The 144179-nt window shown below is 44.1% G+C and overlaps 4 protein-coding genes across 14 annotated transcripts in view; 3 read left to right on the top strand and 1 right to left on the bottom strand.

The window, feature by feature from the left end:
• Window positions 1–22440, top strand: part of LOC144667809 (NGFI-A-binding protein 1-like) — a 47370-nt gene extending 24930 nt beyond the window's left edge. For 2 of the 5 annotated variants that reach the window (XM_078529272.1, XM_078529273.1), the window contains exons 3-8: window positions 3244–3377; window positions 7166–7286; window positions 10605–10724; window positions 11479–11656; window positions 17968–18183; window positions 22018–22440. In XM_078529272.1, coding sequence (XP_078385398.1) covers window positions 3244–3377; window positions 7166–7286; window positions 10605–10724; window positions 11479–11656; window positions 17968–18183; window positions 22018–22073 — 825 coding nt within the window. In that variant the 3' untranslated portion in view covers window positions 22074–22440. Of the gene's footprint in view, window positions 1–3243; window positions 3378–7165; window positions 7287–10604; window positions 10725–11478; window positions 11657–17967; window positions 18184–19468; window positions 19558–22017 lie in introns of all 5 variants that reach the window. The other 3 variants (XM_078529276.1, XM_078529275.1, XM_078529274.1) reach the window with 3 other exon arrangements.
• A 13235-nt stretch (window positions 22441–35675) lies between these two features.
• On the top strand, window positions 35676–67954 carry cnp (2'',3''-cyclic nucleotide 3'' phosphodiesterase). 3 transcript variants are annotated; one of them, XM_078529271.1, is made up of 4 exons: window positions 35676–35738; window positions 62775–63420; window positions 64953–65086; window positions 67273–67954. In XM_078529271.1, the coding sequence occupies exons 2-4, from the start codon at window positions 62793–62795 to the stop codon at window positions 67702–67704; spliced, it is 1194 nt and encodes a 397-aa protein (XP_078385397.1). In that variant the 5' UTR covers window positions 35676–35738; window positions 62775–62792; the 3' UTR covers window positions 67705–67954. The 3 variants fall into 3 exon arrangements, with proteins under 3 accessions (XP_078385397.1, XP_078385395.1, XP_078385396.1); XM_078529269.1 differs by lacking the exon at window positions 35676–35738 and adding an exon at window positions 37932–38073; XM_078529270.1 differs by lacking the exon at window positions 35676–35738 and adding an exon at window positions 38275–38388.
• Window positions 67955–70935: 2981 nt separating this feature from the next.
• Window positions 70936–115795, bottom strand: dnajc7 (DnaJ (Hsp40) homolog, subfamily C, member 7). 3 transcript variants are annotated; one of them, XM_078529265.1, is made up of 15 exons: window positions 115677–115795; window positions 99195–99283; window positions 96266–96325; window positions 95133–95182; window positions 94507–94620; window positions 92973–93047; window positions 89950–90068; window positions 87664–87817; window positions 84300–84464; window positions 83360–83451; window positions 80657–80730; window positions 79556–79702; window positions 75330–75482; window positions 74436–74498; window positions 70936–73687 (listed from the first exon to the last, which is right to left on the bottom strand). In XM_078529265.1, exons 1-15 carry the CDS (start codon window positions 115745–115747, stop codon window positions 73650–73652), a joined length of 1464 nt encoding a protein of 487 aa, XP_078385391.1. In that variant the 5' UTR covers window positions 115748–115795; the 3' UTR covers window positions 70936–73649. The 3 variants fall into 3 exon arrangements, with proteins under 3 accessions (XP_078385391.1, XP_078385390.1, XP_078385392.1); XM_078529264.1 differs by lacking the exon at window positions 95133–95182 and having other exon boundaries at window positions 96201–96325; XM_078529266.1 differs by lacking the exons at window positions 95133–95182; window positions 99195–99283 and having other exon boundaries at window positions 96201–96325; window positions 115677–115764.
• A 4006-nt stretch (window positions 115796–119801) lies between these two features.
• nkiras2 (NFKB inhibitor interacting Ras-like 2) lies at window positions 119802–128443 on the top strand. Of its 3 annotated transcripts, none has more exons than XM_078529263.1 (4): window positions 119802–119849; window positions 122538–122675; window positions 124974–125167; window positions 126405–128443. In XM_078529263.1, the coding sequence occupies exons 2-4, from the start codon at window positions 122582–122584 to the stop codon at window positions 126639–126641; spliced, it is 525 nt and encodes a 174-aa protein (XP_078385389.1). In that variant the 5' UTR covers window positions 119802–119849; window positions 122538–122581; the 3' UTR covers window positions 126642–128443. The 3 variants fall into 3 exon arrangements, with proteins under 3 accessions (XP_078385389.1, XP_078385387.1, XP_078385388.1); XM_078529261.1 differs by having other exon boundaries at window positions 119809–119849; window positions 124926–125167; XM_078529262.1 differs by lacking the exon at window positions 119802–119849 and adding an exon at window positions 121301–122410 and having other exon boundaries at window positions 124926–125167.
• Window positions 128444–144179: the final 15736 nt, after the last annotated feature.

Below are 144179 nucleotides of genomic sequence, written 5' to 3'. Positions count from 1 at the left end.
TCGAAAATCTGAAATAAAGACAATAGGCGCTGGAAAAACTCAGCAGGTCCGGCAGCATCTGTGGAGAAAGAGCCCAAGTTGACGTTTTGAGTGGGATATAACCTCTTTGGAACAGTTCTGAAGGAGCCATTTTCTGCTCGAAATGTTAGCTCTGTTTCTCTCTCCACTATTGCTTCAACACTGGAATGGTGAACCAGCCTGGTGTGTGCAAGACTGGGGATGAAGATGTTGCCTTTAGTTTAATTGAAGTTTGTTTTAAATAACCCTAGGTGGGTGTAAAATATGAACAGTCAGCCTCGGCCCCTCTAACGAAGCCAAACTAGAGCGTTTTCTCGGTCAGTTAAAATCACTGTTTTGGGGAAGTGCATTCCACGCTCGTGAAAATATTTCTTGTGTCTAAACTTTCCCCACCCTGGACACTGCTGGTCTCATTTTAATGATCTTCCTTAATCTCAACAGCTGTAAACCTTTTAACAGAGTAAATGTTTGAGTTGCTGTATTAACACTCTCCGGAATTGCATCTTTTGGGATATGGATGAAAGTGCGTGCCTAAAGAGTGAGCATTTTGAGCTATCTGAATGTTGCAATGTCAGATGCGTAGGAAGACTCATAGATTGCTCCCAGAGTTTCAGCCAAAACTTAAAAACCATAAATCACAGGCCTGCAGGCTTTGACACAACATTTCTGACTAAATATTTATTCCTGCCTCTGATTTATAAGCTATCACATTACAGGTGTGCGTGATAAACGGTTTAGTTTATGACTGTTTAACTGCACAAATTTGTGGATATTTTGGGCTGAATATTAGCCTCCAAAAAGGAGTATGGCAGAGTTATGTGAGATTGTAGCATGGTTACAACACACAACGAGGCTATTCGGCCTGTTGTGTCTGTGTCGGCTCTTTGCATGAGCAACTCACCTAGTTCCTTTCCCCCTGCCTGTTCCCTATAGCACTGCAATCTTTTTCCCTTCATGGAATTACCCAATTCACTTTTGAAAGCCACGATTGAATCTGCTTCCCACCACACTTCAAGGCAGTGCGTGCCAGATCCTGACCACTCGTTACATGATGAAAGTTTTTTTCTCATGTCGTCGTTGCTTCTTTTTCCCATCACCTTAAACCTGTGTCCCCTGGTTCTCCATCCTTCCACCGACAAGAACAGTTTCTCTGTCTTTAACTCTTAAAATGTCAAACCCAACCCGCCCAGGCCCGGGTTTAACAGAGGTGAGACAAGAGAACGGGCAATGAACCAGCTTCAGGAGGCAGGGTAGGCATTTTAAATATTTGAATGAAGCTGGTAGCCTTAGTGTTAATCTGCCTTGTAGGTTTTGCTATCCGAGTTTCTCAAGACTTGGAGAAATGAGGTGAGGGCAGATCGGGGAAAAGATAAGCACATTTCCAGCACTGCTTGTGGGCTAGGAGGAGCACGAGTGCTTCCCCCTCCACCAACCCCCACCCACCACAAGCCCCCTCCCCATTAGATCCAGCCCCATATAAACACCCCAAGGGTCCTTGATTTTAACACCTTGGTTTTAAAGCTCTAACCCTTGTTTTCAAATCCCTCCTTGACCTTGCTCCCCCCCTATCTCTGCAATCTCCCCCAGCCATACAACCCTGTGAGATATCTGTGCCCCTCTAATTCTGGCCTCTTGTGTATTCCTGATTTTTATCCCTCCACCATTGGTGGCCATCCTCTCGGCTGCCTAGGCCCCAAGCTCTGGAATATCCTCCCTCCATCTCTACCTCCCTTTCCTCTTTTAAAACAATCTGCTTCCTTGACCAAGCTTTTTGGTCATCTGACCAAATATCTCCTCATGTGGCTCAATGTCATACTTTGTTTTATAATGTTCCAGCGAAGCAACTTGGGATGTGTTATTATTGTTAAAGGTGCTATATAAATATGAGTTGTTGGTGTTGTTGTTGGGTCAGGGTCTCTTCTACGCTTCCAGTCGCAGCTCATGGCCCCCGAACGGCTTCTGCTGCCTGTCCACCAGTTTGACTTCCGGACAGGAAAACGTCTGTGCACCCTGTGGAGCCAAAATTCGGCAGCACGTGCGGGGAAAGCCCAACTCCCAGGTTTCCCAACCAATGCACACCGCCCCCCCCCTACCCCCAGCCAGGAGCTGTCTACCACCCCACCCCCCACCTCCCCCACCACAAATAATCGCGCTGACACATCCTACAGATCGCTGCAGCCTTTTCCTCAGGACCTTTAACCTGCTGCATTGAGACAATAATCAAACAGTCACTTGGGAGGTACAGAACCTGAATATTGCTGAAGAGAGCGACATGTTGCTGAAACTGTGGCAATGCCTCACCTTTCAGCAATATTCAATAACTGAGATCACAGCTTAGATCACAGACTGTCAGGGGGAGACCAGTTAAAGATAATTGATCCTATAGGTGAATAATCTGCTAACTCTCAGTTCTAGACTGAAACATGACGATCAGAACTTTAGTGAGGTATTGGAGAATCCCAGTGCCATTGGAATCAGACCCCAGCAAGAGGTGGTTAGGCCTGGGTTGTGTGTGATAGTGTAAAACGGGTGGATGGTGAGTCAGTATTTTGTCTTGCGTCTCTCCCTTTGAAGTCAATGGCTGTAAACTTGCCATTATCCAGTTTTACAACCAGCACACACCATCTCAACCTATCCGAGTGTCTTCAAAGGGGAGTGGGAAACAAAGGGGATAGAGGATGCAGCAGCTGCTATCGCCTCTTGGTGAAAAGCACCAGCTCTTTACTCTGTGCTTTTCCGGGTTGGCACTGGTTTTGATTGGGATCCCGGGAGCTGATCAGCGTCTGATCCCAAAGTGTGGAATGATGCATGGCCATTGAGTTGTTGTCTCAGTTGGATAGTATTCTTTGAGTTTTCAGCTTTATTTTTAGTGTTTTTTTTTAGTAACAAATCAAATGTTAAATACGTTTCTATAAAATTACTCTCTCATATGAATTAGGGTCAGGAATAGGCCACTTGGCCCCTCGAACCTGCTCCAATCAATAAGATCATGGCTGATCTGATTGTAACCTCAACCCCCCCATTCCCACCTACCCCCTTTCACCCCTTTGCTTATCAAGAATCTAATACAAACTGTTATCATAGAGTCGTTACCCTGTTTGATTCGACAGCTAATGCTCAGTTAAAATAGCGGAGAGAGTTCTACAAACCCTATTGTATCGCTGCAGTCTTCCAAGCTGGAGTGGTGAGCCCAGGTTTAACCATTTGATTTGTTTTGCTTGGCAGGTAATGGTTAACGAAGCGGCTGCCCAGCTCTGCCTGATCGACACCACTCTGCTCGCCAGGCGGGACGAGCTCTTCCCACTCGCCCGACAAGTGGTCCGAGACTCCGGGTACAAATACAGTCACAGGTATTCCAGGTAGGGAAGGTGGTTTAACCCAGTCAGGGCCCACCCCTCCCAGCCACAAACCACAGAACCTGACACTACCAGGGCTAACTATTGAAAGCACGCAGCTTGTGGTCAGCCCTGAAAGGACTGGACACCACAATAGTGTCCCAGAACCTGTGTTTGTGGCAACATGAATTAATACCTCACCGCCACCAAGGATTCCATTGACCAACTGGACCATAGCGAGAAATACCTTTCCGACATAAAGATTTAAGAAACAAAGCAAAGCTAATTTGAATATATCATAATGTGAGAAAACAGAAACACTGGGCGGAACTTTACAGCCCTGTTGTGACAGGGCGGGGTTGTAAAATGCGGTGAGCTGTCCAAAAGTCCATTGACTTTGGCAGGACTGTAAAATCTGGCCAGCAGGAGAGGCTGTAAAATTCTGCCCACTGAATAAATAGGATCTATATTATATATAGAATATATATGCAAAGTTACAATGTAAGTAGATTGACATGAACTTTTAATGAATTCTGGGGATGTGAGTGTCTCTGGTGACAGTATTTATTGCCTATCCCTAATTGCCCTTTAGAAGGTGGTTGTGAGCCACCTTCTTGAACCGCTGCAGTCCGTGCAATGAAGGTACTGTTAGCTGGGGAATTTCAAGATTTGGACCTAACGACCATGAAGGAACAGTGTGTGATATGTGTTCAAGTTGGGATGATAGTGAGTCATACATAGCAGGAAAGTCCCAGGTTCCAGCCCTGGTCAATGTTGCATTGGCAGAAGTGGACAGTTATAGTCATTATGGCACAGAAGGAGGCCATATGCCCATCGAGTCCACCCTGCCGTTTCCCTGGGCTAAGGAAGGTTAAATAAAGATTCCCACTCCTGCTCAATTGCGGACGTCAAGGTGTAATGTCCCCAAGGAACCTTCTGACACAAAAAGGTAGGTTTTCCGACTACGTACTCCCAGTGTCGACCCTCATCCCAGGGGAATGCTCTCTGGAACATCACACACATGCCCTGCCCACCCCATGATGTTTAGTCCATTAAAATTAATAAGGGTAAAATTGCAGGCTTCCCAGGTGCAATTTCCCATTTGTCCTCCTGTTGGGCAAGAAAGGAAGTAATTGGAGACTCGTTCCTTAACTCTCCGTGCTTACACGATGCACAGCTACATGGACGAGGGGCTGATTGGTCACTGCCACCCATAAAAGCTTGTCCTACCCCATAATACTCACTCCGCCCAGGACTGGAGCAGAGAACAACAAATAGATTGTTCTGAACAAAATGGAGTCACTTGGAACCTGTTTCCTTTTTGCTTTGAAAATGCAGCTCTTTCCGCAACAAAATTCTTTCACTTGCTTAAGAAATTGAGAATTAATATTGATTTAACCTTGTTCGACACCCAAGGGCATCCATTTGTATTGGATAGCTGCTTTCTGAAGCCCCTTCTCCAGCCTTAACTGCCCTATTCATATTGCTGAACATTTCTACAGCAACCAGTTCATGAGGATTTACTGAGTTCCAATATCTGTGCCATCAATAGAGCAAAGTCGGTGCACTGTACAGGCCAGCAGTGGTGAATCTGTTTTGCAGCCTCTTATTGTTGGGTATCGGCCATCCACTACTCACCACCAGTAGCTCTTTGTGAGTTTTGGTTGCATGTGGTGCCATGCTAATTGGTGTTTAGATGGGTGACTGAGGCAACACTGCCAGGTGTCTGTGGTGTGATTGAAAGGCATGGACACCAGTTTTATTCCCACCAGTTGAGTCTGATGACAGCAAAAGCATTTAAAAAAGTATTTGCATTTATATAGCTCTTTTCACATCCTCAGGACATCCAAAAATGCTTCCCAGCCAGTGAATTACTTCTGAAACATTGTCACACAGTCAAGCATCACAATTAATATACACACAGTAAGGCCCCACAGATCCCAGATCCTTTTGCACCCACATGACCAGAAGACATGGTCTCGGTTTATCTGCACATTGGAAAGCCCTGCTGATGACCACTGCCTTTTCTCATTGCAAGAGGCACTAAAGAGCAGATGCCTGTGGCACAGGAGCCAGTGAGAGAGAGAGCCTTCCGCAGAGATGGGGAGAATAAGACCAAAGTAAATGGCTTCACTCTCCAGGTGTTTACCCTCTGGCAATATACCTTCCTCCTGAGTAGGAAGTTGTGGGTTCGATCCCCACTTCAGTGATCTGAGCACATAATCTGGGCTAACAGTACTTGGAGAGTGCTGCACGGTCAGAGATGCTTCTTTACGATGAGATGTTAAGCTGAGGTACCAGTCTGCCGTCATAGGTGGATGTAAAAATTCCCATGGCACTACTTGAAGAAAGGCAGGCATGTTCTCCTGGTGCCCTTGGCCTATATTTATCCCTACCTCAACATCATGAATAAACAGATTACCTGATCATTATCCCCTCGCTTTTTGTGGGAGCTTGCTGTGCGCAAATTAGCTGCTGTGCTTCCTACATTACAGCAGCGACTACATTTCAAACAGAAAAATACTTAATTGGCTTTAAAATCCTTTGGGACATCCTGTAACTGTGAAAGGCGCTATATAAATGCACATTCCTTCAAAAAGCTGAATACTGCAGATTCTAGAAATTTAAAATGAAAACAGTAAATGCTGGAAATGCTCGGCAGGTCAGGCAGCCTCTGTGGAGAGAGAAACAGGGTTAACAGGTCAGTGGCCTTTCATCAAAATCTCTCTCCGTAGATGCTGCCTTATCGGCAGAGTATTTCCTGAATTGTGTTTTTTTAGTTTTGCATTCTTTGTTTCTTCTTTCTTTGCTCTAATGTTTAATCCGAGGAACGACGGCCTTGACAATGCAGCACTCTCTTGGTCCTGCATTGAACGGCCAGCCTAGGATGTACGCTCAAGTCTTTGAGTAGGAAAGGGGTATGGAGCTATAACACTCTGAACTCAGAGGTGACTGCACAGCCAAGCTAGTGCCTGTCAATGAAGGGAGTTCCCCATTTCTGGCGAATGTCAAATATAAAGAGGGCGGAGGCTTGGTGAAACCACTTTCTGCAAGTTATTCTATCTCCAAATCTTAGCTTCCCAGAAATAATTAGTAGCTATTAGGAAATTAATGATTTTATTGGAATCTGTGACAAGATGGATTCTAGGATTGCCAACACCCTCCCAGACCTGGAGTCTCCAGGAATTGATGTTAATCCCAGGGAGCATCTCAGGAGAAAAATCCTAAGAATGTTAAACATAATTTGTGTTGTTTTCATTTTCTTTGAACTGTTCTGTTTATTAGTTTTAAAAATATTGGAGATAGGAGAACAAGGCTGTTTGCCTGACAGTCAAGTCTCATCCAATTGGATCCTGAAGAGTCTTATTTGTTTTTCAATTGGCTGGGAACGCAGTGCACTGCGAGGTCAGATGTGTTGGCCAACCAGTGGCAGGAGCGTGGAGGCCGGGGATTTGGAGGAGGCAGGAGATGCTGAAAGAAACCTCCTAGAATACGCTTAAGCAGAGTTGGCAATCCTACTGCATCTTGAACAAGCTATTCAAACAGTTGCTTGGTAATGCAGAACTTTAATCTTGCTCAAAAGAGAGACATGTTGCCGAACCTTTTCGTCTTGCACTCATCAGGACAAATGCAAGAATGCCAAATTTCAAACAATCACTATAGTATAAGTTGTTGCAGTCGTTTTGAAATTTGGCATTCTTGCATTTGTCCTGATGAGTGCAAGACAAAAAGCTTCAGCAACATGCCTCTCTATTCAGCATTAATGTTAGATCGTTTCGAAAGTGATTAGGATCATCTCTAATGTTTTTTAGATCCAAGTTTGCAGATGCACCAATACCTAAAAGGCCAAGGCTGGATCCCAACGGGCAGTACTTGCGAGATGAGGTTCACACTCGGACTGTGCAAGCAGAATTGATGAAACTGAAGAGACAGGTGAACGCCACTTGCTGTTTAATTTCCAGTGTTGTCCCTGGGGCGATACAGGATTATCCATCCCCTGGCCACAGCCCAGTGATCCCTGCTGCAAAAGACCATGTGGGTAGATGTTGGGGAGGAGACGATTAGGCTAAACTCTGATTCCTTCCCTGCCTTCATACCTGGCCCTGCTTCTTGCATCTGCTTTGCCCAACACCAGTTTCACCTGCTGTTGTCAGGGCTCGGAGAGGGAAATTGGACTGGTATGGGACACATGGGAGAATCCTCGAAACCCAGGGATAGTTAGAGGAGCTGATCATTCCAGGATGAGAAGTGAGTGTGACCCATGCCGTCGATTTGTGTCCTTGGAACACGCGGCCATAAGCCTGGGTGCTCAGAGCAGCGGGAATGATGTGCTACGTACTGAACGTTCTTTGCTCCTGGGAACGTCTCAGCTCAGCAGCAGGAAATTTGCTTCATCTTTTAGATTCCGCCTCCCCTCCAGCCCACCGCCCCATCACAGACCCCACACCACACGCAAGTAACAAGGAACTTTCATTTGTGTAACATCTTTCACATGTCCCAAAGTGCTTCACAGCTAGTGATCTACTTTAGAAATGTGGCGGCTGCTTCTCAGTCAAATCTAGCAGCCAGTCTCATAAATAACAAGTAAGATAAATGGCCATTTAACCTGTTGTGGTGGTAATTGGTTGGTGGATAGCTGTTGGACAGGACACTGGGAGATATGTATATCTTCCTCCTACACTTGAACAGTCAGATAGGGGCCTCAATTTAATGTCTCATCCCAAAGATGGCACTTCTGACAGTGCAGCACTCCCGAACTCTCCTTCAGTTTCTTGTGGCCACGATCTTAAACTTATGCCCTCTAATTACCGATACGCCGACCAGCGGAAATCATTTTTCCTTGTTTACCTCACAGCAGGACTTCCCAACCTGTGGGTCACGGCCCCCAGTGGGGTCGCTAGATGAGAGCTCGGGGTCATGAGCTCCGAGGCAGCAATGGCTGTCGTGGAGCTTGGACCTGCTGTGAGGACCCTTTAAATCCTCATGGCCTGGATGTTGGCGTCGGTGTGTGGGGGGCGGGCCCCACACTCCAACGCGCAAAATGATGCGTTTGTCCCGACGTCACTGCGCATCGTTTAGATATTTTGTTCGGCCTGCATACGCCAGAGGCAGCTGTGTACCTGCCGAACTGTCAAAGGCCCTTTAAGGCCATTAGGAAACTAATTTAGATAATTAACAGAGCCCAAGCAGCCTTCACATTTTTCAGGGGCTGGATGAGGTTTCCTGAAGGTTTAATAAAATCAACAAATAAATTTTGCTAAATTGACAAACATGTCCCAGCTGATGTGACACGGTCACAGGCGGGGACATGTCTAAATAATTTTCCTCTTTCTTTATTAAAAGATTTCCCGATGTACTTCCTCCCCCTGAGGCAGCTCTGTGCTGCGTCCTTTCGCAGGCCCCGACTCTCCCTCCTCCCCCCCACCCGCACAGGTAGCACCGAGCGCTCCTGGCCGTGTGTCACGCTGGGTGGGCCGTCCATATAAATGGCGGCGCGCGGCCGATCACCTAACGCCCGCTCCCGCCCGGCCCGTCCGACACAGGTAAGTTTCTGGCCCATGTCTCTTTTAACGGTGGGCATGGCCTAATTGCCAGTGAAAAGCTAAGTGTTTTTTTCAAAAAACCCTGCAGTTGAGTGTAAGCCTTTCCCTCTCCCCCTCCACCCACTGCTTTCACAGCTCTACTCCCCCCACCCAACTCTCACTCTGGGATCATAGCAATTCATAAGCCTCAAAATGGGGTCACGGTGGGCAAAAAGTTTGGGAGGCACTGCCTCATGGTTTTAAGTCTCCTGTTTAACCTGCTCTATCTTAATGGAAGGAGCTGATGTTTCTCCAGCCTCTCCTCATAATAATGCCTCTGGTCTCTGGTATCATCTGAATAAGTCTCTTTCTGCACAGTGTGAGTGGCCTTTGCATGCTTCTTGGAGTATGTCACCCACACTGGACGCGAGGTTATAACTGCAGTCCAATCGCTGATTTCAATGGGTTTAGCATTTCCTTTTTGTACACTGTGCTTTAGGATTGTAATGCTTCTCTTACAGCTTCATAACTTGTCCTTCCACTTTAAAATGTATAAAAAACTTTTTGAGCTGACTTCCTCTTTTTCTTTTTGGTGTGAATTGCTGTTCAGCATCATTTTGCCAATTTAAGTGATTACAGCATTCTGGGGTCATGTGCTGTGGGCACTTCCAGTCCTTGTGCACCTCACAGAGTTTAAAGAGATAATGCTAAACCCAACCGTGGCGTGACCTGCCCTCCCCTGGAAGGGTCACAGGCTAAAGATCAGGAGCAGGAATCTTGACATTTTTCCCTTCATACCCCACTCTCCCAAATCAGTCAGCAATGGGGCTGATTATCCCTTCCCTGTAGGAGTAGGCCAGTCAGCCTTGTGAACCTTTGCTGCCATTCAGTGACACCATGGCTTACCACCTAGTTCCATATACCCACCTTTGCCCATACCCCTTAAGGGGATTTTGGTCACTTTGCTTAAGGAGAGACTAAATTGCATTGGAGGCAGTTCAGAGAAGATTCACTAGCTGTTTCCTGGGATGAAGGGGTTGTCTTAAGAGGAAAGATTGAGCAGGTTGGATCTACACTCTTTGGAGTTTAGAAGAATGAGAGGCGATCTTATTCAAACATATAAGATTCTGCGGGGGCTTGACGGGGTAGGTGCTGAGAGAATATTTCCCCTCTTGGGGGAATCTAGAACTAGGGGGCACGGTTTCAAAATAAGGGGTCTCCCATTTAAGACGGAGATGAAGAGGGATTTCTTCTCTCAGACGTTAGTGTTGGGAACTCTCTTCCCCAGTGAGCAGTGGCAATCGGATCATTGAATATAATCAGGGCTGAATTAGACAGATTTTTGATTGACAAGGGAGTCAAAGGTTATGGGTGGGTGGTGGTGGCAGGAAAGTGGAGTTAAGGACAGAATCAAATAAGCCATGATCTTTTTGACTGGCAGAGCAGGCTTGAGGGACCGAATAGCCCACCCCTGCTCCTTTTTCTTATATTCTAATGGGTACTGAACCATCTACTTTGGGATTCTTCAACCGGAATTGGTTGAGTGAGTGCAGGTCAAAGTTGGCCAGGACACTGATTAATATCTGTGAAAGTTATTCATTTGATGATATGTCCACCAGTTGCTTTCTTAGCACATTAGGCATGGCCGTAGACACCATCGCACTGGTTGCCCTGCGTGCTGCCAAGTACTAAGGGGAGTTCACATGTTTTGTCTCTCTCTCTCTTACAGGAGCGATTGCTGGAGATTCAGGCTATACTGGCTGGCATTTACCAGAAACAGGAAACCCTAAAATCCAAGATTATCCAGGAGGAGCTTAGCCACAATGTGGCTGAGGTCCATGAACTTCAGGTGAGCTCTCATACTGCGATACTGAAGTGAAATTGCTTCTGATTTGCCACAGAACCCTTTCGGGATGCTGGTAGCTCAGAGGTTTATGTATTCTCTTCCAGTAGTTAATGGACTAGTCTACTGTTAGAAGTGATCCCATGACTTGCTGACCAATTCTGTGTGTGCTAATAGCTACACTAACCACCAATTTAAGATAATCAGTTGAGCTTATAACGTGGTTCATTCACACTTGCTAGAAGCGACGTACATTTTTACACAGGGGCCCATTCTCTGCAAAAAAAAAAGGAATATTTTCAAGCCTGGTATCTTTTTTGAATTACCTGGGAGCTTGGGTGGCCTATGGTTCTTCATTGCTTCCTTTAAAGCAACACCTGGGTCAATCATTGTCGACTTGACAACCAATCAGCACCCTTCTCTCCTGTAATATAAACTGTTGTGATCATTTGAAATTTGACATCCTTGCATTTGTCCTGATGGGTGCAAGGTGAGACGCTTCAGCAACATGTCTCTCTTTTCATCAAATATAGAAGTGTGTAAATATTGGCTCCAGTTGTATCCTTCTTCAACTGGCTTTCTGGGGAGGCTGTGGCAGCAACAAACTGCTCATAAATATAATAAGCACCCGTGACGTGCTGTGCCCACCGCTTGGTGATTCGGCCTCATCCAGATGTTTATTTGCTCTTGTCTTCTGCCTGGTTATTTTTGCTTCACCCTATCTCTCTCTGTCTCTCTTCTTTCCTGTGGAACCTCGCAGCTAGAACTGGAGAAGGTCACCACAGAACAGCTCTCTCTGATGCAGGAACAGAACGACCTCATCAAGAAACAGAAGCGTAGTGATAAATATTTCTCAGCAAAGGCTCGCAGCCTCTCCTTGCTTGGGATGCATCATGTGGAAGAGGAGGATGGTGGGATGTCAGAAGGAAGCGGTGATGGTAAGTTAGCCATTTCATTGCTTGATGCCACTCTTAAGTCCTTTCACAACGCTGCAGCAGAATGTTTCTGACAAAGTCACCTTTTAGCTCAGGGCAGCTTGATGGAGCACTGGAGCTCTAGAAAGCTCCACCACAGTTTGACAGAAAACAGACTGGTGGCCTGAAATGTCTCACATAGCCACAGCCACACCACTGCGTAAACCACTAAGAAAGGAACACACTTCCACTTGTGTAAAGCCTTTCAAAGTGAGTGGAGTATTTTTGAAGTGTAGTCATTGTTGTAATGAAGGGAAACTCAACCGCCAATCTGTGCAAACACTAAAACACAAGAATTAGGAGCAGGAGTAGGCCATTCAGCCCATCGAACCTGCTCTGCCATTCAATAAGATGACGGCTGGTTTGACTGTGGTCTCAACTCCAATTTCCTGTTTCCCCCCAATAACCCTTGACTCCTTTGTCAATCAAGAATCTATTTAACTCAGCCATGAATATATTCAATGGCCCAGCCTCCACTGCTCTCTGGGGAAGAGAATTCCACAGACTAACATCTCTCTGAGAGAAAAAGTTTGGCCTCCTCTTCATAAATAGGAGATCCTTAATTTTTAAACTGTGTCCTCTAGTTCTAGACTTCCACACAAGGGGAAACATCCTCTCAACACCCACCCTGCCAAGTTCCCTCAGGATTTTAAATGTTTCAATAAGATCACCTCTCATTCTTCTAAACTCCAATGGATATAAGCCCAACCTGTTCAACCTTTCCTCGTAAGATAACCCCTTCATCCCTGGAATCAGTTGAGTGAACCTTCTCTGAACTGTTTCTCATGTAATTATATTGTTTCTTAAGTAAGGAGACCAAAACTGTACACAGTACTCCAGTTGTGGTTTCACTAAGTCTGTGTACAACTGTAGCAACCTTTCCTTACATTTATATTCGATTCCCTTTGCAATAAATGACACCATTCCATTTCCCTTTTGATTCACTTGCTGTACCTGCTAATGTTTTGTGATTCATGTACCAAGACACCCAGATCCCTCTGTACCACAGAGTTCTGAAATCCCTCTCTGTTTAAATAATACACTGCTTCCTATTCTTCCTGCCAAAGTTTCCCCCCACCCGACAATAATCCTTGGCTCCCTTGTCAATCAAAAATCTATCTAACTCAGCCTTGAATATATTCATTGGCCCAGCCTCCACTGCTCTCTGGGGAAGAGAATTCCACAAACAGGAAAATGGAGTTGACGCCACAGTCATATCAGCCGTGATCTTATCGAATGGTGGGGTAGGTTCGAGGGGCTGAATGTCCTACCCCTGTTCCTAATTCTTGTGTTTTTTGTGAGGAGGTCTTGCGTCTCCCAAATTCTGTTAACACTGATTTATTGTTTAAGTTGGCAGTGACAAGTCTTGGTCCCATTCAGCACCTCACTAATTGCTCCCCCGCATTGTCTCCTTCTCAAGCTGGGATGGTCTGGGTCATGAACCTGGCATCAGTGCCCCCCCCCCGACTCCTTTCATGATCAATGGACAAGGGGAATACAGCAGTAACTTGCATGATATAGCACCTTTGTATCATAGTAAAACACTCCAAAGTGCTTCACAGGAACGCTATCAAACAAAGCCTGCTGATTTAGCGTAACCTTGCTGGTTCTTTTTATTCTTTCACCGAAGTTCAGTCTCAATTAACTGGCACATGTAGGGGAGCATTGGTGCAGGGGATAGTGGGAAGCCCTTTTTAATAACTAATGTCTAGAAAGGAACAGTAACTTTGGGTTCCTGCTCCTTATTGGTAGACTGCTTTTAAGTAGCACAGGTTTAAATATTTGGTGAATGCTGGATTAGGCAGTGATGCCTTCCACAGTTGACTATCCCAGTGAGCAGTCGATGGTAAATTTGGTACTCCTGAATTGGGAGAGTATATCGCAGGTGTGGCTCCCCATCTCTACATTAGCAAATTGCCACAGCGCCTGGCTGCAGTTGCCCAATCGGCACTCCCTCTGGTTGGGAATCTTTGCTGGGAGCCTGCATTCGTTTGTCAAATTTACCACGTGAGTGTCAGAGCTCAGAGCTTGGACAAGACTCTGGAATGCCCGTTACTGTTGGAACTGCACCCCTTTAGACAAGTCAGTGGTCTCAGGCGAGGGTGGGGGGGGGAATTGCTGGAGTAACGTGGAGTTTGCAATGAACAATGTTAGTGCTTTCCGCATTTGTACTCTCAACAACCCCTGATCTTCCATATTCACTGGAACAGGTGTAAAATGGTGAGTACAGCACCCCGGCCAGTATCTCTCCCACTCCAGTGGCTTCTCACCCTCTCCTTTTGTTATCTGATCCCTGTGATTTTCTTCCTTGCTGGAAGGTCAAATTACAGTTTTTGGACGAGTAGAAGTTTAAAAAGGGGCGATCAACCTGTCAATCATTTCTCCAGCCACTCCTACTCACTGGGTGGTAATTCTTGGAGGTAACGGGGGGATCAAGAGCCCCACATCACTTCTTAAGCAATGCCAAGTGCCACTCAGGCATTTCAGTGGCCAGTGACAGGCCTTCCCTGCGATCAAGGACCCCGGTGGGGGGGGCAGAAACCCCACCTGCTTAGAGCTGCCGGCCAGTTAGAAGCAGCTCCGCCGAATGGGCCTTGCCCAGCAACCAGAGGCCGACCAGAGGGATTGCCTGTTGGGCAACCACATCCTGTCTCTGGAGAGGGGGGTGGTGTCTGCTGATAGGCCACCCGCCCAAGCCCCAGGATCATCGCTGGATCCCTGGCCACAGGCGAGTGATGATGGGAGGAGGGGGTCACCGGTTGGGGAGGTTGCCAGGAAGGGCAAGGGGGTGGATCTCAGTACCTCCCCCCACCCCCACACACACACACACACCTTCCTGACGCCCGGAACCTCGATCAATGCCGAGTGCCTTTGAACAAGGGACCACCACCTCTCCCTTCGCCAGGAGCTCGCAAACAACTCAACACCAGTTTGCTTGTTGCCCTCCCCATGTGGCGAGGCCCCTGCCTGCCACTGGGTTAATTGCCCACGTAAGGACCTCAGTCAGTGACGGGGCAGGAAGGCCTCCCTGAGACCTCCCCCCACGGACTGAATTGGGGTGGAGGGGGAAGGTGGTGGTGTCCCTGCCAATCCCCCCCCCCTGCTTGATTAAATGCCACCCCCCACCCCACAACCCCAACACCACCAAACTCTCCACGAGAGAGGGCATTAAATTCCAGCCACTGTGTGCCCTGCTCCATCTAATTGTCCAATTGAGAACTGACAAAACTCACCCTGTCCAACTGAGTGAGCGACTTGATTGAAACACATAAGATCCTGAGGGGTCTTGACAGGGTCGATGTGGAGAGGACGTTTCCTCTTGTGGGAGAGTCCAGAGCTAGGGGTCAATGTTTAAAAATAAGGGGTCGCCCATTCAAGACAGAAATGGGAGAATTTTTTTCTCTCAGAAGGCAGTGAGATTTTGGAACTCTCTTCCTCGAAAGGCGGTAGAAGCAGAATCTTTGAATATTTTAAGGCAGAGCCAGATAGATTCTTGATTAACAAAGGGGTGAAAGGTTATCAGGAGTAGGTGGGAGGTTACAATCAGATCAGCCATGATCTTGTTGAATGGTGAAGCAAGCTCAAAGGGCCGAGTGGCCTCCTCCTACTCCTAATTCATACGTGAGTTCAAAGGTCATTTGAGTTACAGATTCAAACTCATTAACTTTTGTTCCAGTTCTTTTGCCAATCGCCTTAAATCTGCTCCCTCTGCTTACCCACTGGACTCTCAGGACTTTATACCTAGACACTGGAGTACTTTTGCCTCTAACAGAGTAGCTTGCATAGAAACTAGGAGCAGGAGTAGGCCATTCGGCCCTTCGAGCCTGCTCCACCATTCATTATGATCATGGCTGATCATCCAACTCAATAGCCTGCTCCCGCTTTCTCCACATATCCTTTGATCCCTTTCACCCCAAGAGCTACATCTAACTCCTTCTTGAAAACATACAATGTTTTGGCCTCAACTACTTTCTGTGGTAGCGAATTCCACAGACTCACCACTCTCTGGGTGAAGAAATTTCTCCTCATCTCAGTCCTAAATGGTCCACCCCGTATCCTCAGACTGTGACCCCTGCTTCTGGACTCCCCCACCATCGGGAACATCCTTCCTGCATCTACCCTGTCTAGTCCTGTTAGAATTTTATAGGTTTCTATGAGATCCCCCCTCATTCTTCTGAACTCCAGCGAATATAATCCTAACCAACTCAATCTCTCCTCATATATCAGTCCCGCCATCCCAGGAATCAGTCGGGTAAACCTTTGCTGCACTCCCTCTAAAGCAAGAACATCCTTCCTCAGATAAGGAGACCAAAACTGCACACAATATTCCAGGTGTGGTCTCACCAAGACCCTGTAAAATTGCAGCAAGACATCCCTGTTCCTGTATTAGAATCCTCTGGCTATGAAGGCCAACATACCATTTGCCTTCTTTACCGCCTGCTGCACCTGCATGCTTACCTTCAGCGACTGGTGTACGAGGACACCCAGGTCTCGTTGCACATTCTCCTCTCTCAATTTCTAGCCATTCAGATAATAAACTGCCTTCCTGTTCTTGCTACCAAAGTGGATAACCTCACATTTATCCACATTATACTGCATCAGCCATGCATTTGCCCACTCACTCAGCTTGTCCAAATCACACTGAAGCATCTCTGTATCCTCCTCACAGCTCACCCTCCCACCCAGCTTTGTGTCATCTGCAAATCTGGAGATATTACACTTAGTTCCCTCATCTAAATCATTAATATATATTGTGAATAGCTGGGGTCCCAGCACCAATCCCTGCGGTACTCCACTAGTCACTGCCTGCCATTCGGAAAAAGACCCGTTTATTCCTACTCTTTGTTTCCTGTCTGCCAACCAGTTTTCTATCCATCTCAATACACTACCCCCAATCCCATGCGCTTTAATTTTACACACTAATCCCTTATGTGGGACTTCATCGAAAGCCTTCTGAAAGTCCAAATAAACCACATCCACTGCCTCCCCCCTCATCAACTCTACTAGTTACATTCTCGAAAAATTCCAGTAGATTTGTCAAGCATGATTTCCCTTTCGTAAATCCATGCTGACCCTGTCCGATTCTGCCACTGTTTTCCAAGTGCTCAGCTATTAAATCTTTTATAATGGACGCTAGAATTTTCCCCACTACCGACGTCAGGTTGACTGGTCTATAATTTCCTGTTTTCTCTCTGCCTCCCTTTTTAAATAGTGGGGTTACATTAGCTACCCTCCAATCTGTAGGAACTGTTCCAGAGTTTATAGAATCTCGGAAGATGACCACCAATGCATCCACTATTTCTAGGGCCACTTCCTTAAGTTCTCTGGGATGTAGATTATCAGGCCCTGGGGATTTATTGGCTTTCAATCCCAACAATTTCCCCAACAACATTTCCCTACTAATACTGATTTCTTTCAGTTCCTCCCTCTCACTAAATCCTGTGCTCCCCAACATTTCTGGTATGTTATTTGTGTCCTCCTTTGTGAAGACAGAACCAAAGTATGTATTTAGTCGGTCAGCCATTTCTTTGTTCCCCATTATAAATTCCCCTGTTTCTGACTGTAAGGGACCTTCATTTGTCTTCACCAATCTTTTTCTCTTCACATACCTATAGAAACTTTGTATGTTTTTATGCTTTTGCAAAGAGAGTGGAGAATGCGGCGGTGAATGTTGGTACTGGCTATTCACAGCTGCAGTTCAACAGGCCAAGAAATGGTTTCAGAAGGAAAGCAGTGCAGGCACATGAGATCTTAAACACCTGTTAAATAAAAATATCGCCTTAATTGTACAGCAATGACCTTGAGCTTGTGGTAGATAAACAATTCCCCGTGAGGGCCAGTTAGTTTAGGTGGCTAGCGTGCAGTTCAGAATAACACCAGCAGTGCGGTTTGATTCTCTCTCTGGCTGAGGTAGACTTGGGACCAGCGTCCTCACCCTGGCCCTGAGAGTGGAAGGCAATGGCAAACCACCACTGACCAAAAAGTGCCAAAAAAGCAGCTCCAGGTGAAGCATCAGCAATGAGCCAAGGAGCTGACTTTGGGCAGAGCACACACGTGACGTGACAGATGTGTGCGTGACAGATGTGTGCGTGACAGATGTGTGCGTGGACAACCCTTCAAGTCCCATTGTTCAGAAGTGCTTCTGGTGAGGGGCACATTATCATTAGCTGAGAACAGATAGTAATGTGGGAAACCAAATGGTATCTGCTTTGTAATCAAACATTAAAGCACAAAACTGCAGTTGTCACTTTTCTAAAGTTGTCCTTTTGACACAGATGCGTCTGAGGAAATGACTTCAAACTCCAGCCTCGCGCCGTCTCCGTGCCCCTCAGACATTCCCAGCACATTCAGGCCGTGCCAGAGCAAAACTAAGCAGATGATTCAGTTGGCACTGATCGACGAGGGGCTACGAGTGGCACAGCAGCACGCTTCCCCGAGCACCGAGGAGGGGGAGAGGATCAGCCCCAGAATCAAACAGGAGGCTTTTTCCGGTAAATAAAACTTTCGTACGCCTCAGATGTCTGCCTTCTGTGTGTTTACGTGCTTCCCTCACTCTGAGGTAAAGTACGATAATAGGGGGGTCAGATGTATTGGGTGACCTGCTGTTTGAGGCACTTGCTTCTCATCCTGGGCTAGTCGGACGTTTGTATATCAGAAAATGCTGGAAATACTCAGCAGGTCTGGCATTATCTGTGGAGAGAGAAACCGAGTTAAACTTTCAAGTCTGTAGGATCCTTCTTCTGTGTTTTTCCAGCATTTTCTGTTTTTATTTCAGATTTCCAGCATCCGCAGTCTTTTGCTTTTGTATTTGTGTTTGTGTATCACAGTTATCGTTTTCAAACTTTCTCTCTCCCCCCCGCCCCCCCCGAGGGTGCTGGGCGCCTGCTGGGAAATGGTTCCACTCACCAGTAGCCTTCCAGTACCTCGCTCGAGCAGTTGTGAATCTGGAATAAAGTGTTGGTTCTGCCAGCCAAGCCCTCTCCTGTTTTCCTCCCATTATTTATCCATGTGCTGTTTCCAATGGGAATCACTGGATGGAGGTCGACACTGAGGATTCTGGCTGCTTCCCACTCCCCACCCCCTCCATCACCCCCATCCACCCACCATCTTTACGCAATCGATGTAGGTGATTGAGCCCCCCCCATACACTCCACCAACGTCATCTCACCTGGAACCAAATGAAATCAAACTTCTCTTGGGGCAGGATTCCCCCCCTCCTGTTGGGGGCGAAGTTGAAGGGTGGGCGCGCGTAGGCGTGTCTCCGATCGGTGCCCTCAATTGGGGGCGCGCCGCCATTTTACGTGTGTGGGCCAATTAAGGCCCGCCCAGCATGACGTCCGCACGGAAGCGCCATGCGCTCCCTGTGCTGCGGGGGTGGGGGGGGGAACATCACGAAACCCGAAAGTGTGCTCATCTCCCTGAGGCTAAGTGCAGCCCCAGGGATATCAGCTCTACAGTAGAAAATATTAAAAATAGAAAAAAGATTTTTGATAGACAGGGAAGCCAAGGGTTATAGGGGGGCAGACAGGAATATGGAGTTGAGACCACAACTGGATCAGCCATGATTTAATTCAATGGCAGAGCAGGCTTGAAGGGCCGAATGGCCTACTCCTGCTCCTAAGTCCTATGTTCCTAAATTCCTATATTCCCAAATCTTCAGGGAAAATGGGAGTAAAGCCCCATTAAGACATCATATATGGAGCTAATATTGACCAGCAGAATACAGCGGCATTGAGAATCTCAACCAGAAGCCCTAAAGAATATTTCTTTTTACAGATAGCCAATGTTTAAATGGGTTAACACTTGACTTTCAACTATGAGATCACAAGTTTGAGTCCAAATTCAATTTTCTTTGACACTTTTAGGTGAGTTTGAGCCAAGCCGGTAATGGAGAAATCCTGTGTTTAGCTGAATAAGCCAGCGGTTAGACCTGATGATAATGTTGATATGGTTTGATGCCAAGATCCTCCCCTGCCAACCTATTTAGATCTGTGCAGGTGCTGGATGCCCTTGGCAAGGGCACGAAAGGAGGATTGGGGAGGGGGGGGGTTGATAGCGATTAAAACCCACTTCTCTCTTCACCCACCTAACTTGCTGCATTCTTCCATCTTAGTGGCCCCCTTGCCTGAGAAAGTTCCACCTCATGGCCATCTTCAGCTGGTATTGCCAGCTTCTCTACAAATGACGTAGAAAGTTATTACTGTCCAGTAGGTTTTCCCATTGGATTGAGAAATCTGTCCCAGTCAGCTGTGACTGGGATCAGGAGTTTCGTAGGTGGGAATCAGGACTCCAGTGAACTTCCAAGTGTTCAAATGGTTCTTATCCTGCAAAATTATCATTTTATCCCTTCCTCTAGAAGCCTAGTCAAAGGATCTAAAGGCCTAACGTGTGGAAATGCTAGGATTTGAAGGGCTTTTGCTAATGAGGATGAGAAACTGACTTGCTCCATTGACACTAACCAACAAAACCTCCATGAAGCAGACTTGCGTGGGAAAACCGGTGGTGCTGTGGGAATGTCGCTGGACTAGCAACCCAGAGACCCAGGCTAACGCTCTGGGGACAAGGGTTCAAATCCCACCACAGCAACTGGTGGAATTTGAATTCAGTTAATAAAAATCGGGAATTGAATGCCGGACTCGGTAATGGTGGCCTTGAAACTATCGTTGATGGTCGTTAAAAAAAAAAAACCCATCTGATTCGCTAATGCCCTTTAAGGAAGGAAATCTGCCGTCCTTACCTGGTCTGACCTACGTGTGACTCCAGACCCACAGCAACGTGGTTGACTCTGAATTGCCCTCTGAATCGGCCAAGCAAGGGGCAATTAGGGATGGGCAACAAATGCTGGCTTTGCCAGCGATCCCATGAAAGAATAAAGGAAAAAAATACCCAGCATTAACACGAATCTATCAGTAGTGGCCATGTGCCCTTGGCTGATGTCACTCGTGCAAGCCCTGTTTAACTAAAAGCTGTACAAGTGCTTTAAGTGTATATTTTTTTAAACCTATCGTCAATTTGTAAATCCCTGTTGATTCCTCTTTGCTCTGAGAATTTCAGCCTTTGTTATCGGGGCAGGGGATAATAATTTATTGGGGAATAAATAAGAGAATTAAAAATAGAAGCTATACAGGAACGAGTGCCTTACCACCTCATTGGAAAATCTGGAAGTCTGTGAACTATTTCTGAAGGAGGAACAGATAACACTGACTTTTCAGCACCTCCTAGAACCATAGATCACTACAGCACAGAAAAACAGGCCATTCGGCCCTTCTAGTCTGTGCCGAAATATTATTCCGCTAGTCCCATTGACCTGCACCCAGTCCATAACCCTCCAGACCTCTCCCATCCATGTATCTATCTAATTTATTCTGTTTTCAATCTCCCGATCACCTCTCCTCTCGCGCTGTTCTCAATCTCCCGACTGACTCTCCTCTCGCGCTGTCTTTGTTTCCACTTTGCAACAGTCTCAGTCCGTTCACTTGATTACACTCAGAAGTGGGATCACTGTTGCATTCATTGTGGTGCAGGAAAGAACAATACTTTAACCAATACCTTCTCCCTGAATTCACAATACTCAAAGGGTTTTTGCATTTCTAATGCTCCTGGTTTTATCTCAGAAGCCAGTCCCTAAGGATGGAAGTTGCTCTTACCCCCGAATACTTTTTTTCAGTTGTAAGGAGTATGTAGACTCCTTACATTCCTATCCCTCCAAACATGACGTCTTAATGAGTCTTTACTCCCACTTTGATACAGCATTTGCAAAACCCAGAATGTTACAACACTAACTTGCACTTCCGTAGCAACTTAAACACAGTGCAGATCGCAGGGCGCTGTTACAAGGTGGGGAACAGGAACTCAGGGACTAAAGGCATGAATGAAGGTTTTGAGGAGCCTTTTCGAGAGGGGAGAGACATCGAAATGTGGAGAGGTTTAGGAAGAAAATTCCACAGTGCAAGGCCAAAACCTCTGTAACCAATGTAGCGTAGACTAGTGTCAAAAGACGGGAGGTAGGGTTGAAGGATGCTGCAGTATGGAGTGAGGAATGGGATTCTGGTTATAGGTGTAAACTGAGACAATCCAACATTTAGGGCATCATTAAGTTGCAGGGAGAGGGGGAATGTTGTATGTGTCAAAAAGCTGGCCGGGGGAGATTGAGGGAAGTGAATATTCAGAGGTTTTGCTTTTGTGGATCGGAGAGTATTTATTGCAGGACTTGGAGTCTACAATGTGGAAGGTTTTATGTGACCAGTGGAAGAAATGAGCTTCACAATCCACATGATCTTTTCTTTTTTTAAAGCCTTTATCATATTCTTTCCCTCTTGTTACAGAAGATGAAGAGAATTACAAGGACGATTCTGATGTTACATCAAACCGCAACTCATGAACTTTCACTTAGTAATTAGACATTTTTAAAAGCGTAATGGATTAGGTTTCTTTTTTAATTCATTCAGGTACAAAAGTATTTATTCATTTTTTTTCTAATTAATAAAACATGTCTTTTTTTTACTTGTGTAACTTTGATGAATTTCTTTTTGGAGTATTTCGAAGTTTTTTCTGTATATACTGACGTTTGCTAAACCAGCAATCGAACAGTTAGTGACCGTTCCTTTTTTTTTATTACACACAGATTCAGGATTTACAGTATTGTTTTTGCTTTGTTTTTTAGTTTCTGTCACTGTAGGTGTATGTCATTTGCGATTGTCTGATTTCCAGACAGCAATAACACAATAAATATTTACTGCTTTGTGAAACTCGCTGTTTAACATGTGTCTTGTTATCATTTTCTGTGCCCCTTCCTCGTGCCACCCTCTCCTCCCCTGTCGTATTCATCGAGCTAGTGGACAGTTCCCACTCCTGCATTTTCTGATGGAGATTCAGTCTTTCCCCTCCTGAACCCCACGGACAGATGTGCCATTTCATCCAGGTAGCAATATCACACGTGTGAACTTTGGCAATTATGGACAACCCCATTTCAGTCCACATCTGACATCTACACACATGCACTTTTGGAGGGTAATGGGGAGCAAGAATCCTTGATCAGTCATTAATAAATTCGAGTGAACCCCAGCCTCCTTGTCTAAGCTGACTTGAATTTGGAGATGAGAGTCTAGTCCACCCAGCACTGTATCCTAACTCCACTTGAAGAATAACTACTCTAATTTAATTAGAGACTTAAGTTTAACCCTAGATAACTGGTGGGTTTGGGTCAGGTTTTAAAGATCTGTATCCTGACTCCAGCCCACCCACTTGCAGTTTGATCAAGGCAGGAGAGGGGGAATTGGACAAGCAGCCCACTCACTGAAGGTGAGCTGGCAATTTAAATATTATAAGGAGTCTGTGTGCCTCATATTTATCCACCGTTTCAGATTTAACTCTGGCTGGCTGGGTTTCTAAGGCCTTGAGGAAACCTGTCAGCTAAGGGCAGGTGTGGACTGTTGAATCCAGGAGGTAAATTGTTTTCCACTTATCTGCTGGATCTAGTTTATCTGTCTCACCGACCCCACGACGATAGGTCACTCCTTCTGATGTCTCTGACCTTTTTCCCCATCACATCACCACCAGCCTCTGATACTGCAGGCCTCCAATCACCACCCCTCCATCCCCAGGCTAGGACCCTCTCCCCTTGCCCACCAGTATTAGGGATTGGACCCCTGTGAGAGAAGGCCATTCTGTGTACACAAGAACACAAGGAATAGGAGCAAGGGTAGACCAGATGGCCCGAAGAGCCTGCTGCACCATTCAATACAATCATGGCTGATCTTAGACTTCAACTCCATTTTCCCACCTGATCCGCATATCCCTTAATTCCTTGAGACACCAAAAATGTCTCTATCCCCGGCCTTAAATGGATTCAACACTGGAGCATCCACAACCTTCTGGGTAGAGAATTCCAAAGATTCACAACCCTCTTAGTGAAGTAATTTCTCTTCATCTCAGTCCTGAATGATTCACCCCTTACCCTGAGCCTGTGGCCCTGTGTTTTAACATTTTCTCCTCTCCTCAGGGCCGTGCTTCAGGCTGGAGCCTCGTTTCAGAAGTAAATGCACCTCATCCAAGTGGCCAGTCTAGTGACCAGTCTCCCTGTGTGCGCTGAGACAGTGGGCTGAATTTTGTGTTTGTCGGGCGGGTGGGCCTGACCCAATCGGTGGCGGGCGTGGAGCCGATCGCCGCCGGCAAAACGGGCTGCGCCGCCATTTTGCGCAGGCGGGCCAATTAAGGCCCACTCAGCGCATTTCAGACTCCCGTGTTCAGCAGGAAATTCAAATGTGCGGCGGGCGTGTTCAGACTGCCGGTTCCAATGGGGAACTGGCAGTCTGTACAAAGAAAGGCCAGGCAGCCTCCTTTAGGCTGTTCACCATGACCAGCAACTGGGCTCCAGCGGAGGTGAGAGCAGAGGTTGAGGAGGGGGGCAGGCTGCAGGGTAGGCCAGCGGAGTGGGGGGCAATGTGCCCCTCGGTTCTCTGATGCCTGCCTTGCTGTCCTCCTGGAAGAGGTGTCAAACCATTGGGAGGTGTTGTTTCCGGAGGATGGGAGGAGGAGGGCCCCCCACGTGACCAGGCAGGTGTGGGAGGAGGTGGCGGAGGCTGTTAGCTCTCAAGATGCTGTGTGGCGCACAGGAACCCAGTGCCACAAGCGTTTCAATGATTTGTTGCACTCTGGAAGGGTGAGTACCATGTCGGCCTTGACCATTTTACCCAGCAGGTAGCCTTAGCCTTTGACACCCCATGTCTTAGTGTCGTTACTGCATTGGGCATTTGGCGCACGCTGGGTGGGCAAACAGATAGTGACCATGCTTACATCAGCCTTAGTGGGTGAGGAGAAGATGGGTTCTCCCCGCAGTATATGTTGGTGTTTGTTGCATTTGAGTAGTCTGGGGGCAACCTGCAGGGGAGGCAGCTAGACACATACTTAGAACTCCAACACATGTCTTATTGATGGTGATGAGATGGTGCAAGGGGAGCCTCAAGGTGTTGTGGCCAAGAGCCATCTGCTGGCCTTGGCGCCGCACCTAGTTACCCCTCCTTGCCATGGGCGCTAAGACCCGTGTGTTATTCAAAGTGATGGACACCGAATGTGTCCAAGGTGTCCGTTGGGGGAGGGGGTTGGGAGCAGCCGCACTATCATCTGGGGACTGATCACCAGTAGTATGGACAGGAGCCACTGGAGGCCTCAGACGGGCCACTGTGGTTGGGGTGCGGTGTGCGCGTGCAGAGTACATGAGCGATCAGCCCCAATAAATCCTCTTCTCTGTTCTGCAGGAAAAAACTGAGAGCAATGTGCGGGAGCGCCAGCGGACTGGTTGTGGGCACACCGTGCTGCAGCACCTCACCACCTTCGAGGAGCAGGTCACGGAGCTGGGGAGGAGGCAGGCGGCCAGGGCGGCAGGTGTCGGTGAGGCTGGGGTGCAGCAGCCAGGTATTTGAGGGCCACAGTCCCATCCACTCTGTCTCCCCATCATCCAAAGCACTGATGGTTGCTGCAATCGTTAATACAGCAACACTGCTCATTCACAGACTGAGACACTCAGACGTGTGGGTCATACACAAAGGTCCCTCAGCCCCTTGAGGATGAGCATCTCTAGCAACTTCCAATGTCACCTTATCTCATTTGTGACCACTATCCCCATGGTCTAACATGCCATTGGATCGCTGCTGCACATCCAAAGACTTATAGCATCTTAGGAGGGTTTGTACCTCCACCACCCTTTCAGCCAGTGCGTCCCACATTACTCTGTCCAAAATGTCCTCAGCATCTCACCTGTCAACCTCATGACACTCAACTTAAATAAATGCCACCACGTTAGTCATCCCTGCGCCAAGGGGAAATGTTGCCTTCTGCCCACCCGGTCTATGCCCCTCATAACGGTATGAAGGTCAATAATGTGACCTCTCAATCTCCTGTGCTCCAAGGCAAATGTCGCAAGTATTTGTAATGTTTCCTCATCACCGCAACTCTCCAGGCCAGCATGCATCCAGGTCAGGAACCTCTGCACTCTCCCCACTCCAATCCCATCCCTCCCATGAAGCACAGGTCACAACTGAACACAGAAGTGTAGCTGTGGCCTCAACAGCGTTTTCTGCACTTGCAACATGACCTCCCTTTTCCTACATTCTATTCCTCGGCTAATAAAGGCAAGTCTGGCTTTGACCTTGTTAAGCGCCTTGTGTTCCTGTTCTGCTACCGTAACGGGTCTGCCCAGTAAGGCCCCTGTAATCGTCGTGACTTCCCACGGTCCCACCATTACTCATGTATTCCCGTACCTTGCTTGTCTTGCCCAAGTGCTTAACCGAACACTTATCCACATAACATTCCATGTGGCATTCCTTAGGCCATCTGACCAGCCTGTCTGTATGTGCCTGTAATGTTTGGGCCTCCCCTTGACTATTTACCACCTCACCAATGTTCATCTCCTTAGGTTCTTAGAGGTTGAGCACATTATGAGGCTGGGGGGGAAAGGGATGAAAGGTATTACTGACTGAACGCTAACTGATGCACTGTCCTTGTTGTTAATTTCAGCATCACTACCGCATGGCCGCCGCCAACACGTCCAGAGCCCCCTCCACACCTGAGGGCCAAGACTTGCAACTTGCGTCACATCATTTCAGCCAGCCAGGCACCAGCGCAGCGACAAACACTTCGGTGGGGATTATGACATCAGCTAGTGTCCCGGGGCACAGTGGAGAGGGCACTGCACAATCTCTGGAGGAGATGGCACGGACAGAGAGTGCCGATGGTGCCAGCAGCCAGAGGACTGCAGGGGACCAGGCACATGCTGAGTCGGGCAGTGATGATGTGCCTCTGGAGATGTCAGCCATGCAGCAGCTGCAGGACAAGCGGCTGGGTGCGCGGGAGCATCTGGCAGGGTTGCATGAGAGTGTGCTTCACTTGGTCTCTGTGGTGGAGGAGTCCAGGCAGAGTGTCAGTGAAGGCATGAACCTCAGGACAGAGCTTCAGGCTTCCTTTACTGAGAGATTGGTGACTCTCATGGAGAGGGGCTTCCAACAGATTGAGAATCATCTGATTGGGATACGTTCTGACCTGCAAACCCTCACAGCGCTAATGGCCACAGGTGGTCATTCCCAATGTGGGAGATGTTCTGGGCACCAAGTGTCACCACTAGGTGCCCATCCATCTGCGGTGAGCAGGGAGGTCCAATGTGACCTCACGTCGGTGTAGCAGCTGCCTGTCGTCGCTGCGAGCTCCTCTCAGGGCGCTCCAGATGAGGGCAGCAGCTCCTCCGCCCCTCTGCCAGTGACCGTTGCATCCATTGAGGCTGCGACAACTGGGGAGGTGCCAGTTCTGGAACTGGCCGCACCCTCCCAGGCGGGGCCAGCACAGGCTCCACGGGCCAGAGGACGCCCGCCAAGGTCATCGAGGCCAACAGGACAGCAGAGTCAGCAGGCTGGCTCACAAGCTACTCTGAGTGTTGGGGCGGCACCAAGATGTAGCACCCGAAAACGTAAGCATAAGGCACGTTAGGCACTCCACGGGTATGTCACTGGGGATTTTGTGTTGGCCCAATATTAGGGAAAGTTTCATTATGTGCGTCAGAGCAACGTTTGTTGTTTATTTTGGTGGCAATAAAGTCCACTTTTCTGACCATGGCTGAGGGTGTTTCCTTTGTGCTGCATTTGTATGTTTCACAGACATATGAGTGTTTGAGTGGACATTGATGTTTCTGTACTAAGCCCTTATTTGCAGCTGATGAGGTGGAAGATGTGGCACCCAAGTGCCACGTGTGGAAGTTCCAGGCAATGCTGGTCCTGCTGATCCATGTGTGTGGAGCTAGCTGAAGGTTTGTTGGATTAAAGTGTCCCGGGTGTCCCTGCCTCCTTGGTGTAGTAGTGGGTCGGCGTGCTGCCCCTCATCATCGCCCTGTGCTTCCTCATCCTCTGAGCCACTGCTGGATTCATCATGTGCAGCCTCATCCAGGGCGTCAAGGTCTTCATCGTCAACTGCATCCCCCCTTTCCAGCGCCAGATTGTGCAGAGTGCAGCAGACTACCACTATCAGAGAAACGCGATCTAGGGGGTACTGGAGTGCGCCCCCTGAGTGGTCCAGGCAACGGAAGTGCATCTTGAGAAGACCGATGGCTCTCTCCCTACCACAGCCCTTGAGGTGTCCTGGCTCCTATTGTATCGCTGCTCAGCTTCTGTACTTGGATGGCGGAGAGGCGTCATGAGCCACCTTCTGAGGGGATAGCCCTTGTCACCCAGCAGCCATCCATCCAGCCGGGCAGGAGCTCTGAAGAGCCCCGGCACCTGGGAGTGTCTGAGGATGTAGGTGTCATGGGAGTTGCCTGGGTACCTTGCACAGACTTGTAGAATCAGCATCCTGTGGTCACACACTATCTGCACGTTCATGGAGTGGAAGCCCTTCCTGTTGACGAAGGCAATGGGCTCACCTGCTGGCGCCTTGATGGCCACATGTGTACAGTCTATAGCACCCTGGACACGGGGGAAGCCAGCAATGGCCGCAAAGCCTCTGGCTCACTGTGTCTGGATGGCCTTGTCCCAGTGGAAGTGGATGAAGGTGGATACCCGTCTGAACAGAGCGTCTGTAACCTGCTTGACACAAGTGTGGGCAGCTGATTGGGAGACACTGCAAAGATCACCCACCGAGCCCTGGAAGGAGCCTGAGGCATAGAAGTTGAGGGCAACTGTGACCTTCAGAGCCGCTGGCATGGGGTGTCCACCCACACAGTTAGGGCAGATCTCAGGGCCAATCATCTGACAGATATAATTGACTGTTCCCCTTGACAGTCGGAGTCTCCTTCGACACTGCACCTCAGTCATATTGAGGTAGCTGCTTTGCCGCCTGTAAACCCTGGCAGCAGAATAGTGGCGTCTTCTGCAGCCCCTTCCACCTTGGACAACCTCTTGGCCCTGTGCCCCTTGTGCCTGCGCCTGGCCTCCCAAAAGTGGCTCCCCTGGAGGCTGATTGTCTACTCCTGGCCTCCTCCTTATTCTATCCCTCCCTTCCTCCTCAGAGGAGCTGCCTCCAGTGGAGATGTCAGAACCCATACCCAGGCTAAATGGAGGCCTCTGGAAAGCTGCAGGCCCGAGAAAGATTACTGTCTGCAGACGGCTGAGCTGAAGCTTCAAAGTACAGAGAAAGCTACTGGAAATCGATCTGAACTGGTAACAATCACACAGGCAAGTTTAAAACACTTTCTGCATTAAATACTTCAGATAAAACATTAACAACCCCTCTGAGCCCACATATCTCGCCCGTGGATGAGGTTTGTTAAAAAATCAGTTACCCGCCTGCCCGTTGTGCCCGTGCGCCGAGGCGAAGATCACACGGGCTCCTCAAAATCAGTGTCAATTGCCGAGTTAAGGGCCTTAACAAGGTCTTTAATTAATGGCGGGCGAGCGTCACACTTCATAGCGTCCGCCCACCTAAATATCACGATGCCGCGCGCTGATGTCAGGACGTTCGCCCAACGTCAGCGCACGAGATTTTAAACGCTGACATACAGGCTCCACCACCCGCACGTCAGCTAAAAAATTCTGCCCAGTGTGTGTGTCGGCAGAACAGGGAATTCAGGAGAAACTTCCTTACTCAGGGAGTGATGAGAATGTGGAACAAGTATAGTGAGGTTGAGGTGAATGGCAAAGATGCATTTAGAGGGAAGCTCGTAGACAAAGGGGGAAAGAAATGGAAGATTATGTCGCTGGGATGGGATGAAGTAAGATGGTAACAGGCTCATGTGGAACATGAAGCTCAGCAAAGACCAGCTGGACCTGCTTAAGTTTAGTAAATTCTGGAAGGATTCAGAGTGGAGCCTGGTCCTGACCCACATTCCTGGGCGGAAATCAGTAGGGGAAATAGTTTTACCTCTCCTGCTCTGGAAATTCAGAAGCCAACTGTAGCGTTGTTACAGATAGTCAGAGCGTCGCCGCTTTCTAAAGTGGATTCAAACCTTGGTCACTGAGTTAAAAGGTGAAGATTTTAGGATGCGCACTCCTAGTTTTTTTGTTATTGATATTATTACTCCTGTAAGCACAAATGTCAATGTAATTCTTTAACTGCTACACAGCATCTTGTAACTTTAGGAGCTAATGCCAGTATTTGAGGTACTGGAAGAGGGAATGACTCCATCCAGAGGGATTTACAAATTAATACATCTGGGATTATTTTTCTTCAATTGATATTTTAATAATATTTTTCTTTAACCTGCTGCTGCTCTCATCTCTGCATCTGTTCAACTTTAAATGCCCACGTATTAAAAAAATGTACTTGAGAAATAGTACATTTATGAATAAAGAACAAAATCTGCTTGTACACATCTCTTCAGTACTCATCTTCGTCAAGCTGTTCTCCTGGTTGTATGTAGTGTTCCAATGTGCTGTTACAATTTATATTGGAAATACTACTTGACACTTCTTTAATGGAATTCTCCAGAATGAGGCTCTGAAATCAGTTTAACCTTGAGGATTTGTCTAAACAATAACTATAATTGTTCCAACTTTATTCCCTCCCTTGTTGAGTTTATGGACTCTTACTGTGGTTGCCAACAACCACTTAACATCTTGCCCAAGTGTCCATTGTTCAGGCCGGGACAGTGAGCATTAACAAGGTATTTGACTGTGGAAAGCAAAAGTGACCTGACTTCTCCCGCCACCCAGAATTCGCACAGGTGCAACTTCCTGAACAGGTTCATGGATAGGAGCTGCTAGCTGAAATTTCCTTCCCTGAATGATGGACAATGAAACCAATTGTAGGGCTTTTACTTCCATACTTGCTGTCATCGACTAACTCAGTATAGACTGCGGATTGAACCCTGTGTGACTTCCCACCTGTCACGATGATGACTTGTGCATGATTGTTAGTAATCTGTAAATTCATTGGCTGATCAAAAAATTGGACTGTTTAAAAAAGACTCAAAAAATCAAGCAAAGCCACTGACTTAAGATGGCTGCCTTAAGTCTCCTGACATCTGGTATTGCAAGTTGACCAGTTTTTGGAAAGTTCCAATGTGAATTACAATTCAGACATGCCACCACATCCTTCTATGGAATTTCGCACCTGCTGAAGTCAAGAACTAATTCAAGAGATTATAAAAATTGTACTGGACCTCACATTTGCATTTCTATAAGGCTACCACTCAAGCGGAGACAGAAAGTCTGCCAGGACAATGGCCACATGGAGAGAAGTTTTTCCTACCTCATCAAGATAGATAATGAATCATTCAGAAACTAACGGCCAGAATGTTATAGGCCATGGGACAATAGCCACAGTCTATTCAGACATCAGCTAAGCAACTACCTTCTGAAATCATTATGAGGAGAGAGGTCATGTGACTGAAGTAACCATTTTAAAAAATCTCTTTTAAACAGCACACAAGCTGTTAAAACACGAGTCTGGAAAAGCTGCCAATGAAGCATTGACAAGCTCCCTTTTCTCCAAAGTTCAGTACGCTATCTCTATACAGTTTAAAATCCAACACAGAGATGGAGATTTTCTATTGAAGGGAACCTCAGGTGTAAAAGTAATTGACGGCTGGAAAAGACTGATTATGGTTTGAGAAGAAATTGTCTCTGACAGTTACAGTTTTATATGGGCTTCCAACTCCTGGAATTTCAAGATCACCGTGGAGGAAATGCTGCTGCAGCCAGATACCAGCAAAGGACTCATAAACAGTGAACTCTCTATTTTTTACCTTTTATCATTGAACTTTAATTTGGCTATGAAAGCAACTTCCTACTGTATATTTTGTAATTCTGCTCGCTTGCATGTGTATGTGTGTGTGTATTGTGAAGGTCGGACAGGGGTTTATCTTTTTAAATATTTTTATGTATCTTTACCTGGGTGGGTTTTTTATTCAATAAAAACCAACTCTTCTTGTTTTAAACTCAAGAAAGTCTGCCAGACTAGTTTCTTTACAATCAGCACATGAATGGTTAAGCACAGACATTGAGCAAATATCTTCACCCTTATAAATTCACAAAAACAAACCCTGTTATGGTCAGATTTGGAGTGGTAGGATAGGAGAGTCATTTTTACCCCTCCTTATGTGGCCATAACACTGCACACCCATCAAGAAACATAACAACATGTTCTAAAAGCAATCTCTAAAGAATTATATTGTGAAGCTTCCTTCTTGGATGAATCATGGAATCATAGAATAGGTGGAGGCCATTCGGCCCGTCATGTCTGTGACAGCCCCTTGCAAGAGCAACTCACCTAGTCCCACTCCTCTGTCTTTTCCCCATAACCCTGAAATGTCTTTCTCTTTAGATAATTATCCAACTTCCTTTCAAAAGCCATGATGGAATCTGCCTCCACCATATTCACAGGCAGTGCATTCCAGAACAAAAACAGAATTACCTGGAAAAACTCAGCAGGTCTGGCAGCATCGGCGGAGAAGAAATCAGTTAACGTTTCGAGCCTTCATGGCCCTTCAGCAGAACTGAAGCATAGTTAGAAGAAGGGAGAAATATAAATTGGTTTAAGGTGGGTGGGGGGGGGGGTGGGGTGGGGGGTGTGGAGAGACACATTGAGGGTGTGGTGATTGTGGACATGAGCAGATAATCAAAAGATGTCACAGACAAAAGGGTCAAAGAGGTGTCGAAGGTGGTGACATTTGTCTGAGAAAAGTGCTAATTAAGAATGGAAGACAGGATATTCAAAGTACAGCTCTAGTGGGGGTGGGGTGGAAAGACTAACAAGGTTTTAGTTTAGATTTAAAAATAATGGAAATAGGTGGGGAAAGAAGAATCTATATAAATTATTGAAAAAAAGGGGGGGGGGAAGAAACGGGATGGGGATGGGGGGAGGGGGAGTTTAAGATCTAAAGTTGTTGAATTCAATATTCAGCCCAGAAGGCTGTAAAGTGCCTAGTCGGAAGATGAGGTGCTGTTCCTCCAGTTTGCGTTGGGCTTCACTGGAACAATGCAGCAAGCCAAGGACAGACATGTGGGCAAGAGAACAGGGTGGAGTGTTAAAATGGCAAGCGACAGGGAGGTTTGGGTCTTTCTTGCGGACAGACCGCAGGTGTTGCGCAAAACGGTCGCCCAGTTTGCGTTTGGTCTCTCCAATGTAGAGGAGACCGCATTGGGAGCAACGAATGCAGTAGACTAAGTTAGGGGAAATGCAAGTGAAATGCTGCTTCACTTGAAAGGAGTGTTGGGCCCTTGGACGTTGAGGAGAGAGGAAGTGAAGGGGCAGGTGTTGCATCTTCTGCGTGGGCATGGGGAGGTGCCATAAGTGGGGGTTGAGGAGTAGGGGGTGATGGAGGAGTGGACCAGGGTGTCCCGGAGGGAACGATCCCTACGGAATGCCGTCGGGGGGGTGAAGGGAAGATGTGTTTGGTGGTGGCATCAAGCTGGAGTTGGCGGAAATGGCGGAGGATGATCCTTTGAATGCGGAGGCTGGTGGGGTGATAAGTGAGGACAAGTGGGACCCTATCATGTTTCTGAGAAGGAGGAGAAGGCGTGAGGGAGGATGCGCGGGATATGGGCCGGACACGGTTGAGGGCCCTGTCAACGACCGTGGATGGAAAACCTCGGTTAAGGAAGAAGGAGGACATGTCAGAGGAGCTGTTTTTGAAGGTAGCGCCATCAGAACAGATGCGACGGAGGCGAAGGAACTGAGAGAATGGGATGGAGTCTTTACAAGAAGCGGGGTGTGAGGAGCTGTAGTCGAGGTAGCTGTGGGAGTCGGTAGGCTTGTAATGGATATTGGTGGACAGTCTATCATCAGAAATTGAGACAGAGAGGTCAAGGAAGGGAAGAGAAGTGTCAGAGATGGACCATGTGAAGATGATGGAGGGGTGGAGATTGGAAGCAAAATTAATAAATTTTTCCAGGTCCCGACGAGAGCATGAAGCAGCACCGAAGTAATCATCGATGTACCGGAGAAAGAGTTGTGGGAGGGGGCCGGAGTAGGACTGGAACAAGGAATGTTCCACATACCCCATAAAGAGACAGGCATAGCTGGGGCCCATGCGGGTACCCATAGCCACACCTTTTATTTGGAGGAAGTGAGAGGAGTTAAAGGAGAAATTGTTCAGTGTGAGAACAAGTTCAGCCAGACGGAGGAGAGTAGTGGTGGATGGGGATTGTTGGGGCCTCTGTTCAAGGAAGAAGCTAAGGGCCCTCAGACCATCCTGGTGGGGGATGGAGGTGTAGAGGGATTGGACATCCATGGTGAAGAGGAAGCGGTTGGGGCCAGGGAACTGGAAATTGTTGATGTGACGTAAGGTGTCAGAGGAATCACGGATGTAGGTGGGAAGGGACTGGACAAGGGGAGAGAGAAGGGAGTCAAGATAACGAGAAATGAGTTCCGTGGGGCAGGAACAGGCTGACACGATCGGTCTGCCAGGACAGTTCTGTTTGTGGATTTTGGGTAGGAGGTAGAAGCGGGCCGTCCGAGGTTGGGCGACTATCAAGTTGGAAGCTGTGGGAGGAAGATCTCCAGAGGAGATGAGGTCAGTGACAGTCCTGGAAACAATGGCTTGATGTTCATTCCAGATCCTTACCGCTCGCTGCATTAAAACATTTTTCTTCACATCACATTTGGTTCATTTGCCATTCATCTTCAATCGGTGTCATCTGTTTCTTTATCCTTCCACCAATGGGGACAGTAACTCGCTATCGACACTGTCCAGACACCTCATGATTTTTAAAACCTCTATCACACCTCCTCTCAACCTTCCCTTCCTCAAGGAGAATAACCGCAGCTTCTTCAATCTACCCACATACCTGAAGTTCCTCATACCTGGAGCCATTCTTGTAAATCTTTTCTGCACCCTCTGTAAAGCCTTCACGTTCTTGCTAAAGTGTGTTGCCCAGAATTGGGCAATACTCCAGTCCAAACCAGTGTTTTATAAAAAGGTTCCAACTTTTCAAGGCTACATGAGTGAAGAATACATTTTGTAAAGGTCATGGACAGGCTTACTGGTGTTAGAATTCTGATATTATTGCGTTCAGAGCTAGTGAAGATTTGCGAGGACTGGGGTAAGTGAGGAGCGAGATTTGGCATAGATATGGCTATGGGCAATGGAGTTTCAGACAAGTTGTGATTTGTGGTGGCAAAAATGTCAAGATTGAGGTGGAGAATGTTGGAGTAATCAAACCAAGGGTTCTGATACCACTCACTGGTAGCGAGGGTGAGGTATGGATAGCTGTGGAAATATTATGGAGATGGAATTAAATCGCTCCAAATATGTGAGTTTTGAAACTCAACTCAGGAAAAAAATAGGATTCCCAAATTGTGTCGTGTCTGAATGAAATAGAAGCAAAAAATGGTGGAAATAGCTCAGTGGGTTTGGCAGTATTTGTGGAGAGATAAACAGACTTAATGGCCGGGAACTTCCCTCCCCATCGCGGGTGGGACCCACCATGGGTGAGGCGGCGCCCCAGCCAGAAGCCCATTGACTTGCGGCGTTACCGGAAGATCCCGGCGGCGGGCGGGTGGGGAAAATCCCGCCCCATGTTTCCGGTCGATGACCTGTCGTTAGCACCGTTGTTGCTCTGAAACATTAACTCTGTTTGTGTCTCCATGGACATTGTTTTTATTTCAGATTTTCAGCCACTGCAGCATTTTGGTTTTTTCTCTGTGTATCAGCCTGAATGAGTTGCCTGGGAGAAGTATAGAGCCGCATGTTAAAATATGGAGGTGACAGTGGGAGTCAAGTGGGATGGTTTTGGTTGTGCCAATGTTGAAGGGAACTCTTGTTTATCCAGCACAGTGGTGGTTAGAGTCTGGAGTGTGGGAAGTTTATGTAGATTGGCAGCTGATGGTAAAACCCCAGCTTTTGCCCTTGGGGAGAGGACAGGCTATATATATCTTCTAGTTTATTTTGGAATGTAACAAGCCACAAAAATGCAGATAGAAACAGAAATTGAAGCAGTAAAGAGGTTGAGCAATGCCAACAGCTTCCACTTAGAATAACTTAGTGTCATATCGCACTTCATAAAAGGGATGCCAAATAAGAGTTAGGGAGGAGTTAGAGAGAGTCACCGAATGTGAAAGGGGCGCTTTTTGAAGGTGCGAGAGGTGCCAGGGCTTTAGGAAGAGAATTGCCGAACACAGGAATGTGGTAAGTGGAAACCCTACCTTTGAGCGGTGTGAGGAACAAACTGTGGTGCAGAGTTGGATAAGTGCCAACCGGAATATCCGGGATTGAGGAGGGTGCTGCTGTTGGGTGTAAGGTGGTGGGGGTGGCGTATAGAGAGATGTGACAACGAGGGTGAGAATTTGAAATGAATGTTGGAGTATCGAGAGCCAGTTGTCTGCACTGAGTGTTTCAGGCACAGGTGATCTTGGATGAGTTAAGTGTCTGGAGCTTGAGCAGCCAGCAAGAAAAGTGCTGGAAAAATTGAACTAGGAGACACAAAGGATTTTAGGAGAAGCTGCTGTGAGGTATGGGCAGAGAGGAATTAGGTGATCCTGACGATGGACAAGATTTGAAGATCAGTGCAAGGCAAACTCCAAACTCCCTTTCTACATCTCCCTACTGGGAGGGATGCAAATCTGTCTCTGTTCCACATATTAGATCCTAAGTATAAACTGATAAACCTGTGTTCTCATATTCTATTTTTCTTCAAGGTAGTTTTCACTGTATCACAAATACACACTGGTATTTTCTTGCCTATTAAAAACACAATCACAATATTTAAGAAGCCCTCACAACATTTAAGAAATATGTAGATGAGCACTTGAAACACCAAAGCATACAGGGCTACAGGCCAAGTACTGGAAAATTGGATTAGAATAGATAGGTTTGATTGATGGCTGGCACTGATACAAATGGGCTGAAGGGCCTGTTTCTGTGCTGTATAATTCGATGGCTCTATGACATAAACTTGTACAATTTGGATGCAGATCACCACCTCTGCCATGTTGTCGCTGTTAGGCACGTGCTTGTGTCTCTTGTATGCCCTTTTTATGACACTGAATCCTTCTGGTAATATGAAAAATACCTTCCCACTGACTTCACCCCAATGCTACAAAAATTAGCCTTCAGAACGGGCTTATTGTGGATGGACCTTGAAAGTCGAGAGAACACTGCACAGCCCAACCTCGGTATCAGAAGCTCATTCCAGACCACGTTATCACTGGCATTTATCTTTCCAGTTGGCTTTAGTGGATTCTGCTCCGCACTCAGCAGAGTGTGTACCAGAGAGAGTGTGTACCAGAGAGAGTGTGTACAAGAGAGTGTGTGTACCAGAGAGAGTGTGTACAAGAGAGAGTGTGTACAAGAGAGTGTGTGTACCAGAGAGAGTGTGTACAAGGCTCCTGAGGAGGTGGGAGCTGGGATGCTCCATTCAGACAAACTAGAAGAGTCTCAAACAGTATGGGAAAACACCATGTTAAGGGTACATGTTCTGTCTCACTGCTAGACCCATGCGCCCCTCTCTATCCCTCAAGGATTGGAACTTCTTCACACTGATCCTTGGGCTCATACATCCTCCTTCATTCTGTGTCTGAGAGTGAACAGCCCTTCACTGTCCAGCGCTTTGGACCTCAGCAGAGGCACATTCACCTGCTGAGTCTGGGAGTGCAGAGGCGGGGGGTGTGATTTTTGGATGAGGAACAAATTCTCTGACTGAGGGAGCATACATTCTCCGAGGAAGGGTACGCACTCTGTCTGAGGGGAGGTATACACACTGCTGAGGGAGGGTGTACACTTTCTGAGGGAGGGTAAAACATTCTGAGGGAGCCGACACTCTGAGGGAGAGTATATGCTCTCTGAGGGAGGGTACACACTCTCTGGGGGAGCACACACTGCCTGAGGGAGGGTAGTCACACTGACAGAGGTAGGTTACAGACTGAGGGAGGGTAGTCACACTGAGGGAGGGTAGGCACTGAGGGAGGGTAGTCACACTGACAGAGGTAGGTTACAGACTGAGGGAGGGTAGTCACACTGAGGGAGGGTAGGCACTGAGGGAGGGTAGTCACACTGACAGAGGTAGGTTACAGACTGAGGGAGGGTACACAATGAGGGAGGGTAGTCACACTGAGGGAGGGTAGGCACTGAGGGAGGGTAGTCACACTGACAGAGGTAGGTTACAGACTGAGGGAGGGTAGTCACACTGAGGGAGGGTAGGCACTGAGGGAGGGTAGTCACACTGACAGAGGTAGGTTACAGACTGAGGGAGGGTACACAATGAGGGAGGGTAGTCACACTGAGGGAGGGAGTTATTATTACTGAGAATGTGCACAGTTTATTGTCTGTTACGCGCACGTTCCTTTGTCTCTGTTTCCGGGTCGCGCGCGAACTCTGTTGGTCGGGGGCGAGCACGCGCGGGCAGTCGGGGCCGCGCTTGTTCATTTTGCTTTCGTTTTGCTGCCGTTCGGCCGCGGGGTCGCTGCTGTTCCGGAGTCGGTCCTGAGGTCCCGGGGCTGGGATGCGAACCCGGGTCTGGGGTCTGGTGAGTGCGGAGCGGAATCAGCAAAATCCTGCGCTGCAATAGCGGAGAATCCGCTCCCCTGAGCAGCTCGGGCGTTGTCCCCTTCCCCAGGCTTCACTTACCTGTCACTGTTTCCCCCTCTCCTGTTACTCAGGACCATTTGCTTTTAATTATTTAACAATATCCCCCCCCAATTCACTTAAACAACGTGGATCCACAAAGAGAAGCAAAATACAGGAGAGACTGGAACCTGAAATAAACACAGGAAAGGTAGGAAATACTCAGCAGACCAGACATTGTCTCTGGGGAGAGAGAGAAAGGGAGATAACTGTTCAGGTTAGTGACCTTTCATCAGAATTTGTTGCATAGAAATAGTTTTCCAGCGGGTGAAGTTGTTTTGAAACCTAGTCACCGCTGTGATGTAGGAAAGGCAGCTGCCAATTCGCGCACAGCAAGCTCCCGGGGTCAGATCTTGGGTCAGCAGCAACGCCGTGCGCTTTGCCACCGTCTGCGCGCCTCCAGCCGGGTCTGCTGATCCCAGACGCACCAGCACCGCAGCCCCCTGAAGGGGAAAACCCAACGAGCAGAGGAGAAGGCGGGCAAAGGGGAACAGCGCACGGGGACCCAGCGGCTCTTTTACAACATTAGATGCCGTGTTCAGGTCAGTTTTTAAAGGTCGCAAGTCTTTCAGTGGAATAGTGAGTGAGTGAGTCAGGAGGTGGATGGGCGATGGGAGCGGGTAGTCGGGTCACAGGGAAGTCGGGTTGGGTCAGGGAGGCGGGTAGTGTGGGACGGTGGTTGGGTTGGCAGTGAGTCGGGTCAGGTCGGGGGGGCAGTTGGGTCAGGTTGGGTCTGGGGGTTGTGGCGGGGGTTAGTTAGGTTGGTGGGGGGGGGTCAGGTTGGCGGGGTGGGTTTGCATAGTTAGGTTGAGCAGTAGGGTAGTTGGGACAGGCCGGGTGTGTAGTCGGATTGGGGAGTTAGTTGGAGCAGGTTGGGGGGGTAATCGGGTTGGGGGTGGTTGTCAGATCGGGTTGGGTATGGTGTGCAGTTGGGGGTTGGTTGTGGTGTTGGGCTGAGTTATGCTGTTAATCACTGAGTTACACCAGAGATTAAATTATGTAACAATTCTAGGGTAAGTATCCGGGTAAGTAGTGTGTACCTAGCCCAAGTCTCTGACACTGAAACCAATGTAAGAGACTTTTGCGCAGTGCCCTGGATACCACAGATCAGCCCATTGGAAGTTTAACCTTCCCGGGCAATTACAACACATGTGCAGATGTCAGGACTTCCGAGGGTCCCAAGGAGCAACAACAACTTAAGTTCAGTGCATCACTGCTCCCGATAGCAGAAGATCTGATCCAATCATTTTCTCTGATGTTGACTGAATTATAAACATTGGCCAGGACACTTGGGATAACTTCACTGCTCTTCGATATAGTGCCATGGGATCTTTAATGTCCCCCTGAGAGGGCAGATAGGGCCTCAGTTTAATGTCTCATCTTTTGTTGGCATCGCAAAGCATTAGCGCTGTTTCCAGTGAGGAGCTGTTGGGGAAGTGGCTTAACTGTAGATTGTTACTCAGAGACAGAGGTTGTCACTGGGAAGGACCCTTGTTTAACTAGTGATCTCAGGGAACAAAGAGAAGATCCTAAAGGAAAATGGAGGAACAGTTTCGAGAAATTCAACAGCACTTAAACTCCATTGAGGAGAAGCTTTCAACATTGGAGAAGGAGATGGGTCTAAAAGGCAAGCTGGTATATGTGAAGGTGAGGAATTGTACTGTGGACCAGTCCAGTGGCACTTTACACAGTCACAAATTAACCAGAGATTCTTTTTGAAATGAATGCAACACTTGCTTAATGATTCACAGCTGATTTAAAGCAGCCGGATTGTCTATTCCTGATTGTCACTGATCTGACCAAACTGCAGAATCCTGGGAATGCCCGCAGCCCAACAACAACAACTTGCTTTTATTTAGCGCCTTTAAAATATCCCAAGACATTTCACAGGAGTGTTATCGAGCAAAATTTGATACCAAGCCACATATTAGTACAGGTAACTAAAGGCTACAACGGTAAGTTTTCAAGGGTTTGTGAGAGCTGGAGAGATTTAAGGGGCAGTTCCAGGACCAGCTAAAGGCACAGATGCTGATGATCTTTCTTTATTCTTTCATAGGATGTGGACATCACTGGCGAGGCCAGCATTTGTTGCCCATCCCTAATTGCCCTTGCTTGACCATTTCAGAGGGTAGTTAGGAGTCAACCACATTGCTGTGGCTGTGGAGTCACATGTAGGCCAGACCAGGTAATGACAGCAGATTTCCTTCCCTAAAGGACATTCATGAACCAGATGGGTTTTTGTGACGACCGATGATAGTTTCATGGTCACCATTACTGAGACTAACTGAATTCAAATTCCACCAGCTGCTATGGTGCGATTTGAACCCATGTCCCCAGAGCATTAGCCTGGGTCTCTGGATTACTCATCCAGCAACATTACTACTACACCACCATCTACCAGGATGCGTAAGAGGCCAAAATTGGAAGAGTGAAGAGATCAAGTTCAATGTGAGGGGCAGGAGGTTTAGGGGGGATGTGAGGAAAAGCTTTTTTACCCAGAGGGTGGTGACGGTCTGGAATGCGCTGCCTGGGAGGGTGGTGGAGGCTGGTTGCCTCACATCCTTTAAAAAGTACCTGGATGAGCACTTGGCACGTCATAACATTCAAGGCTATGGGCCAAGTGCTGGTAAATGGGGTTAGGTAGGTAGGTCAGGTGTTTCTCACATGTCGGAGCAGACTCGATGGGCTGAAGGGCCTCTTCTGCACTGTGAGATTCTATGACTCTGTGATCTTGGACGATTGTAGGGGCTGGAGCAGGTTCTAGATACAGGAAGGAGGGGCGTGGCCGCAAAGTGTTTAGCAAACAGGCACTAGCAACAAGGTTCACCTTAAGTGAGTAAACTAACAATAAATGTAAATATATATATTGTTTAACTGTATAACTAATTTTTATGCAGAAAAACACTCCTTGCGTCACAGGGGGTCAGTGGAATGTTTATAACACAGGGGGTGAGGCCTTGGAGGCAAAATGTTTGACCACTCCTGCACAAATCACAAGGGACTTGCAAGATTGAAGCTTAACCCAGTTATAACTTTTAATTTAGAGACCTCAATTACGGCTTCACATTGTTTAATTCCAGCTACCTCTGTAGACGCACCATTTAGTTGGATAGGCTGACTGTTTTTGTGTGTCAGCTGTTAATGGACACAACATACTCGATAAATTATTGTTCACAGCCTGACTCATTCGCCAGGAATCCCCCCTTCTTGAGTAATTCTGCCAGCTGCTGCACATTATTTGCCAACAGACCTGCAGTAGTGGGAGGTTAAAAAGTGGTTAGACACTGCTCTGGGGATCAGCCCAGATGGAAGCTATGGAACGTTCACAGAGACCCAGTGCTTTCAAAGAAGGCTTAGACAGTATCAATTTCTACATTGCATGTTTTCCATAAAATAACAGACGTCAAGGTTAATGGTTGCCTGGCAGTATTCTGAAGAAGAACAGGGGAGTTCTCCCCAGTGTCCTGGCCAATATTTATCCCTTAATCAACATAATAAAAAACATTATCTGACCATTATCACGTTGCTGTTTGTGGGAGCTTGTGTAGGGGGTGGTGGGGTGTGTCAGCTTCACCTCTGACTTCTGAGCGGTCCGAATCGCTCCCACTCCCTGGGTTCTAGACCTTGAACTTATTTGGGGGTTGTGACAAAGTGCAGCAGACAACTGGTTTTGGTGCATGAAAAAAACTGAGTTTACTGAAGTCACAAATGAATTTATAACATTAGGATTACACTGAGATTATACAGACCTATAAAGTAAATTTAGTTAAGAATGGGGAACACACGGCATAACGAGGGAAAATCACGCTACTAATCCCCTTACCCTTATCCCACCCCCAAAACCTAACTAAACTGAACTAGGAGAGGCCAGGGATCATGCTCACCAACCAAGGTTCCTTGACAGTTTGAAATCCAGCCAGGTAAGCCGGTAGCAGTTTTGGGGTACGCTCTTTGTGTCCTCTGGGGACTGCCGTCCCCACGTGGTCCTGGTCTGTGGAATCTGCGAAGGTTCTTCAGTTGGGTGGAGGGCGCGGTTGTGGGTGGTCGATCTTCGTGGAGGGCTGCGGTTGCGGCCTTGTTGTCTTCGGTTGAGCCTGTCACCCCGTGCCCCTCGCCGTGATGTTGCCTGAGGGCCTGCAAACCTCCAGATCTCCTCCCTCTGCTTGGCTTAGCTACCTCTCCCTGCTTAAACTCCGCTTCAACCACTCCAAAACTGCTCACCCTTCAAAAACTACCCACCCATTTCGTAACTGGTAGCCCAGTTATACTGTTTTTTTCGAATTTCTTATCTGAAACCAAACCAAGGTTAGTTCTTTGCCTGATTTGGGCTTTTTCAGGTGATTGTTGTCTCATTGTTTTTAATGGGCTCACATGATGTTTACCATTGTCTTCCTGTCCCCGTAACTAGTCTTGAACTGAAAGCCATTGTATGTGTGGAGTATTGATGGGTTCGCATAATTGCATTGATTGCTGCCTTCCTGCCTTAGTAATTAGTAGCGATTATTTATGCAAGATTTTGATGGGCTTTAGTTTCATGTAAGATGAAGTCTTTCTCTGGGTTGATTGTTTTAAAGGGAAGAATGCGCATTCTGTCTCCTCTCGTTGACTGGTTTCAGGCAACAATCCACACTGCACTCAACAAGCCTGGGCATGTCCAGTCCCAGGCCTTCATGGGCTGCAGGGTTCTACACTTAACTCAGCAATTGGGTCCTCTGCCATAAAAGTCCAAAAGTCATATCCTTGTTGGTGATATGAAAAATGTGGGAATTTTGAGAACTCTTTAGCCCCCCCCGTGATACTTAAACCTTGCTTCAAGTATTAAACTGGAAAAAAAAACAAAATTCCCCACCCTCCATAGTCAATCTTCCCCTGTAATTACCTATCGAAGATCTCATGACACATACATTCCCCATTCTTTAAAATGTGGTGTACGTAAGCATGCATAGGCAAAACACAGTTATTTACATATATCCAAATATTTAAGGGGCCCAACACCCCGCTGGGTGCACATACATCTTTATTAAAAGAAAACAAGACGTAAAAGTCTTTCTTAAAAATAACCGAATACAAAAAAAAACAACAACCTTTATTCAGGAACACACAGAAAAATATATATGAAAGGTTCAAACAGGTGTATCTCTCTCCACCTTAGCATAATGCTTCTTCCAGGTCCTTTCGTTTTGGAACTCTGGGATTTAGCCTTTTCCCTTTGCACTGAGAGCACAACAGGTACAACACTATTCCCAGCTGGAAAACCACCAGGATGTGGGAAGCCGTTCTGACCCATGAAGGGACCTCTATGTTTTCGAAAATGTCCCACCAGGATGGGACTGTGATACCTTGAATCTCTCCCTCTATCTCGTGCGTTTTCTGTTCCAAAGTATAGAAATACTTTTGTGATAACTCTACAGCTTTTAGTAGTTTAGTAAGATGTTCTGGTAGAGGGGGAATTTCGTAACCGAAATGTGTGACAGAGCTCTGCAGGTTGGTAATGTTTTCCCTAACAGTGAGGTGAACAGTGGAGAGTTCAGGAATGGGGACAATCTGTTCTTGGGCCACTTCTGCCTCGGGTTTAAAATAAAAACTGCTGTCACTTACCGGACACCGGATGTGCTGTCCAAGCTGGTAGTGGGGCGCACTTGTGGTGACACAATATGTCCCACCCCCTATATATGCTACCTGTGGGGGAACATGGCCTTGTGCCAATACCTCCATGGTACAGTTTATAGGCCGTGCACCAGCAGTTTTAAACCCGCACTGTGGTCTGGAATAGGTGTTCAAGTGCTGGGGACACAGGACTACGTGTGCACCCCGGCTCTGGCACCCAGAGAGGTCTGTACCTGTCATCATGTGCTCCCATTTTATGACGTAAGGCGAGACCGCTGCGAAACGGACGTGTGCATCCCCATGAATGACTCCAATGTTCTCCACCCTATATACCGGTGCAGGCCGGGCTGTCCCACCCATGACTGGCATCCTCACTACTATACCCATGATGGTGTGGTTGGAGCGCCCACAATCTACTGGGACAGGGTAGGCTTCAGAGGCTAGACGGAACTGAGACGGGCTGAGTGAATTCTCAAATGGGTGGAGGGCTGCGAGGTGCTTGTTGCTGATCCAGGAGGGGACTAAACCTTGCTTCAAATCCTCCAGGTTGCTGTGGCCCTCGCCCAGGAACCATGCCCCGTACAGCACGCACACCTCGTTCTGTGCAGCCTGGTCTGATACATTCCTATCCTCTCGAATGAGTGCATTCACTGTTTTGGCGTGCCTTTCCAACTCAGCAGTAATCTCCTTTAAATGGACCATCATGGCCTGGTCCTTGGGTAGCTCTGAGCCTATCACTGTGTTAAGATTTTTCGTAATTGTGTTTTTAAACCGTTTATTTGTGTCTGTAATTCTATGTCATCCAGACTGTTTATCACAGAGGATCCTGTATTATAAGCTGTGAAAACATCATTCCAGCTTCCCCTTCTTTGTCTCCCCGCATTGCTAAAGTACTCAGTGTGAGTAGTGTATGTTCTGTTTTGTCTACATTGGCAAAATCGAACTCGTAGAATTCCTTGAACAGGGCCTGGTAGAGCTGTTCTGTCTCCTTGGGGCACCACTCAGGTAAGTGTACCTCTGTGAGGTTTAGAATCACGGAAGTTACCGCGTAGTGTACCCCCTGGTATAGCACCTTGTCGGTTGGCACTAGTACCAGCCCATTCCCTGGTCCCTTGGTGGTAGCAGGGCTCTTCTCCGTATGTGTCCTCACTGTCGGGGCCGTGGGCAGGGGCTTTTGGGCGCGTGCCACGTGTTCAGTGGCCTTAACTGAGGCTGGAGAGGATGGAGTTATACAAGTGTGTAGGTGGGAATCCCATTCCACCCCCTTCCCATTATCCAGCCATGCTGCGGAAAAGATAATGGATACGCCCGTGGGGCAGGTCTTCCGCGATCCCCACATGCAGACACAGATTCCCTGTTCCGATTTCCACCACTTGTCCCAGCACACGCTCACCCCCCCACGGTTCCCGGTAATGGTCCGATGGGTGTCGTGCCCCAATCGCTCCCAGTCAGATGTACCGACCCCCATGTCTCTGCTCAGCTTCCTGAGCCATCACCACCTTCCCAGGGGAATCTGTCCTCTGCAGATCAGGTACACGTGTTTCCCCTCAGTGACCCCGACCCGTGTGGCCACAGCCTGTCTGCTGAGGCAGGGGAGGGAGGCCTCCCTGTAGGTGAACCCCGGTCTGACTGGAGTATCGGGTGGAGTTAGATCCCAGCCACTCTGGCCATCTTCCCACATGGGAATAGGTAGTGATCTCCTCCACGTTACCTTCGCTGCCCCTCACAGTCACAACCGGTGCTCTCTCCCCTGAGCACCCAAAAATGGGGGAGTCCTCCAGGTCACCTCGCCTCCCAGTGGCCATTCCTATCAGGGCGAGTAGGAGTCTGCCCCCCATCCTATCGAAATCCTTTCTGTCGGGAGACATAAGAGCAAATATCCAGGTCCTGAACAGACTCGCTGGCTTGGGTAAAGCATAGTCGAGTCTTGTGACCTCGACTCAATACAAACACTCTTAAACAATAATACTTCAACTACCAACCACCTTATTTAAAATTTAACTAAAACACCCAAACTTAATAATCTCAAAATTAAATAACAGAAGCTATGTACATCGACCACCCGTCCCCGGGCGGCCAGGTTAATCCCTGTTCGGGCTACAGCACACTGCCCCCTGCGGTGTGGCCGCCCTGTCCTGTACCTTTGGTCCCTCACAGCCTGCGGCTGCTGCCTGGGGACCTCTGTCCTCAGATCGATCCCTGACTTGAGGGGCTGCCCTTTTAAACTGGGGAGCCGGTGATCATGGTTTCTTTGGCCGTGGCATTCGTGGAGACCTTCTAGGGACTCTGGCTGGTGGGGGTTTTCTGGCTGGTGGATATTCAACCCGAGCCACTGTCCCCTCTTTTGCGGCCTGTGGAATCTCCCCTGCCGCTGGCTGGGGATTTCTGTCCTCAGGCTGTACCACTTCTAAACCTGTGTCAGGGGCAGGTAACTCTCTGCCCTCAGGTCCCACCTCGTCTGAGTCCCAGATGAGTGGGAGGAGTGTCCCAAACGGTGTGTGGGATGGCCCTTCCCTTAAAACAAGCCACTGCACATGCTTGTGCAGTCTGTGAGTTTGCTTCTGCTGCAGGCTGAGGATTTTTATCCTCAGAACTTGCCCCAATTGGCTGTTCCCTTCTCTCGGATTTAAACAAGTTACATTGGTTCCCATTCCTACCCGTGACTGCTGCTATAGGACGGGACCCATATGGGTCCCAGAAAACGCCTGTGCGGGCCCCCTCCTTAGCTAACACATCGGCCTGCCGGTTACCCTCACTCCGGGGTTCTGCGAGGAATGGGCTTTCACCTTATGGATGAAAACCTCCCCTTCCTCCCCCACTGCTGCTGGCTCTAGTCAGGGTTGTGGGTTAGATGGGGCTGATGGGGTCAGCGCGCTGGTGGTGGCTGCTACCCTCACTGGGCCAGTCAATGGGGTTCTCATGGCGCCCAAAAATGACTGGACCGTGGCGAGAGGGATTCCTGTCTCTGCCTTTTGGGCTGGGGTTGAGGAATTCTTTCCCTTGTTATCTTTCCACTCCTTATCTTACACTCCTTCCTCCAGTGTCCACTCTTCCCACACCCATAACAGTTGAGCTTTGTGCTGGAAGGGTTATTCTCTTCCTGATGCCACTCCTTCCTACCCAACTGCTCACCGCCCTGTGTCAGCTTTCAAACTGCGCACCTTTCTGTGTCCCTGCCCAAAACTGCTCACTTCAGATCTCCTGGCCCAGTGATACTGCTTTTTTTCGAATTTCTTATCTCAATCCAAATCAAGGTTAGTTCTTTGTTTGATTTTGGTGGGCTTCCCCAGGTGATTGTTGTTCCATTGTTTTTAATGGGCTCACATGATGTTTATCATTGTCTTCCTGTCCCCGTAACTAGTTTTGAACTGAAAGCCATTGTATATGTGGAGTATTGATGGGTTTGCATAATTGCATTGATTGCTGCCTTCCTGCCTTAGTAGTTAGTAGTGATTATTTATGCAAGATTTTGATGGGCTTTAGTTTAAGTCTTTCTCTGGGTTGATTGCTTTAAAGGGAAGAATGCGTATTCTGTTTCCTCTCTGTCTGGTTTCAGGTATAAGTCCAAAAGTCATATCCTTGTTGATGATATGAAAACTGTGGGAATTTTGAGAACCCTTCCGTGTGAAGTCAACCTGGGCTGCACTAGGGCTTATGAGGCACACCATGCCTTTTGCCGTCCTTAGAGCAAGGTTCAGACTCACTATCTGCTTCTGACAGGGGCCGTGGTCTGCATCCTCAAACCGCTGTGCGCTCAGTATCTTATAGCTGCCTATAAGCCTTTTACTTTCTCCTCCTGCTCTCTTACTTGTCTTGCTAGGCGGGCATTCTTTTCCCGCAACCCCAGCTCATTGTTCTTGGCCTCGGTGACCTGACACTGTAAATATTCCTGCTGGGTCTTATGTTCCCACGCTAACTGCCCCCTTTCCTGGTTCAGAGCCTGCAATGCTGACAGTAACTTCTCCCCTGCTGGGGCCTTTGTTTGGAATTCCAGGGCTGGCTCCCGATTCTCAGCTGCCTGTGTTTCAACGAGCCTGTCCAAAAGGTGCATCTGTTTCTTGAAGCACATCAGCCAGACGGCCTTTTCTATGGGTTTTTTATGATCCTTCCCTTCTGTCCATTATTGTAATGTTGGAAACGTGGCAGCCAATTTGCACACAGCAAGTGAAAGGTTTTCAAAGTTCCCACATTTTTCATATCATCGACAAGGATATGACTTTTGGACATTTATGGCAGAGGGACCCAACTGCTGAAGAACCCTTTACTGAGGCAAAGCAGCACTGACAGCACATCTGTTACCCAGGAGACCCGAGAAACATTGCACTTTACTGAGATCTCATCACTCACTGGAAAATCTCATAAGTGTCGCTCAGTGGAAGAGCATGAGCTGCTGTTGTGGTTTCTGCCGGCCAGCGTTACAATCATTTAAATTTAAATCAAGTTAAAACTCGGCTCCAGATCAATGTTTCAGCCTCTGACCAAACTGGCCGAGGTTTTACTGAAACTCCTCTCCCCATCAAGGCTTGCTGACTATGAGGAGAGAATGGGAATGCGCGGAGTGAAGCTCTGGGACTGCCCAGTATCTTCCCTCCAACATCCCCCCATGGCCCGTTTTCCAATCCAATTCCTGGTGTCTCTGTGCACTGGACACGCTATCTGGAGTGAGAGCCAAGGAGTGACTCTGAAGGTGTGACTATGAAACCATTTGATATGATGTAGCCCAGAGCAGTGCCAGGCGAATCTGTCTCTATTTATTTCCTGTCATTGAGTCTAACTTGGTGTTATTGAGGTAAGGAGCTAGCCATAAGCATGTGTGTGGACTACAGTGTCTCCTGTTCCAGCATGGTAGGCTGGCACTTTTAAAACCACCTCATAGCCATACCAAAATTTAAAGAGTTGCAATTATATAGCGCCTTTCATGACCACCATAAGTCCCAAAGCTATACAGCAAATGAAATATTTTTGATGTGGGAAACGCCACAGCCAATTTGCACCCAGTAAGCTCCCACAAATAATGTGACAATGACCAGAATCTGTTTTGTGTGATGTTGACTGAGGGATAAATATTGGCCAGGACACCAAGGTTAACTCACCTATTCTTCTTCAACATAGCCTCATGAGACCTTTTATGTCCAAAGGTGGCATCTTTGACAGGACAACACTTCCCTGGAGTGTCTGGACAGGAGTGGGACTTGAACTCACAACCATCTGACCCAGAGGCCAGACTGCTAGCACCAGGGCCACACTGACACCTTTAACCTGTAGCCCTGGCTATTCATTCAAATAGCCAGTGAGTGAGCTCCCTACTTGCATTGGCGATCATGGGCTGAGGGGAGCAGACAGGCTTCGTTATTGTTGAGTGAAGCGAGTTGGCTCACCATGTGCCCCTCACAGTCTGCTCTAGGCTTGTTAGCAAGTGGCACGCCCTGTATCAGAGAGTGTGTGTATGTGGGAGGATGTCTGTCTGACTCTGTCTCTGTGCTGACTGTGATCAGCCAGTTTACTGCACCACACTAGCCTGCTTTTAATGAACATGTGGGTGTACAGGGTTACGTGTTCAACCCTGTGACTCCAGGCATGTCTTTGCTCTTACAGTAACAAAAAGAGCTCCAGTCACATGAGACTCACATGTACTGGAGGCTGCTCACATTCCTCGCTTTGTCTAATCTGCCTCTCCAGAACAAGACAGGGGCGGGAAGGACATCAGATATAACATTAACTAAAACTTGGATGAGGATGATTCATCAGCCTGATGACAGGAATTCTACATGTTTATATGAACATTCTTGAAACATATCACTGCTTCCTGAGGATGTGACACCAGGAAGTGATTGATTAGGAATCGATAGGTCTTCAATTGATAATTCCAGATGTGGGTTTTGGTGTGTTCAGTGAATTGTGTAGCTTTCTGGGTATTGTAGTAAAAGTCATGTGACTTTTTTTAGGTCGTGTTTCCTAACACAACATATGAAGTGAAGCAGGACTGTAATTTCCCAGCTTTCTTCACCAAACACACTGCCCATGAACGCTACAAAGAATGGCTTTCCTTTTAGTGGAACGGGCTAAAATGTGTTAAACATTTGCCAACATAACACCGTGCATTAAAACCATTGCTTTTTAATTTACATTTAATTTGCAACTATTAATAAATGCTCCATGTCTGTTTGAAAATCGGTTTGTACAGCACACAGATTGCCCGGATCTGTCTATATCATCTCTGCAGTGATAAATATTGTCTCAAGTTTCAATTACCAATGATTTAGTTTAAATGTGAGGGACGAGGGATTAGCGGGTAGAGTGCACAAGGTGCCCCACTGAGCCTATCATATATAAACCCAAGTGGTGGGGTCATTGTACAGTTACCTGGGCCTCAGACAGTTTGCAGATTTTCAGGCAAGCGGTTGAATTCAGTTTGGCCGCAGGGTTATCGATCTGACAATCTTAGCACTGTGGGAAACTTGAGCAATTAACATGAATATTGCTGAAAAAAGACATTTTGTCGAAGCTTTTCATCTTGCACTCATCAGGACAATCACAAGAATACCAATGTCAGGCGAAGTAACAACTTTATACTGTGTGAGAAGAGAGTGCTGATTGGTTGGCAAGTGGACTCTGATTGGTAGAGGCATTCAAGTCCTGTACTACCAAACGACTAATGAACATGAAATTAAATCAGCCTCAGAGTGGAGCAACTGCAGCAAAACCAGAGGAAACATCGAGGAAAAGGCTCTCGCCTTACACCTCACGTCCCCCTGGGTGGGAGGGACTGTTACAGCACCAGGTTGCACACTCAGTTTTGAAGCTCATTCGTTCTGGCCGCCCCACCCCCCCCGTTGTTTGGGGGTCCCGTGCCACAGCACGGTGTGTCTCATTGTAAATCCGCCCCTTGTAACCCAGTCAACAGCCCAGCAGCATAAACGGGAGTCGAGAAGCAGAATACAGAGGATGCTGGAAATCTGAAATAAAACCAGAAAATGCTGGAAAAGGCTCAGCAGGTCTGACAGCCTCTGTGTAGAGAGCGAGAAACAGAGTTTCAGGTCTGTGAATCTTCTTCTGAACTAGTTCTGTTATTCTGTTCGTATTATACTTTGGGTTCATATATTGAACTATACGGACATGAGAAGCCTGCTTAAACATGAAGAGGGGAAAACTGCAGGCTTGAAAGGTCTTACTTATTTGATACAGATCAGTTTTTTGAAAGTGGTGCTACCTGGAACGCCCCTGTTGGTGAAACAGACCTAGATTGGCTGTGGGCTGGTCTTTGTTTAACAGTGAACTGCTTCCAGAGTGATTTCTCTCAGGTCCCTTACTTTTTGGAGTTAAGTAAACCTGTGACCAAAAATATATTCAAGAGACTCCAGTTTCAAATATCAGGAGTGTTGGGCCAGAGAATTAAAACAATCAGTATCCCTCTGTTGAAACATCTGTCAAGAAGGACAGGGTAGGGTTGCTAACCCTCCAGGAATGGCTGGGAGTCTCCTGGAATCAGCATCGATCTCCTGGTGGCTTTTAAAAGTAATCCGGGAGATTTTAAAAGACCAAATGTTCATTTTTACTCCCCTTTGAATCTGTCGCCAGGAAAAAAAGTGAACAAACTGATGACATAAACATAAATTCAGGTGGCTAGGATCGTTTCTGTACATTATCTTGGGAAAGACACATATTTCTGAAATGATATAATTCTCCTCGCTCGGGCCTAGAAAATCTCAGATCAGTAACCGTGACCGAGTGAGCTCACCAACAGGGACAGACCCAAGCTGCGCTGACGGGGTGGAACCACTGTTCTGTGCTGCCGTTGCTCTGTGGACTCAGTTCGTGCGCTGAACACATTCGAGTTCTGCAAACGGTCTTCGGGTGAAGCAGCACTCTGGCAGTTGGTGCCGTAAGTACAGGTGCGAGATTAAAACAGTTTAAATGTCAACATTTCAAGCACGTCTCAGTTCGAGTAGACCTGTTGGAGGCGAGATAGACAGACGGAGCTTTCTGTATCCATGTTAAGATCTGTCTGTTGGTTAAAGGCGCTGGTTTAATTATTCATATCACTGAATTGGGAGGGCAGTCTGAGGACTTTTATAAAGTTCAGCATCACATCCGTTGCAGTTGTTGCGAAATTTGATGCTATTATAGTAATTATGGTTTTATTTAGTGGGTAATGTACCTTTAAGAATAATATTTATTAGGAGAGATCACATGATCTGCAGTAACCAATAGGAGAGTAGTGCGGGCTACCTCAGCAGTCAGTGTAGAGTTAGAGTTGGAGTTGAAAGCACACGTATAGTTGCTGCTGAATATACTGTAAATAAACTTAAAGCTTCTACCCAAGAATTGTCTGCAGATCAGCTCTATCACTAATAGTACATCTCAGCCACCCTACAACAAACTGGAGATGAGGATAAAACAGGATCGAGCAGAAGAAACCAAGTTAAGAAATCGGCACTGTACCTCACCCAGTGATTATAAGTAGCAAGCTCCATTAGAATTGAAGAAGTTATCCTCTCTCAAAATGCCACAATTTGGGAGAAATTATCATTTTGAACCAGCCACAGACGATTGGTCACAATACATAGAATGCCTCACGTTCTTTTTTCAAGCAAACGAGATTACAGGGGAAGAAAGAGACGAGTGATCCTCTTGAGCACTTGTGGGAGCAAAACCTAGTCTGTTTTGAAGTTTGATGGCACCCAGTGTCCCAGACTCGAAAAATTTCAATGAATTGTTGGACCTCGTGAAGGGTCACTTTTAACCCAAGCCCTCAGCCATGATGCAGAGGTTCAGGTTTAATTCACGAAACAGAGCCCCGGGTGAGACAATTGCATGCTGAATGGCAAATTTAAAACAGCTAACAGGACATTGTGAGTTCAGTACGACTCTGAATGACATGCTTAGAGATCGTTTAGTGTGTGGTGTTAAAGAGGACACTGTTCAGAAAAGATTATTGTCCGAAGTGAATCTGGATTTTAAGAAAGGGCTAGAGATAGCGCTGGCCATGGAAAGCGCAGTAAGAGATTCAAAAGCCGTACAGGATGTGCAAAATGGCTCCGTCCGCCACATCGGGTGGGAAACCTCGGCTGAAAGTGGCGCGAAAAAGCAAGACTCTGCCAAGAAGCGGGAAACAGCCTCTGCTAGCTGAAGAATAAAGAAAAATAACTTAGCAGTGAAATTGAAGAATAATTTTAATAGAGGTGGAAACAATCAGTCTTTTAGCAATTGGCAGTTTAAAAAAATCGAATGCTACTATTGACACAGAAATGGATACATGATGAGGCAGTGCAAGGAAAGATTCAAGCAGGCATGTAAACAAAAGAAGAAGCCCAATGAAATCTACAATGTAGAAGAGCCTGAACAACAAATTCAGACATTTACTCGTTATTTAATCTGAAAGTTGGAAAGACAGAACCAATATTTGTCACAGTGAAAGTAACTGGCAAACCTGTTAGAATGGAAGTGGACACGGGAACTTCCACTACAGTAATTGGGGAACATACCTTCAGATATTTGAATAATGGGGAACATCAATTAAGTTTAGAAGAAACAGCTGCCAAGCTCAAAACATATACAGGTGAAGATATTCAAGTAAAAGGCATAAGCAGAGTAACTGTCCATTATGGAAGCCGATCAGCAAAGCTCTCCTTGATGGTGGTAGTAGGTGAAGGGCCAAGCCTCCTGGGGTGAAATTGGTTAAAGGAGATTAAGTTAGAATGGGCTGGAATTTTCCAGTTGAGAGCAAGTGGGCTACCAGAGCTACTTTGAAAGTAGGCCACCATCTTCAAGGACAAACTGGGGAAAATCCAGGGCCTAGAGGCCAAGATTCATGTGGATCTGGAAGCAACCCCTCACTTGATGAAGGTGAGACCAGTGCCATATGCCCTGCGAGAAAAAGTTGACACTGAGCTGAACAGACTAGAGAAACTGGACGCTGTATAACCTGTTCAGTTCTCAGAATGGGCGGCACCCATAGTCCCCATCCTTAAACCTGACCGAAGCGTCCAAATTTGTGGAGATTACAAACTGACAAGTTAATAAGGCAGCTAAGCTAGTCAGGCGCCCCATTCCAAAAATCGAAGACCTGTATGCCAAGCTGGCAGGAGGAACAATGTACACAAAGCTTGACATGAGTCGTGCTTATCAACAGCTAGAGTTGGATAATGCCTCCTGGGAATTTGTCACAGTTGATACCCATAAAGGATTGTACCAATATATACACTTACCTTTCGGTGTTTCCTCATCTTGTGCCATCTTTCAGAGAACAATAGAAAGCTCACTGCAGGGACTGCCCCAGGTTGGAGTCTATTTACCTGATATATCGGTGACAGGATTCATTTGGCAAACTTAGAAGAAGTCTTAAAACGTTTCTTGAAGCTGGAGTGCATTTAAAAAAAGAACAGTGCACATTCCAAGCAAGGGAGCTAATCCATTTGGGTCACCGGGTAGATTCACAGGGCCTCCATCGGTTGAGGAGTAAGTGAGAGCCATAAGAGGTACCTGCACCAAAGAACGCCTCAGAGTTCAAATCATTCCTAGGAATGATCAACTATCATGGGTGGTTCTTACCCAATTTGTCTACAGTGCTGCCCCCGCCCCCCCCCTGCATTCTCTACTCAAAAAGAACCAACGTTAGTCTTGGGAGGCAGCCCAAAAAGAAGCTTTCATAAAGGTGAAACAGTTGTTGCACTCGTCCATTATGTGCATCGTGACCAGATGAAAGAATTGGTGCTGACATGTGACGCATCTCCCCACAGAGTGGGAGCAGTGCTCTCTCATCGGATGGATGATGGCACGGGACAGCCAATAGGTTACGTATCAAGAATGCTCACCACAGTGGAAAAGAGATACTCGCAGATAGAAAAAGAAGGGCCTGTCCATCACCTTTGGTGCCAAGAAATATCTCAGAATTGTTACAGTGTAGAAGGAGGCCATTTGACCCATTGTGTCTGAACCAGCTCTCTGAGCATTTTAACTTATTACCAATCTCCTGCCTTTTCCCCGTAACCCTGCACATTGTTTCTGTTTAGATAATCATCCAATGCCCACTTGAATGCCTCAATTGAACCTGCCTCCACCACACTTCCAGGCAGTGCATTCCAAACCCTAACTACTCACTGTGTGAAAAAGTTTTTTCTCACCTCGCATTTGCTTCTTTTGCAAAATACTTTACAACTGTGTCCCCTGGTTCTTGATCCATTTATGAGCAGGAACAGTTTCTCCCCATCTACTCTGCCCAGGCCCCTCATTATTTTGAAAACTTCTATCGAGTCTCCTCTTAACCTTCTCCTCTCCAAGGAAAACAGCCCCAACTTCTCCAATATTTCCTCATAACTGAAGTGTCTCATCCCTGGAGCCATTTTCACAAACCTCTCCTGCACTCTCTCCAGTGTGTTCACATCCTTCCTATAGTGTGGCGCCCAGAACTGTACACAATACTCCAGCTGAGGTCTAATCAGTGTCTTATATAAGTTCATCATAACCTTCCTGCTCTTGTACTCTATGCCCCTATTAATGAAGCCTGGAATACTGTTTGCTTTAGAAACAGCTCTCACTACCTGTCCTGCCACCTTTAATAACTTATGTATATATACACCCAGGTCTCTCTGCTCCTGCACACCCTTTAGAATAGTATCCTTTATTTTATACTGTCTCTCCATATTCTCCATACCAAAATGTATCACCTCACACTTCTCCGCATTGAACTTCATCTGCCACCTATCTGCTCACTCCACCAATGTGTCAATGTCCTTGCCAATGTCAATGTTACACTGTCCTCCTCACAATTTACAATTCTCCCAAGTTTTGTGTTGTCTGCAAACTTTGAAATTGTCCCCTGCACACCAAGATCTAGATCATTTATATATATCAGGAAGAGCAAGGGTCCCAATACTGACCCCTGGGGAACTCCACTACAAACCTTCTTCCAGCCCGAATAATACCCATTAACCTGTTTCCTATCCCTCATCTAATTTTCTATCACTGGTACGTACATGGCTGCCATTTTATAATCGTTTCAGACCACAAATCATTGCTAGGATTGTTTAGTGAGGACAAGGCTATACCACCCATAGCCTCAGCAAGAATACAACGATGGGCCTTAATTCTGGCAGCATACGAATACACTTTCATACATAGGCCTGGCAATCAAATCGCAAACGCTGATGCCCTTAATCGTTTGCCTTTACAAGAAAATGATGAGCACGTCCCAGTTCCACAGGAACTTGTTTCACTGTTAAATTTCTTGGATTCCTCACCGGTATGTGCTCGACAGATCAGATACTGGACAAGTCGGGACCCAGTCCTATCTCAGGCACTAGAACAAGTGCTTCATGGTTGGTCACAGGAGCCTGTATCTGATGAAATGAAACCGCACTTCAACAGGAGACATGAAATAACCAACCAGGATGGCATCTTGTTATGGGGAGCACAAATCATAGTTCCTCAAAAGGGAAAGGAGCCGCTTTTAATTGAACTACACTGTACCCATCCAGGGATTTCCTGAATGAAGACCATAGCACGCAGCTATCAATGGTGGCCAGGGTTAGATGGCTAAATAGGGAGTATAGTAAAGCACTGTGTGCAATGTCAGCACTGCAAAAGTTGCCGGTGACAGCTCCATTACACCCATGGGAGTGGCTAGGTAGACCCTGGGTGTGGTTACACATTGCCTACGTTGGACCTTTCCTGGGAATAATGTTTCTGCTCATTGCCAATGCCCTTTCAAAATGGTTGGACATATATGAGATGAAGTCACCAACATCGGCCACTACAATTGAGAAACTACGTCAGAGATTTGCCATTCACGGCCTACCAGAAGTAGCCGTTTCCGATAATGGCACGGCATTTACAAGTGCTGAGTTTCAACAGTTTATCAGCCTCAACAGTATCGTGTAGAAACTGCACCGTACCACCCTTCCTCAAACGGACTGGCCGAAAGGGTGGTTCAAATGTTCAAGACAGGCAAGAAAGAGCTAACTGGCAACCCCTTGGCAACCAAGCTAGCAAGCTTTCTTTTTCATTACAGGACAACCCTCACACAACAACAGGTATCAGACCTGCGGAGTTATTGTTGAAACTCCATCTCAGGATGAGATTGAGCTTAATAATGCCGAATTTAGAGGGGAAGGTGGAAAGGAGTCAGGGAAGCCGGAAAACTAGACATGACTGGCATAGTCGCGAGAGGAAGTTCACCTTGAGAGGGCTGGCTATATGTGAAAAACTTCAGGGAAGGACCAAAGTGGTTATTGGGTGAAATAAGACTGGGCCTCTGTCTTACCACGTGGAGGTGGAAGGCCGGATCATCCACAAACAAACATGTGGACCATTTAAGGAAGAGAGAGACAAATCACTAAAATATGGTTCCACCAGTGACCATGACCAGGCCTGGGTTTCCTGTTGAGGATACTCAACCCAGCACAGACATGTCTGATGTTCCAGTAAGAGTTGAGGATACAGATTTGCAAGTCCCCACCGAAGCACCTGATGTTCAGGCAACTCCGGAAAAGGAGGTTCCTGACAAAGTATCTGAAGTTGTGGATCTGCGACGTTCCACACGTACCAGGAAACCACCTGAAAGACTGAACTTGTAAATTCCTTACCCAGTGTAAATATTATGCTGTCTTGAAAAATATGTACTTGTAAATATAATATGTATAGCTGAGTTAAAGGGGGAGGAATGTAGTAGTTATGGTTTTATTTAGTGTGTAATGTACCTTTGAGAATAATACTTGTTAGGAGAGATCACATGATCTGTAGTAGCCAATAGGAGAGTAGCACAGGCTACCTCATCAGTCAGTGTAGAGTTAGAGTTGGAGTTGAAAGCACACATATAGTTGCTGCTGAATATACTGTAAATAAACTTAAAGCTTCTACCCAGGAAGTGTCTGCAGATCAACTCTATCACTAATAGTACAACTTGGCCATTCTACAACAACTGTGAAGCCAGTCAGCTCAGTGTAAGTGTCGTTTTATTTGTTTTCTTCTAATCTTGGGGCGTTGAACACAACTCATGTTGGAAGCCAGAATTAAACATTTAAAAGTCCCCTAGGTGGTTGTTGCAGGGCAGAGAAGGGAGAAACCGAAATGAGAAATAAATGTCAAAAAACTGAATCCAGGAGAGTGGCCAAGGTGAGTGGGCTGAGATGGCAGCTGGATGAGTAATTGGGCCAGTGAAGAAATTCAGTTCTTATGCCATGCCACTGGCTTTCCATAACATCTCGTCCATCAATGTACCCCAGAGCACGTCGAGCCTGAGTTGGGCAGAACTGAGTGTGCGTTATAAATGGTTAAGAGCGAAATAGGAACAGCCATAACTGTCCAGAAAGGCAAGTGTTGGAAAATTACAGACTTCATATTCGGTGAGACACAAGTCTGAATTATAAACTGGAGCTTCAGAGTAGATCTGGTCAGAAAAATGATTACTGTTTTTGAGTAATTCATTTTCAGTTAATAGCAGAACATAAATGTAATTCTCTGTGCTGCATTTGCGAAATTTCCACGATTCACCCTCCAGCTATTCCCAAATGTTCGTCTGAATTTTTCAGGCTTGTAGAAGGTTTGTTATGGCTTGTTGGTGCCAATGTGGCATCAGTCAACTTGACCCAAGATGCGGTTCAATTCAGACACACCATTTAATTCGGTTCAATTCAGACACACCGCCTTTATTATCAAGGGGGTTGCCAAGAGCTTTGAACATTTGTACATTTTATATCTTTGTTCTTTTCAAAACAATGAAACACTTGAGTAGTCCCAGTGACGTGGTTTGATTGTTCTGTGTGAACCTTGACTAGCGATTGCGTTCAACCAGGATTTGTGAATTCTCGATTATTTGCTAGTTTCCATCATCCACTGCCCAAATCCACTCTATTATGCTGCATATAGTGATTCCCCCACCAACAATCCAGCCTCACCACAAACCTCTCGTCAAACTCATAAGAGTCCCAGCATGAACCAAGCCTCCTGTTTATGATACAGAAACAGAAAATGCTGGAAAAACCCAGCAACCACGTAGCGAGAGAGAAATACAGCTTTGAAGTTCTGATGAAAGGCCACAGACCTGAAACGTTAATTCTGTTTCTCTTTCTGCACAGAGGCTGCCAGACCTGCTGAGTTTTTTTGCTGCATTTTCTGTTTTTATTTCAGATTTCCAGCGTCTGCTGTATTCTGTTTCTCGAACTCTGTTTATGACGCTGGCTGTTGACTGGGTTTACTTGATGGCTATTCCCTTGTTAAGGTTGTCCTGTGACCAGGAGTCACTCACTCACTGTGCTCTCATATGCCACAGTTTTCTATTTCTTGAGAGAATAGCAGGGGTGTGGATATTAACCTGGTTGCTTTTCACATTTGAACCATTTCCACTGTCGGTCTCACAAACAGGAAACCTCTGTGTGCAGTCTTCAAAAAAACAGTTTGCAGCACCTGCTTGAAGGGCACTGTTGTGCACTCATCTGTTTCAGATCATTCAGCGCGTTGGCATTTTGTTTATATTTTAAAAACGTCCCACCCCTCTCTACTTCCCTCTCTCACTTTCCTCCTATAAGACGCTTCTTAAAACCCTCCTCTTTGACCAAGCTTTTGGTCACCTGACTTACTGCCTCCTCTTGTGACTCGGTGTCTCATTTTGTTTTATAATGTTCCTGTGAAGCACCTTGGAATGTTTCATTACGTTAAAGACGCATTATAAGTTGTCAATGTTGTTGTTACTGTTTCTAGAATAGATTGTGTTCCACTCGACAGTTTGTTCCGATTAACTAGTCGAGGGAGGACCAGGGGCCACAACTTGAAGCTGTACAAAGCCAGATCTAGGTTAGATGTCATAGGAACGTCATTACCACCCAGAAGGAGGCCATTTGGCCCATTGAGTCCATGGGCGGAATTTTATGGCCCTGTCCCGGCAGGGGGTGGGGCTGTAAAAGGCGGTGAGCAGTTCAAAACTCCATTGACTTCGGCGGGACCATTAAAATCCCACTGGCGTAAAACTCTGCTCCGTGTTGACCCTCTGTAGAGTGATCCACTTAGTCCCATTCCCTTGATCTCTCCCCGTAACCCTGCAAGTTTATTTCCCCCATGTGTCCATCCAATTTCCTTTTGAAACCAATAATCGTCTCCACTCCTGCCACCCCCGTGGGCTCTTTTCCCAGAGAAGGGTGAGCCTGTCTCACGTGGCTGATACCAATTCGCTGAATTCCTCCCAATGAGAGCTGCATTTGTTCCCATCTGAAGTGGGGTGAGCAGTGCAGGGAATTTAGGCCAAATGACCTCCTGGAACAGTTTTGGCTGCACAGATTGTTTGGAAAAATAGTTCCCAGATTTTTTGTCTTGGGATTTTATCTGTTTTCCCCCCCCCCACCCCCCTCAGTGGGGATCACATGGTTTTGGGTGGGGCTGAGAATGTATATATTCTCATAGTAATGTATTAGAATGGTGTGCGACAGGCAGAATCAACCAGAAGGCTTTGCCTGTCCATCATTGTTCACATGTTTATAAAAACCTTGATCTCAAGGTCCTGTGTAATGTTCAGCTTTAATTTTAAGTCTAGATTTTACTTATACATTTTATTTTATTCTTTTATGGGATGTGGGCGTCGCTGGCTAGAATTTGTTGCCCATCCCTGGTTGCCCCTTGAGAAGGTGGTGGTGAGCTGCCTTCTTGAACCGCTGCAGTCCATGTGGTGTAGGTACACCCACAGTGCTGTTAGGGAGGAATTTAAATTGAATTAATAAAAATCTGGAGTTAAAAGCTAGTCTCAGTAATGGTGACCATGAAACCATTGTTGTACAAACCCATCTGGTTCACTAATATCCTTCAGGGAAGGAAATCTGCCGTCCTTACCCGGTCTGGCCTACACATGACTCCAGACCCACAGCAATGTGGTTGACTTTCAAAATGCCCTCTGAAATGGTGAAGCAAACCACTCAGTTGTATCTTTCTTTTACACAGTGTTACTAATGATTTGGAAAGGAAGCAGATTCAATGGTAACTTTAAAAAGGGTATTAGATACCTACTCAAAATGAAAAATTACAGTCCTGTGAGGAAAGAGCAGGGGAGTGGGTCAAATTGGATAGCTAACTTTCATAGACCCGGCACCGGCACGATGGGCCGAATGGCCTCCTGTGCCGTAAGATTCTATGATAAATTTGCACCATTGAATTCTGTTGTGTAAAGGTCAAGCATCTTTAGCTATTAAACCTCCTCATTTTATCTCCTCACCCTCCACCCACCCGACTCCCTCCCCTGAAGGTGTGATTTTGCGCTAGGGAATTATGACGTAATTGCACAGATTCCCAGCTTCACTTTGTTCCAAAACACCAGCCCTCATGAGACTGGGCAAGTTGGGTCTTGTGGCAGAGCCTGTTTTGTCCTCACCTGTTGTTGACCGGTTTTTGGGATATGGGCAGCAACTGTTACCCACCCTTAGCTGCCCTGAGATGGTGTAACCTTCTCTGATTTCTGCTATTCACCAACTTTTCAACAGGCCCAACCAGCACTGATTTGAGGACAGAATCATCGAATGGCCACAGCACAGAAGGAGGCCATTCGATCCATCGTGTCCATGCTGACTTTCTGCAAGAAAATTCAGCTAGTCCCAATATCCCGCCTTTTCCCTGTAGCAACCTCCCATTTTTTTCTCTTCAGATAATAATCCAATTCCCTTTTGAAAGCCATGATGATCCCAAGCAGTGCATTCCAGAACCTGACCATTGGCTGTGTGAAGAAGTCTTTCCTCATACCTAGCCAATTTTCTCCCAGCCTAGGTCAGGAGTCCTTTGCAATTAGGCAAATCCACTCCTAGCCGCAATCGATATTGGCCTTTCTGCATCAATACCACATCAGATACTACATTCATCATCCACAGGAGACTGGACTTCAGGCTTATGAAGCTAAGAACATAAGAACTGGAGAAGTAGGAGCAGGAGTAGACTATATGGCCCCATGAGTCTGCTCTGCCATTCATTATGATCATGGCTGATCTTGGGCTTCAACTTCACTTCTGTCCGCTCCCCATATCCCTTGATTCCCTGAGAGACCAAAAATCTGCCTGTCCCAGCCTTAAATATATTTAACAAGGGAGCATCCACAACCCTCTGGGGTGGAGAATTCCAAAGATTCACAACCCTGTGAATGAAGAAATTTCTCCTCATCTCAGTCCTAAGCGACCGTCCCCTTCTCCTGAGGCTGTGGCCCCCTGTTCTAGATTCCCCAGCCAGGGGAACTAACCTCTCAGTGTCTACCCTGTCAAGCCCCTTCAAAATCTTGTGTTTCAAAGAGATCATTTCTCATTCCTCTGAACTGTAGAGAATTTAGACCCAATTTACTCAGCCTGTCATCATATGACAACCCTTTCATCCCAGGGACCAGTGTGGTGACCTTGCTGCAATGCCTGTAATGCAAGAATATCCTTACTTTAATATGGAGACTAAAGCTGCACACAGTACTCCAGGTGTAGTTACCCTGCTATGTCAGGGTGTTAGCTGTGGATCAGCTGATGGAACGCCTGCCTCTAATTGCAAGGTTCTGGGTTCCAGTCCCAATCTAGGGCCTGAGCACAAAAACCAAGGCTGACACTCCCTCAGGTGAGATGTTAAACCGAGGCCCCACCTCCCTGCTTGGATGGATGTAAAAGATCCCATGGTACTATTTTGAAGAAGAGAGGTGTTATCCTGGTGTCCTGGCCAATATTTATCCCTCAATCAACATCATAACAACAGATTATCTGGGTAATCTCGTATTGCTGCCTGTGGGAGCTTGCTGTGTGCAAATTGACTGTCATGTTTCCTACATTACAACGGTGGCTATACCTCAAAAGTATTTGATTGGCTGTAAAGCGCTTTGAGGCATCTGGTGGTCATGAAAGTTGCTATATAAATGCAAGTCTTTCTTTTCTTTTATTGAGGAACCGAATCTAAAGCCCAGCCTCTGGTGGCATTTACATGAGAGGTCACTGCTGAAACCTCATTTCCTTAGAAACATTGTTTTTTGCCATTCTCACTTTGTTTCTCTTTGTTTTTTAGGTTAAGAATTTAATTACGATGGGGGAGAAACATTCTAAGCCCAAACCCCAGGTTGATTGTGGTAATTTCCCATTCCTTAAAGACGACAACACCGTCCAGCTAATTAAAGAAACTCACACCTTCTTCATTCTACGCGGTCTCCCAGGGAGCGGCAAGTCTACCATTGGCAGGAAAATCTCAGAAACATACCAAGCATCCATTGCTTGTGCTTTTGCTGACCCTTTGGGGATTTCTCCCATGGTGGAGGAGGCTGAATCCAGCGACAGTTGGTACGCCAAGGTGGATGAGAAAATTCAAGAGGGCTTGAAGGAAGTGAAAAAGGTCATAGTGGTCGATGACAACCATCACAATGCAAAGCGTCTGGCCTACCTCGTCGATCTGGCCAGAGACAATGACTACATTGTCCTCATTGTCACCCCTCAGACCGAGTGGAAAAACAACTGCGAGATTCTTGCGAAAAAAAACCAGTGGAAACTGTCTGTGAAGCAGCTGGACACCATAAAGCAGGGTTTCCAGGAGCAGATTGTGCCATACTACTTCGGCTGGTTCTTGATGAGGAAGAGTGCCAAGGAGATGCGCGAGAAAGCAGAGGATTTCCTGAATCTGCTCAGCAATAATGACGAATTTTTAGAAGAGTTCAGAACAAGTAACATGATCTTCTCTGTGGGGTTTTTGGAGGGAGCAATGCCACATCTTAAGGGCATAGTCCTGGATGGTTAAATACTCCCAAGTTTAATTATTCCATGTCCAACCTTTGCTTGGCATTAGAATCACTATTTTAACTTAGTAACTCTAATTTTCTTCCCTCCCCCTCTCCCAAAGGTGGCGAGTTATGTTCTAGAGGTGCCGACAACCCTTCGGTACTTTGCAGTGGTAGCCATTCTTCCTGAGTTGGTAAACTGTTTGACTGTGGAGACCATCTCAGCAGTCCTCAGTTGACCATCCAAATACACACAGCAGAAAGGAGGTTTCCACATCTGGGGAAGTCTAAAACTAGAGGTCAAAAATATAAGATAGTCACTGTTAAATCCAAAAAGGAATTTGGGAGATATTTCTTTACCCAGGGAGTGGTTAGACGTGGAAGGAGAGTAGTTGAGGTAATTATTAGATCAAATCCATTTATCTATAATTTGGTTTTTTTTTATTCATTCACGGGATGTGGGCTTCGCTGGCTGGGCCAGCATTTATTGCCCATCCTTAATTGCCCTTGAGAAGGTGGTGGTGAGCTGCCTTCTTGAACCTCTGCAGCCCATGTGGTGTAGGTACACCCACGGTGCTGTTAGGGAGGGAGTTCCAGGATTTTGACCCAGCGACAGTGAAGGAATGGCCGATATATTTCCAAGTCAGAATTTATGACATGAGTTCATCTTCCTTGTTACAGATGCTTTGTATTTTCAGATAAATAGGTGTAATTTTAATTTTTTTAACCATTATTCCTGCTTGGACTTTATTTGCATTATTACTGTTAGTCTCTCTGGCCTTTCCTGTCATGCTCTGCTTATCTTTATCATCGCTACTCTGGTGCATTGGGATTTCTCTTTAGATTTTTAAATATACCCTCACATGCAACCCCACCAGCTCACTTTCTCAGTTTAAAGCCCTATCTGCAACCCTAGTTAGATAAAGAGGGGGTGGAGTGGCATATTTCTGTCCTTTCAACTTCTATGTGATCAGAGGTTCCTGGATAGTGACCGAGAGTAGGAATATTACCGATTATTCTACTTCTCAGTCAAGGGACATAAAGACCAATTGTAGAGTGGCGATCCAGTTCATTCAGCACATCTCTTTGTCTATTCATAAAAGAAAAACCTGCATTTATATAGTGCCTTTCACACCCTCAGGATGTCCCAGAGTGCTTGGTAGCATTGTAATACAGGAAACACAGCACCCAGTTTGCACACTGCAGGGCCCATGGATGGGATAGTGACCAGATCAATTCTTTTAGTGACGTTTATTTGACCTGGAACCCAGGAGAACTGCCCTGCACTCCCTTGAAATAGTACCATGTCCACCACTTTGGGTATGAACAGGAGCGAGTTTATGTAAAATTCCTCTCCCATGCTCCTTGTTGAACAAAGGGACTGACCATTGACACACAGAGAATGGATGCTGGTGTGATGAGTTGCTGCAGAATAGAGAAGCTGAGCAGTGCAGTAAAGGTAACTTTGTTCATTACAGATGTGCAATGGCATTCAGAAGAGGAATTCAACCTCCAGGAATATTTCCAGAAGAGGCCAAGTGTGCTGCATTGTACAACAAAATTCTGTGACTATGGAACAGTCCCAAACTGTGCATCGTACGCTTCCAGTAAGGTTGGTAATTGGTTGGCAGAGAATCTTTGTCATTCACCATTATTTGGAAATAAGCTAAGGTGATGCTAATGGATTTATAACATTTGCAGGAGTTGGTTACAGAATGGTGTCTCTTAAAGAAGTCTTCCTAGTCTTCATTAGGTTAACAGCAAGTTTTTATTAACTACTTGTAACTATATACAGATATACAGTAAAGCATCCAGGCAAGGAGCTGTCTCCATGCCTAGGCCTTTACAAGTCTCTGCACAACACCAGACTGACCCTCGGTCTGGGTCATGTGTCTTCTTACATCACTGTGGGGGCGGTACCGTACTCAGCTTCTCAGTCCCCCATTAACCCTATATGTGTCAGACCCTTATACTATAGCAGGAGCCACTTCTGTTTATGATTTTAACACCAGCACGAACTTCTCTCTCAGGGAGACCAATTAGCATCTTCATCACAATATCGGCCAGTGAAATGCTGTACAATATTAAGCTGTAATTTCAAAACTAACGCTTCTTAAAGCTTTCCGCCAAACTTCAGAAGCTCACCAGGCTTCCACTTCTCTGTCTGGTTATGAGGAAAGGCTACCAACTTGTGCCAAATGAGGGACAGTTTTGTGCGACATGGACCTAAGTCATTTGGAAACTATTTGCAGGGCTATGGGGAAAGAGCAGGGGGGGCTGGGATTAATTGCGTAGCTCTACTAAAAAGCTGGCACAAGCACGATGGGTCAAATGGCCTCTATCATTCTATGATTGGAAAATTCTTGTGAGAACTGTTCTTTAAGGAAATTTGATCATCGTTACTCAAGGAACTGACTGGATGGTCATCCATTTTAGTGGCTGAACTAACCAGTCAGTGTCCAGTTGGGACGCTGTGTAATTAAAAATGAGATGAACGGTCAGTCAATCTTATTTTTGGTGGTGTGTTGCTTGAGGGCTGAATGTTGACCAAGTCACCAGGTAAACACTCTACTCTTTGAATGGCACGGGTGGATTTGTTTTTTTATGTCCGTCTGAAGAGGCAGACAGGGCCTGGGTTTAAGCTCTCTTCCAGGAGTCAACAACCCAGGCTCCACACAGGCTACCTCCCAGGCCTCTTCATCTAACCCCATAAATTTAACCACATATGATCTGTGTATCAGTGTAAACTGGTCAGTGCCCTAACAATGGAACTGTCCCCGAGTGTTGCCTTGAATGTTGGTCTAACTCCAACTGTGCCAAGTTGGGTGCTTCCCATTCTTCAGGTTGGAATACAACTCATTCTGTGAGCATATCGTTTTCTTATTTGAAAACTTGTTTTGAAAGATTTTAGCCTGGGAATACAAGAGCAGAGCTGTTTAAGCTGCAGTGAAGTGCAAAATGGCAATTCGTTCAGCACTGCCACCATCTGGTTCTGATTGGGACTGCAAGGTATTTGGTGTGCCCAGACACGAGAATGCACTTGTTTTTCTCTCTCCTCATGTCTGTTGCATTTAAGGGGAAGTGAAAGAGACAGAGTGAAGGAGGAAAGGAGTAAACGGTTAAGTTTATGAGGTTAGATGAAGAGGGGTGGGACGAGACTTGTGTGGAGCATAAACACAGGCACGTCCAGTAATCTATTATGTTTGTAATCTATGAAAAAAGTATCTATATTTTTACCATCTATTTGCCTGGGGTAACTAAAAAGAAATACTTGCATTTATACAGCGATTTTCATGACCACCAGACATCTCAAAGCACTTGACAGCCAGTGAAGTATTTTTTGAAGTGCAATGTAGATAACACAGCAGAGCAGCCAGTTTGTGCACAGCAAGCTCCCACAAACAGCCATGTGGTAATGACTAGATATTCTCTTTTTGTGATGTGATTGTTGGATAAATATTGGCCAGGACACCAGGGATAACTCCGCTGCTCTTCTTCAAAGTAGTATCACGGGATCTTTTACATCCACCCAAGTAGGCAGATAGAGCTTTGCTTTAAGGACAGCACCTCCAAAAGTGCAGTGCTCCCTCCATACTGCATTGGGGCGTTAGTCTCTATTTTTGTTCTCTATCCCTGGAGTGGGACTTGAACCTGGAATCTTGTAATTCAGAGGCTAGTGTGCTACCAACTCAACCACAACCAAACCCTAGTGTTCGACTTAAGAGAACCATTTACTTTCTGCTGTGTGATCTTGATCAGTAACTAGTGCTGCACTCTTTTTATGTTTCCCCCATTTAGGCTGTTGCAGAAAATTACGGGAAGGCCTTCACACTGAACGTGACAGCGCTGTTTGTCACACCCAGAACAGTGGGAGCCCGTGTTCTACTGGACACAGATCAGAAACTACTGTGGCCAAGGAAGGAACAGTGTGAAGATGGCAGTGACAGCGAGGAAAAGACAGACCTGCCGTTTGGCAGCAGGTCCCACATCACCTTGGCCTGCGCTCCCGGAGTGATATCGCTTCAGACGGGATTAGACCTGCTCGAAATTTTAAAGCTGGTGGAGGCCGGCAATAAACCCGAGCATCAGCTGGAGACAGCGGAAGGTTTGCTTTGCTGCTACGGCGAGGGGAGGTGGATTGTCGATCTGACCAAGCCAGTTGAAGTGAAGACCCTTTTTTCTGGTTTTTACCCAAAAAAAAAGCCCACTACTGAGTCAGAGGAGAATTAGAAAGAAACAAAATGTGAACCAGATTGTGAGACGTGAAAAGTTTTAACTGAATTACAGTAAAAGTTAAAATAGATGGTAGTGTGTAGATAAGTGTGACCACATCCAAGCACATTAAGGGTACTTATTTTAACCAAAGTGAATAGGTGTGACAGTTTCCTATATTTCTCCATTTTTTTATGATTGTAGTTGTTGTTCAGGTAGAACATTTTCTTGCTTCAGCTATAATGGCTTGTTGTGATTCAGTATGACTGTAATACTAACCATTGGCCTAGTGTTTAGTACTTAATCTTGTTTGCTTTCAGATGAGATCAGTTTATTGTGGAACCAGCGTTAAGGTTACTGTAGCATGCAGGTGCCTGTAATGTGTTTGTGCCTAAGTTTTTCTGTGCCAGCTCACGCAAGAAATGTGGATAAGGTGAGAGAGTTTCTGCCTATTGTGGGAATCCACCTGATCAATTGAGGGTCCACATGAAACCTCAAGATTCGGTCCAGATCAATTGGGACGAGATCAATAATTGAAAATGCTAGCTTGCTTTAAATATGTAGCTTTTTGTTTTGTTCAGAGTGGTTCTGCCATGTTGCTTTCTCAAAGATGTAACTCCAGAGTTTCAATAAAGGAGATGGAACCATCTGTTGCATTGGTATGCTTTAACTATAGTTTACACTATTATATGTTGTAGAAACCATCAGGTTCTGAAAACTTGTCTAACTTAAGACCCATTATTTTCTTCATGACCATTTTCTTAATCGATGTTAAGTTCAATAAGTTCCTCCCCTTCACTTATTATACTTATACTGCTGGCATTTAGTCCTTTCTCTCAACTGTGAAAAGATGCAAGAGTACTCATTTAGCAAGTCTGTGATTTCTTTATTTATTTTGCTGTTGCCTGCTCAGTTACTACTTGTGTGCATAAATATGAATAGCAGATGGGAACAGGATCAAGCTTAGTATATGGGTACTGTAAATGTCAGACACCACTTGCTGTTAAGATTGCCACATTGGACAGTGAAGCCCTTTGAGGGCTGCACAATTGCCGGAGCCAATAACTGCAGAGCAGGGATGCAAAAAATAAAATTCTGATGTATTGAAATCATCTGTTAACGGAGCAAATCCTGTTTATTTTTATTTAACATTCACTTTGTACATGAATACTGTACAGAGTGTACATATTGTACAGCAGTAAACAGTGAGAAATCATACAATCAGAACAAAGTATGTGCAGCTTAATGTACATCACAAGGCTTACTAGAGAAATACATTACACAAAATAGGAAACATATTTAAAACCCTTCATGAGGTTCATGAGGACACCTTAAGCAGAAAATAACTACTTGGAATTAGAATTAAGTTTTTAAATATGATATATGTTTGGATATCTATATTCCAGCAGTGATATATTGTGGGAAGTCATCATTGGGAGGAGGTATGGAGCCACAGTATAGGAAACTGAAATTAACTGTACTGTATAAGTGTCACTGACCTGGCCCTTTAACAGTTTAATGGTGAAGTTGGTTCAACTCACCACTTTCAGGCTCTCGATAACTTCTCTAGGCCAGTTCCCCAAAGGTTCAATATAAAATGTGAAGAAACAAATTCTACAGAACTAACGCATTAATGCTAATAACCCGGTGTTGATTTTCATTTTAAAAAAGGGGTCTGGTTTAAAAAAACAGCAGTCTGACAGTCTGTATTTGGCAATTTTCAGTGTGAAAACAGGCACAAAACTAAAAATAGTCATAACAGCAATTCAACTTCAGTTTGTAAACTAAGCATTATCCATAATATTAATGTCTCTTTTTCCCTCATCACCGCACCCCAGCCCTCCTTTGACAATGTTTGGCCTTATAGTAAAACAATAATTGCAAATGATTTTCAAAGTCAGACAGCACAAACATCAACAACACATGTTTGACAAGCTTGGTTAATATTTTGGGTATAGATTATTTATCTGAACAATTCTGAAGCACTTCCACCATAGGTATACCTATCTCATGTATTTTCCCCTCATTTCAAATTTTCAGCACTTTTTATCTAATACCCATGTTTCCTTTACACTCATCCACCAGTTGCTTAAGTGAACATATACAAAAAGCTTAGATCTCCAAGTCATGTGTGTTATGCTCAGTTAATTGGAATATTTAACTAAAGTACCCCATTCACTGAAGGAAGGTGGGGGAAAACAGATCAAATCTTTAGATATAACTTATCTATAGATTCTTGGTATGAAACTGAAGTCAGATCCTTTAAATTTCCTCAACCTTTTAGACTGTTGAACTGAACCAGACAGACCACCAAAGTCCTAGATGTGATCTTTTCATTTTTATTGAGTTAACTGCTCTCAACAGAGTGGCAATTAAGACACTAACACTGGCTTCGGCTTCCCAGGAAAATGGAAGATACACAAATGGCTGATACATAAATGGCCAGGAACGAGAGACATCATCCAGCGGGGTGCACGCAAGTGAACATCAGGCGAGAAAGATGGAGCATGACTGTCACAGCCTGAACAGTCATCAGACACTTGTTATTCTGGACGAATGACTGCTTGGATGAAGTATCAAATTGACACCAAAACCTGTGGAAATATCTTTGCATGAATTGCAGCTTACACTACCTAATGGGGATAGGGAGGGAATGTGCTAAGAAAAACCTGGGAAGGAGTGGGCAGAGCTCTTCAATTTTTTTTCAACCTTACAGAAAGAATTTGTTTAGTGGACAGGTGGGAAATATATAGCAGAGTTTCAAACTTTTAAAAAAATGATCATTCTAAGTTTTATTAAATACCTTACTTTCTTAATATAAAGATTCATAATGTCAGACCAAGAGCTTTTGAATTCCCCGCTTTCCCTTGTATATCTATTTAGGCATGAAGTCCTGATAGCTCAGTGGATAAATAACCTTATGATGTTGCACTAAACTCTTCTATTTCAAGGGTTGTTAAATATATATTTAAAAAATCAGAACTGCAACTGATGCAAATCAAAGATTCATTAATATTTTCTCTCAGGCCATTTTCTTTTGAACTTTTTCCACAAACTAATAATTCTATGTGAAGAAAAGTCTTCCTCTTTTACAGATTGACACCCTTAGTCGAGCCTTGCTCGGCTGAAGTTTGAAGTATTTCACTCTAGAATGTCTTTAAGAATATTCAAAAATAGTCTGTATCGTTAACAAAAAAAAGGCTACAAATGCCAATTAAGTAATGTCAACATTACTCCTGTTTTTTTAAAAAATTCAAAGATATGCATTAATGACACAACAGGGGATAAATCTATCCACAAATCTGTTCTGCCTGTTTATTGCACCCTTTCCACTCCCAATGTTGCTTTAACTACGTCTCTGTGATGTGGTAGGTCAAAATATATAATGTAACTACCTCTCTGCCCAAAAAATTAACATGAGAAACATCTTTATGAAGCAAGATGTGGGCTTTAAAAAAATGGGATAAGCCACAAGATGCAAGGATAGATCATCGAGTCAACCTGCTTTCTGGGACTGGGAAGAATATATTCAATATCTTAAGTGTACGTATTAAAAAATATTCCTTTAATGTCATTGAACATTTAAAAAGCCATTTCTGAATATACAATCAGGCTCATTTTTTAAAAAGTGAGCCGTATCTTAGTAGGTCCAGGTCACTTACCAGTTTGTTTCTCCAATGACAAAAGTTTGTAAAACTTTGCACAAGTGTGCTGGCCAATCATAAAAGAAAGGTTTCACTGTAATGTCTGGCTGTCTTTCGTGCAGAATGCTGCAAGAAATTCACAATCTTGTAATAGTTTTATCAGCTTTAAATGCGTTTTTAATGCATACAGACAATCCAAATGGCACACTGCTGCTCGCAAATTTAAACTGAATGAAGGCAAGCAGCTCAACACCAAAACAAGTCAAGAGTAATTGTTATTTACAAAAAAAGGTGTCATTTGCAAGTAAAAACAATTTTGAAGAGGAAGAGACTTGCAATTTAGTAACGTACTAAGTCTAAGTTTATGAATTATACAAAAGGCTCATCCCCACAGAAGTCAGTACTTTACGGAGTTAAGACCATAACAGTAAATTGGATGAAATGTCACAGAACTCCATTAAAATGAGCTAAATGAGAACCTGATTTATTTTTAAATAAACGTGATGCAGGCGAATCTGGAGAAGTGAATGCCCAGTGGACAGCGCTAAAGAGATGAGAGATTTGTTGGCTTGATGCTTCATGGACATGAGTTACAGGCTGATGGGGAGACTTGATGTACTGCCGTCCTTTCCAATTTGCACACTGTAGTCCAAATGATCAGGGTTTTAATGCAAGATGCTTGTGTTTTGCAAATTATTGTACATTTACGGAAGTGTTCATTAAAAAATGATAAAGGGCTTAGTTTGAATACGTTTCTTTTCCTCAAGACCCAGACATTACTTCAATTCTTTAAAACAAATCAACCTAGCAATATTCATGGAGGCGGAGTGTTTACTCTGAAGCAGATTCCCTCCTTCCTATTTCCACATCAAAAGTATTCAGAAAACATCTCAATTAATTTCATAAAAACACATACACACAAAAGATACAATGGGCCCATAAATACAAATGTACAATTTAAAATTTATTGTCTTCTCTTAATCCCATTTTCATTAAACCTCTTTGCCTCAGATACTGTGCTACATGCTCAAGGCCTTGGCCACTTTGTAAGCAGCAAATTAGAATCTGCATAGTCTGTGGCGACTTGCCTCACATACAGTGCCTCCCAAAGTCCGACTGATACTTAAGAACCTGCCTGCTACGATGCAGCTGAGACTCTTTACTATGGGCTGCTTGTTTACCAAGTGGTGCTTCGGCTCAAAACATTTTGCAGATGTCACCAAAATCCTATCTCCGTGACCGAAATGAGTTAGCATCCCAGAAACAACTCACCCAAACTGCTAATGGCGTGAGCATGACAAGAGATTCCCCAGCACCCTTGGATGAGAAGACCTGAAGGTCTTGGCAATGAATCACATCAAAAATGTGATTTGTTTTGGGCAAAGGACCATAATTTGAGGAGTGCTGTAACTCACATTCAGCTATGAGGGGTTTAATGTTTCCTTTCATGGTAATTTTACTGTTGCACTTGTAGTTCACTATGTGTAGACATACACTGAGCACATGCAGGTAGAATAGTTAGGTTATAAATACAGATGACTTCCTTAAAGTGTCAGTGGAGCACTTCAAGGTTTCCAGAACTTGAGGTGATTTGTTCAGACGATCTTTATGAAATGCCATTGTATTAGTTCAGAAAATTCCTAGATTGATGATTTTATAACGATGGCAAGGTTCCTGCCAGTCCAGCTCTAAAGCTAAGCTGCAATAAAACATGCCTTTAAACAAATCACTTTCCTCTCTTTTTCCCATCCCTATCAGCAGCAACTTAAAGCTAGCACCTGTAACTGTCAGTAGCAAACGTTCCTTTCACCAGCAAGGTTGATAACCAGGAAGGACGTGAAAATTGGACTATGCAGAGAGGCTGACAAAGTGAGCCACTCCAGCAGTCATTTAAAAATTGGTCATTCTGCTGAAGAGAAGCACAGAAAAATCCACTGCTTCAAGTACGAGTTCTATATTTGTTTGAATGAAAAGCGGATTTTCCTGTGTTGGAAGGAAATACTCTCACCTACGTAAAAGCTCAATGGCCTTTATTTACATAACTGAAGATCATTAGTGTGAGGGACTGCATACTTCAAAATGAGGTAATCCTTTTTATTTTTAATTAATATTATAAAAACAAAGCATTAATAAGGTCAGCTTCACATTCTGTGACGACGGCTTCTTTTTCAACAAAAACATAGAATTACATGAATACAAGAAGTATTCAACTGAAACATGAAAGTTTTTCCTCTAAATAGATTAAACACAGGGAAACAGGGGGTATTTATTTATTTTTGCTCGAGTTACACCCAGTGACATTGAACAAAAGGTTGTGCATTAGCCAAATTGGAAGAAAAAATTCCCAGGACCAGAAGCTGAAAAGAGAAAGAGAAAAATCTATTAACATCAACATCCAATATTAAACAGCTACAAGTGTACTCTATGTGAACAGCAACTTCCATTTGGTTACAGGTAGGTCAATTTATCTGAAGTGAACTTCTCCTCACTATGGTGGATTGCACATCCGATCTCTAGTAATTAAGGCACAACTGGTGTGAATATTAATATTAATATTATTGGAAAGCTGTTTGAGCAGATTAGGCACTATACCATGGTGAGTTACTTTTAGTGGCTGGCTGTGGTAACTCCGGCACTAGGACCACTGATGGCTGCCCCATCATAGGTGGAACTTATCCATCCTTATCTGAGGCACTGGACCAAAGCCCCGCCCGCCTCCACTGAGAAGGCAATAGGGTCGGTATGCTGGGAGAATGAGATCAAAAAAGCCAAATGGCCACCTTCATCTATCTAAAAATAACTGCTCCTCGTCTTTCTGAAAATGCTGACTCCATGTTCCAGGGGGTAACTCAGTTAAATTTTGCATGTGAGCTGGCAGAGTAAATGTTGTCAAGCTATTTATTCATGCCGGACATCAGCAATCCAATCCCAATTCCTAATTCCACACAGGAACATTTTCCAGCTCAGAGCACTGGAAGCCTTGCCTCTTCCCACTGAATAATTGGTTGAGGCAAGGAAACTCTTACAACATAACTTTCTTTTAAATTAAAAGCTCACAGTTAAGCATTCTGTATCTTTCAAATGTGCCAAGTACTTCAAACTCACCCTCGAAACTGAAGCCACCTGGGCTACCGAAAAATGCCTTGAAAATATTATTAGCATCAAAATCTGTAACAAAAGAATATACAAATTAACATTAATAAAACAATCTCAAACTGTAGACTGTAAGCAGAACTAACCTATTATGCATGTTTTTTCTTTTTCTGGTTTTGTCCTGAACTGAAATGTGAACTGGGTTCCTGATCCAGGTGCTGAGGGCATTCAGGCAGCTCACATGCGAGTACAAGGACTATCAGAAGCAAATCTGGCACCTTAGAGCCCACATACACATAGATTTCCAGCAAGAGTCACCCAGATAATCTGGGGCAACAGCACAAGCTGAATTTTCAGCTGAAATGGCCCTAACAGCACAGGTAAGATGCTTCTGGCTCAGCACCACAGTGTGTTTATCATAAGTCCATTGGGGAAAATTGCACACTACTCCAATATGGTCCCACGTATTCATCTGAAGTCACTGCAAATATACCTTGGGTTCAAATAACCCAAATATTTTCTTCTCACCTATTAGGCCGCACTTGAAAACCAAGCAAAACACTTCACTGTAATCATAGCTTTTGCAGTGACAGTAAGCCTGAGGACTGGCAATCGAGTGAATCCAAGAAGCTATTATGCAGCAGCCTTTACAATCCAGATATAGTTGTAGCCAAGCTGCAAATAGTACTACACGTTCAAATAGCCTGGTCCTCTGATTGAAAAATCCAGGACAATGCCTTTTCGCTAAAAGTCATTAGCTTACAAGTGATTCGGAATTACCTTACTCTGAATTAGAAATTTGCAGACTGACAACCTGTGTAGGATTGTACGTTCAAAGCTGTACAGAAATGTTGCTGGTTAAAGTGGTGAACTCCAGCAGACAGTTTTGCAGAGAGGAGCACTTACCACCAGAGTTCATGCCATCGTCATCCAAATCCTGACCACTATCATAACGTGCTTTCTTTTTTGGATCTGACAGGATACTAAAGGCTTCCCCCACTTCTTTAAATTTCTTTTCTTCTTCTTTCTGTACCTCTGGACTGGCACTACTATGTCGATCTGTGGACAGAGGTAGAGAGGCCAGTTAGTAGTGAAGTGTGTTTCTCTTTGCAATTTTAAGTTTGAATTCTCAAATGTGTAACCTTTGTGAGTAACTCACCTCCTGGCTCCCCAAAGTCTGTCCACCATCTACAAGGCACAAGTGTGATGGAATACTCTCCACTTGCCTGTTCCAACAACACTCAACAAGCTCGACACCATCCAGACAAAGCTGCTGCTTAATTGGCACCCCATCTACCACCTTAAACATTCACTCCCTCCACCACTGACACACAGTGGCAGCAATGTGTATCATCTACAAGATGCAATGCAGCAACTCACCAATGTCCCTTTTACAGTACCTTTAAAACCCACAACCGCTACCACTTAGAAGGACAAGGGCAGCAGATAGTTGGGACACCACCACCTGCAAGTTCCCCTCCAAGCCACTCACCATCCTGACGTGAAAATATATCGCCGTTCCTTCACTGTCGCTGGGTCAAAATTCTGGAACTCTCTCCCTCATAGTGCTGTGGGTGTGCCCACACCACATGACTGCAATGGTTCAAGAAAGCAGCTCACCGCCACCTTCACAAGGACAATTAGGGATGGGCAATAAATGCTGGCCTAGCCAGCAACGCCCATATCCCGTGAAAGAATAAATAATAAACACATGTCACTGGACATTTAGGTGTACATTCACAAATATACTTCTTGGGAATGTACATTTTGATATATAATTTATAAAGCTACGGCTGTTCTGATTGCACAGTACTGGCGGGAAAATTGCGTTGATACATCCGGGTTTCTTACTGCGTCTACTTGGGTTGAGTTAGGTCTCAGAATGGGAAGGGTGGATCTATTTGCTAGTTAACAATTCAGCTTGACTTGTTGTCCTACATGATATGCAAATGAGTATCAATGCAGTTTTCATGCAAAGTAAAATTCCACTGTCTGTACATTCACCGACTGGAATTTGAATAAACAAAGGAATCCACAGGTTCTGCATAGGCACTTTTGTAAATTCAGCATGATAAAGGGCTCACGGCAAAAATTGGTGTTGAACAGATTAATTCGCCTAAGGGTGGAAAATTCTAGATTAGCAGCTTCAAAACAACCTATTGAGTAAGCAGATTTATTGCTGCATTCGTTGCTATATTTTTGGCCATTAGGTGTACAAATTTTTTTTAAAACAGTTCCTCTCCCTTGTAATTGAAACATATGTCCTGCTGTTTGTTGAATCTATTCCATTCTGAATGTATCTGGAAATTTTACAAATATTACACTAGGTGGCAGCTCACTCCAGAGTTAACTCCTCTGACAGGCAAACTAGAAAACAACTTGGCCAGAAAATATGTCCCACAGCAGCCTGGCTATTCTTTCAAAATAGGACAGCTGGCATCGAAGGGCTCTTTGCTTTCCACTAAATTAAATAATTTGCATCTAAGCACAGAGGAATAATGTTGAAGCTTGCTGAGAATACCAAATTAGGTGCCATGGCAAATTGCTGGATAGAATGCAGGAGACACATACAAGTCAGCAGAGTGGGCCAATAAGTTGCTGAAGCAGTTCATTGCAGAGAAATGTGAAGTTACATATTTTGGAAAAATATGTAGTATAACCTAACTGATATGATGCTTAGGGCACAAGAAGAGTGGAATCTAGGAGTACAGAAACATGGCTCTTTAAACATGGACATAGATATGCCGTCATCTCTGCCTCGATTTGAGGATGGCACCTACTCAGGGCCATGAGTTTCTGCCATGGATCTTCATGTGACTAAACAGGCTGATTCTTGACCCACAGGCCTTTGGGTACATGGGGCAGCAGGTCCCATGATCAAGTGGCAGGTTTTACATCCTTTTCTTTCCTTTCTCTGCCGTCACTCTTGCCTCACCATTAAGAAGTTGCGATTCAAAGTATCATGGAGCTCAATGGACAGGTTGTCACCATTTTCAATGACTGGTAACAAGCTCCTCCTGGTCTTTAATGTCAATGTTGCCCCGCTTCAAGGGGAGTTTCAGAGCGTCTTTGAAGCATTTTTCTTAGTCCTCCCCTGGAGCGTTGACCTTTTGAGAGTTGAGAAAACAGGATCTGGCAGGGGAGATGCTTTTTGGCCATCCGGACATAGTGTTCAGTCTATTGAAGTTCATTTTGTAGGAGTTTTGCTTGAATGCTTGGGGAGCTGGCTTCAAGGTCAACAGCATTTATTTGGCACTCCTCCCATTGAATCTCGAGGATGTGGTGGAGGCATTGCTGATAACATTTCTCTAGTGCTCTGTGATGCTGATACACAGTCCAGGTCTCACTGCAGTGCAGGAGTGTGGTGACTGCAACTGCTCTGTACAGTAGGACTTCTATTGACTTGTGGAGGTCTTTGTTGCCAAATAAAGTGTAGATAGAAAAGATCACAAAAAGGTGAGAGATTTGGCGTCACATTTTTAAAAATTCATTCGTGGTATGTGGGTGTCGCTGGCTAGGCTAGCATTTATTGCCCATCCCTAATTGTCCTTCAGAAGGTGGTGGTGAGCTGCCTTCTTGAACCGCTGCAGTCCATGTGGTGTAGGGTACACCCATTGTACTATTCGGGAGAGAGGTCCACAATTTTGACCCAGCGACAATTAAGGAACGGCGGTATATTTCCAAGTCAGGATGGTGTGGCTTGGAGGGTAACTTCCAGGTGGTGGTGTTCTCATGTGTCTGCTGCCCTTATCCTCCTAGATGGTAGAGGTCGTGGGTTTGGAAGGTGCTGTCTAAGGAGGTTTAGTGAATTCCTGCAGTGCATCTTGTAGATGGTACACACTGCTGCCACTGTGCATCAGTGGCGGAGGGGGTGATTGTGGATGTGGTGCCAATCAAGCGGGCTGCTTTGTCCTGGATGGTGTCAAACTTCTTGAGTGCTGTGGGAGCTGCACTCATCCAGGCAAGTGGCGAGTATTCCATCACACTCCTGACTTGTGCCTTGTGACTTGGACAGGCTTTGGGGAGTCAGGAGGCGAGTTTCTCGCCACAGGATTCCCAGCCTTCGACCTGCTCTTGTAGCCACAGTATTTACATGTTCTAGTTCAGTTTCTGGTCAATGGTAACCCCCAGGATGTTGACAGTGAGGGATTCAGCAATGGTAATGCCATTGGTTATCAAGGGGCAATGATTAGATTCTCTCTTGCTGGAGATGGTCATTGTCTGGCACTTGTGTGGCACAAATGTTACAACCCAGAGGAGCTCCTGCAGTGATGTCCTGGAACTGAGATGACTGATCTCCAACAACCACAGCCATCTTCCTTTGTGCTAGGTGTGACTCCAACTAACAGAGTTTCCCCCCTGGTTCCTATTGGCTCCAGTTTTGCTAGGGTTCTTTGATGCCACACTCAGTAAAATGCTGTTTTTATGTCAAGGGCAGTCACTCTCACCTCAACTCATATTCGCACACGAGATCAGTTAAAGCATATCTGGGTAGTATTGTGTGCTGTTCTGAGATCTCCATTATCGAAAAGATATTAGAGGCAAGGAAAGGTACAAAAAAAAATGGTGCCAGGAATAAGGGACTAAAACTCTGAAGTAGGGCTCAAACACCTGGGTGTTCTCTCGATGAGAACAGAGAAGGTTAAATGGCTAATTAAGTTTTCAATGACGCAAAAGGTTCAGGACAGGAAAATAGTAAAAGGTTGTTTCTACCGGTTGGCAACTCAGCAACAAAGGTTCTAAACTCAGATTAAGGAGAGAGAAGGGGGAACTAAGAGGAGGAAATGCTTTCACATGAGGGTTATCAGAACCTAATTGAATTTTATCACAATTGATTATTGAAGCAACAACTATATCATCAAATGGAAGTGGCTAGAAATTTGAAAAGGAAGTATGTAATATAGGGCAAGGGCAGGGAAATAGCATTAAAATAGATGAAGTTAGTTGTAAAGCAAACACAGGGATGGACAATAGGCTGACTGGTTTTCCACTTAAATGCAAATTCCGAGGCAGAATATTCTTTTCAGGTACAGCAAAATTAATTCAACTGCACTGGGGCTCGGGCTCAGCTTTGGAAAGTGTTGTGAGCCAGCAGGCTCTTGTATCACATAACAAAGAGAAACCTGTCATACCTGGATGGTGCATCAGTGCCCGCTTCCTGTAGGCTTTCTTAATTTCATCTTCCGAAGCACTTTTGTCAACCCCAAGAATTTTGTAGTAATCTTTTCGTTTGCTCTTCTTCAGCTCCAGTTGTGCATTCTTAAGAAGCTGCTTGTGCTCTTAACAAGAGAAAACATCAAAATCCTAAATGTCATGGGTTGTGCTCCACCAAGGGAAGGAGTCCTAACTAGGCATGCTTAAATTTAAATAAACTCAAACACATTATTTATCTTTTCATTTCACAGCCTCGATCGTTTACAGGTTTATTTTTTATGTAGCCGTTTAAAGGTCATTCAGAAGACATTTGAACAGCCCAAACCAGAGAAACATCTGCTGTCCCTAAAGGTTTGGGTGTGGAATTCTATAAAAATATAAAACTCAAAGCAAGAGAAGGCAATTCAGCCCATCAAAGCCCCTGCATTCAGGGCCCATTCATGAATACACTATCTGCGACTTCGCTGTCAACCATCTGCTGACTTATACTTTAGGGAACACCAAGTTCTATTCTCAACCGCTCCAATAAATTAATTTGGGCAGTGCTGATAATTTAACTGAGAAAACATACTTTGGTAAGAGAAACAGGGTAGGTTCTGTCGCTCCTCACAAATGATATGAGGAAGAGACACATGTCATCTTGCAGGCAGTTAGGTAAATCACATTACTCTAACAACAATCAAAATTCACTGGGCAAGTGCAGCAGCGTACCCTAATGCAGCAGCGTACCCCAATGCAGCAGCGTACCCTAATGCAGCAGCGTACCCTAATGCAGCAGCGTACCCTAATGCAGCAGCGTACCCTAATGCCACTACCACCAAAAGCAGTCTTCAAAGTTGCCTGCATCATAAAACACTCTACAACTTACTGGCTATCACACCATACCATGCACACTTCATTCATTTTGTATACAATCAAAACAATACAGCCTATTAGATGTAACTAATGAATAACTTCAACAAATAAATCAAATGCATTCTGCTTGCTTTGCTGAATAAATATCTTGAGACCTTTTGCTTCATTTTGAAGCTTTACATTGGGGCCTTTACAGAAACATCCACTGGAAAATCTAATTTTACCTTTTGTTTTTTCTGTCTGGTAAATCTTCTCATAGTCTCTTACAGCCTCTTCATATTGTTCTGTATCCATATAACTAAAGAATATAAAAATACATAAAATGTACAAATTTATCATAGGTAATGGGATACTCTCAGATTCCCAGTGTTTAGAAAGAAGGTCCAGACTAGTTCAATTTTCACTTTCACGTAATCAGCCAATTTCAGCTACTCTAATGTGAACTCGCACGGTCGGTAGTACTTTTGACTCTTTAGTCGGGGTGGGGGGGCCTGGGTTCAAGGCCCACTTCAGGACCTGAACATTTAATTTAAGCTAGCATCTCACTGCAGTATCAAGGAAATGATGCAACATTAAAGTTGATGTCTTTCAATGAGATCAGGTGGATGTAAAAGAGCCCACAGCAAAATTGGAAGAGGGGGTAGGTGTACTGGCCAACATTCATTTGCTGTTTTATGGGACTAGGTGTGCGAAAAATTAGCTGCTACATTTACTTACATGGTAATGATGATTGCACTGTAATTGGATGCAAAGCATTTCATAACATCCCAAGGACATGGTAAGGTACTTTATAAAACAAGTTCTTTCTTTCCTCTGTCAGTGCGAGCTACAGTTTGGTAAGCAATTAGCACTGCCTCTCACAGAAAATGTTCTACATACTGAAAAGATTACAAACAGGGCTAGGAGATACAGTGTGCTTTTCAAGTTAAATATGCATTTGCACAAAAGGAGTCAATTTCCATGAAGCTTAAACAATAGTAAGACACAAACTAGATCATAGTGCTACAGGGTTGCTTCAGTACAATATAGTTCAGTTCTTGATTAGAGACCAAAAATGAGTTTTTTTTGGGGAAGTAAAGGGCATGGCTGAGGTACTAAATGAGTACTTTGTCTTTGTACTCAATACAGAGGATGCTGCTAATGTCACGGTACAGGAGGAGGAGGCGGCACAAAAAATGAATAGGACAGAATAGATACAGAGAGGAGATAATTAAACAGAAGGCAGTGCTCAAAGTCGAAAAGGCACCTGGTCCAGATGGAAAATGCATCCTAGATTGCTGAGGGGAGTAAAGGTGCAACTAGGCTTTGGCCACAATTTTTCTTTGACATTGGAGTAGGGCCAGGCGACTGCTACAGCTCTGTTTAAAAATAGTGGATTGGGATAAACAAGGTAACTATAGGCTAGTCAGCCTAACATCAATGGGAAAGTTTCCACAGGCTATAACCCAGGGCAAAATTAATTGCCACTTGGAAGAACGTGGGTTAACAAATAATAGCCAACATAGATTTGTTAAATGCAAATCATGTCCTGACAACGCTTGATTAAGTTATTCAATGAAATAATGGAGAGGGTCAAAGGAGGCAGTGCAGTTAGTGTATATCAATTTTCACAATGCATTTGGTAAAACATAAAGCTTAGTTAGCAAAACTAAAGCCAATGGGATTAAAGGGGTAGTGGCGGTGTGGGTTGCACAAAATCAGCTAAGAGGCAAAAGGCAGACAGTGGTGATGAACTGATTGTTAATTAGATAGGATGGAAGTATATAGTAGTATTCTGTCAAGAGTCAATAATGCAACCATTGCTCTTTTAGATATATATCAATGACCTGGTCTTGGGTTTGGGGCAAAATTTCAATGGCTGCATGAGACAAAAAGCTTGGAAATGTAATAAACAATAAGAGTAGCAGGTTTCTGGAGGATATGGACAGGCTGGTGAAGTGGACAGACACATGGCAGGTGATATTTAATCCAGAGAAGAATGAAGTGCTGCATTATAGATTAAATGGTATGATTTTAAAGGGGAGGGGATGTTTTCAGGAACAGAGGCTTGTAGCTTCACATACACAAACTTTTGAAGATGGCAGGAAAAATTGACAAGGTGGCAAAATAAATTATTTGGAGACGAAGTACAAAAGCAAGGGAGTGATAGTAAACCATTTATATCACTGGTTTGGCCTCAGCTAGAGTATTTTGACCAATTCTGGGCAAAAAGATGTCGAAGATCTTGGAAAGAACATAAGAGGAGATTTAAGAGAATGGTACCAGGGATGAGAAACTTCCTTATATAGAGAGACTAGAAAAGCTCAGATTGCTCTCCTTTGGTAAAGGATTTAATATATTTACCCAAAATTGAGGCGTTTTAATAGATTAGTTAGGGTGAAACCATTTCCACGGGTGGGAGGGTTGGAGAGGTCATAAGATAAGTCACAAAAAACCAGGGGTGCAGGGGGGGAATTAAAGAATTTATTTTCTTTCACAGAGTGAATTACGATCAGAAATGTACCACCTACAAAGGTGGTGGAAGCAGATTGAATAGTAACTTTCAAAAGGGAATTAGATATTTACTTGAAAGGGAACATTTGCAGGGCTCTGGGGAACGAGCATGTGAGTGGAACTAACTAGAAAGCCCTTTCAAAGAGGAAGCACAGGCGCAGTGGGCTGAATGCCTTCCTTTGTATTGGATGATTATATGATTGTCAGTTTCTTTCAGCGGCAAAAACTTGTCTTGTTGGAACTGGCTGTCACGGTGGTTAAGATATGGTTCTTTTACTTCTCAAATCCAAACCATCACAGTCTGATAGGAACCTAGAAGAGTGGTATGTGAAATGTAAAGCCTCAGTCTAGTGCCAGTGGATGCAATAGCTCAAAACAAACGTTTTTCAGAATTCAGAAACGCTGAAAATCATCCCAACAAACCCATTACTCACCACTGTGCCCGCCGCATGTAAGCCTTGATATATGTGTCATCAAGTTTTATTGCATTTGTGCAGTCTTCTATTGCTTGTTGCATCTTATGGAGCTGTAAAATATTTTCCAAACAACCAGTGAACTTACTGTTCATTAACCTGGTTCAATAATGTCACAGCATGGGTTTTTCAAGTTACTTTATATTTGCCTAAGTTTTTATATTTCTCTAAGTTATAATGTCATATATGGGCGGACATAGCCACACTGCTGCATTTCTCAATATTTAAATAAAAGAACAGACTTTCTTTAAATACTCTCAAGTCAGAAAGCCATTTTAAAATGCATTTAGTACGTTATAATTGTAATTTCTTTACTGACAGTGCAAAAAACTGAAATCATTTTTAAACATGTGCAACCTTTTCACCCCAATTATAGACATAATAGCTTCATGGTTATGTCATGGAGCAAATTCAGCACAGTTCTCAAATTTATAAAGAATTTTAATTGTACTATTCATTTATTACCTGAATTGAACTGTTTTCTTCAGTAATTTTCTCCTGTAGGCACTGATTCTTTGATGGTTCCAAATGTTGTGATCCCTATTATTCATGGGAGCCTTGACTATGAGTCATGGCCAGGCATATGGAGAGAGAGTGCGTAAACATCACAGCTGAGCCCCATCGTGTCCTCACTTGATGTGCATTTCCAACAGAGATCAGCGGATGGTGACCAGGAGCAAGGATCTGGATTAATTTTATCTCTACCTTAACCAGAGAACTGAGGGGAATTGTCACACCCATACCTTTTCACAAGAAAACATCACCTAACACCCAGCTCACAAATCACTGGATAAACCCGATGAGTCATCAGGAAAATCAGGGGTCAATCTTACATATTTACCCTTATGATTGCTACAAATAACATTTATATGAAGGAACTGTAAAAACTAAAGCAACTTACCTTGGAGCCTACTGTTCCTCGATTACAGTACAATTTAGCATTAGTTTTGATGTTATTTGGATCTATTTTCAGGGCTTCTGAATAAAGTTCAAATGCCTCGTCAAAGGATCCTTCTTTAAAAGCCCGGTTGCCTTCTTCCTTTTTCGCGCGTAAAGCTTTAGCATTCTATTTGCAGAACGAAAGTAGATAGTGCACACTGTTGTTTCAGTTAAAACATGTCGTAAAGTAACATCAGAAATTTATGTTTAACCATCAGGCTTTTCCTTTATGTTACATTTACATTACTATCTTGAAAGATGCAAATTTGAAATAAAACCCCCCTGCAGGTCTCTCACTAAAATGGTCCAATCTATTCTCAAGCTTCCGAAAGGCAAATCTTAGCGTTTCTGGTACAACAGAACCTAGAGTTATGGTGAAGGACCCCACCCAAAATATGAACCTTTTGTTCTTTCAGATTCCTGCTGTGCATTTCTCCTTTTTTTCTTTATTCTTTCATGTGGGTGTTGCTGGCAAGGCCAGCATTTGTTGCCCATCCCTAACTGCCCTTGAACTTAGTAGCTTACTGGGCCATTTCAGGAGTTACATGGACCAGGAAAATATGGCAGGTTTCCCTCTCTAAAGAGACATTAGTGAACCAGATAGGTCTTTACAACAATCAATGATAGTTGTCATGTTTACCATTATGAAGACTAGTTTTATAATTCCAGGTTTATTAATCGAGTTTAAATTGCACAAGTTGCTGTGGTGGGATTTGAACTCAAGACCCCAGAGCATTATCTTGGGCATCTGTATAAAAAACCTATAAAATTCTAACAGGACTAGAAAGGGTAGATGCAGGAAGGGTGTTCCTGATGGTGGGGGAGTCCAGAACCAGGGGTCACAGTCTGAGGATATGGGGTAGATCATTTAGGACTGGGATGAGGAGAAATTTCTTCACCCAGAGAGTGGTGAGCCTGTGGAATTCGTTACCGCAGAAAGTAGTTAAGACCAAAACATTGTATGCTTTCAAGAAGGAGTTAGATATAGCTCTTGGGGCGAAAGGGATCAAAGGATATGGGGAGAAAGCAGTAGCAGGCTATTGAGGTGGATGATCAGCCATGATCATGATGAATGGCGGAGCAGGCTCGAAGGGCCGAATGGTCCACTCCTGCTCCTAGTTTCTATATTTCTATGAACCAGGACAAGCAGCAGTGCAATTATGTTTTCTGGAGTTGATGCTGCCAGGGTCCTGATATTATTAAGTCACTAACGCAGTTACACAACAGTCGCTGTAGCTGAATGCAACTGCAGAAATTAATGGATAATTGTGAATGAAATTCGGATACTTATCCAAGCGTTTTTGATGGTGTGGCAAATATGATTTAAAAAAAATCATCTTTAGCTGTTCTAAAGTGTTTGTGGAATTTTCTCTGCCCCCACCAACAGGTCATAAAGAGAGGCATTGCAGAATTGTTACAGTACAGGAGGCTATTCGGCCCATTGTGTCTACACCGGCTCTCTGAATGAGCAATTCATTTAGTGTCCCCCTCCTGTTTCTCCCCATAGCCCTGCACATTCTACCTTTTCAGATAACTAGTTCCCCTTTGAATGCTTCGATTGAACCTGCTTCCACTCACTCTCAAACAGTGAATTCTACACCTTAGCCACTCAGTGCGTGTAGGAGTTTTTACTAAAATCACTTTTGCTTCTTTTGCTAATTACTTTAGATTTGTGCCCTCTCGTTCGCCATCCTTTCACAAGTGGAAATACTTTCTCCTTTCTCTCTCCAGACCCCTCATGATTTTAAATGCCTCTATCAAATCTCCTCTCCTCTTCCTCCCCCCCCCCCCCCCAAGGAAAACAATCCTAACTTCCTCCAATCTATCTTCATGACTGAAGTTCCTCATCCCTGGAACCATTCTTGTGTGTATCTTTTCTGCACTCTCTCCAATGCGTTCACATCCTTCCTAATGTGTGGCACCCAGAAACTTGTATTTCCTACAAGTTGACCTCTTCCATGGGGACATGATGCTACAATCTCATACTGAGCCATCTCAGTAGCTATAGTGAAATTACTTACAAATTTCTTTTCAGAAAAGCACCAAAACAACACCGGCTCACCACCAACCTTTCAAGGGCAGTTAGGGATGGGCATTTAATGCTGGCCTAGCCAGCGACACCCACATCCCATGATTGAATAGAAAAACATGCTGTTCCATTCCCTTTGGCTGGAAACAGAATTAATTTGTGGTAAGTTTAGCTTCCTGGCTTTGCTGTGCCACTGATTAAAAAGTAATCAGCACAATGAAGGTCTTGACTGAGACAGCAATCCTTTGTGCTCTGATAAGATACCATGCATTTTCTGAGAACTCAAACTTTAAACTAGGGAGAGGTGGCAAATAACTTTTGGCCAATTTAGATTATTTACTACTTAGATTTATTAAAAACACAGAGAAAATACTCTGTACATATGTTACTACTGCATATATCTTGTTTTCTGTCCAAATACTTGGTTCAGAAATTACAGTCGACAGCCATGTGTCAAATCTGTAGATATTATGAAGCCTTCTACTGACCCTGGTTCTAACTTTGTTACAATACTTGTAATGTTCTATGGTTCATTCACTATGGTAGCAACCTACTACAACACACAGTGGTCGCTGACCACAGGATGGCAGAGAATACTGTGATTTAATAAAACGATCTTTCATCTGGATCACTGAAATATATTCCAACATCTGTTTATCCGAAACCCAAATTCACTGCATCAGGGCTGATTTTGCTATGCTCAGACATGAAGCAACTCAGTTTGGAGATTACTGGTTAGATTTTTGCTCTGAATCGAATCTGGAAAAACATGCCAACATCTCAAAAGATCACTGGATGATATTTTAGGCCCGACATTTCAACATTATAAAAAGAGCTGAAAAATTGAAACAAGTTATAATCCAGTATTTATCTAGAATTTTTTTTTTTGAAAAATAGAACATTTCATCTGGCTTCATTTCAGAGTGGCTCGAGCAAACCAAAGGCCACTAGTGAGCAAAACAAATCGAGAAGATCCAACTTTCTGTTTTCTCTCCACACTTGCTACTTGATTTATCTCATTCTCTCTCCTCTCTTTTTAACCATGGTGCTGACTCTTCACCCAGTTTCACAATAATAAAAGAACATATTGCCCAACTGCATGCAAATAAAATGGAAGGAAGAAAAAATGATGCCTCCAATTCTCCCTGTGACTGATACCTAAAAAACCTTAAATCACGTTAACCAATTCAAAATGTCACCAAGTTGGAAGAGAAAATCTCTTACAAAAATCAATCACAATAGGAAGAGTATCAGCCTTCAGCCTCTGGCTACCCACAAAAGGGCCATCAGTACCTACCCTGCAAGCGAGTCGGGCCTTTTCATGATCAGGTGCCATCCTTAAAGCCTGGACAAAGAACTGGACAGCCTTTTCAATACAGTCCTCATAGTAAAGGCAAAGTCCTCTCACATACAGGGCATCAGCATTTGTTGAATCCATACGTAGAATGTCACTGAAAGAAAAATGAGCAGAAACAAAGGATTATTGCTAACATTCCAGTTAAGCAGTCAGATTAGAGAAGCCGGGATTGTTCTCTTTGGAGGAAAGAAGGTTAAAAGATGATTTAAGAGAGGCATTCAAAATTCTGAGGGGTTTAATAGAGTACCTAAGGATCTAGAGTGCACTGTTTGAAACGGTTGTGGAAGCAGATTCAATGGTAACTTCTAAAGGAGATTGGATAAATGCTTAATGGAAAAAAATTTGCAGGGCAATGGAGAAAGATTAGAGGAATGGAATTAATTGGATAACTCATCCACAGAAGAGTCACGATGGCCAAATGGGTTCTTTCTGCACTGTAGGATTCTACGATACTACTTAAAATGAACAGTTTAGTTGGCAGCAAAATCAGCAAAGTTACAAAAGAAAACACTTATTAATGCATTTTTAAACTATAGACTGCCCACCAATTTATCCACTCTACCCTTGAAAATACTGTTTCATGTTGTGATATGGCCCCATGGGCACTGGCAGCCCTATGATACCTCTGCCTGCAAGGCTGAACAATGAGTCTCTGCAGGGAACTTGACAGCAGGTTGCAGCCAAGTCTGATAATGCTGTCACGCAACATTTATATGCAGGCATTTTCTAACCGGGGTCAGTATCAGGACTTTATTTTGGCTGTTTCTCCCCACACACGCCCTCCCTGTTCAGCCATGGCACAATGAGGCCAATTGTTCCACAGCAAGCGATGTCCCTGCTGAGATAGTTAACTCAGCACAGACAGGAAATTGAACCTGGTATATTCTGGCCTGTAAAACCTGGCATTTTACAAATCTTTGTGCTTTACCTACTTGGCCTTTACATAGGAACATATCAGCAGGATTAAGAGTACTCATTTGGTCATCAGGGAAATACACTGGGCCTGAACTTCCTTGGAGCAGAAAGAAGCGTCAGATTGCCACTCCACGCCAATTATTTATGTCGAATCTTTTTCGATCCTATCGCACACGACCTCCCAACTCAGGCCGGGTGAGATCCAGGCCATGCAGCAGTCCTCGAGGCCCAGCTTCAAAGTGCAGGAGAGTCCAAGTGAAGGAGGCCACACCCCCCTTTTTTTGTACCTTACAATCCAATGCTGGGCAGCCCGGGAGTTATGGACCATTATTTCACAATATGCTTTTTTAAAAACTCTATTGCGCATCTCCAATTATGTGAGTGGTGCAATATCAAATGCTCAGTTCTTGGTGCCCATGGGACTAAAGTTAAAACATGCCTCTAATCCTTGGCAAGGAAAAGGGGGGGAAAGCATTCACATTGGTGTGGTATGCGTTGCTTTTTTGACACTGGGGCGGTGGAAGAGAAGAGGAGGTTTTACTCTATGGGCAGAATTCTCTGGTCAGCGAGTGGGGGCAGGGCCCACTCGCCGGTGCGTAAAATGATGTGCGGTGACATCGGGCAGGAGTCTCGAAGTCACCGGGTGTCATTTAGATTTTCAGTTGGCTGCACACCCGCCGAACTGTCAAAGGCCTATTATGGTCATTTAAAAAGTAATTAATTCAATTAGCTGAGCTGCCTGTCCAACTCTAAAGTCGGTGGGCAGGAGAAGAGCTCAGGCAGCCTTCGCATTTTTCATCAAACCTCATCCACGGTTGGGATGAGGTTCCATGAAGTGTTTTAAAAAGTCAATAAAAAATTTAAAAAATAAATCTTTCACATGTCCCAGTTCATGTAACAGTGCCCTCCGTGCCTCAGGGAGATCTCTGCGCTCTTTCACACGCATGAAGAAAAGAGCGCAGGGAACGGCTCACGGAATTCCCCCCCGCCCGCACAGGGAGCGCTTCCAGGCGAGCGTAACGTAAAGTGACGGCACGTCCCCAGTCGGAGGCCCCAGTTGGGTTTGCATCCCCCACCCCCCCCCTCCCCCACCCCACCGACAGGGGGAACATTCAGCCTTATGTCTCACCAGACTATAACTGGGAATACCTGATGTTATATAACCTGATGATGTTAACTCTAGGCATTCGAAATAGAAAGTGAGTCATTCCTCAGAACTAATATCCCTCACCACAATGACTGCAATTTAAAAATATGGGAAACTACAGCAAATAACACAAAGTTACAGTACTCAAAGGGATGAATATCTACCTTGCTACTGACTGTGCATCAGGATAGCGGCCAAGCAGTGCTAAGCATTCAGCTTTAAGGATTTTGAAGCGGTGGCAGGCAGGAGCAAACTCAAGGGCACGGTCCATATAGTATACAACCTGGGTGAAGATTTCAGAGAAGAAGATGTAACATAGGACATCAAACAATTAATTCCTTAATTCCATTAGATTGGGGGTGAAATTAGAATTGCTGAATTACTTTACCACAAATACTCCCTTCAACTTCACTGGCCAATGAAGACATAATGAATTGATCAATACTGAAAGGTTAAAGTAAAAGAGCACAATTCCTTACATTTTTTTAATAAAAGCAATCCTAGTGGATGGATGGGAATCTTTTAGAAACAATCAAAGGAGGAACTCAGCAGGTCAGGCAGCATCTGCGGAGAGGAATACAGTTAACGTTTCGAGTCGGAATGACTCTTCAGAACTAAGGAAAAATAGAAAAGAGGTCAAATATAAGCTGGTTTAAGGGGGGGTGGGACAGGTAGAGCTGGATAGAGGGCCAGTGATAGGTGGAGATAGCCAAAAGATGTCAGAGACAAAAGGTCAAAGAGGTGTTGACGGTGGTGATATTAGCTAAGATACGTGCTAATGGTGACATTAAGGGTAGAAAGCAGGACGAGCAAGGTACAGATAGCCCTAGTGGGGGTGAGGTGGGGGTGAAGGGATCGAAATAGGCTAAAAGGTATAGATAAAACAATGAATGGAAATATATGTAAAAATAATGGAAATAGGTGGGAAAAGAAAAATATATACAAATTATTGGAAAAAGGGGGATTGGAAAGGGGCTGGGGATGGAGGAGAGAGTTCATGATCTAAAGTTGTTGAACTCAATATTCAGTCCGGAAGGCTGTAAAGTGCCTAGTCGGAAGATGAGGTGCTGTTCCTACAGTTTGTGTTGAGCTTCACTGGAACAATGCAGCAGGCCAAGGACGGACATGTGGGCATGAGAGCAGGGTGGTGTATTGAAATGGCAAGCGACAGGGAGGTCTGGGTCATGCTTGCGAACAGACCGAAGGTGTTCCGCAAAGCAGTCACCCAGTCTGCATTTGGTCTCTCCAATGTAGAGGAAACCGCATTGGGGGCAGCGAATGCAGTAGACTGTCCACCAATATTCATTACAAGCCTACTGACTCCCACAGCTACCTTGACTACAGCTCCTCACATCCCGCTTCCTGTAGGGCTCCATCCCATTCTCTCAGTTCCTTCGCCTCCGTCGCATCTGTTCTGATGATGCCACTTTCAAAAACAGCCCCTCTGACATGTCCTCCTTCTTCCTTAACCAAGTTTTTCCACCCACGGTGGTTGACAGGGCCCTCAACCGTGTCCTGCCCATCTCCCGCTCATTTGCCCTCACACCTCCCAGAACCATGATAGGGTCCTCCTTGTCCTCACTTATCACCCCACCAGCCTCCGCATTCAAAAGATCATCCTCCGCCATTTCCACCAACTCCAGCATGATGCCACCACCAAACACATCTTCCCTTCACCCCCCCCCCCCCCCCCCCCCGGCGGCATTCCGCAGGGACCGTTCCCTCCGGGACACCCTGGTCCACTCCTCCATCAGCCCCTACACCTCTACCCTCTCCCACGGCACCTTCCCATGTAACTGCAGAAGGTGCAACACCTGCCCCTTTACTTCCCCTCTCCTCACCGTCCAAGAGCCCAAACACTCCTTTCAAGTGAAGCAGCATTTCACTTGCACTTCCCTCAACTTAGTCTATTGCATTCGCTGCTCCCAATGCGGTTTCCTCTACATTGGAGAGACCTCTACATTGGAGAGACCAAACGCAGACTGGGTGACCGCTTTGCAGAACACCTTCGGTCTGTCCGCAAGCATGACCCAGACCTCCTTGTCGCTTGCCATTTCAACACTCCACCCTGCTCTCATGCCCGTCCTTGACCTGCTGCAATGTTCCAGTGAAGCTCAACACAAACCTCATCTTCCGACTAGGCACTTTACAGCCTTCCGGACTGAATACTGAGTTCAACAATTTTAGATCATGAACACTCTCCTCCATCCCCACCCCCTTTCCGATCCCTTTTACCCAATAATTTATATAGATTTTTCTTTTCCCACCTATTTCCATTATTTTTAAATGTATTTCCATCCATTATTTTATCTCTACCTTTTAGCCTATTTCGATCCCTTCCCCCCACCCCACCCCCACTAGGGCTATCTGTACCTTGCTCGTCCTGCTTTCTACCCTTAATGTCACCATTAGCACATTCCTTAGGTAATATCACCACCGTCAACACCTCTTTGTCCTTTTGTCTATGACATCTTTTGGCAATCTCCACCTATCACTGGCCCTCTATCCAGCTCTACCTGTCCCACCCCCCCTTAAACCGCTTATATTTGACCTCTTTTCTATTTTTCCTTAGTTCTGATGAAGAATCATTCAGACTCGAAACGTTAACTATATTCCTCTCCGCAGATGCTGCCAGACCTGCTGAGTTTTTCCAGGTATTTTTGTTTTTGTTTTGGATTTCCAGCATCCGCAGTTTTTTGCTTTTATTCAAAGGAGGATGTAGGTTTGCATCCATAACGCACAAGTTCTTGATTTTGTGGAGTGCTATTGTGGGGATACACTAAGTGAAGGCAGAGTGTAGTTTTGTAGCAAAGTTTTACTAACCACCTACATAGCAGTACTGTTAAACATCAGAGAAGGCCAGCACTCTCGTTGGGAAGAGGACAAAGAGTGAGAAGAAAGTGCTTTCAATTATTTGACCGTTTCTTTTTAAAATCCAGAGTCGCAGCATGTTGATACAATGCAACTTTTTAAATACCAGTTTACAAAGTCACCTGGTAAAGACAGGCTATTTTAATCTTCATAAATTTCCAGATCTTCTAAATTAACTCCTTGAAAGTGAGCCAGTCGTGCTGAATACTTACATGTTGCAACATTTAAAAATAAAGATTTATATCTTTAAGCCCCACGTTGTTAAGAATTAAATTTCAATACATTTCCAACAATATACTTATGATGGTCTTATTACCTTTCTGAAATCTCCTTTGTCAAAGCCAACTTCAGTTATTCTTTCATACTCCAATACTGCTTCCGCGTTCTTCAGCTGGAGAAACGGCAGGACAATCAAATACACGATTCCAAAATAAGGTCAACTTTCTCAAATAGTGCTTAATATAGTAACTTAGGTTCTTATTCAGATAGGATCTATTGTACAGCATTAAGTAACACACAATCCTATTTGTGCCAGTGCTGATAACGCCATGTCAAAATATTTCTAATTTTGTGTAAATATAAAAAACAAAATGTGTGAATGAAGCTTGAGACAGGCAATTTACTGTGGACACTCAGCAGTCTGCATGATATAATTTGTCTATGATTAAAATATATATTTAGTATACATATTTAAACAGATTTTTCTTCCTTCATCAATCTCATCCTGTCTACAAAGCCCACAATCTGCTCCATTTAATTCCTCCCAGTTCCTGAAAACTTGAATCCAAGCAGTCCTTTGTCGACATCAATCTTTCTATACCTTCTGGTATGGCCCCTCATTCATTCAAAATAACAAATCACCACCACCATCCCCCCTTGCCATCATAAATCCCAATTTAAAACCCATTAATCTTTCTAATTTACATCTTGCTTAAATCTTTCGTCCCTCTCCAAAGCCCAGAAAAAAATGTTGGTTCTAACTGTATGCACACATCTTTTTTTAAGGCGACGCAATCTGACCTCTATCCCAGCCCCAGCACAGAGATTGTTCTTTTTAATTACTAACATCTATGCCTGCAGTTCGTTATCCTTTCAAGTCTTTTTTGACCTCTCTGCTGCCTTTTTTTGGCATGTAGCTATTTTAATGCAGATCAATAATTTATAGGAATCTTATTGCAGTATGCTAGCATCTGGAAGGAACCTAGATTGGAGCTGTTACACAGTTGATCGCTCTTTGTCCCTCCTCAGTCTCTCCTTATCACTACATAATTTCAGCATTTTCTTTTGGTTTTATGTACACATGTCCTAATAACAAATGTTTTCTCCTCCTAACCTGCACAAGCACCTGTGACTTCACCCTCAACCCACCCTCCCTGTTTTTTTCATAATCTATTTGCCACTGCTTTATAGCATTGTACGAAAGCATGAAACCAAAAAGCATTTGGTTCCCTACATTTAATGACGTTCAGCCAGGACTTTTTGCCTCTCTGATGCCAGATTGTTCCTTTGACTCTCCCACTGTCTATCCAGCATTAAAGCAATCTGTTCCAATCCCCCCCAATTCCAGTTTGACCCCAGTGTGGGCTTACGCTTTACTTCCTCACCCAAAAAAAGATGGTCAATAGACAACGGACTGTGTAGTTAAATGAAAATGTGATTCCATCAGCTGGTCACAGTTAGCTGCATAAGTATTTGTGAATTCAAACATTTTTTTAAAAATTGCAAAAACATAATGATGTTTAGATATATGGCTCTCAGGTCAACCTGCAACATTAGAATCCAGGATCACTGTTTTAAGGTAGCTTAGTAAATCAAATACTGGCAATATTTGTAACAAGCCTGCTCCATACCTCAGTAAGTGCCTGAGGATTATTGGTTTCCAGTTCCAGAACTTTTTGAAAACACCGACCAGCTGCCATGGCATTTCCCAAAGAAAGGTGGCATTTTCCCTCTCGCAGGTGACCCTAAAATTAAAAGATAATTAAACATTTTAGCAGCATTGTTACTTTTTTATCCGCAGCATAAAAGTGAACTTTGGGGCAACAGGGCAAATATTTTAAAAAAGAGGTTTTCGTCCCCCTTCAACTATTAATATAATTTTTGCTTAGAAAAGTAGCAAAATTAGTAAAGGGGCAGTGCAGACCATCAACGTCTGTATTCTGTGGTGCACCACAGAAACTCATGGGGATAAAATGATGTAAGCTGGCAATAAAAAAACAGCAGCCACTGCGACTGCAGTGTTGGCATTAGGACCTCAATAAAGTATAATGGGTATAAAACGTTCATGCCATATACGCTTTGAACTATGAAAAACACCCATCAGTACAATTAAGCGTTTTATTCTTTTAGACAACATTCCTATTAATATAAAACTAGATTGAAGTGCTGATGGCCACATATGGCGGTTATCAAAATAAAAATCATATTAGGTGATCAATTAACAGTATCACACAACATTTATACTACAGAACATTACCATTGGCATGGTTACGTACTGGGCTCGCTCCTGAATCTGTGATGTTTCCGCTATGGGGTGAATATGACAACAGACAACATGTTTATGTACATAGAAATGTTTGGGGGTTTGCAAAAGAAGCTTTAAAGCAGCTTTAGAAGTATAGTTAGTAAAATAGCACGTTTGATACTTCTTTCAGTCTGGTTAGGCCCTTGCCAAAATTTGGGGAGCTCCATTAAGGCGAAAAATACAAAAGCACACTGCCAGCTTGCACTGATGAGCTGAGGGGCCAGCTCACCTGTGGCCAGATCCAAGATGATTGATGTTACTTATGCACTGCTGGAGGCAGCTGTTTACATTTGCATCTCTGGCATACAGAAAGTGGAAGCAAATTTAGTCCCAGGGCGTCTTGGTGACTCCAGTGGCACTGTCGCTACTTTGCCTACTTTACAAAATTGGCAACAAGAAGTGCACCATTGGAGGCAACCCTGTAAAGTAAATGGGGAATTATTGTGGTTATTTTCTATGGTTTATTGGCATGACTAAGCTTAACAGGCCCAACCTTGCTAATTTTCAGTTCATCTCAGAAGACATCTTAGCTAATTCACATTTCAAGTCAAACAAATGTGCATGTTTACTAAAACCGGGTTAAACCTATATTTAAGGTCTATTTTACATGTGTTATATCAAAGATACAACTTAACGCCATGTACAATAGAGCTTTAACAGACAACACCCCTAATGTCTTGTTTTAAAGAAGTGAGTCAATACATTCCAGAAAGAAAATAAAGCAGGTCACAACAGATTGATGTGAGGCAAATGTGAGTACATTCCTCTGCCATTGATAGGAAAGGTAAAAATGAACATAATTTCAGAATTTGAGGTTACTACCCATTCTATAGAGAAGCAAATTTAAGACACTGCACTTCCTTATAAGCACACTAACCATTACAATTAATAGTGACGAGGATAATGGAGAACGCGAGGAAAAACTTGAAAGAGAATTCTGTCATGTGTTATACAATAAAAACCGAAACAGGGATTCACTACTACCCAAACTACAATTCAGTCTGATCATCCATGACATACCCTCACAAAAGTGTCATCCAGCCTCACAGCCTGCTGTGCATCTTCAAGAGCCTCCCGGAACTTACAAATCATCATAAGAGTTGCTGCTCGGTTGCCATAGTAACTGGCATTTTTAGGACAGATATCTGGGAAAACAGATGAACACTTACTAGGAGCTGTAGAACAGGTATGGGAAATGCCAAATTAAACACCTCACTTATTACTTAGCATAAAAACCAACACAAATTTGGAATTATATCTCATAAATCTTTAAAAGGAGAAAATAGCTCTACAATCAAACTCATCCACTGATGAGTAGTTACGCACAGAACTCCTCCAGGGGCTTAAACAAATCATTTATAGGGTACCATTTTTTAAATGAAGTCATCTGAATGCTCCAATGACTGGGAACTAACTTTGCACTGCTTTATTTATCCAGATCTCTTGGAAATGTTAACTTTTTTTTGGTTGTTGTTTAATAAAGCTTTTTCTCAAGCCCTGTAAAGGGAGATGGATCACTCTTCTATGGAACAAATGGTCTGAAGGTGACTCCCTTGGCTTATGTCACTCACACCAATAATATCACAGCTTTATGTTGAATAAGAAAACAGGTCAGGGTTATTATTCTCTCCAGTTGTGTCTTTTACTTCACATCCTTACCTCTCGCTCTGGGCTTCTCAAATTCTGGGGGCGAGTGGGGTTGGGGGGGCGGTGGGGTTGTGTCAGTAGGAGAGGTTAGGAAGAGGGTGTGTTCAGGCGCAAGAAAGTTTGATTCTGAACACCGTTGTGATGCACAGCTCTAGGGAACAACATATAAACCAGCCTTTTCATAGAACCATAAAAAGTTACAGCTCAGCCCATTGTGTCTGCGCCGGCCAATAAAGAAAAATTTTTTTTAAAAACGAACTGCCCATTTTAATCCCATCTTCTAGCCCCTGGTCCATAGCCTTGCACTTTAGGTGCCGATCCAGGTGCCTTTTAAATGAGTTCAGGCTTTCTGCCTCCACCACCAAACCAGGCAATGAATCCCAAACACCCACCACCCTCTGGGTGAAGAAGTTTTTCCTCATGTTCCCTCTAATCCTTCTACCAATTACCTTAAATCTGTGCCCCCTGCCAGTAAAATACTGCTTTTATGTAAGGAAAATGGCAGGGAACCAACAGACCAATCATTTACCATGAAATCCTATTCCGCTCATTCTCCCATGGGCTGTGATAATGAAAAAAATGGATTTAAAAATTCTTTAAAGTTAAAAAGACTTTGGTTCTAAAAGGAGCCACTGATCAAAATCAACTGTTAATAGCTTGTTAGGTTTAATAATAATAACTTTTAAAGATACTTGTATTTTCCCCCACCCTCCAATTTGCTCCTCTCCCTTGAAAGGTTGGAACTGAATCTTTAGATATCAGCAACTCTCTGGTACCTCACATCCATCGCCATTCTTCATGTGTGAGCCCCTTGACAGTGACCATAGAAGGCTATTAAAGCAGGAAAGGCATCACAGCCAAGTTTGTTCCTATCTCCCTCTAGCTTCCCTGAATTTGGTGATAAAATCTGTAGCCCAGGGGAGCTGAAGCCAATTCTACCATCTCAATTGTTAAAGCCAACTTGTAATATTAAGATTGGAGTTCAGCACTAGCAAGAGATCATCATTTTCGATTTGCGTGGGCTGAACAAACATCAGTGACATATTCAGAATTACCTGGAAAAACTCAGCAGGTCTGGCAGCATCGGTGGAGAAGAAAACAGTTGACGTTTCGAGTCCTCATGACCCTTCGGCAGAACTGAAGTATAGTTAGGAGAGAGGTGAAATATAAGCTGGTCTAAGGTGGGGGGCGGGGGGAGAGAGAAGTTGAGGGTGGGGTGGTTGTAGGGATAAGCAAGCAGTGATAGGAGCAGATAATCAAAAGATGTCACAGACAAAAGGATCAAAGAGGTGTTGAAGGTGGTGATATTATCTAACTAGAGCTGTACCTTGAGTATCCTGCCATCCATTCTTAATTAGCACTTTTCTTAGATAATATCACCACCTTCAACACCTCTTTGATCCTTTTGTCTGTGACATCTTTTGATTATCTGCTCCTATCACTGCTTGCTTATCCCTATAACCACACCACCCTCAACTTCTCTCTCCCCCCACCCCCCACCTTAGACCAGCTTATATTTCACCTCTCTCCTAACTATACTTCAGTTCTGCCGAAGGGTCATGAGGACTTGAAACGTCAACTGTTTTCTTCTCCACCGATGCTGCCAGACCTGCTGAGTTTTTCCAGGTAACTCTGTTTTTGTTTTGGATTTCTAGCATCTGCAGTAGCTTTTAGCTTTTTGTTTTTATATCAGTGACATATTTCTGTTCAATTGCTGTGTGACACTGTTTCCCTGTCAGTTAACAGGCCATCTTTGCAAGACTCACCACATTCATCTTTTGTCCACTCAGAATCAATGGGATGAATAAACATAACTGCTGTTTTTAAAAACAAAATCCAAAAAGCTAACTTTATATGATCGAGGGCTCAACACTTGTATCAGGTACACCTGATGTCCAGTAACCTCCGACCTGTTATGACAGTGATCAGAGGCAGAGCAAACTCCTTGTTTCTTCGCCCAACGACCTCAGCAGTGTGAAATTTGCCACTTCCCATACTAGCCACTTTTTGAAGTCAAATTAGAATTCATTACAATTTGGGGGCAGTTTTACACGGTGGTCTGCAGACACCAAAACCAGGTTAAAACGGTCAAACTTTATGTACAGCATTAACAGAAACAAAGAGATGACACTAATTGCGTCAGTGAGTTTTGCCCAGAATTGTCCAGCTTGCCACACTCGTTTTATAAATCAGTTTGGGAAAAAGACTCTGGAAAGGGATGACAGTAAATCATTTTAATTAAACTCAAGCATTTAAAATGACAGAACAGAACTGCTACATCATTTTCAAAGAATCAATTTAAACTTAATAGTTCATAATCTCTTCCATCGCAATGGTGTCAGATGCTGGCTTAAACCAAATTCTTACCTATTGCTTTTGTGTAATAATTAAATGCTTCGTTGTAGTCCTTCTTTGCGTAAAATACATTGCCTTGCTCTTTAAATATTTCAGCCTCTCTGTAGAATTAAAAAACAGCTTTAATTTTAGGTATTAAATAGAGGATCTTAACTCTTTTCCCCAGATGTAATCTAACTTCATTGTTCCCTCAACTGTCACAAATTTTAACAATTTCCAGGTTTGAATCATTTAACAAAAATAGCACAGTATTGCAATACTGATGTTTTTATAAATTTGTATCCTTGTAAATTTAGATTGTGCAAATAACCTTTATCATCCTTACATATTGCATAAGAAAAACAGGTACAGTGGTAGGCTGATGGTACTGGACTCACAATGCGGGGAGTTAAACTTGAGCACTAGCATCAGAAAGATGACCAGGTATTACTAGATTGTTGTAAAACTCCAAATTAGTTCATGAATGCCCTTTAGTGAAAAGAACCTGCCATTCCCACATGACTCCAGTGTATACAATATGGTTGACTGCTAATCTCCTCTGAAGTTGTCGTGAAGCATAAGATACATCACCATCTTCTCAGTGTATGTTCTTATCAGGGCAACCAGAGCTCAACAATAAACGCCTTGCCAGTGTTGCCCACATCCCAGAACAAATTTTAAGAAACCATATCTTGAAGAGTTGGCAGCCGATTTACCACCATTAAAATTTAGGCAGAATTTCAAGCCTAGCTGCCAGGAATCACAGAGTAGCCTGTCAACTTCCTGAATTCGGGGTGAGGAACAGTCTCAAAAACCTCTGCCACCTCCTGATGCAACTCTATGCAAGACTGAATATGTGGTCCGGGGAGAGTCCCATTCAAATATCCAATATATTCATGGCGCAATAATACATAAGAGCAATAGGCCATTTGGCCCAATCAGGTCTGCTCTGCCATTCAGTAAGATCACGGCTAATGTGATTGTGTCCTTAACTCCATTTTCCTGCCTATCCCCCCATAACCCTTGACCCTTGTCAATCAAAAATCTGTTTAACTCAGTCTTGAATATATTCAATGGTCCAGCCTCCACTGCTCACTGGGGAAGAGAATTCCAGATACTTAACAACCCTCAGAGAAGAAATTCCTCCTCAACTCTACTTTAAATGCAGAGACTGCTTATTTTGAAACTGTACCCCCAGTTCTAGATTTTCCCACGAAGGGGAAACCATCTTTTCAGCATCTACCCTTTCAAGACCCCTCAGAAGATTATGCTGCAATTAGATCACCTCTCATTCTTCTAAACTCCAATGAGTATCGGCCCAATTTGCTCAAACTTCCATCATAAGTCAAACCCCTCATCTCAGGAATCAGCCTAGTGAACCTTCTCTGATCTGCTTCCAATGCAAGTATATCCCTCAGAAATTATGTAATGAAATGATTCAGCAAAACACAATGATCACAAATAATACCAGAATGGAAACTACACAGCCTTAATCTTTAATCTGTTTGAGACCTGAAATATTATTACAGTGACTCAACACTATCAGCAGAAACAGGCCCTACACCAATGTGCATTGCTTAAAAATAAGGCAAATTTTCCAGGCTGACATTACACTAGCAGACATGGACTAGGGTGCTCTAGTTAAAAGAATGTCTCCTGTGAAAACCATATGGCACCTTAAGTGATGTCTTAAATCTAATGTCAATGAAAATGAGAAATTTTAATTCAATAGGCGTTCTTGGTACAGATGCAAAAACTTGGCATTGAATAACCAATTGCATATCAAGAGGAGGCTGATTTTTGGCAGGAAAAAATAGAAAATGCTGAAAATACACAGCCAGGAGAGAAAAGACAGATTATGACATTTCAGGGATGAACCTTTTTAGCAAAATGGTGTTCCAAAAAAAGAGTATACAAGCAAAATACCATAACCTCTGCCCTTTCTCTTTATCAAGAACTGATCAACTATGAATTTCCAGCATTTTCTGTCTTTATTTCGGATTTACAGCATTTGTTTTTTATTTTATTAGCTGATTTTTAGTAAGGTGCCTTGTAACATTTTATAAGGAATGAAATATTATCTACAGGAGAAAAATTCTATTTCACACTTTGAATGCAATTAGAGAGGGTAACTAGTTGGTGAAAATAAGGCTTATAATGGAGTGATCTGACCCGAGCTATTGCCTTCTAATCCTTGTTTGGTGATCTTAGTTGGAATTGGCCAAACAAATAGTTATAAAGGGCCACAATCAAGATCACCTATCAACTAGGGGATGCAGAATGCCTTGTGTAGAATTAAGGGAGAGGTAAATTAAGTGAAGAAATGAATGCGCTTTGATGGTATAGGTAGGCTAAGGATGCACAAAACATGGAGATTCTGATTAATCATGATTCTGCTCCTTCGTCATTACTGCTCCTATTTGTCTTTTGACCTTCCTGGGGATGTACATTAAACTCTTTGCCTCCAGTGCCTATATGCAAATTGCTAGTTTAATAAAAAGTACAATAGTTCAAACAGGTAATCAAGGTGCAGACAATACATACCAGGAGAAATTCCAAAGGAATAATATTCTACCTGACTTCCATCACTTACAAGGACAAGGTGCATGGGACACCATCGCCTCTGAGTCAAACACCATCTCAAACTGGACATAAATCACGGTTCCTTCATAGTGGCTTGGTCAAAATCTGAGAAGTCCCTACTAAGCAGCACCCTGGGAGCTCTTTTATCACATGGACTGGAAAGGATTCAATGTCAGCTCACCACTGCCTTCTCAAGGCATCTTTGGATGAGCAATAAATGCTGCTATTGCCAATGGTCCTCACTTCCCGAGAATGAATAATAAAAAATAAGATCACTGCGCAAATTGTAAGGTTGAAACAACATTCAAAATTTGAACAACTTAACAGTAAATATTTTAACAATAAAAAGTTTTTGGCTATTGAAATTTCTCGCTGAGACTAAGGTCGTGGAAGCATGCTAATCATTTCTTAGGTTACTGCACAGCTTGGGAGAGTGTACTGTTTTGTGCTATATCCAGATGCATGATGGCACCTAAGCAGAAGAATCAATGACTATGACATAATTACGCCCACAGCCAATTATTATACACCAACCCATTTAACATATCACATTCTACTTCAATTTGGAACACAGAAGCAGTATAACCCCAAGGAGCTTGGGACAATCAGAGCACTTCACTTATTCTAATAAACCTCACAGTGCCCTGGCCAAGTTTACTCAACCAGTATCTGAGGATGAGGTCAACAATAAGCATATCCATTTGATAAAATAATTTTCGATGACTTTATGGGCATTATCAATGAAAGGCCATAGCTTTTAGGTTTTTGCCACCGACAAAATGGATAACGGGAGCCACGAGAAGGAAGAATGAAAGTCGGTAAAAGGATTAAGTCAGTTTTATGAGAGTATTTTAGATTGTAACAGACAGGGAAAGACAGCACTTAAAAAAGTAAAGGACAAAAGAATTGCAGGGAACGGGGATCATGGGAGGTACAGAAACAAGAGGCACTAAACTTTGTATTATTTAAGATGGCGTGGTTTAAAATGTATTGGTTTACTGTTACAATAATAAAGCAACTCCTAACATTGGAGTAGCATATTAATGTGCTAATTTAACCTTAATTTGGAGTTGCTAAATTCAAAATATCTGTTGATTTGAAATCAAGCAAATTGCCTCCTTTGCTGTTTTATTAAACTTGCTTAATTTGAATTACGGGATAATTTGATTTCTTAAGGAAAGGTGACTTTGAATTAGCACTAGTCAGCAAGAGCAGGGGTGTAGTGCCAAATTTTGAGGTGCCGGAGCTCTAAGAAAATGTGTTGGCCAAATTATTTCTAAATCTATTATTATGTTGTTTTCCTATGTATTAATCATTTGAGTCCCCAAACATCAGCAAAACTATGCTTTTTGAGTGAAAAATATTAGTGCTGGTAGGCATTTTATTTCGAACAATGTGGTGTTTTGAATATTAGTCTTTAGAATAACTAGCATTTCATCATGCAACAGTTTATTTAATTCAAGCCTAATAAAAACATGAAAACTTTACTTACTTCTGACTGGGGGTGGGTATATAGAGGGGCCACTGCTTTTCTTGTTTTATACTATAGACCTGGGTGTACAGGGCATAATTTCAAAATTTGAATATAATGCGATACTCGGAAGCATTGTGAACTGTGAGGAGGATAGTCACAGACTTCAAGAGGATATAGACAAGTTGGTGGAATGGGCAGACAATGGCAGATGAAATTTAATATAGAGAAGTGGGAAGTGATACATTTTCGTCAGAAGAACGAGGAAAGGTGAAATAAAATAAAGGGTGCAATTCTAAAGTAAATGCAGTAGCAGATGGACCTGGTGTATATGTGTATAAATCATTGAAGCTGGCAGGATAGGTTGAGAAAGCAGTTAATAAATTATACTGAATCCTGGGTTTTATGAATAGGGGAACGCAGTACAAAAGCAAGTAAGTTATGAACCTACATAAAACACTGGTTGAGCCTCAACGGGAAGGATGTGAAAGTTTTAGAAAGGATGCAAAGAAGATTTATGAGAATGGTTCCGAGGATAAGAGACTTCAGTTCTGTGGATAGATTGGAGGAGCTGGGGCTGTTCTCCTTGGAGGCAGAAGGTTGAGGACCCTAAGGTGATTAACAAAAGAACCAGAGGCAACACGAGGAAAAACGTCTTTAGGCAACAAGTGGTTTGGATCTGGAATGCACTCCCTGAGCATGCAGTGGAGACAGATTCAACTGCAGTTTACAAAGTGGAACTGGATAATTATCTGAAGAGAGAAGATTTTAAAGGGCTACTGGGAAAAGGTGGAGGAGTGGGACTAGCTGAGTTGCTGTTGCAGAGAACTGATACAGAGACAACGCACTGAATGGCCTCCTTCAGTACTGTAACCATTATATGATTCTAGTACAGATACATTCAATGAACTTGATAAATGCATGAGGAAGAAAGCTGAAGGTTACCCTAATAGTGTGATCAAGAAGGGTGGGAGGAGGCTTCTGTGGAACATAAATGTCAATATAGATGAGGTGGGCTAAATGGTTTGATTCTGTGCTGTAAATTCCATGTAAAGCTGTCAGCAGGGAATACAAATTCTATAAAGTGTTTCACATCTTCAGACCATCACAGCCAAGGAATTAATGTTCAGTAGGCAAATGCAGCAGGGTGTTTAGGGATATTGATGCTGCGTTAGATCCTGGGAACCCTGAGCTTCAAAGGCCCTGAAATGTCTGTTTATGAGAAAGCTGTGTCAGGGAGCTGTACAGGAAGGTTACTCCTGTTGCACATTGACTCAGAGACATTCAGCAGCAGCAGCGTGAGGCCTGGGACCCTGGGTCAGCCTTCTCTCCGCCACTTCTTAACCTCCCAGGGTCTGGATTCACGGCTACACCACAAGTTCCGGACATTCTGGTCAACTCTTACTTTCCGGCCTGAACTGAAAACTCCAGGAACTCATGGCCAAACTTGCCCCACATAATAACGCGGGTAGAATTGACTCGACATGGTCCCTGCGCCGGCCGGCCATGTCACAAGTCGTGCAGCCCCATGTGGTTGTGTGAAGATTTCCCTCCAGTTCTGATTGTTGCCATTAACCAGCCAAATCCCCCTGCGTGCTAGCCCTGGAAACAAATAGCTTCAATATCGTAGGCAGTGAGGATTAAAATCAACACCAATCTTTCAGATTGAAAATCCAATCAGACAATTAATGAGAATGAGTTCCACTGAGATCAGTGGAAAGAAAAATCAAGTGGGGCATATAGCGGATGGGCAATCAGCAAAGGAGAGTTTACCATCCAGTGGTGAATATTAAAGCCTTTAAAGAGGAGGTGCCGGAGTGGTGCTCCGGAGGGCTCTGGCAGCACTACACCCCTGCCCTCCCTCTTCAACGCAACCCCCCTAACCTCCTCCCCACCCCTGCCCCACAACCTCCCTAACACTCCCACTCAATTTCCCCCAACCATCCCTCCCCAACAGCAACACAGCAATGAGTGAAACTCACCTGACAGACCAGCTTAAAAAAATCAGAACACTCAGCCTGAAAGTTCCAATATTTTTTTTCAGCCAGTCTGTCAGGTCCTAAGCTCTGGCTGCTCAGTGTGGATGACGAGAACTCTGTTTAAATCAGAGCCTGCACCGCCCCCACCCCCCACGGGCCCTGGTTGGAGGTGCCAGAGCGGCGCTCTGTTACGCTCCAGCAGCACTACACCCTGAGTAAGAATATTCTAATAGCAGCACCACATTCCAATGTAAGCAGGAATTTCCTGAAGATGCCAGGAAGTAAGCAAGCACTGCCCAACATTACTAAATTTTATTAGTCTGCAATTAATTCCTAAGGGCAGGCACAGGGGCATACTTTGGCAAACATTTCCCGTATGAAATAGAAAACAATTGGTGGATATGATCAACATTCACAGTATTGTTCCAATGAACAGCTCGTTTATACCAAATTTCAAAACATTAAAAGCTTCCTCTTCACATGTATGACAGTAACTTATAAATGGGTTACGACTTTTCAGATATTTCAGCACAGTTCTGTAAACCCGCTTGAAATATGCCAAAATACAAACATGAATCTGTAGCAATTGCTCCAAGTCCACACACCAAGTATTACTTTCTGAACAATTTAGTTTTCAATTAAAATTTCCATTGAATGTGGTTCCAAAATCTACTACTTATAAAGCGTGGAGGTTAAATACAATATTAGACTGATGCTCAAAATTCAGTACTTGTGTCCTGTTAAGCAGAGTGGGACACCACATTTGAAGCTTGCAGATATTTACAATTTACAGAAGCTATGATTGAAGACTGATCCTTTTTCATTCAAATTATGTAATAGGCAGTTTATTTCTGAAGGAGACCCACTTGACTATCTTCTGTCATCCGTTTTCGATCACTTTTACACCGGTAAACCATTAGCCAAAACAAGGTGAGAGAGAAAGAAAAATGAAGGCTGGAATATCTGGAAACAAAATAGAAACTGCTGGAAATGTGTAGCAATACGTCAGGAATGGAAAGCGAAAGTTAGGCTTATGTTTCAAGAGATGCAGCATCAGCAATGCCTGGGAAACATTAACATACCTTTGTTTTAGATGTTGACTCATATTTCCAGAAGATTCTCGATCAAGAGGAAAGTACTGGAAAGGATTTGAATCGAATGCAAATTATGTAGGGCATTTTCCTTGGGCTATATTAATGAAATACTTCTGAAAATTAGTGGGAGATGCAAATAAAAATGTCCCTGAAAATGTTTTTGAAAGTAAGCCTTGGTTACCAGTTTGCAAGGAATGCAGTGTATTCTGAGGACTATTTTAAACAAATATCACGGTACATGAATGTCCTTGACGAGTGGATGAAGTATTAATGTGTCCCATCTAAACATAGAAACAGTAATATTAGAGCACAGCACTCCTGAAGCCACCACTGAAAGTTCCAGGCTCCCAAAAGGATTGGTAGCTGTTAAAACTGTAAACCAGGTAAACTGCTCCTGACAAAAATTACTCTTTTTGTAGTCCCAATATTCGTTCTTGTAACAGCATTGATCCCGAGTCCAAAATCACAATTGATCCACAATTTCAGTAAGTTATTAAAGAGAGTAAACCTGACAAAAAACTGATTTTAAGCCTATTTGTTTTCCAATGCTGCAGGCTGTTATGGCTGGAAAATAAGGGATGGAGGACATTCAAAGAAATAACAATTATTGGTACATGGCTTAGCTGTTAAAATCCAGAGGCAAGGCGCCAGGCAAGGTTAGCGTTGATCAGCAAAGGTAGCTTTTAGTGTCAAGCTTGAGTACACCTCTGTGGCAATAAAAAGTTGTGGTCTTCTGTAGAATTCATCAGCAGCTACATCATATTGTTTTACAAATTTAAAAGATATATCTTACTTCATGGGTGACTTTTGCACTCATTAAAAAGGGGAACAAATTGTTTCTTTTATATGTCAACACCAAGGTCCAGAACAGATTAAGCTTTGGCTCGATGCAGATCAAAGGTATTTTTACTTTCTGAGCATGCCATCAACTATTGACACATGGGTCTCCTGCAGAAGGTAGCACAAAGGTAATGACTGCAAGTTAACCAACAGTAAAGGTCTGAATTTGAACAAAAGCTTGGCAGTTAACTGTTCCTGGCTGCATTCTCCATTGCAGTGCCTCCACTTGCCAACCCAGCAGCACTCTCTTCTCATGCAGTAGAAATTGTTGTTCCCTTTACTGTTGGTAATCTTGCAATCTGTCCTGACGAGTGCAAGATGCAGCATGTCCCTTTTTTTCAGCAATACTCAAGTTCTGTACTACTAAACAACTATTAAAAGATAAAGATACTAATCTCCCAAGATTTAGCAACAGCCGTTGCTTTTCATGAGTTTTACCTACTGCCATTAATGCAGATGACACCCCATCCAATCCCCACGACCTCAAATTGTGTTGTTACCATGCTCTAAGCCATTCAGTGGATTGGTGCTTGAATCATGAGACAACACTGAATTATGATTGAGTGACTGGGCATGCTTGAAGAATTGGGGTTGTCCCCAGCCCCAGGATTTGGAATCTCAAAGAATTATTCCCTTTACCTGCTGGAGATGAAATTGAAAAGTGACAATGTGGACCACTATGAATAGAGGCTATTTTAGCATTGTTTTCCCACAGTCACCTTAAGCTTTCCATAATGTCTCCCATAAATGCATGTTGTTGTTAATCAGTAGTTTTGCATCTCAGCTTCCATTTCTCAACATGTGAAGTGCTGTGGGAGGTTTATTTATGTTAAAGGCCTCAAATAATTTAGATGACTGTGGTTAAATCTCCCATTACACAATGTTTCAATCCTACCTCCAGAGAGCAACTCACTGAAACTGCCAATTTAGTATTAACTACAGCTGAATTTTCAGGCTGTGCCGCGGACTTTTATACACCACAGGATGAGAACGACTAGGGTGTCAGCTTGGCGCAGTGGTCAGAAAGAAGGTACTCAAGGACTTGAACATGTAACCTACACTGACAGTTCAGTGCAGTACTGAGAAAGTGGCTAAATTATCTCCTGGCACTTTTCGAAGAAGAGCAAGGGAGCTTCTCGGATTCATCCCTCAATCAACACCCAATAAATCAGGTTATCTTGTCACTTAACTCATTGCTGCTAGTGGGACCTTGCTGTGGGCAAATGGGCTGCTGTACATCCCTACATTACAATTGTGATGGGACTTCAAAATTACTTTTTTTGCTTTGGAAAGTCCTGAGGTCGTGAAAGATGCTGTATTTTGCAAGTTCATTCTTTCCATCTGAGACACTTCTGTTCCACCACTCTCCAAAGTCTTGGACAGACAAGGCATATAAACATAATCAGAAACTGGTAATGTAATACATGATCCCTAATACCTATAGTATATTAAATTTGATGCGCGTGTTGCATAGTCATGACTGCAGCTTCACACTTCTACCATGAGATGGAACTTCACAAGCTCCAGAAGGCACAGATCCCACCCTCTGCAACCCCACCCCCCCACCCATACCTATAGCTACAGCATCACCAAAATGCTCAGAGGGAATTTCATTTTGTTCTGGCTTTTCATGGACAGATCATGGGAGAACCAATAGTCAGGCACTGAACTTTGTACATGCACTGTTTAATCAAGTTCCAGGCCCTAATTTCATTCCAAAGTTTTCCTGTAGAACCCTACCCTCTGTAAGGCACGGGCAAAGTGAACATGCCATTACAATGTCACTACATACAATGAATAAGTTCCCATTTGATGGTGACATTAATTACCATATTTTCTCCACGTCTTCTTGACAGTTCACACAAGAGTTTCCTGTTCCTAGTGAATATTGAATAATCGTGTGCGAGGAGCGCTTGTCCACAAGCCAATGCCATATGAACACAAAAATTAGGAGCAGGTAGGCCATTCAGCCCCTCAAGTCTGCTTTCGCCATTCAATAAGAAAATGGTTGATCTGATTGTGGCCTCAACTCCACTTTCCTATCTGCTCCCCATAACCCTTGGTTCCCTTTGTCGATCAGCATTCGACAGGAAGCCTTAAGCGCATTGCAGCTTTTGATAAAATCACACCCAAAAGAACAATTAATTTTATCACTTTACTATACTGGTATTACCACCTTCTCATACAAGTTCTGCTAATGGAAGTCACAGATTAATTGTGGGAAAATTATGAGAAAATGAGGAAATCATGTTGAGAACACAAAGCCTAACAGGTTCAACTAATTTGAAGCCATTCACTTGCTCACTGCCCAGCATCCTTTTTTAACCTACAAATTGCTCTGCTGTTTAATTTCCTTTTTTTCTTTTTAGGGATTATATCACATTTTAAGCACCAGAACAGTTGTACTCTTTAAAAAGGTTTTGTAACCTACAAAACTGTAACTTGCATCAAACAATAAATCACTCTCTTAAATTTTCCAAGTTACAGTGGGGCAGTTCCTGGATATGAAAAAAGTGCCAATGTGAGAGGGGGTTACAAAAAAACAGGAGCATCAGCCATTTCTTACAACCTTTTAGCTCACAAAGCAAAGTCAAACTCAGCCATGTAACAGAGCTGACTGACATGATCTACACTGTGTGGGCTGCTGTAGCAAATCCTAATCTAGTCCAACACTAAATTTTAAATGGCACCACTACCAATGTCAACTGTACCAGAACCATGCTGAACTCTTAAGATAAAAGCAAAAAACTGCGGATGCTGGAAATCCAAAACAAAAACAAAAATACCTGGAAAAACTCAGCAGGTCTGACAGCATCTGCAGAGAGGAATACAGTTAACATTTCAAGTCCAAATGATTCTTCATTAGAACTAAGGAAAAATAGAAAAGAGGTGAAATATAAGCTGGTTTAAGGGGGGTGGAACAGGTACAGCTGGATAGAGGGCCAGTGATAGGTGGAGATTGCCAAAAGATGTCATAGACAAAAGGTCAAAGAGGTGTTGACAGTGGTGATATTTAGCTAAGAAATGTGCTAATGTTGACATTAAGGGTAGAAAGCAGGACGAGCAAGGTACAGATAGCCCTAGTGGGGGTGGGGTGGGGGGGGAAGGGATTGAAATAGGCTAAAAGGTAGAGATAAAATAATGGATGGAAATACATTTAAAAATAATGGAAATAGGTGGGAAAAGAAAAATATACTTAAAAATTATAAATTATTGGAAAAGGGGGGTTCGGAAAGGGGGTGGGGATGGAGAAGAGTTCATGATCTAAAAGTTGTTGATCATAATTTTAAAATATATTAAAAAACTATGGAATTCTTGTATTGGAAAAATAATGACATTACACAAATATAGAATTAGTTTTCCAGCCCAGAGAGGTTGTTCATCAACTTGTTCATCAAACGCCATTAAAAATTAAGTTTCACCTTATTAACAAGATGTAACCTTTTCAGGTTTTGCAACAGCGACATTAAAAGGGGAGGCTCTTCTCAGTTCAGTGATTTGCCATCTGCAGAGACTTCACCAGTGCACCCTGTGGAGGAACGGGAATCACTGACAGCAACTTCTCGATTTCTGCTTTTAACAGTCAGTGCTGACAGTTTTGCAAAATGTGAATTATTGTTTTTCATGAGGGCAGAAATTGTTCTTTTTTAATAACACCCTAGCAAGAATTATGAAAAAGGACAATTTCTACCTTCATAAGACAATTGCCCCGACAAGATTTGGTCAGATTTGTGCTGCTGTCAAAACGGAGAAGTGGATACCACGCTTCCATACCCCCAACTCCCTACAAAGAAACCACCTGTTCATCAGTAGAATTCCACTTTGATACGAGTTTGAACAGTTTCAAAAAGCTATTTGGGTTCTGGGTGGGGGGGCATCACATTCCAGTTTGCTTTTGTCCTCACCTGGTAACCACACATGCTTATCATCAAGGAAGATTAAACAATAATCAAGGGTGTAAACTGACTGTTTATTCCCCTCTCTCATCTAACCACATAATTCTAGCTGAGATTAGCAGATAAAACAAACCAGGGATCAAACCTGGGTGCTCCCTGCAATGAATGATGCAACTTCCACACTGGGCAGTGAACTGACTAACGTAGGTATCAGGGTGCTCAAGAATAGGTACCTTTAGCATCAAATCCACCTCTGGCCCTTTAACATCAGAGCAAGGTGGATTGTATTTTCAGAAAAATATTTGCATTTCACAAGTTTACGATTCCAGTATAACATTGTTACACCACCAGGAACCATTCTACGTCTAAGCATCAGGTCACTTGTCTAAAAGAATGAGTGTTACATAAATAAAAAATGCAACAAAGAAACATTCATCTGACATCTTAAAATCAGAATCTTAAAAAATTCAGATGAAGTTCCTTTATCTACAGAGCTTAATGTTATGTTATGAACTGTTGAGCAGCAATGTTTTTCTGCTCTGCAGGCTTTCAGAGAAATTATATGATTTAATTTATTTTTCTTTGCTCCAACTCTCCTCCACAAGATCCAGCAAACAAGCATTTTGATAGCACAATTCGATAATGCAGAAAGCTTCCCAGACACCGGTAAAGTTGTGTGAGGAAGAATTTCTTAATAAGCTGAGACCTGAGTCTATAGGTAAGACCCTGTTTAGACTGCTGTCTAACAGTAGGTATAGTCCTGGACATACTTTGCTCTTGGTAACCATACATGCATGCCATCAAGGAAGATTAAACAGTAATCAAGGTGTAATCTGACTGTTTATTCCTTTCTCTCATCTAATTACATAATTCTAGCTGAGATTAGCAGATGAAACAAACCAGGGATCAAACCTGGGTGCTCCCTGCAATGAATGATGCAGCTTCCACACTGGGTAGTGAGCCCTTTCCACATCTGCTCCAATCTGTAGAAGTACGGACCTACACACACACAGATTTTGAAGCAAATTTGGAATAACTAATTTCATTGTTTGGTTAATTGGAAGCTAGTAATCATACATTTAAGATCACCAAAGGAGCAAAGGGCGAGGGTAGGAGGTTTGTCTTTCAAACACACAGAGGGGTTGCGAGGGCATGTAACATCCTAAGGAAAGAGGGCTGCAGAGAATCCATTATCTACTTTAAAAAATTGAAGAAATACTTAAAATATACTGGGAAAGGGTAAAAGAGGGTCTAACTCTTTCAGAGAGCCAAGACAGGCACGATAGCCAAATGGTGGCTCTTTTTGTGCTGTTGCAGAGCAAGAATTCTCATCAGAGATTAACTCGAACTACTTGATAATAATGACCTTCGATGGATGTGTGGAGGAAGAATCAGAGCTGACCCAAAATTTCCTACCAAGTCCCAGGTAAAAGATACAACAGAATTGATCAAAATGCTAACTTGTACACTGGATTTAGCACAATCACCACTTGAGAAATAGCAAATTGAATAATCACATTATTTTCCAGTAATGGTCATTTGGCCCACAGTCCTTTTGGCTTGCTCCCCGAAAGAGCAACTAGTTCTATTCCCCTGCCCTATTCCTATATATATGTATACACACTCTTCACAGCTCAAGTGTTACATGGGAATTTGCAAATATTTCACAAATATCACTGGTAAAAAAATGCTCCAACTTTCCGTTTACTACATTGCAATTCATGACTCAATAAATGTTTACTTACATTGAGGAAAAGTCATTTCTTTTTGGAGAGTGGAGTAAAAGAAACAAGAGACTAAAAGAATCATCAATAGTGTCAGAAACAATGTATAACTTTTAAATTGAATATATGTGTGTTAAGTAAGGTAAAAAGGGTTCAAGTTTCATTTAGGTTTTGTTTGATGCTGGGAAATCTGGATGGGCTCCTGACTGAAAGGTCAGGTCTTTAGGGTTTGTTTGTACATATACATTTTTAGTGAGGTTTTACAACCCTTGAAGGTAAAGAGATGAGTTAAAAGTTTAGTGACTCTGGAGGAAAAACTGTTACTGTTGCCTAGTGACAGTGGTCAAGTGACACAGGCAGAGAAAAGACAGAAGAGACAGTTCAGAGAGTGAAGGCAGGGATTTTCAGCTCCCTGAGAAGAAAACATGACAAATCTATTAGGACAGTAGTTGACTGAATAGTCAGTCACAGAACTCAGTAAAGTGATCAGTTTAGCAGAGGTGCTACCGGACGATAGAGTTTAGAGTGCGGTCTTTGGGTCTCTTGAGGAGATACACCAGTTGGGTGAAAAGCTCAGGAATTCACCAGCAGAAAACCATTTGCAACTGTGCCAGTCCCAAGCGAGAAGCCTGTGTGTGTCAAGCTAGTGAGAACTCTCCACTGGATTGCATGTCTGTAAAGATATTGCAGGGGTAAAGGAATAGTGTGAATTTGAAGCATTTCTTGTGTTGAGAACTTTCCATCCTTTTTGTCTGGTGTAACTTTTTTTTTCTTGTTAAATAAATATTTTATTCATTGTGTTAAAAGTTCACCAGCACACTCCTGTGAATTTGTTCAATAATTTTCCTCCCAGGTATCTAGAAAATGGCTAGGATCTATCAAGCCAGGTTTCACTCTGGGATCTGACTTGTCCAGTATTAATATCAGCTGGGTTCATAACAGTCATGGTTACAAGAAACATCGGCACCGGAGCATGCTATTCAGCCTTTTGAACCTGTCCCTCCATTCAGTTATAGAGCCATAGAGGTCTACAGCACAGAAAAAGGCCCTTCGGGCCATTGAGTCTGCGCCGGTCAAACAAGTACCTAACTATTCTAGCACTATTTCCATTTTCCAGCACTAGGCCTTGTATGTCATGGCATTGCAAGTGCACATCCAAATACTTAAATGTTATGAGGGTTTCTGCCTCTACCACCCTTTCAGGCAGTGATTTCTAGATTCCCATCACCCTCTGGGTGAAAAAAGTTAGATCATGGTTGATCTGTATCACAATCCCTTGCATCAGTCTTGTTTTAGTAACCCTTAAATAACCATGCTTAACAAAAATCTAAGAATTTCAGTTTTGAAATTTACAATTGAACCAGCCTGAACACCTTTTGGTAGAAGAATGTTTCAGATTTCAACAACTTTGTGTGAAGAACTACTTCCTGATATCACCTGTGAGGGGCCTGGCTCTAGTATTAATGTTATGCCCCCTCCTTCTGGGTTTCTTCACCACAAGAAATAGTTTCTCCCTATCTAACCCGGCAAAACCTTTAATCACCTGAAACAGCGCAATTAAATCATCCCTGATCTTCTACATTCAAAGGACTTGTTTTACAATCTCCATTTCTGTCCAGTAGCAAATTCTGGTACTGCATTCCGACTTCGCTCCAAACAAATACACAACTGAGGAATTAATAGATTTCCAACTGCATATAATGCTGAAATATTTTCTGAGCTGGTCATATTTAAAGGGGGGGGGGGGGGGGGCGAAGGAGAGGAGAGCGGGTGGGGGCAAGGGGGGAGGAGGGGGTGGGGGGGCAAGGGGGGAGGAGGGGGTGGGGGGGCAAGGGGGGAGGAGGGGGTGGGGGGGGCAAGGGGGGAGGAGGGGGTGGGGGGGCAAGGGGGGAGGAGGGGGTGGGGGGGCAAGGGGGGAGGAGGGGGTGGGGGGGCAAGGGGGGAGGAGGGGGTGGGGGGGCAAGGGGGGAGGAGGGGGTGGGGGGGCAAGGGGGGAGGAGGGGGTGGGGGGGCAAGGGGGGAGGGAGGGGGTGGGGGGTAAGAGGAATCTCTTACATCACCAGAATGAAAGAACTCATCACCACAGTGAGTAATCACTGGCTAGTGCACAGCGGGGAACATTTTCACCCACACCACATGCACTTGACTGAGCAAATCAATGTTTGATAAATCAGAACCATTTGCGAATTAAACAAGATATTTTCGATGGAGCGAGTGTGAGCTGATCTCAGGGAAAAAAATGTAGATCTGAGTGGAAGGTTCTAGTATTTAAACCTGGGGGGGGGGAGGGATTCTGATTCCCATCCTGATATCAAACCCCACGTGGATATGGAGAAGAGATTCCCTCCCGTCAAAGGGAAAGAAAAAACCCCCTAATGTTTAATATTACAAACGGTAAATGCTGATCGATTAAAGAAACGTGAACATAAAAAGCACAACTGGAGGCAGATGGGATGCGCAGTGGGGACGGACCCCCCTCCCGCCTCAGGACGGGAGGAACATAAGGAAAGGGGCAGTTGCAGCATCAAAGGCTGAGAAATGATCAACTGTTCCCAGTAATTTATATAAAATGGACCAATTTCCGAAACATTTTTTTGAACGGATTAAGCTGCAGCCGGAGCCTCTCCCGCCCACTGGAGCCCGTGGCTGCTTTTGTTCGGCGGGCGGAGAGTTTAACCGCCTCCGCCCCCGGGACCCACTCTCCATCCCCCTGGGGGCTTTGAGTCACCCCGAGGCCCCCGGAGGGGGGGGGGGGGGGAAGAGCCCGGCACCGCTTCCACTCGAGGCCCGAGGCCCGGCACGGGTTTTATTTCTTTGTTGTTCCCTCGCTCGGTTTCCCTCCCTCCCTCCCTCCCTCCCTCCCGGGCTTTGGCGGTCATCCCTCCCCTCCCCTCCCGCCCCGCCTCGCCTCGCCGCCGCTGCCGCTACCTCTCCGGATCGGCCTCTCCCGCTCCGCTCGGCTCCGGGGCCATCATCACATCGCAGTCTCCGGCCGCCATTTCCCAACACCCGGAGCCCGGCACCGGCTTCCGGAACAAAGAGCTCGCCATCCGGGAGGAGCGGGGGGCAAGAGAGTCCCTGCGGCACAAACAGCCGCTGGCCTCCGGAGCTGCTGGAGGACTAACACTGGCTGGCGCTGGCACTGTCTGGCACCAACAATACCAACATGGGCAATGCCTGGCAGTATGGCACTGATGGCAATTATACTGCTGGCCCTACCCGCATAAACAATGCTTGCCACCATGGCACTGATGATAATTACACTGCTGGCATTGGCAATAATGGTAATTACACTGCCTGGCACAGCGGCGCCAATGGTTAATACACCACCCACCAACAATACCAGCATAGGCAATGTCTGACATTATGGCATTGTTGGTGATTACACTGCCTGGCACCAGTATTGACAATACCTGGTACAATGGCACATAGTAACCACACAGCCTGGCATTGGCACTAATGGTAATTACACTGCCTGGCACCAACTCTACCAGCATAGGCAATGCCTGGCACCATGGCAGTGATGATAATTACTTTTAGAGATGGGCAATAAATGCTGGCCTAGCCAGTGACACCCACATCCCATGAAAGAATAATTTAAAAAACATGCCAGGCACTGGCACTACCACTAAAATGCCTGGTATCATGGCACTGCTGCCAATAACACTGCCCAGGACTGTCATTACTTGAATAGGCACTGGTATGATTGCCATGGGTATGGTCTGACATTACCATTACAAGCATTGATAATGGCAGACATGTGCACTACTGGCATAGACACTGCTTGGCAATATCACTGCCGAGCATTATTCCTTGACATTAAAACCAGCTTGTCAGCGGCACTGGTACAGGCTGTGAGCATGCTTGAGATATTTGTGCTATGAACACCATCAAAAAGGCCAAAATTGTGAATGCGGCATTCTTGCTTTCTTTAAAGACATGACCTATTTTGACATGTCAATTTTATTTTGTATTGTTCCATTTTTTTCCCTCTTCTTCTGAAGGTGTTGACTCATTCTTATGTTGTGCAAGTGACTTGTAAGTCCTTGTCAGAAATTTAGTTGATTTTGGGTGCATCACAGCTGAATTCGATTCTATCTGAAGTCCACATTACCAACTAAATCAATTTATTGAATAACAATCAAGAGCAGGAGCCCAACATTTTTAATGGAATGATTGAGTTTCACCAATGTGTTTTGTGATACCTCTGCGAGGATTAAATGAAAGTAGATTCTTGGAATCATGTGGGTTTTAAGGATTTTGATCCTTTGAATAGGTCGAAGTGCTGCCTTCTTCAAATTCGCTATCCATCCATCGATTTTGGATCCCCATTGTTCCTCAGTTACCCATGCCCAGGGGTTGATTCTGGCTCCCAGATATTTCTCCGTCTCTCCTGGTGTTATGTATGAGATCGGATTTCCTCTCAACTACCAGTTCACCATACTATTGTACAGAAACGTCTTCCTGTTGTGGATGAAGTGAAGCCCATTGTCTTCCCGGCATTCATCTCCAACCCCGTGTCCTGGCAGAAGTCCTGTACGATGGCTAAGTTCTTGGTCATGCCTGCATGGGAGTCACTGAGTAAAGCAATGACGTCAGCGAACGCCAGAGCTGGGCAACTAATCTGCGTTCCCCAGAAGGGCAAGTGGACACCCAACTGTGCCTCCTGTAGGGAACAGATCAGAGAATCCATCGCGATGTTAAACAGAATTGGTGATAACAGGTCACCTTGCTTGACCCCTCTCATGATATTGATAGGTTCCGTTTGACCGTCTTTACATTCCATACATGTGCTAGTTTCCGAGGACAGATCTGTGATCATTGTTATGAGTCTTTTTGGCAGCCCCACTCTTTGAAGTGCCTCGATGAGCATTTTATGTCCTACGGAATCGAACGCCTTAGCCAGATCCACAAAGACAATGGCTAGCCCTTTCCTGTTGCGTTTGGCCCCTTTCATGATGTTACTTAGAACTGTGATGTTCTCATTACAACCAGGAGTCGCCATCAGAAACCCTTTCTGCCTTGGGTTGATCTGGACTGCTTCACTTAAGCGTTTGGCGATGATCTTAGTGAAGAGCCGTAATAAAATTGAGCCGATCATTATTGGTCGCCACTTGTCTATGCTTTTTAGTTTCTCAGTGTCGTCTGTCTTTGGAATGAGAACCGTGTGACTCTTTTTCAAGACCCATGGGATGGAACTTGACTTGAGCCAGAGGGAGACGAGATGTGGAAGCCTGTCTTCGTACTCTGCCTGGATGTCCATGGTGTCTTCCACCTTCATCCCATCAAGTCCCGCTGCCGTGCTCTTATCAATGCCTTTAATTGCCTCCTTGACCTCTTCCTTTTGTGTGGGTCCTTTCAAAGAGTTGTAATCTCTCATTCCATTATATAATACAAACTTTTGGAGGTTTGCTTTGTTATTTGGTTTTGAGAGTTTCTCGGTAAAACTCTCTTTGAGTTCAGCTTTGCTGAATGGACATTGAATGGACTGTGCACCCATGATTTGCCATGCTATCTTTCTCCTGTCGGTTTTGTACGCCAATTGAGTTGCTTTGAAATTTGCTTTTTTAGCTGCCCACTTTTTCTTGGATTTCATGTCTCGGCTTCCATCCTTGGGGCGAGCTTCTGTCTTCCTGGACCTCCTGCCAACTGTGAACTGTGTCCTTTCGTACTGCTATTTTGATATGCACAATAATGCAGCTTCCAATCTGAGTATTAGCGTGGCTCCTCCACGTTGTGACTTAACTCCAGGAAACCACAGCCAAGGGGAGAGACTCAGGTGAAAGCGGAGCTCGGGGAAACAGGCATAAGTGGCCGTCATCTAACAATGCCGACCAAGCATGAATGCACGAACTTACAGATACTGATGATACTGGGCAACCAATCACATGGTTAGTGGTTCCAAGACCAACCCTTTGAGTCCTCATCTGAAAGTGCTTTTTTTTGCATGGTAAATTACATACAAAACTATTACAGTTAACGTATTTATAACAGTCCGTGTTTTGAAGGTACTCCCACAATACTGTTAGGCAGGGACTTCCAGGATTTTGACCCAGTGACGCTATAGGAACAATGGTATATGTCCAAGTCAGGATGGTGTGCGACTTGGAGGGGAACTTGGAGATGAAGGTGTTCCAATGAATATGCTGCCCTTGACCTTCTAGGTTGGCAGTTGTCCATTTGAGTGGTGCTGCCAGAGAAGACTTGGCGAGTTGCTGCAGTGCATCATATAGTTGTTACGTACTGTACTGAGTTCTGCACTGATGGAGGTGCTATTTTTGGGATGCGATATTAAACCAAGGCCATGTCTGCACTCTCTGGTGGATGTAAAAGACTTCATGGTACTATCCTGAAGGAGACCAGGGGAGTTATCCCTAGTATCCCATCAAAACATTTATCCCTCAATCAGCACTACAAAACAGATGAACACATTGCTCTCTATGGGAGCTTGTTGTGCACAAACTGGCTGTTGCATCTCCTACTTTACAACAGTGACTAAGTACCTAATTGGCAGTGGAGGGGTTTGGGACAGGCCGAGGTTGTGAAAGGTGCTATATAAATGCAAGTCTTTAAATCTGGGGAATGAGGGACAGCATTTGCGCAAAAAAAAACAAAAGAAAGGTTTAAACAAAAAACTACTGCGGATGCTGGAAATCCAAACCAAAAACAGAAATACCTGGAAAAACTCAGCAGGTCTGGCAGCAAAGGTTTGTTGGACTTAAATAATTTCCAATAACTAAAGTGTTTCTTTGCCATCTATTATGTCAATGGCAGATCAATTCTTCATTGAGATTTTTAAAGAGGGGGGGGTGGGGGGGTGGTGGTGAGATCTCCTCCGGGCCTGGTGAGGGCGCTGTGTGTGGGGTGGGGGGTGAGATCTCCTCCGGGCCTGGTGAGGGCGCTGTGTGTGGGGTGGGGGGGGGTGAGATCTCCTCCGGGCCTGGTGAGGGCGCTGTGTGTGGGGTGGGGGGGGGTGAGATCTCCTCCGGGCCTGGTGAGGGCGCTGTGTGTGGGGTGGGAGAGGTGGAGCTGAGCCTGGGGCTGGGGTAACGCTTGTGCCGCGCGCTCTTGTTGTTTGTTTTTGGGGGAGGGGAAGGACAGGTTTGTATTGAAGGGAAAAGCGTCCCGTTGATTTTAACCTTTTAATGTGACGGCCTTAAATGTTCACATTCCTCCCGGGTATTCAGGAGGGGGCGATAATAGAGCGGCTCCCCCCCCCCCCCCCCCAAACAAAAAACAAAAACCACCTTGTTTATTATTTGTTTGTAAATCAGAGGTTGGGATGTGACTGGGCAGAAACATTGGGCTGTTTGTTAATTCTGCTCATGTAGTTCTCAATGTTCATAAACCTTTTAGCTTTGCATTGCTGTCAGCTGTGGCTCAATGGGTAGCTCTGGGCTGGGAAGGTTGTGGGTTCAAGTCTTCCCTCCCCCCTCCCCCTGCCCCCTCCCCCCTCCCCCCTGCCCCCTCCCCTCCTCTCCCCCTCCCCCCTGCCCCCTCCCCTCCTCTCCCCCTGCCCCCTCCCCCCTGCCCCCTCCCCTCCTCTCCCCTGCCCCCTCCCCTCCTCTCCCCCTCCCCCCCTCCCCTCCTCTCCCCCTCCCCCCTCCCCTCCTCTCCCCCTCCCCCCTCCCCTCCCCCTCTTCAGAGACTTGAGCCCAAGAATCCAGGCTGATCTCCCAGTGCCGAGGACGGTCCCTCAGCACTGCACTGGGGGTACTGAGTCCAGCCCTGACAGAGGGTCGTACGGGCTCGAAACGTTAACTCTGCTTCTACTGTCCGCAGATGCTGCCGGACCCGCTGAGTTTTTCCAGCATTTTCTGTTTTCTTTGCAGTGCTGAGGGAGTTCTACACTGCCAGAGGTGCCGTCTTTTGAGTGAGGTGTTCAGCTGAGGCCCCGTTTGCTTTCTCAGTTGGATGTAGAAGACTGGGGAACTCTCCCTGGTGTCCTGGCCAATATTTACCCCTCAATCGACATCACTAATACAAAAAAAAGATTTAGTCTTTCGCACTTTTTTCTAAAGCCTGACTTCGCTATCTCTTTATCACTCGCTTGCCTGTCATATTCTGTCTCTGTCTCCCCTTTCTTTATGCATTTTTGCCAGATTTGTTCATTCATTTCTCCTCAGTTGCTATTTAAATTCACTCAGTGTTCGTTTTACCAGCCCTGGCTCTCGGGCCAAGCTTGGAGGAAGCGAGAGAGAGATTTGGGTTTGATGGGGACAGAGTAGTTGAGCGTGTCTCAGTTTTGGCCCTGGGTTTCACCGAGAGGAAAAGGAGGATTTGGGCCAAGGAGAACAAGAGAGGCTGAGCAGGGTGGGACTTGACGCTAAAGAGGGAGAAAAAGAAGATTTAAAACTAAAAAGCTAGAATATAAATAAATCATTTTGAAAAACAAACTGGATATATGGATCGTGAACAAAAAGCAACTGATGCTTTTTTTGTATAATTGATTGGGATGTGATTGGGCCATGGTAATCATGTGGTTAAGCAGATCTTGTGGTGCAGTGGGTAGCATCCCCGGCTCTGAGCCAGAAGCCCTGGGTTCGAGTCCCACCCCAGGATTTGGTGGCCGTGGAAGGTGTGATCATAATGTGGCCAAGCAGGTTGAGCATCCATCTGAAAATTCTTCTGACACACCAGTGAAAGGTGGTAAGAGGGGGAGAGATTCCTGGTCAGCCATGTGATGGAAAGAAAGTTGGAACCTCTGCCATCACTGTCCATAGCTCCAGAGTACAATATGCTTATAAAAGTGCATGTTGTCACAGCAAGTCAGACTCCCTGAGTGAACTGTAACACACACACAATTGTGGTTAAGACCAATTGACTATGCTAGTGAGAATCTACATTTATAACAGTTACGTTTATACCTCAATTATCTATCTTCCCTTCGCTCCACACAAATAAAGGACATTGGTGGATGGAACTTAATAGATGATCAGTCACTAGCCACCCGTGCTCCACCCCCACCCCACCGACACTTAATGTGACAGATATTTTTTGAATCCTGATGAATTGAGTTTACCTGATCCAATTCCCAGTATGTGCAGAGAAGACCCAAGTTTTTCTACTAAACTAATAAAACAAGGCATTAAATTGCTGGCACCTCAAATCCTGCTAGTTTCCAGGTTAAAATTCAGACCTGCATGTATGGTAAATCCTACCAGCTACTGAACAACAAGAAAAGAACCACATCGTGCTGAATCACATGTCCAGAGAATCTCAAAATGAACCAAAACACCCAGTTGAATTTTGCCAGTTTGTGCAAAATTAAACCAACTCAACCAGTAAATACTGCTGAACGAAGAGTGCAAATAATCGAGGTTTTGTAAAGATTTACAGCATTTGAGATTTTCTTTCTACCTATTTCTTGAACATGTGGAATTGTACAACACAGAAGAAGGCCATTCGCCCCATTTTGCCTGTACTGGCTGAGCAGTTAGTCCCACACCCCTTTTCCTTCCCCCACAGACCTGCAAGTTTTTCCTTTTCAAGTATATATCCAATTCTCTTCTGAAAGTTACTGCTAAATCTACTTCTACCGCCCTTTTGGGCAGCACTTTCCAGATCACCCTAACAATATTATCAAATTTGCAGCCCTCCACCGAGAGATGCTGATGATATTGGCACATTATTCTTGCAATCTCTGTGCTGTGTGAATTCAGGTATGCCACATGCAAGCCAGAAATACTGAATACGTAGCCACTTTAAATCTAATTCTGTATATTGATGCTCTTCATGTGCTTTGTGCTGAATGTTATTGAATATTTTCACTTCTTTTGTTCCATACAGTTTCCACTTCTCCCCATTCGTGTTGGCAGTTCCAGAAGAGTGAGATGGGGAAGAGTTGTAAAGTGGTGGTTTGTGGCTTGGCATCAGTTGGAAAAACTGCCATTTTGGAACAGCTTCTCTATGGGAACCATACTGTTGGTGAGTGCAGAGGCAACAGATTGGGGGGAAAAAAAATCCAGTTTTATTTCCAGCCTTCCTGTGCTTTCAACTAGTGTGTAGAATGTGGATAGGAAAGGACTTATTTCTTGGTGTGTTGGTATACACTGAATGAAGAGATCTGGTATAACGTGCCTTGCTGGTGGAATTACGATGTGGTCACCAATCAAGTGTCAGATATAAGTCTGTAATAAAAGACTTCTTATAACAGTATTGAGCCAATAATGTGCGCTGGTGGGGCTGACACTTGGAATGTAACCAGAGACAGCTGTTGCATTCTTCTGTTTAGCACAAACATACCAAGCGTACAACAAGAATTGGTAAAACAATAATGTAGTTTCTTTACTTGAAGATGAAACTGTATACATACAATAGTAACTGGGAGGCTATGTAGACACATTGGACCTGCAGGACAGCTGCTGTGTTCTGCCCAAAGGGTACATGGGATTATACATCGCATCCTGTCTCATGGTGGATAGGGATGGATAGCAGTTTGAGATATGCACCCCTAAAGGTATATTTACATCACAACAGCAGCTGCACCCTATTCCCCTAACAACAAGCGGGGCAAGTTTCCCACCATATGGTGATGACTACAGCAGTCTCAGGTGTAGTTTCTGACTTGGAGATCGAGCTAGCTATGAAAATGTATTCTTTGGGGAGCTGCAGTGGGGGATGAATATAGACCACTCTAATAGCAAACAGTAGGAAACTATGTATGCAGATATTGAATACTGAAGAGAGTGAAATACAAATCATTGGGAATGTATAACAGAAAGATACATTAACCTTTCAGTCAGGAGTCTCGCTCTGATATGTACTGACCTTTGCACTTCTAGCATTTGAAGATTGCTCCCACTTCGTAAATCATTCCTGAGACTTGAACCGAAAGTTTAGGCTGACATTGCAGTGTAGTATTGCAAGAATGTATCGTCAAGGTGCCACTTTTCAAATGAGGCATTAAATCAGGTGGATGTAAAAGATCCCAGGGCACTACTCGAAGAAAAGCAGGAGGGATCTCCCAAAGCCCCTCCACTGACATCACTAAAACAGATTACCTGGTCATTTATTCACTTGATTCTTCACTAGAAGATTCACTAGATTGGACCCTGAGATGAGAGGTTGTCCTATGATGAAGGGCAAAGTAAATTGGGTTTATATTCTCTGGAGTTCAAAAGAATGTAAGGCAATCTCATTGAAACCTACAAAATTCTGAGGGGGTTTGATAGGGTAGATGCTGAGAGATTGTTTTCACTGGTTGGAGAGTCTAAAACATGGGCACAGTCTCAGGAAAGGGGCCAATCATTTAGGACTGAGATAGGAGAAATTACTTCACTCAGAGGATTGTGAATCTTAGGAATTCTCTACCCTAGAGCGTTGTGGATGCCCAATGGTTGAATACATTTAAGGCTGGGATAGACAGATTTTTACTCTCACAGGGAACTGAGGGTATGGGGAGCAGATGGGAAAATGGAGTTGAAGCCCAAGATCAGCCCATGCCGTATTGAATGGTGGAGCATATTCAATGAGCCATATGGTCTACTCCTGCTCCTATTTCTTGTCTCCCTGTGTTATTTCATTACTACTTATTGGACCTTGTCATGTGCAAATTGGCTGTAGTATTTGCCTACATTACGATAATGACTACACTTCAAAAATATTTCTTTGGCTATGAAGCATTTTGGAAAGTCTTAACATTGTTTAAGATGCCACAGAGGTAAAAGTTCTTTTAGTTTGTAAAATATATACTAACATCTGGGATGTCTGAAGAGGAAAAGCAATAATAACAACATTGGTTTTATTATAGTCTGGTGCATGACTCATGAGAACATAAGAAATAAGAATAGGAGTTGACCATACAACCCCTCGTGTCTGCTTTGCCATTCATTTAGTTATGGCCAACCTATCTTAACTTCACTTTCCTACCCTGTTCCCATATCACTTGATTTCCTTAGTGTTCAAAAACCTTATCAATCTCAGTCTTTTGCATATACTCAATAACTGAGCATTCACAGCTCTCTGGGGCAGAGAATCCCAAAGATTCACAATCTCATGAGTGAAGAACTTTCTCCTCAACTCAGTCCCAAATGGCCAACTCCTTACCCTGAGATTCTGCTCTTGATTTCGAGACTGTACAGCCAGGGGCATCAGCCTCTCAGCATCAACCCTGTCAAGGCCTCTAAGAGTTTTATGCACAATATTAACTCCCTTTTTTCCACCCCCCCTCAAAAGGTTCCGAGACAAATGAAACCCTGGAAGATATTTATGTTGGTTCTATAGAGACAGACCGTGGTGTCCGGGAGCAGGTGCGCTTTTATGACACAAGAGGCCTGAGGGAAGGCATCGAGCTTCCCAAGCACTACTACTCCTTTGCTGACGGGTTTGTGTTGGTGTACAGTATAGACAGCCGGGAATCTTTCAAGCGAGTCGAAGCCCTCAAGAAGGAAATCGACAGGTCCCGCGATAAGAAGGAGGTACTGTGATAAACACTGTTTTGTGGTCCAGCCACCAAAACGTTTCCATGTTCCTTTGTGCTTGATTAAAAGAATGTGTATTTCCCTTTGTTTAATGGTTTCCAATAACACTTTATACTTTCTGAACAGCTGAATAAAGAGCTGCACTTCAAATGTAAATTGTTGGAAAATGCTACACTGGTGAAATTTCTGTTTATTATGATGAGGGATGTTGGTCCTGAAGAATGGAACGTTCTACCACTTCTGTCAGCTTCTAGCACATTACAAACCTAGAACAGCCCAAATGTACCAACAGGCATTCCACACACTAACTAACTATTCTTGCAAGAATATAAAATATGAGATGGAAAAAAGCAATTTAGTCCATCAAGCACAGCTCTTCCACAGACAACGTACAACCTACATTATTGTGGACTCTGCCCAACCCATTTAAATTCCCCATTCCTTGATCCCAAAAAATGATGAAATAAACATCCAGAACAGGCTGAATGAGACTTCCAGTTTGCAGACAGTTGTGTGCGCTGTGTATTGAGCCCACCAGGAACTGGGTTCCAGTGTCCTACGTTCATGTCACTTAGGATTCTTGCAGCCAGCGGCAGAAAAGTCTGCCATCTCATCAGCCTGTGCCACACTGTCCTCATGCCCGTCATTTTAAAGAGGTTGTGTGTAGTTTACCTGCAAGTAATTCATACACCTAAGAACCAGTCAGCTGAGTCACCTTCAGAGCAAGTCTATTATGCTCAAAAAACTCAATCTGCACCTTTTCTTGCCATGGTGAAATATCCTGCCACAGGCACTATGTCTGTTGATGTATCATAGATTCTTACAGCATATAAGGAGGCCACTTGGCCCATCCTGCCTCTCAGCTGTCCAATTTAGTCCCAAAGTAGAGGCGGAGATGATGAATCGGATGGGCACTTGAGGGAACCAAGCCTGCAGGGCTATGGGGCTGAAGCTGGGAAATGAGACTGAGATAGCTAACTCGGCACAAAGCAGGGATTGAACCTGTGATCTCCCTGGCTCGGTTCTACACAGGGCCGTGCATTTATCAGCTGAATCATTGAGGGAGCTCCTGAGCTGGAAGTCACTTTGCACCATTACCTTTATCATGAAATAGTATTACTCAGTTTTTGCTTAAGTTTTTTTTTCAGTAATTCTCATATAGATGTTAAAGCGTTTTGAAAGCTTTAAATATGTTTTGGCATTAAACGCTCTCCCTTTCTGGGTCTTTCTGCAGGTGACAATTGTAATTTTGGGGAACAAATGTGACCTACAGGAGGGGCGACGTGTGGACCATGATGCTGCTCAACACTGGGCAAAGTCGGAGAAGGTTAAGCTGTGGGAGGTTTCTGTGGCAGAGCGCAAGACTCTGATCGAGCCATTTGTCCATCTGGCTAGTAAGATGACACAGCCCCAAAGCAAATCCACATTCCCCCTGAGCCGGAAAAAGGGGAGCGGCTCAATTGACAGTTAATACAGTAATTGAAAAGCAAAGATTCCATTTAAATGCAAAACTTTATTCCATTCCTGCAAAGCATACATCCCATGAGAAGATCCTGTACTTATTTATGTTGCTAATGTTCCTTTCCCATTCATATAACAAACCTTCTATTTATATTGCGCTTTACCTTCTATTTATACTGAGCCTTATTGAAGTGTAATCTTATAAGTATGAATGTATTACTTTTGAAGTGCATTGACTGTTATTGTAAATGTGTCATTGTAGGTAAAAGTGATTAAAGAATAGGAAAGAAAGGGTCAACCAAAACTTATAAAGGGTCATCTATGCACAACACGGTCAGTTTTAGCTTCTTTACTAACACATTGTCATAGCTTCATCAGGCAACATAGAAATTTAATGGCACAGAAGGAGACTACTAAGCTCATCATGTTTGTTCCCAGCTGAAAATGAGCTATCCAGCCTAATCCCATTCTCCAACTCTTAGTCTATAGCTCCATGGGTTATGGCATTTCAAAGTGCATATCCAAATACTTTTTAAATGCAATAAGGGTTTCTGTGTCGATGACCCTTTCAGGCAGTGACTTCCAGACCCCTACCGTGATCTGATGAAAGAATTTCTCAACTCCTCAACTCCTTGCCCCAGTTACTTTAGATCTATTCCCTGGGATATTGACCTCTTTGCTAATGGAAATAAGTCCTTCCTGTCCACCACATCTAGACCACTCATAATTTGATAAATCTCAATGAAATCTCCCCTCCACCTCCTCTGTTCCAAAGAAAACAACCCCAATCTTTCCTCATGTCTAAAATTCTCCAATCCTGGCAACATCCTTGTAAATCTTTTCTGCACCCTGTACAGTGTGATCATTTAGTACCATCTTACTGTCGGGGTGGGGGAGGTGGGAAGAGAGATGGAATGATGGATATGGATATTCTGTTGAAATAAAAATGCTAGGGACGCAAGGCTCAGCGTCTGAAAGATAAGATATTCTTACAAAACATTTCACTCCTATTTTCATCTGTCAGTATTTTCAAATCAGGCAGCACGATGGCACTGCTGCCTCACAGCTCCAGGGACCCGGGTTCGATCCTGACCTCGGGTATCTGTCTGTGTGGAGTTTGCACGTTCTCCCCGTGTCTGTGTGGGTTTCCTCCGGGTGCTCTGGTTTCCTCCCATCATCCAAAGATGTGCTGGTTAGGTGGATTGGCTACGATAAATTACCCCTCTGTGAGTGTGTGCCCTGTGTAGGACTGGCGTCCCGTCCTGGGTCTACTCCGCCTAGCGCCCAGTGCCTGCCAGGATAGGCTCCGACTCCCCGCTACCCTGAATTGGATGAAGAGGTTCTGGGAAAGTGAGTGAGTATTTTCTATTTTGGTTACTAACATTTACAGATTTTGTTTTATGTATGCTGCTGGAACCTCTGTAGAAAAGCTGGCCATTATAAATTACATGACCAGACCAGATTTTTTTTTTTTAAAAAAAAGCTTAATTCTGAAATGCTGAAATAATTAAAATTAAAAGAAAAATAGGCCACCCAGATGTCACCAGAATGAATGGCGACAGAGTCCGTCCACCTGGGTCTGAAGGAGACCTCTAGGTTATGTAGTAATGAGCTGAGTAATGCTGTGCTGTGGGCAATTAAATAAAAAGAATAACAAGCATGAATGAGCCTGGGAGGAACTGGGATCCCAGCCCCTCTATCCTAATCAAACTTGCAAGCATCTCCTGCAAGAGAAAGACTTAACAAGCAGGCAGTCCCTTGGATTCTGATGAAGGGTACACATGCATAACATAATAAGATGGTTTTTGTCTTCACCGATTTGTGTATTTACAATATTCTGGTTTTTTTATTTCAGATTTCTAGTCTATAGATTTTTAAAATTTATTTATGGAAGGTTGCCAAGATGATTCCAGTGAAATATTAGGAAGCTTTCTAGAAAAGGACATCTTCACAGTATCTTTACAGTGCAGAAGGAGGCCAATCGAGTCTGCACTGGCACCCTGTCTTGTTCCACAAAAGAGAAAATACATCGAGATTAATTGCGCAAAAGTAAAATGACGCGTATCGCACTTGTTGATTTATAGCTCCCGTTCTGAACCTAAAGCAGTGACAATATAAAGTACGTACAAAGTTAGGTAAACTAGAACAAGAGGGTGACTGAAAAGTTCAGCGGTAAAAGTCTACAGTCTTGGTGATGGCGAGGATGTGGAACGATATCAAACAAGACTTTGGGGTTCAAGGTTTGAGTGAGTGACTTGTGGATTAGAGGTGACAGAGGGAGCAGAATTTGTGTTGGATGTTGAAAATGATCTGCATGTTCAGCTGAATTAAGTGGTGACTCATCGAAAATGCTTCAACAAGAAAGCGCCTATGGGGTTGAACCAGCTGAATTAACATACATATGGATGCTGACCCAGACCCAGTGTTTGAAGGTGATGTTGAGAAGTACCATATAGGTAAGAAAGATGAAGGGCCAAAGATAGATGCTTGGAGGATTCTAGGGGAGATGGTGCGGTGGGAGGAAGAAGAGCATTGGCTTTGGATAGGCAGAAATCAAACCACACATGGACTGTCCTATTGAATTGGATTACTGTGGTTGACCACGCCAGCCTCCTTCACCACTTCTTCACTGGAGAGGTTGAGGAGGAGTAACACTATGTCCAAAGTCACAAAAGGTGTTATTTGTGATTTTGGCTGGAATTATTAATGTCCTGTGAGCTGGGTGAAAGCATGATGGAGTGATCCAAACAGGAAGTTTCAGGTGAGGTGGATGTGTAGCCAACATGCTTGGGGACCTTTTGAAAGGAACAGGAAGTTAGAAATAGAGCAGTAGAGAGAAGAGATGGGCTGCGGGTGAGTATATTGAATGGTGGGACGAAAAGGTTTATATTGTACACACTGTAATAGTGTGAGGAATATATTTTCTGTTGTTCTCCATTAACTGCAGGTGCCACAATGATGCCTCAAAGTCTAGGTGTTAGGGCAGCTTGTTACCAGAATCAACCCCTTTGTATTGCAGCTGCTGACCCAGTCAGACTTCAGTAGCAGAATTTTTGTCTTTGCAGGAGACCCATCTAAAGAAATGGTTTTCACAAATGCTTCTGTAGCAAATTTAAATGTTGCTTGTGGAGATTGCCATCATTGTTGGCAGCTGTGAGAGAGGATACAGCTTGTCTCAAAAGGACAGGAATAGTTTTTTATTCTCTCAAGCTGACCTCTCCACTCCCTTTACTGTCAAATTGCTTGTCTGATGTATAGCCTTGGATGAACCACAATTTCCTCCAGGTAAACATCAGTAAGACTGAACCCATCACCTTTGGCTCCTGCCACTGATTCCATCCTTCTCCTCAGCCACTGCTTCAGGCTGAAGCACGTGTCTCTAACCTGAGTGCCCTGTGTGTGCTCCAGAATGAAAACTGAGAGCATTGAAATTTTGTGGAACTTTCAGCATTTTCCCACTGTAACTAGTGTATCAGATGAGAAGCAAATATCTACATAGAATAAAATAATCTATTGAATCGGTAAAAGAAACCCTGATTCAGCAGATGATGGCCAGCTGAAAGAAGTGCTTTGGGCGTGGGTTGCAGCCGCGTTGACCTGGAGAGGTGTTCAGCAGTACTGACTATACAGGAAAGGGAATAAGATTATTACACAAAATAATTCACAACAAATAACCATAGTGTAGCACTTAACTTACATACTTAAAATTGGAACTCTTTGTTCTTCCCCATACCTTTTAAACGGAGTCTCTGATGAAACATTACAAGAGATGAACACCGGGGAGCTGTTCTTTGGCACCTCAATCTGTAGATATTCAATCCCAGTGGGTAACTGAGGCCCTGCAGGATTCCTCCTCACCTGTAACCATTTGCACATGTTGCCGAACTTCCAAAGGCAGGTTTCAATACCCAAGATCAAAGAAATCCTCAACAAGCAATGAGGATATTAAACATTTATTCCACTTGAGTCTCGAGCCTCAAAATTTCTTGGCAGTTCTAATTGAATTGTTGGTTCATGAAACCTGGCTGTAACGATTATCAATGTCTGCTACAAATCTGTAAATTCAGGTGTATTAACATTTCAAAAAACACGCAGGGCTGGTCAATCAAACTTGACCCTAATTAGTTTTTGAGCAGGCAGTAACACCAAAACAATGACTAACTGCCTCCACGCAAAAAAAAAAAATCACAGTCTCTAAACAGATTTATGACAGTGCAAGAATGCGACATTTCCACCACAGCTAAGTGCAGTCAATTTTGAGATATATAATTCTGTCTAATCTGAAATGCTGTTCATGTTTGAAGTGTAATGAAACTCCATGTAATCTTCTCCATCAGGAAAGTATTTGTGATACTTTGTCCTGTTTGCTTCAGAAAGCAAACAAAATAAATCCACCCCCTACCCACAAATTATAAGCAAACATAATAGCATTTTTGAAAGCATCCATCAGACTGTCGATACAGATGTGAACTTTGAGTCCAGGCAATGCTTCCTTGAGAGAACAGGTGCTGTGATAAAACAGTGAGCGGCCAATTACTTGGTGTGATGTCTCCCTCAAATGGTTAGAAAGTTATATCTTTAATATCCTCTTGTGTATCTATCTAATTCTACAGAACATTTTTGTTCCAATGTTTGAGTGTTGCTTATATCGCACGAGCTCAGAGGAGTAATTATGCCTGACACTGCGAGGCAGCTGATAAATTAGCTGGAATTGGGGTTAATGGCAATGTCTATTAGCTTCCTCACTGGCAGAACCAGTGCCCCCATGTATAGTGTTGCTACATTGGAGGTATGCAACCGATAGCAAGTTGCTACACTATTACATGCAAACAGCCCCACTTGCATTCACAGGTCCATGAAAATGCGCCTTGGAATCTGCCCTAAAAATAAAATATCCTACTATAGAAAGCTAAATGCAGGGAGCACTATGTATTTTATATTGTACAGTAAAGCCCAGTAAGCCTACTCAATGCTAAACCTAAAGGCAAGAACAGGCCATTGGAGCAAAAAAAAGTAACAGATTAGAAAAATGAAGAGAAAGCCAGATGCTGAAATCAGGTCACTAAAATTATTGACCTATCTTTTTGCCTCTGCCACTGAAAGTGGGCAGGAATGATGTTTTCATCCCTGTTAGTCTGTCTGCAAACAATATATCTCAAAAGCTAATGGACAGATTTCATTGGTTATACGGATAGGGTATGGCCCAAGGAGGAATTGATTAGTTTTTGGTGAAGATCTGGATCTGGATCCTGGAATTTTTTAAAGGACCCATCCGTTTATATTGGGAGATAGGGCAAATTGGCTTTTTTAAAAGAATTTTGTGGATTGTCTCAGCTGCTGTGTGTGGTTGAATTTGTCACATCTGTCAAAAGGTGAGCAGAGTTTTCAGAACAGGTTGTTGGATGTAGATCAGCCTGAAGCCTCCTTGGTGAGATGGAAACTCTTAATAAAAAGATTTTTCTTCAGCTTTGCAGTTACAGAGCAACAACCAGGGAGGGAAAAGGCCTCAAGGAAGAGCTGTGTAATTGTAGTAACATCGAGTTAACACAGTGTGGCTGAGGAATGAACTCTACTGAGTGTCCTCTTATTTATTATAGGTTAATGGGCCTGTTATGCAATTCCTGATTTAAGGCTTTTAAAGCAGACTCTTAAGTTTGAATCAGTTCTTACTGTTAAAAAACATCTATCTATGTGCATATTTATGAGAGGGGTCCACCACACTTCAAGAGTTCATTGGACACAATTTAAAAAAAATCAAGCTCCTGAAACAAAATGTGGTATGAAGGGAAGACAAATTATTACCACAGATTGTATCTCTCTGGCTACTGAATGTACCTTAGGATTGGCCTTAAGAGGAATGTACACCAGAACGTTGCAGCAATTAGATCTTTCATAGTGTTAAGATCCTGCTGCCCTTTAGTAGCAGAATAATAAATATATTGTGCATTTTATGTCATAATGCTCTTGTGACTTACTGTGAACAATGAGAGAGAAGATCCTCAATACAGTGTCAAATTTCAGATGTCACGAAACTCTTACACAAAGCTGTCTTTAAAAAAAGAAAAATGCCAGACGTTAATGACCTTGAAGAGGAGCCAGTTAGCATGTAATACACACTGGGATCCTATTTACAGTAATTAGATCTTGTGCCTTAAATGAACCGATTCATTTTACCAATGGACTATTCTGCTTTGAGCCCTAGAATCCTTCCCCGAACTCTACATTCCTCTGACATGGCCTCATGTACACCCATATTTCTTTGGCTCACTTTTGTCGACTGTGTCCTCAAATGCCTAGGTTCCACCCATCCCTAAATTCCTCAACCTCTAACTACTCCTTTAAGAACATCCTTAAAACTTATTTCCTTAACCGTGCCTCTCCAGATCTCTTCTTTAACTTGGTTCCATTTTCCCCCCAAGCCTCTGAGAATCACCTTGGAATGTTCTTCCACATTAAAGGCACTACATTTGCTGCATTATATCTCATCCTTCTAAAGTGTGATCTTTCTGACTGGCCTTAACTTTAACTCCTCATGGTTGTGGAGCAGAGGACTTACCCATCCCTTTCTCTAGATCAGGGGTGGAGAACCTTTTTCTTATCAAGGGCCATTCACATAGACAAAATCAGTTCAGGGCCATACATAAAAACCAATTTAATTTATTTATTTTAAGAGAGAATACAAAAATGTTCAACTCACCCACTGCTTTAATGTGATGGCTGAGTTTGCTTTCCCTTAATGAGTAGCACAGCTTCTGCTTAAGAGGGATGGGGCAGGTGGAGCTGGATAGAAGGCCAGTGATAGGTGGGGGCTAAGGAGAGATTGACAAAGGTGTCATGAACTGAAGGACAAAGGGAGTGTTGATGGTAGTGGCAGTGCTAAAAAAGGTCTGTCCGCAAGCATGACCCAGACCTCCCTGTCGCTTGCCATTTCAACACTCCACCCTGCTCTCATGCCCACATGTCCGTCCTTGGCCTGCTGGAATGTTCCAGTGAAGCTCAACGCAAACTGGAGGAACAGCACCTCATCTTCCGACTAGGCACTTTACAGCCTTCCGGATTTAACATTGAGTTCAACAACTTCAGACCATGAACTCTCTCCTCCATCCTCATCTCCTTTTTCATCCCCTTTTTTCTACATTCATTCTTAGTTTTTATCCACTTTTATTTTTTTTCATTTATCCGTGGTCTTTTCCATTTTCTTATCCCATTTTCTATCCTTTTTTCCCCACCACCGCTCCCTCCCCCTCCCCCATCCCTTACAGGGCCATCTGTTACTTGTTCCATGTTGTTCTTTCACACAATGCTACCCCTGTTCTGCCATAATCACATTCTGCTTTCTTACCTTTACGCCACTATTCGCACCTTTTTTAGCACTAACCACTACCATTAACACTCCCTTTGTCCTTCAGTTCATGACATCTTTGTCAGTCTCTCCTTTGCCCCCATCTATCGCTGGCCTTCTATCCAGCTTCATCTGCCCCACCCCCCCTTAAACAGTATAAATTTAATCACATTCCCACTTCTCTTTAGCTCTGAAGAAGGGTCATACCGACTCAAAACATTAACTCTGTTTCTCTCTGCACAGATGCTGCTAGCTGAGTTTTTCCAGCATTTTCTGGGAAGCGGGGAGTGAGTTGCTGATGGAGCCGGGTGTCCTGCTACCTTTCTCACGTGCCCTGGGTTACTCACACTTCACCGCCTGATCGGCAGCTGGCACCTTCCCTTCCCTGCCCTGCGCTCAAGCTCCTGGATCTCAGGCCTTGGTCTCTCCCCGAAGCCTGGTCCTCTGATGGCTGCGACCAAGGCATTTTTGATACCATTTCAACTTGAGGCTTGAGAGGGGGAGCAGTGGGGACTGGCCCATCGATCAAAATTGCCAAGGAAAGCATCTATGCCCAGTCTCTACGCCAAACGATGCAAAACAAAAATAAATCCTTTTGGATGAGAAGGAGCGGGAGCCTGGAAAACCCTGAAGCAGGCTGGGCCTGTTCTGAGACTCCAGGGCAATATTGGCGGTTTGACAAACCTAGTCCCGGGACCATTTCAATCAGCTCCTGGTGGTGGCCTCTTATTTTCCCAAAGTCCTGCTAGAAGGACAAGGGCAGCAGACACATGGGAACACCACCACCTGCAAATTCCCCTCCAAGCCACACGATATCCTGACCTGGAACTATATCGCCGTTCCTTCACTGTCGCTGGGTCAAAATCCTGGAACTCCCTCCCTAACAGCACTGTGGGTGTACCTACACCACCGGGACTGCAGCGGTTCAAGAAGGCGGCTCACCACCACCTTCTCAAGGGCCACTAGGGATGGGCTGCAGCCAGCGACGCTCACATCCTGTGAAAGAATAAATAAAAAGGATATCACTCTTGAGCATGTAAGCGACGCCTGGGAGCCAAAATCCCGCCAGGCCTCAGGATGCGAGTTTCTCGCCCACCCTGCTCTACCCTTTGGGCGACACAGATCCTGCCCTGAGTTTGAAGTGAGACCATTGTGACCAACACCATGGGAGACGGTGTTGCTTGTCCCTATTACCACCCCACCCCCCCATACTTCTCTCTCCCCCCACCCCCCCCCCACCTTAAACCAGCTAATATTTCACCCCTCTCCTAACTTTACTCAGTTCTGCTGAAGGGTCATGAGGACTCGAAACGTCAGCTCTTTTCTTCTCCGCCGATGCTGCCAGACCTGCTGAGTTTTTCCAGGTAATTCTGTTTTTACCATGGGAGACACGTAGGTACCTTAAAATTCTCCCGTGAATTTTGAAGTCAGCTGCAATTATTTGTAAGGGTTCGATTTTTAAACGTGAATCTGGGTCAGGTGACTGCCAACTTCAGAAATTCAGATCAGAATGTTTTTTTTTTGCCTGTTGTTGGGCGCTTTGCTGATGGTTTTACTTCTGCCAACCCCAGATTGGAAAGTAATGACAAACTTGTGCTGACAGTTCTGCATGGCTCCCCTGCGGTGTTCTGAGAATGTGATAATATAACCAGCACACCAAAGCTGACAAGATTTCACTCCCTATTCACATCAATAGGAGTACGATTCTGCTGATGTACACACACAGCCGCCTGGTCTATTGACTGCTTAAAAAAAAAACAATTTTTCCATATGTTGTTCAAAAGCAACAAAAAAAATCAAGCCTATGCTTAAAACGTATTTAATTTAGACTTTATATATAAGGAAACGTTGAGCAGGTTGCGTCTTTACTCATTGGAGTTTAGAAGAATGAGAGGTGGCCTTTTTGAAATGTGTAAGATTCTAAGAGGGCTTGACAGGTGAATAGACCATTAAGAGCAGCATTGCAGCATTAGCAGAGCAATTAGGAATGCCGAATTAGGCCAAATGACCTGTGTTTGTGATGTCTATCAATGTAATTCTATAAGATCATAATAGGAGCAAGAGTTGGCCATTCAGCCCTTCAAGCCTGCTCTGCCATTCAATGAGATCTAGGCACTGAAAGGATGTTTCTGCTTGTGGAGGGGGTTTGGGGGGGGTGGGGGGGGTGGGGGGGTGGTTGGGGGGTGTCTAGAACTAGGGGGCACAGCTTAAAAATAAGGGGGTTCCCATTTAATACTGAGACAAGGAGGAATTTCTTCTCTCAGAAGGTCATTAATCTTTGGAATTCTCTTCCCCAGAGAGCAGTGAAGGCTGGATTAGTGGTTACAATGCAGAGTTAGACAGATCCTTGTTCTGCAAGGAAGTCAAGGGGGCCGGCAGGAAAGTGAAGTTAAGGTCACAGCCAGATCAGCCATGATCTCATTGAACGGCAGAGCAGGCTTGAAGGGCCGAATGGCCAACTCTTGCTCCTATTATGATCTTATAGAATTACATTGATAGACATCACAAACACAGGTCATTTGGCCTAATTCGGTATTCTTAATTGCTTTGCTAATGCTGCAATGCCGCTCTTAATAGTCTATTCACCTTTATCCCCAGATTGCTTTACTCTTTTACCCCATTCAGTTTTTTATTTATTTTGGAAGGTGTAGATGATGTTTCAATTTTTCCTATCAAAGTGCAATCCTCAATGGTTAAAGTTAACTTGTCATTTAACTGGCTAGTCTGCAAATCTTCTGTGCAAATTAATGTCAAGTAAATGTGAAAACATATCACTGGCCTGCGTTTTATCTGAGGGGCTCTGAGTTTTCAAGGCAATGAAACTGTTGAGCTCTCTGACCACTCACGTTGTGCACTTCTGATCCATTCCATTCACAAGTTTACCTTAGTTTCTGTCCCTACAATGTGGGAGTGACACGGGGCTATAAACAGTCACTTGTCCTGGTACAACATCCCAAGTTAAATCCAATGATTTTCTACACGTATCCCAGATAGATGATAGAAATACTTCAAATTTTGCAGATACAAATTATTACAAAATATTTACAATGCAGGAACAGGCCAACACATCCTTGCCAGTGTTTTAAGCTTCACGCAAGCCTCCTCCCATTAACATATCCTTCTATTTCTTTCTCCCTTGTCTGCTCATTTAGCTCCACCTTAAATGCATCTTTACTAACCGCCTCCCTGTGCTAGTGAGTTTCACACTGGGACCACTTTCTGGGTAAATAAGTTTCTCCTTACCCAATTTCCAATTTGATTTATCCATAACTATGTAATTTTTATGGTCCCCAAGTGGAACCATCTTCTGTGCCTTACCTCAGCGCCCCCTTTCATTATCCTAAAGACCTCTATCGCGTTACCCCTCAGTATCCTCTATTTTAGAGAAAAGAATCCCAGCCTGTTCATGACGGGTATAATCTCTCAGTTCTAACATCATTCTTGCAAATCTTTTACACCTGTTTCAGGCACTTCTATGTCCTCGAGACCAGAACTGTGCACTATTCTCCAACTGGGGGAGGTGGTGGCATAGTGGTATTGTCATTGGGCTGGTATTCCACAGACCCAGGGGGATGTTCCAGGGACCTGGGTTTGAATGTCACCACAGCAGATAATGAAATAAAAAAAAAATCTGGAATTAAAAGTCTGATGGTGACCATGAAACAATTGTCATTAGAACCCAACTGGTTCACTAATGTGGGTCTAACAGCATCTGTGGAGAGAAAGACAGGAGTTAATATTTTGAGTCCATATCACTCTCCTTCAGAACCTGAAGAAGAATCATACAGACTCGAAATGTTAACTCTGTCTTTCCCTCCACAGATGTTGTCAGACCAGCTGAGTTTTTCCAGCATTTTTTTGTTTTTGTTTCAGATTTCCAGCATCCGCAGTATTTTGCCTTTATCCTAATGTCACTAATGTCCTTCAGGGAAGGAAATCTGCCGTCCTTACCTGGTCTGGCCTACATGTGACTTTAGATCCACAGCAATGTGGTTGACTCTTAAATGCCCTCTGAACAAGGGCAATTAGGGATGGGCAATAAAAGCTGACCTAGCCCAGTGATGCCCACATCCCATGAACGAAATAACAAAAAAAAAGCAGTGGTCTCACCCAGCTTCTACACAAGTTTAGTTTACCTCCTTGCACTCAGTATAGAAATGGACCTCAACGCTTTTCTTGCATTCTTTTCTGGCCTTTTAAATCTGCGCTGCTACTTTTAGTGATTTGCATATCTGTATCCCCAGAACTGTCTATTCCTCTGCCCCATTTTGACACTTATTTTCCAGGGGGTATGTGACCTCCTTATTTTTCCTAATGAAATATATCACCTCACACTCACCTTTATTGAAGATAAGAGTCTGAGGTGAAGTTTTAAAAAAAAAATTGGTTTCTGAGCAGCAACAAATCCCTTGCTGAAGCTCTTATCCAATCCTGTCAAAATATTCCTACAAAGTTGTGGCACCTACTGCCAGCTGCTTGACTGTAGCAGCCCTCGCAGAGCTCACCTTCACCACCTACTCCAACTGAGGTGTTGCCTTCTAAAGACAATATTGTAAATACAGTGATGCCTGGTCCTACGAACACTGACAAACAACGGTCACTATATGATATGGATTACAGACAGTCTTCGATTTAGCGAGCCCATTTTCTTAGTGTGTTTTACACCTTAAAACATGGGCCCTTGTAAAGTTTCCTATTAATTTCAATGGACTGATTCCAGTTCAGTTTCCCTGCGTCGAATGACAGTGAAATTGTAAGGCACGCGTTTTAAGCCAGTTTCGGGTAAGATTTTAGAAAACGGTTGCTGAATCTCAAAATGAGATATGATCCAGCCAAAGAAAAAAAAAATCAAAATTCGTTAATCAGCACGAGGTAGGCAGCCAAAACGTCCGTGAGTTGAGGAAAAATCCTTTTTGACAAAAGTCAAGTTTCAAGCACCCTGATGTGGAAACTTCCTGATTGATATGTCAGCCATTGCTCAGCTGGTAGCCCCTGAGTCAGCAGGTGGTGAGTTCAAGCCCCACTTCAGGATGACACCCACAGCGCGATAATGAGGGAGCGCTGCACTGTTGGTAGTGCTGTCTTTCAGATAAGATGTTAAACCGAGGAGCTGTCTGCTCTCCGAGGTGGGCGTTAAAGGTCCCATGGCACTATTTTGAAGAAGAACAGGTGCCCTGACCAATATTTACCCCTCAATCAGCTTCACTAAAACAGATTATCTGGTCATTATCAAATTGCTGCTTGTGGGAGTTTGCTGTGTGCAAAACTTGGCTGCTGTGTTTCTTAAATTACAACGACTACAGTTCAAAAGTACTCAACTGGCTGTAAAATGCATTGGGACATCCTGTGGTCATGAAAGGCACTATGTAAATGCAAGACTTTTTTATGAATCCCATTGCTCACCTGCCAAAAAGCGCTCCTGCTACAGACCTGACGTATGCTGAGCTCCGTCCTCAACTAAGAACAATCCAGTGCCTGCATCCACTCCACAATCCTACGTGGTGTCAAAAGCTTATGCTGTCCACTGACTATCTCCTCAAGTAACTCTAGGATCTTTTATTTGTATGAGTGGATAATTGATTATTAATTCCTGGCTTTATAAAAAATAAAATCACCATTTAATAACAGATTTGTTAAGGGATAAGTTGATGCGGAAAACCTGCAGTAAAATGACTAGTTGAAATGTACAGACACCTGAAAAGAAGGGACACTGATACCAGGCCTCTCGGGATCTGTAGTTCACAGGTTTCTCTGTACATTACTACATTACCTGCATTACAACAGTGAATGCGCAGAGAATCATGAACTGGCAAATGTACAAGTGGAAAATTGGCCCTCTTGCATCAAAACAAAAAGCTAGGAGTGCAGATTAATTGAAAGAGAAAACTAGGTTAATGTTTCGGGTGTGGCCAATAACCTATCGGGTTCCTGATTTCCTTGCGATGCATTTCTTGGCGGTTTTTGCTTTTATTTTGTACTTGCAGCAGTTTCTTTGCTTCCTTTGCCTGTAATAGAATTCTGGGCCACCGGAGGGCAACATCACCCTGTTGTGCCTGTAAAGGATTATTGGAAGCTGCTGGTGCAGATCAGCTGCCCTGTATTACAACAGTGAGTACCCCTCAAAATCGCTTCAGTGTCTGTGAAGCACTTTGGGGCATCCTGTAGTCAGGATAGGCGCTAGAGAAATGCAAGATTTTGTTTCATTACTGATAGTCTCACAAGCAAAGCAACCCTCAGAAGTCTGCCTCCTTTACATTAAGTTACGCACTACATATTTTAAATTATCTATGTTAAAATAGGACAGTTGCTGATAATAAACGCTTATTCATACATTCTGAATTTTATCTGAAGGCATTTAAAAGTATGGATAATTATCATTATTTGGTGACAAGAGCAGCAATTCATCTCTCCATACAATAAGTTGCTGCATGTTACGTGGAAAATATTCATTTATATATATAAATGTAAGCTCTTGTTGTATTTTAAATAGATGAGATGATCAAAACTAAGCTAGACCTGTAACCAGATATAATGGCAGTGGCTTTGAACTGGACTCTCTCTTTAAACGGCCAGAATATCATACTTGGAAAAAATATCTGCTGAATCTTCTGGAGGGAAATTCCGGATTTAACACTGGGATTAACTAGAATATTCATTAAGCACACCTGAAGAATCCTTACCCTCATCATCAACGCTCAATAGATGGCACTTACACCTCTGAATCTAAAGGCTGTGAATTTAAGTTCCAAATCAGGAACAGTGGTGCAAAATGTAGGCTGACGCTCCAGCGCAATACTGAAGGAGTGCTACACAGCCGGAGGATCCACCTTTTGGAAAATAATGTTAAACTCTTGTAACAATGTCCTGGGCTGAGATGATTGGCCTCCAAAAAAACATAGCCACCTTCCTTAGTGCTACGTCCAACCAGTGGAGCGTTTTCCTCCTGATTCCCATTGATTTAAATTTTAATAGGGCTCCTTGATGCCCTAATAAAATGATAATTAATAAAATGACTGTTTGAACTGTTTGCTCCCTGTGAACATTAAAAAAAAGTTTAAAGGGAAGTTCAAAGATGATCGAATGGACTATTGGGATGTTTTAAACTTGGCTTTTCTCATAGTAATGGACATTGGGACTCCATTTCAAAATAGTGGTGAACTATTATGCCTTTTACATTTTCTTATCCCTTTTAGATATATTTTTGCACATTATAATCCCCTGACCACCCATGTAATCCTATAACGAAACCAGAAGAATAAGTGTCTCATCCTTTGTTCTGAATGTTTTCATTATTATGTCTTTCGGATTTTTACTTTGAAAAGAGTTATGTTGTGTCAATAATTTATCTACTGAGTTTCTTGACTGATAGAAAATATAGATATATTTCTGAGTAATTGACAGATAGATCACAAGAAATAGAACTCTGGAGTTTAATAGACTTCTGATGTCTACCAATTCATGAGTAATACATTATTGACTATTTCATAAACCTTAATTATGAATGTTTTATTCATGAAGATGTAACAACAAATACCGATGAGACTGACAAATATCGTACGGATCTGTCGGTGCAGAATACTAGTCGATCATAAAAGTTCATGTTTTAATTTAAAATGTTGTTTCAAGCGTCTCTGTGGGTAAAAGTACCAGGTGGGTGGGAATGCAGGTTGGTGATGGGGTTGGTGGGGGGGCAGGGGGGTGTGTGGGGGCAGTGTACCTGAGCCTTGTGGATCTGGAAGGTTCTGAGTTTTATCCTTGACAGCTTATCCAAACAATTGAGGGGAAGATCATCAATGTTTCTTGGAAGATGGTTGAGTTGGATGTGTCGGTAACATTGGCTGCTTCTGAACATGTCAGAGATTGAATAACACATACACGGATGCTGAGTTCCAATTAAGTGGGAGTAGAAAGACTTTACACTCAATTATCCATCTCAATCACTATTTGATGAAGTAATAGAGAAGGTTGCTGAAGGTTGTGGACAGATGTTGCATATATGGACTTTCAAAAGGAATTTGATAAAGTATCTTATAACATACTTATGGCATTAAAGGGATGATGATAACTTGGGTTCAACATTGAATGAGGATAGGCAGCAGAGAGTTGTGCTGAATGGATGTACTTCTGACTGGAGAGAATTAGCACTCAATGGAGACTCTCCAAGGGTGACCAAGGCTTGGGTACAGGGAGCACACTTTCGAAGTTTACAGATGGCACAAAACTTGACAATGTAGTGAATAGTGAGCATGATAGCAGCAGATGTTATAAGGACATAGACAGATGAGTGAAATGGTCAGTATAATCTAAATGGCACCATTTTGAGTGGGTTGCAAGAACAGGGGTAACTGGGGTGCATATTCACAAATTTTGAAGGTGGCAGAGCAAGTTGATAGATGGTTCAGAAAGCATATGGGATATTGGCTTTTTAAACGTGATTGAATACAAAAACAAGGAAGTCATAATAAACCTTCACAAATCTCTGTTTAGGCCTCAACTGGAAATAAGAAGGAATTTTTCACACCGAGGGTTGTTACGATCTGGAACGCATTGCCTGAAAGGGAGATGAATTCAGATTCCATAAGAAGTCTTAAAAGCTGAATACACCTGAAGACAACTCATTTGCAGGGTCATAGGGGAATAGCTAGGGTATGGGATTAAATTGGATAGCCATTCCAAAGAACTGGCATAGACATCATGGGCTGAATGGCTGTAAGATTCTATGATTAATCCTGGATCAAGAGCAACACCAAATTTTTAGATTGAAGCACATGTCACAGTAACAGTGAGCAGCCAAAAAATACTATACGCGCCACTAAAATAATGATAAATTAGAGAAAGCCTTTTTGACCATTGTTAACATAGCTCTCCGCCATCCCAATTATCGACCAGAATTCTGCAGCTCAAAGTCTTTTGATGTTTCTTTTTCACCTTTCCTTGAGGAGCACAAGAAAATCTGTAGCAGCTAAAGGCCATTTGGCCCATCAGTTCGGCTCCATCCAAAGTCAGTGTTATTCTATCATGGATTCCCTCAGTCGTCATTATCTGTTGACTCCCAACTTTGGAGAATACAAAATTTCCCCTGCTCTGAAAAACAATCTTCCAATACCTCAATATTCCTCATACCTATCTCTTAACAGGTATCCAGCTCCCTTTTAAACATGACAACAGGCTCTGAATAAAGACCTTGTCTAAGAATTTGTTCCAAATCGGTTGGCAGGAAATCCCTAATCTTCCTCGAGCTGTGGATCTTTTACACATGTACCTTCCAGATGTATGCTTATTCTCCCTGCCAAATAGCTTGCTTAACTCAAGGTTACCTACATCTCTTATTGTTTTAAAAATCTGTATCACATTTCCCCTCAGCAAAATAAGTTTAGTTGCTTGATATTTTCACGCGATGATTTAGACTGTAAGGCCTGAAATCAATCTTCTGAAAACCCACTCTAATGCATCAATATCACTTTTGAGGTAGAATATCCAAAACTGCATGGCACATTCTAGAAATGTCTTTTGACCTACACAATGTCACTTTTACGTGCACTGATTTGTAATCCAGATGCATTTCTGGACTTAATTCACCTTCTTGGAGGATAAAACAGTGCAATATGTTCTTAGTTATTTGTGATATATTTGTCTTCATTCCTTGCTGAGGTGTTATTGTACTGAACATGTAAAACTAAAACTTTAGATCAGCGATTATCCACCTATTTCCATTATCCGTTGAGAGACAAAGGGTGCTTTTCACTCTGGTACCACTGTAATTAAATAAAGAATACTTAATAAGGAATAATGCCATACATTGTTATCTTCACTCTGACAGTCTACTTGTTAACTGTGAGGCGAAGCTCTTGTCAATGAATACAGATGAGCTACGTAACACCAATTGCTTAAGAAAAGTTATATCTCATGGTTAAAGCTGCAAATATCGCAATCTCCCAACACAGAGCAGCAAGTTAATCTGGAGCTTGTGTTAGGGATAGATCTGAGTTTAGACTAAAAGAGCAAATCGAAGTTGAAATATTGCAGCAGCAAATGATCAGATATACCACAAATTGTCAGTTAGTCGTGTCGAATTAAAATATCAGTCAGTCGGGAGAGACCGTCAATAACTTCAGAGAGTTTTGATTTTGATCATTTCTTTGGTGCAGAAAAAAGAGCCAGTGACTGTTGGAAGTTGGCTGGACAGATGATAGCTCCCCAGCATCA

Source organism: Cetorhinus maximus, chromosome 25 (genome assembly GCF_964194155.1).
Source record: "Cetorhinus maximus chromosome 25, sCetMax3.hap1.1, whole genome shotgun sequence".
NCBI classification, from domain to species: domain Eukaryota; kingdom Metazoa; phylum Chordata; class Chondrichthyes; order Lamniformes; family Cetorhinidae; genus Cetorhinus; species Cetorhinus maximus.
This window is presented reverse-complemented; position numbering and strand designations above follow the sequence as displayed.

Excerpts from the sequence above, each read along its gene's own strand:
- nkiras2 (XM_078529261.1), top strand. The coding sequence starts at position 122,582 with ATGGGGAAGAGTTGTAAAGTGGTGGTTTGTGGCTTGGCATCAGTTGGA. Across the intron at positions 122,676-124,925 it reads CTATGGGAACCATACTGTTG|GTTCCGAGACAAATGAAACC; the intron begins GTGAGTGCAGAG and ends CCCCCTCAAAAG. Across the intron at positions 125,168-126,404 it reads GGTCCCGCGATAAGAAGGAG|GTGACAATTGTAATTTTGGG; the intron begins GTACTGTGATAA and ends GTCTTTCTGCAG.
- dnajc7 (XM_078529264.1), bottom strand. The coding sequence starts at position 115,747 with ATGGCGGCCGGAGACTGCGATGTGATGATGGCCCCGGAGCCGAGCGGA. Across the intron at positions 80,731-83,359 it reads TACATGCGGCGGGCACAGTG|TTATATGGATACAGAACAAT; the intron begins GTGAGTAATGGG and ends TATATTCTTTAG. Across the intron at positions 74,499-75,329 it reads CGATGGCATGAACTCTGGTG|ATTTTGATGCTAATAATATT; the intron begins GTAAGTGCTCCT and ends CTTTTGTTACAG.
- cnp (XM_078529269.1), top strand. The coding sequence starts at position 38,050 with ATGCGAACCCGGGTCTGGGGTCTG. Across the intron at positions 38,074-62,774 it reads GAACCCGGGTCTGGGGTCTG|GTTAAGAATTTAATTACGAT; the intron begins GTGAGTGCGGAG and ends TTTGTTTTTTAG. Across the intron at positions 63,421-64,952 it reads TTTAGAAGAGTTCAGAACAA|ATGTGCAATGGCATTCAGAA; the intron begins GTAACATGATCT and ends TGTTCATTACAG.